General features: G+C 38.4%; 12 protein-coding genes across 17 annotated transcripts; 8 read left to right on the forward strand and 4 right to left on the reverse strand.

The window, feature by feature from the left end:
* Positions 1-17,113: 17,113 nt before the first annotated feature.
* On the reverse strand, positions 17,114-18,621 carry LOC122021391 (curcumin synthase 2). The gene is made up of 2 exons (XM_042579513.1): positions 18,383-18,621; positions 17,114-18,260 (listed from the first exon to the last, which is right to left on the reverse strand). The coding sequence occupies exons 1-2, from the start codon at positions 18,564-18,566 to the stop codon at positions 17,269-17,271; spliced, it is 1,176 nt and encodes a 391-aa protein (XP_042435447.1). The 5' UTR covers positions 18,567-18,621; the 3' UTR covers positions 17,114-17,268.
* Positions 18,622-31,219: 12,598 nt separating this feature from the next.
* LOC122018747 (ornithine transcarbamylase, chloroplastic-like) lies at positions 31,220-35,708 on the forward strand. The gene is made up of 5 exons (XM_042576159.1): positions 31,220-31,479; positions 32,329-32,663; positions 34,169-34,300; positions 34,390-34,665; positions 35,348-35,708. The coding sequence occupies exons 1-5, from the start codon at positions 31,254-31,256 to the stop codon at positions 35,528-35,530; spliced, it is 1,152 nt and encodes a 383-aa protein (XP_042432093.1). The 5' UTR covers positions 31,220-31,253; the 3' UTR covers positions 35,531-35,708.
* A 343-nt stretch (positions 35,709-36,051) lies between these two features.
* Positions 36,052-46,165, forward strand: LOC122018748 (proteasome subunit alpha type-1-like). The gene is made up of 2 exons (XM_042576160.1): positions 36,052-36,453; positions 45,522-46,165. Exons 1-2 carry the CDS (start codon positions 36,103-36,105, stop codon positions 45,957-45,959), a joined length of 789 nt encoding a protein of 262 aa, XP_042432094.1. The 5' UTR covers positions 36,052-36,102; the 3' UTR covers positions 45,960-46,165.
* Positions 46,166-47,663: 1,498 nt separating this feature from the next.
* Positions 47,664-49,401, forward strand: LOC122018614 (transcription factor bHLH63-like). 4 transcript variants are annotated; one of them, XM_042575983.1, is made up of 6 exons: positions 47,664-48,124; positions 48,198-48,362; positions 48,437-48,571; positions 48,641-48,877; positions 48,955-48,991; positions 49,184-49,401. In XM_042575983.1, the coding sequence occupies exons 1-6, from the start codon at positions 47,876-47,878 to the stop codon at positions 49,219-49,221; spliced, it is 861 nt and encodes a 286-aa protein (XP_042431917.1). In that variant the 5' UTR covers positions 47,664-47,875; the 3' UTR covers positions 49,222-49,401. The 4 variants fall into 4 exon arrangements, with proteins under 4 accessions (XP_042431917.1, XP_042431916.1, XP_042431914.1 ...); XM_042575982.1 differs by having other exon boundaries at positions 48,641-48,991; XM_042575980.1 differs by having other exon boundaries at positions 48,955-49,401.
* Positions 49,402-56,131: 6,730 nt separating this feature from the next.
* Positions 56,132-60,104, forward strand: LOC122021861 (chromatin modification-related protein MEAF6-like). Its single transcript, XM_042580035.1, has 7 exons — positions 56,132-56,279; positions 56,413-56,507; positions 57,908-58,008; positions 58,840-58,909; positions 59,468-59,495; positions 59,582-59,642; positions 59,717-60,104. The coding sequence occupies exons 1-7, from the start codon at positions 56,267-56,269 to the stop codon at positions 59,826-59,828; spliced, it is 480 nt and encodes a 159-aa protein (XP_042435969.1). The 5' UTR covers positions 56,132-56,266; the 3' UTR covers positions 59,829-60,104.
* A 2,528-nt stretch (positions 60,105-62,632) lies between these two features.
* Positions 62,633-64,317, reverse strand: LOC122018583 (zinc-finger homeodomain protein 6-like). Its single transcript, XM_042575939.1, has one exon. The coding sequence runs from the start codon at positions 63,677-63,679 to the stop codon at positions 62,816-62,818; it is 864 nt and encodes a 287-aa protein (XP_042431873.1). The 5' UTR covers positions 63,680-64,317; the 3' UTR covers positions 62,633-62,815.
* A 15,258-nt stretch (positions 64,318-79,575) lies between these two features.
* On the forward strand, positions 79,576-83,089 carry LOC122021023 (iron-sulfur cluster assembly scaffold protein IscU-like). Its single transcript, XM_042579089.1, has 3 exons — positions 79,576-79,956; positions 80,799-80,853; positions 82,711-83,089. The coding sequence occupies exons 1-3, from the start codon at positions 79,656-79,658 to the stop codon at positions 82,868-82,870; spliced, it is 516 nt and encodes a 171-aa protein (XP_042435023.1). The 5' UTR covers positions 79,576-79,655; the 3' UTR covers positions 82,871-83,089.
* Positions 83,090-85,432: 2,343 nt separating this feature from the next.
* LOC122021506 lies at positions 85,433-86,239 on the forward strand. The gene has a single exon (XM_042579629.1). It carries the CDS (start codon positions 85,433-85,435, stop codon positions 86,237-86,239), a length of 807 nt encoding a protein of 268 aa, XP_042435563.1.
* Positions 86,240-88,811: 2,572 nt separating this feature from the next.
* On the reverse strand, positions 88,812-93,418 carry LOC122019793 (protein KINESIN LIGHT CHAIN-RELATED 2-like). Of its 3 annotated transcripts, none has more exons than XM_042577318.1 (3): positions 93,264-93,418; positions 90,463-92,489; positions 88,812-89,218 (listed from the first exon to the last, which is right to left on the reverse strand). In XM_042577318.1, the coding sequence occupies exons 2-3, from the start codon at positions 92,427-92,429 to the stop codon at positions 89,008-89,010; spliced, it is 2,178 nt and encodes a 725-aa protein (XP_042433252.1). In that variant the 5' UTR covers positions 92,430-92,489; positions 93,264-93,418; the 3' UTR covers positions 88,812-89,007. The 3 variants fall into 3 exon arrangements, with proteins under 3 accessions (XP_042433252.1, XP_042433254.1, XP_042433253.1); XM_042577320.1 differs by having other exon boundaries at positions 90,463-92,422; positions 93,264-93,400; XM_042577319.1 differs by having other exon boundaries at positions 90,463-92,472; positions 93,264-93,400.
* A 9,114-nt stretch (positions 93,419-102,532) lies between these two features.
* LOC122021507 lies at positions 102,533-114,666 on the forward strand. Its single transcript, XM_042579630.1, has 3 exons — positions 102,533-104,231; positions 114,078-114,196; positions 114,301-114,666. The coding sequence occupies exons 1-3, from the start codon at positions 102,533-102,535 to the stop codon at positions 114,664-114,666; spliced, it is 2,184 nt and encodes a 727-aa protein (XP_042435564.1).
* A 1,023-nt stretch (positions 114,667-115,689) lies between these two features.
* Positions 115,690-122,373, reverse strand: LOC122021034 (putative phospholipid-transporting ATPase 9). The gene is made up of 11 exons (XM_042579100.1): positions 121,212-122,373; positions 119,464-120,803; positions 119,255-119,365; positions 118,860-119,136; positions 118,683-118,771; positions 118,489-118,597; positions 117,931-118,134; positions 117,705-117,830; positions 117,447-117,545; positions 117,179-117,370; positions 115,690-116,702 (listed from the first exon to the last, which is right to left on the reverse strand). Exons 1-11 carry the CDS (start codon positions 121,602-121,604, stop codon positions 116,013-116,015), a joined length of 3,630 nt encoding a protein of 1,209 aa, XP_042435034.1. The 5' UTR covers positions 121,605-122,373; the 3' UTR covers positions 115,690-116,012.
* Positions 122,374-128,673: 6,300 nt separating this feature from the next.
* LOC122021801 (tRNA(adenine(34)) deaminase, chloroplastic-like) lies at positions 128,674-134,400 on the forward strand. The gene is made up of 4 exons (XM_042579957.1): positions 128,674-132,488; positions 132,556-132,643; positions 133,691-133,818; positions 133,923-134,400. Exons 1-4 carry the CDS (start codon positions 128,932-128,934, stop codon positions 134,188-134,190), a joined length of 4,041 nt encoding a protein of 1,346 aa, XP_042435891.1. The 5' UTR covers positions 128,674-128,931; the 3' UTR covers positions 134,191-134,400.
* The last annotated feature ends 5,302 nt before the right edge of the window (positions 134,401-139,702 follow it).

The raw sequence follows: 139,702 nt of genomic DNA on the forward strand, positions 1-139,702 counted from the left end.
AATTAAAAAAATAAAAATAAATGAAAAATAAATAAAATTAAAAAATAAAGAAGAGGGTAAAGGAGTCATTTGAAACAAGGAAAGATAGAGAGAGAGAGAGAGAGAGAGAGAGAGGAGAGGAGAGGAGAGGAGAGGGGGATGTTGTGGCTTTTTATTGTGAGGATTGTAAAATTGTAAATATAGTCATATGTTGGAAATATATGGAAAAGTCATCCCATTACTGTTCCCTAATTTCATCCTCATCCCCATCCCCACTTTTTTCGGGGTCGGGAATTGATCCTCACTTTTTTCGGATTCGGAGAATCCCCGAACCATCGAGGATCAATCCCTATCCTCGCCACCATCTCCACTTTAATCTCCAAATTAATTTTATATTATTATTATTTTACTATTAATATTAATATTAATTTTATTATTAATATTTTTTAAAAAATTAATATCAATATTATTATTAATATTTTTTAAATATAATAATAATTATTATTATTATTATTATTATTATTATTATTATTTTCAGACGCGGGTTCGGGGATGGAGACAATATTTTCATACCCACCCCATCCTCGAAATAAATCTCCGAACTCGTCCCCATCCCCGAATAAATCGGAGATTCTCGTCCCCATTTCGAGTTTTCCCCACGGAGACTGAATCCGCGGGGAAAATTGTCATCCCTACTTAAAGTGGATAATATTATATAATCTAGAGATATCTTAATTTTTTTTCCTAACAATTGTGCACGAGGATCTAGTGGGTCCCTGTCTAGATCAAGAGAATCAGACACTAGGTAAAAAAAATCCTAGTAAGTCGATTGGACCGAGGAGGCAGGAAGTCCTAGTTGCGGCTATGCAAGGAAGTCTTAGTAGGTCGGTTGAATCGAGGGACAGGAAATCCTAGTGGGCTCATGTCTGAATCAAGAGATCATCAGACACCAAACAAAAAAGCCTTAGTAGGTTTGTTGAACCGAGAGACAGGAAATTCTAGTAGGTCGGTTGGACCGAGAGGTAAGAAATCTTAGTTGCGATTAAGCAAAGAAGTCCTAGAAGGTTGATTGGATCGAGGGGCAGGAAGACCTGATGGGCCCATGCCTGGATTAAGAGGACCAAACATCAGGCAAAGAAGTCCTAGTAAGTTAGTTGGATGAGGGGTAAGAAGTCCAAGTTGTAGCTAGGCAAGGAAGTTCTAGTAGGTCGGTTGGACCGAGGGACAGGAAGACTTGGTGGGTCAAGAATCAATTGTCAAATGGACAGACTTTCCGCTTGAGAGGACCTCGTGATCCTTTATTTGAGAGAGAATTGTTAGTGTTGCAAGATTATAAACATAGTTTCACATTAAAAATACATGAAAAAGACCATGGATTTATAAAGAGAAAGATATCTCCATTAGTGTGAGACCTTTTGGATAGAGCATAAAAATATCATTGTGGATATATCTTAATTCTTCATCTACATCTTCTAATTATATCCAACTAAACGAGCTCGGATTGACATTGATATGGCGTATAAGTAAGGGCCCCGAAGGGACGTGGCAGTCAGAAGTCAAGGGTACGTGATAGTCAGAAGTCGAGGTAACGTGACAGTCAATAGTCAAGAGGACGTGGCAGTCAAAAGTCAACGACCAGGAGGAAGAGGTAGTTAGACCACCCTACGCCATTAGTCGCAGAATTCCCGATCGGTCACAGCCAGGGTAGGTTCCCAGACCAAGCACGTATAGCGAAGCTTAAACTAGTTCCCAACTTGCTCTAGACTAATCAACCCCCCCCCCCAGCTCGGGCTTTACAAAGGGTCTCGATACTTTCACTTATACAATTCTCGATCGGCCCTTCAAGGGTCAAACTACGAAAGATGAGTTTCTCGTCATAGTCTCAGATAGAGCTCGACCAACCCACTACAACTCATTCTCATCATCAAGGCCCAGTCCTAAAATACAGCTAAGCGGTCACCCCGAGCTGTATCTAGCTAAACCTGGGCAGGACTAAAAGTTCTAAGCGACAACAATGTCAAGGAATCATAACTTTCTATCAGATAATAGTTGTCATACATCAGGGAATATTCCAGTGGTCTACTATCACCTGCGAATAAATCTTCCTTCCACTAATAGGAGGTCACTGTACATCCTCTCTCACCCGACAGACCTTGACACCCGATGATCCTGCCCGAAAGCTGAATCAACGGACGCTGGGCACGTGGCGCTCTCTGAGTCGCTGACGTGGATCTCCGACCGATCGTACGGTCCTCCGGCGAACCTGAAAGGAAGTCGGGCCGGGAAGGGGTTCCCGGCGACGACCCTCCGACGCTCAAGTCAGGCAAAGCTCAACAAGAAAGTGGCTCCAAGAATCGTAGAATGCATACCTCCGGCGAAGGATGAGGGCCTTTATATAGGGCTCTAGAGAAGCGGGTGCACACATACCGAGGTGTACACATGTCCTCAGCCCATACCCCAGTAAGGGTCTGTCAGTGAGCTTACCTGACCACATACTGCCACAGTCCAAGCATGTCTTCGATGGGACAGCGGAACCCCCTGTCGTAAGATTTGGAGTATGGCCTAAACGTAGAACATGTCGTGTCAGAAAAAGATGTCCCTTATCCTTTTCCCCTTGCTCCCGGCCGGGCGTCCGGCCGGCCAGCCTCTACCTTACGTCCGGCCGGACACCTATAGTGGTCTACTTGGGAGATTCTCGATAATGTGCTTTGTGGAGACTGTTAGCAGTATGCTACCTCATGTACCATGAGCGCCGGGGCCCAGCTTCCTGCTGGGGCACCTTTTGCCATCAGTTAGACACCGGTCAGCCGGCCGGGCGTTCGACCCACCCATCTCCGGTCGGCCACCTGGCCCTTTGACTTCCACGTGGCTGACTCCCCAGAACAGGGGTCCCCTGTTCTTACCGCTGGATCACTTGCCGGACACCTATAGTGGTCTACTTGGGAGATTCTCGGTAATGTGCTTTGTGGAGACTGTTAGCAGTATGCTACCTCATGTCTTCGGCCGAGCGTGCCCTCCGCTCGGTCCTACGATCATGTACCATGAGCGCCGGGGCCCACCCCTTTCTCCAGTCGGCCTAGTTGGTCCGACCTTCTTCGATCAACCGCTCGGCTCTTTGAGTTCCACGTGGCGTTGACCGGGTCCCCTGTTCTTACCGCCGGATCACTTGCCTCCCCTTCAAGTCTAGTCGAAGGAGGCGATTAGTCCGACTGACTGGACTGCGAGTCTAGCCGGGCGGCGCCTTCATGCCATTATCCTCCGCTCGGCCAACCGCAGGGATGGGCTTAAGGTTAGTCAACAGCCACATTCCTTGGACCTCCTCGTAATCTGTGCCAATCTTCGACATTAAGGCTGAGCATGCGCTCATTAAATGCTTCGAATGGCTGAATGCCATGTGGCGCACTGTCGTCATCGTACGGCGGCGGCGGCGTGGTGCTTTGATGGGATCGAAGCGGTTCGAAATGAACGGTGCGATGCAAGCTTTAATTCCCGTGACCTGGAACCAACGGTGGAGGCCGCCCGGCCTCCACCCTATAAAATCTTCGTTTTCTCCTCCGTCGCCTCACTCCTTCTTTCGCGTGCCCACGGTTATCCTTCGCGTTCTAGAGCTCCGGCGATTGTGTTTTCCTGCTTTCGTCGATCCCCAGTGTTCTTCCTTCGATCCTCCTTTTTCTCGTAAGATTCTCCTCCTTTCTTCCTTGTTTCCGGTGCTTTCTTTACATTTATTTCCCCAGTTTTCGCTTCCAGAGTACTATTTTCGCTTGCTGTCGTCTTTTTTCTGCCTTTTTGCCTTTTCGATTTCTTTCGATCGGACCATGGCTAGTTCTTCTCATCCTGAAGACCAGTCCCTCGGCCCCTGGTACACTACCATGCAGTCACGATTCGATCAGCATGACTTTGATATTCTGACCGATAATTTTGAAATCCCCGATGATTTTGAACTTCATTTAGCCGGTCCCTCCGCTTGGCCACACAAGCCGTCGCGCGGAGCTTTCTGTGTCTTTCGCGACCAGTTTACTGCCGGTCTGCGTTTCCCTGTACATCCTTTCATTATAGATGTTTGTAACTTTTTCGGTGTTCCGCTCGGCAGTCTAGTACCCAACACCTTTCGCCTTCTCTCTGGGGTTGTTGTTTTATTCAAAATCCACAACATCCCCCTCTGACCGGACGTCTTTTTTTATTTCTATTACCCCAAGCAGTCCGAGCCGGGCACCTTCATGTTCCAAGCTCGGCCCGGCCTAGTCTTCTTCAACAAACTGCCTTCTTCTAATAAACATTGGAAGGAGTATTTTTTCTATATTCGTATGCCCGATCAGGCCAATTTCCGGACCAAGTGGCAGGTCGACTTACCCCCCACTCCTGAGCTGAAGAAGTTCAAGACCCGACCGGACTACCTCCATGCTGCAAATATGCTAGCCGGTCTGCGGCTCGACATCAATAAGCTTCTTCACGAAGGAGTGATGTACATCTTCGGTCTGAGTCCCATACGGACTCTGTTGGTGCAATTTCTAGTAGGTCAAGGTTGACCTAGTTGACCAAGAGTAAACCTTGGTCATGGTTTCGATGTTTGACAATACAGAAAGACATGTAGACATGGACAATGCAGGTGCAGTTGTCCATGCGGAGAGATATTGATCAGGGTCTGATTAGGTTGAATGAAGAAGAGTCAAGTAGGTCAAGGTTGACCGGATACTTGACTGGGAAGTCCTAACTGGGATGTTAGGCAGTTCGGAAAGTCCTGGTGAGTAAAGCCAGGCAGTCAGGAAGTCCTGGTGAGTGAAGCCAGACAAAGTGAAGCTGCGGTGAAAATCCTAGTGAGTGAAGCTAGGTGAAAGTGAAAGTCAGTGAGTGAAGCTGGCAATTGGAGAAAGTCCGTGAGTGAAGCAGCGGTGGGAAAGTCTGAGTGAACCGGTTGGAAAAGTCACTGGCTGGTTGAAAGTCCCGTGAGTGAAGCCGACAGTGGAAAAGTCGAGCCAGGCACTTGGGAAGTCCTGGTGAGTGAAGCCGGGCAAGGAAAAATCCAGATGGATCAAGGGTGATCGGACATCTGGTGTTGAGAAGGTCAAGTAGGTCAAGGGAGTGACCGGATACTTGACACGAAGAGAAAAGTTCAAGTGGGTCAAAGGGATTGACCAGACACTTGGTGGGGAGTCTTAGCAGGTCAAGGGAGTGACCAGATGCTAAGCATGATGTACCAATAGGTCAAGGTTGACCGGATATTGGTTTGGACTTGGTTTGGGCAAAAACCAAGACCTGGATCGGTTTAGTGACCGATCCAGTGATACTGTGGCTTCTTGATCGGTCTGGAGACCGATCAGAAAGCGATCAGTGCCTCTGTGAGCTTACTGATCGGTCTGGGGACCGATCAGCATGAAGCCTGATCGGTCCCCGGGACCGATCAGGGCACTCACAGAGAGTTGCGCAAACTCTCTGTAAAGTGTGCTGATCGGTCTGGGGACCGATCAGGAGTGTGACTGATCGGTCCAGGTCCTAGCCGTTGTGACACAACGGCTAGTCTTCTGTCTTCTGTTCTTCGCAGGTGCAGTGTAGGTTGAGTGCAGGATATAAAAGGAGTTCAAGGGCTTCTACAGTGGCCTCTCTCTTCTTCTTTCTTGCTTCTGCAAGTTCTTCCTGGTTCCTTCTGCGAGCGCTTTGCTGAGCTCTCACTGCCGAAGATTCGGGTGAGCTTCCTGCTGGTTTTCTAGCTGAGCTTAGATTCGAGAAGTTGCTGCTTCATCAGGATTCCAGTCGACAACGAGAAGGCAAGCAAAGGGGTTTTACATTTCGATTGTTCTTGTTTGCTTTCTCTACTGTTGTACTCCTTCTTGCTGTTGTAAGCTTTTGTGGCGAGGTTTCTCCACCCATAAGGAGTACTTATTAGCCGGTTTTTCGGGGACTCATCCACCGACGGATTGATAGGCTTCGTCCACCTTACGGACACGCCGAGGAGTAGGAGTATCATCTCCGAACCTCGTTACATCTTCGTGTTGAGGTTTGCTTCTCCTTTTTCGTTTCTATTTGTTATTTCCGCTGCGCTAACTTGATTTGTAGAAAGAAACGTGAATTTGGGGTCGGCTATTCACACCCCCCCTCTCTAGCCCAAATCATCGGTCCTAACAAGTGGTATCGGAGCGAGGTCGCTCTTCGTTGGATCAACACCCGGGAGAGCACAAGCTAGAGATGGATCAACTCGGAGAAGAAATCACCATTCCACCTTTCTATGACCGCGACGACTTCGCGTATTGGAAGGTAAGAATGAGGTATTTTCTTATGACTAACCTTGAAAATTGGAGTTGTGTTCAATTAGGTTTCAAGCCTCCAATGGATAAGGAAGGAAAACCACTCGAGAAGAAGAAGTGGACAAGGGAACAAATCCACCATTCCACAATCAACGATGAGGTAATGAAAGTATTTGAATTCTCATTACCTAATGACATTCTATGTAAGATAGGTGGATACAACAATGCCAAGGAGTTGTGGAACAACTTGGCTAAGTTCCATGAGGGGAACTCCACTTCAAGCCATGAAGAGGAGTCAAGTGAGCCAAGGAGCTCATTTCATGGAGGAATGGATTTAGAAGTTGAGAGCCACTCAACATCTAAAGAAGAAGAGGAGGAGAGTTCTTCTTCAAGATCGGAGCAAGAAGAAGAAGCTTCTATCTCCGGAAGGGATGAAGAAGAGAGCTCACATCCATCCTCAACCCTAGGTAACTCAAGCCATTTAATTTCAAATAAATTACACATAATGTGCTTTGAGTGTAGGGAGTATGGACATTACAAGAGTAAGTGTCCAAGGAGGATTAGGAAGACTCCACCGGTACCAAAAGTCAAGGAAGCCGGAGTCCCGATATGCAAGAGCAAGGAGCACGTGGTGTGCTTCCAATGCAAGCGAAGGGGACATTATCGGAGCCAATGTCTGAGGGGGAGGCAACCTCACAAGGACAAGAGGACGAGCACATCGATAGGGGGAGCTAAGGCAAACCCTAAGGTAATCTCTAAGGCACATTATTGCAATAATAATAAGACACATGCTAGTAGCCTTATTGCTATTGTTAATAATGGTAAGCATGATAACATTAGAAATCGATACACATGCTTAGGTGCCAAACATGTGAGCCTAGATAAGGATAACACTTGGAAAGCCAACCCTAGAATTAACCCATCTAAGGCTAAGGAAAACCTAGGTAGGAATCCCAAATCAACTAGACACATGCCTAGGAATACCTCAAAGAAAAATGAAAAATTAAAAATTGAGGTATTAGAGAAGGAGAATCAAGTCTTGAGGTCAAGACTTGATACTTTGGAAAAGGCTCTTAAGAACTTGGAGAAGTCATCTCTAGGGTTTAAGGGTCAAAAATCAATGTCCAAGGACAAGAAAGGTTTGGGTCACAAACCTAAGTGCCAAATGGTCAAGCCCACTTATCACAATGTTCCATTCGATTATGGAACAAAATCTAGGGCTAGAAAGACCATCACCAAGGTCACAAGGGGAGTCACCCCTAGAGTTGATCTTGATGAGTCCCAAATGACCAAGGCTTTAAAGCCTAGGAGGGTCATTAGAAGGGTTGCTAGGGAAGTCATCCCTAGTGAATACTTAGTAAACCCAGTGAGCTCCAATAGGTATTGGGTACCTAGGAGCGTGATTCCATCACGCTAGGTGGTTTAGGGTGTGCCAACCTTACTTGAATAGGTAGTTAACCTAATCATGGCAAAAGGTGGCACTTTAGGAATTTTCAAGGTGCAATCAAGCCTTGAAAATAAAATTGAAAATTATTCCTAAGGTGATTAGGATGTGCCAATCACATTTGAGGAGTTCTCTTAGGTCAATTTAATTGGCACATAGTGATCTAAACATCCTTGGTATGTGATTTTAGGTCTATTACACTTAGGAATATAGAACTTATGGCAAAATGATCAAAACTATCAAAAATGGCAACTAAGGCTAGAATTAGGTATTTTCTATACCTTTATGTGCTATTTGCCATATATTGTTCGTCATATGCCATGTCATGACATCATATTTATTTTATGATCATTTAAAATGTCATGATAATGCTTAGGTTAGTTAAATGTCATGTTTTATTTAAGTTTCATACTTTATGCCATGACATCATGACATTGGCACATGTTTCACTTATGATATCATTATATGCCATGTCATCATCTTTTGCATTTATAATCAATTAATTTGATTTAAGGATAAAAACACAATTTGATATGGAGATCAAATTGTTGTTTAGAAAATGCATGAGAACTTAGCCTAAGATGACCTAAACTCATATCTCACATCAAAATTGACTTGGATGTGTTTGATACACCTTAGATGTGCGTGAGATATTAGGATTGTGAGTTAGGATCAAGGTACATAGTTCTTGTACCTAGATGAGCCTAATTCTAATTGGGGATCATAGGGAAAGCTTATGTACAAGTCATGTACATTTAGCCCTAGGATTATGATCCTAAATTGAAGGGTTTAAAATCATTTCAAAATTGATTTGAAAAACCTTGATGAAGTTTTTCTAGTGATAGCATTCATCATTGAACAAGTTGATACAAAGATAAGTAACTTTGAGCTATTTCAAAGACTTTTGAACTTTGTATCAAGATTTAAAAATGGAACTTATTTTCATAGAAAACTATTTTTCCATGATAGTATATGTTATGAGGAGTGTATCCTCAAAATTTTACAATTTTTAGAATTTTCTGTGATTTTCTAGAGGTTTCTGAATTTCGGGAGAAGAAATCAGAAGAGGGGATTCTGATCGGTCCAGGGGTGCTTGGATCGGTCACCGTGACCGATCCAGGGAATCCCTGATCGGTCTGGTGACCGATCAGGGCGTGCCAACCTGCTGAATTTCGACTGTTTGTCTGAAATTGAAGCTCGGGAAGTGGTGTTTTAGGTTTCTAAAGGTTTGAAACTCACCAAGACATTGTTAGTGCAATGGTCAAGGGGGAGTTGACCTTTAGGGGGAGCTTTACCCATTAGTCAAGGAGGAGTTGACTTTTAGGGGGAGTTTTTACTCGTTGAAATTTTTGAGGATGAGTGATATGGGATTATCACTAAGTTAATTGTTGACCTTAGTATCAAGGGGGAAATTAAGGGTTTCAATGAAAGGTATGGGACTTTCATTAGGAAGAAACTCTTGACCTTGATTCACTCCTTTTGATGTGTGTCAAAAAGGGGAAGAATGTCTAGAGAATGTTCAAGGAAGAACATTGGAGTTAGTGGGAGAGTTTGTTGATCACGACGAGTGAAGTTGTGAACAACGATAACTTACTCTTCAGGGGGAGAGTTTGTTGATGTGTGCTAATAGGGGGAGAATGAAGGGTTTAAGTTAGGCCTTCATTATCTAAGAAGGAGGTAGCCTTCTTAGAAGGAGAATGTAAGGTTGTAACTTATGTTTCATTACCTAGTGGTATGAAGAAAGTTGAGGCTATTGGATTAGCCTAACTTAAAGGTATTGTCAAACATCAAAAAGGGGGAGATTGTTGGTGCAATTTCCAGTAGGTCAAGGTTGACCTAGTTGACCAAGCGTAAACCTTGGTCATGGTTTCGATGTTTGACAATACAGAAAGACATGTAGACATGGACAATGCATGTGCAGTTGTCCATGCGGAGAGATATTGATCAGGGTCTGATTAGGTTGAATGAAGAAGAGTCAAGTAGGTCAAGGTTGACCGGATACTTGACTGGGAAGTCCTAACTGGGATGTTAGGCAGTTCGGAAAGTCCTGGTGAGTAAAGCCAGGCAGTCAGGAAGTCCTGGTGAGTGAAGCCAGGCAGTCAGGAAATCCTGGTGAGTGAAGCCAGGTGAAAATCCTAGTGAGTGAAGCTAGGTGAAAGTGAAAGTCCTGGTGAGTGAAGCCAGGCAGTTGGAGAAAGTCCTGGTGAGTGAAGCCAGGCAGTGGGAAAGTCCTGGTGAGTGAACCCAGGCAGTTGGAAAAGTCCTGGTAAGTGAAGCCAGGCAGTTCGGAAAGTCCTGGTGAGTGAAGCCAGGCAGTTGGAAAAGTCCTGGTGAGTGAAGCCAGGCAGTTGGGAAGTCCTGGTGAGTGAAGCCGGGCAAGGAAAAATCCAGATGGATCAAGGGTGATCGGACATCTGGTGTTGAGAAGGTCAAGTAGGTCAAGGGAGTGACCGGATACTTGACACGAAGAGAAAAGTCCAAGTGGGTCAAAGGGATTGACCGGACACTTGGTGGGGAGTCTTAGCAGGTCAAGGGAGTGACCGGATGCTAAGCATGATGTACCAATAGGTCAAGGTTGACCGGATATTGGTTTGGACTTGGTTTGGGCAAAAACCAAGACCTGGATCGGTCTGGTGACCGATCCAGTGATACTGTGGTTTCTTGATCGGTCTGGAGACCGATCAGAAAGCGATCAGTGCCTCTGTGAGCTTACTGATCGGTCTGGGGACCGATCAGCATGAAGCCTGATCGGTCCCCGGGACCGATCAGGGCACGCACAGAGAGTTGCGCAAACTCTCTGTGAAGTGTGCTGATCGGTCTGGGGACCGATCAGCATAGGTCCTGATCGGTCCCCAAGACCGATCAGAGAAGGTCTGGACCGATCAGGAGTGTGCCTGATCGGTCCAGGTCCTAGCCGTTGTGACACAACGGCTAGTCTTCTGTCTTCTGTTCTTCGCAGGTGCAGTGCAGGTTGAGTGCAGGATATAAAAGGAGTTCAAGGGCTTCTACAGTGGACACTCTCTTCTTCCTTCTTGCTTCTGCAAGTTCTTCCTGGTTCCTTCTGCGAGCGCTTTGCTGAGCTCTCACTGCCGAAGCTTCGGGTGAGCTTCCTGCTGGTTTTCTAGCTGAGCTTGGATCCGAGAAGTTGCTGCTTCATCAGGATTCCAGTCGACAACGAGAAGGCAAGCAAAGGGGTTTTACATTTCGATTGTTCTTGTTTGCTTTCTCTACTGTTGTACTCCTTCTTGCTGTTGTAAGCTTTTGTGGCAAGGTTTCTCCACCCATAAGGAGTACTTATTAGCCGGTTTTCCGGGGACTCATCCACCGACGGATTGATAGGCTTCGTCCACCTTACGGACACGCCGAGGAGTAGGAGTATCATCTCCGAACCTCGTTACATCTTCGTGTTGAGGTTTGCTTCTCCTTTTTTGTTTATATTTGTTATTTCCACTGCGCTAACTTGATTTGTAGAAAGAAACGCGAATTTGGGGTCGGCTATTCACACCCCCCCTCTCTAGCTGAGATCATCGGTCCTAACAGACTCCTCTTCCGAGCGGCTTCGGTAAGAATTTTACTTGGGCGTTTGCTTTGATTGCTAACTGATTTTTCTCCTTTCCTTTGCAGCGGACATCGTCATGGAGTCGGTAATGACCGGCATTCTGAAGAGAAAGACGGCGGCGCTCGAAGCCGCGGCAGCCAAAGAAATGGAAGCGCTCGGCATCCAGCCGATCGGCTCGCATGAAGAAGAGAGCGGGACACATGCCGAGGAGTCGGCCGCTCAGGCTTCTCTCCCAGAGCCAACGGCTGGGGCAACCATCAGCCAAGAGCCCTCCGCTCGGGGTGACGGCTCAGCTCCGGAAGAAGAGCAGCCTCACCCGAAAAGGCGCTGAGTGGAGACTCCTGTCCGCTCAGCCACGTCTGCTGTTCAACCCTCCGCCCGAGCCACTGCAAGTGCTCGCGGAAAGACTCAGGAGGTCGAAGCCATTTCGTCCGATCGGACTCCTTCGGAATGGGACGAGCCGGCGGCCCCTATTGAAGCCGTTCCAGTCAGCTCCCTTCTGCCCGCTCCTCAACCAGCCCAGCGTTCGACCATTCGATCTCAGTTTTCAGCGCCGGCTTTTGATCCTCTTTCGACCGCCGGTCGGACGACCCCAGGTCATGGCCACACGATACGAGTCACTCTTCATCTTCCGACTGAAGAGCTGCTACCAGAGGCCGACCAACCGACAGCGCCCGAGCATACCATCACTCTGAAGGGTCCATTAGCTGAGATGTGGGCCGACGCTCGGGCACGCATCGCTCTGATCCCCCTCCGAAATTTGGCCAATAGCCATATGCAGCAGGCCACGGGGGTAAGTTTATTTTCTCCCAAGCTTTGTATGCATTCCTTCCGATCGGCCAATAACAACCTCTTATTTCTTTTGTCAGAGATGGGTGGAGGAGATTGCTGTTTTCAACCGCCTGGCCTTGGTAGATGATGAACTGAGGCAACTGAAGGCGGTAGTCGGTCCATCCGGCACTCAAGGCCCTTCATATGCCGAGCTGCAAAAGGAGCTGAAGAAAGCTCAAGATCTTTTGGCGGCCGAGCAGAAGAAGACGGCCGATCAGGCCCACGCCTTGGCCGAGTCCGAGCGACAGGTCAAGTCGCTCGACACAAAAATAACCCTGGCCACCACTCGAAAAAACACGGCCATCTCCGATCTGGAGAAAAAGAATGTGGAGGCTCGGGGCCTAGAGCAGAAGGTAAAGGGGCTGATGGATCAGCTCGATGGCGAGAAAGCAGGCCGCTCGGCTGACGCACTGAAGCATATAGACGAGCTGAAAACTCTTCAGGAGTCCCTCGAAGCGTCTCAATTGGCCTAAGACAAAGCTACATCCGCTCGCCCGAATTCTCGGAGAAAGTCTGCGAGCGGATGTACACGGCCTTCGACCTGGCTATGACCGCCACCACTACGTATCTGAAGTCTAAGGGTCTTCTTCCGGACTCTACTACTATTCCGGCCGACGATCAAGTGGCACTCCTGAACAACATTCCCAAGGACCTTTACGATTATATTGAGTAGGCGTTTTTATATGTAATTAGGCCGCTCGGCCAAAAATGATCCTTTTTTGTACTTAAGCTGCTCGGCTTAAAGTTTTATTTTTAATGCAATGCTTTCCTTTCGCGTACTTCACCCCTTTGGCTAGCTAATATATGTGTTGTCCGCCCATCTATTATCACACCTCTAGCATCCGAAAGGGATTTTTACGAAGTATTTGGCGTGACCCTTCCGCTCGGCTAAATATGTAATATTCCGCTTTGATAGCAGAGATTGCTCGCTATATGCCGATGAAGTACTTTTGGGTTCTGAGCCGAGCGGAACGTAGAGACGGTCGAATGATATTGACGGCGAGTTTCTTAGACACTTGCAGTCCTTTTTATTGGCCTTATCCGCTCGGAGGGTTTATAGACGACGGCTCGTCTCTCGATTTTTAACGTCGGAGCTCGACGGTCTTCCGCTCGGAGGGTTTATAGATGCCAGCTCGTCTCTCGATTTTTAACATCGGAGCTCGACGGTCTTCCGCTCGGAGGGTTTATAGACGCCGGCTCGTCTCTCGATTTTTAACGTCGGAGCTCGACGGTCTTCCACTCGGAGAGTTTATAGACGCCGGCTCGTCTCTCGATTTTTAACGTCGCAGCTCGACGGTCTTCCGCTCGGAGGGTTTATAGACGCCGACTCGTCTCTCGATATTTAACGTCGGAGCTCGACGGTCTTCCGCTCGGAGGGTTTATAGACGCCGACTCGTCTCTCGATATTTAACGTCGGAGCTCGACGGTCTTCCGCTCGGAGGGTTTATAGACGCCGACTCGTCTCTCGATATTTAACGTCGGAGCTCGACGGTTTATAGACGCCGGCTCGTCTCTCGATATTTAACGTCGGAGCTCGACGGTCTTCCGCTCGGAGGGTTTATAGACGCCGGCTCGTCTCTCGATATTTAACGTCGAAGCTCGACGGTCTTCCGCTCGAAGGGTTTATAGACGCCGGCTCATCTCTCGATATTTAACGTCGGAGCTCGACGGTCTTCCGCTCGGAGGGTTTATAGACGCCGGCTCGTCTCTTGATTTTTAACGTTGGAGCTCGACGGTCTTCCGCTCGGAGGGTTTATAGACGCCGGCTCGTCCCTCGATATTTAAAGTCGGAGTTCGACGGTCTTCCGCACGGAGGGTTTATAGACGTCAGCTCGTCTCTCGATATTTAACGTCGGAGCTCGACGGTCTTCCGCTCGGAGGGTTTATAGACGGCGGCTCGTCTCGATTTTTCGCAGCTCGACGGTCTTCCCTCGGAGGGTTTATAGGCGCCGGTTGTCTCTCGATTTTTAACGCCGGAGCTCGACGGTCTTCCTTCGGAGGGTTTATAGACGCCTATCTCTCTTTTTAACGTCGGAGCTCGGCGGTCTTCCGCTCGGAGGGTTTATAGATGCCGGCTCGTCTCGATATTTAACGCCGGAGCTCGGCGGTCTTCCGCTCGGAGGGTTTATAGACGCCGCTCTCTCGATTTTTAACGCCGGAGCTCGACGGTCTTCCGCTCGGAGGGTTTATAGACGCCGGCTCGTCTCTCGATTTTTAACGTCGGAGCTCGACGGTCTTCCGCTCGGAGGGTTTATAGACGTCGGCTCGTCTCTCGATATTTAACGTCGGAGCTCGACGGTCTTCCGCACGGAGGGTTTATAGACGCCGGCTCGTCTCTCGATATTTAACGTCGGAGCTCGACGGTCTTCCGCTCGGAGGGTTTATAGACTCCGGCTCGTCTCTCGATATTTAACGTCGGAGCTCGACGGTCTTCCGCTCGGAGGGTTTATAGACGTCGGCTCGCCTCTCAATTTTTAACGTCGGAGCTCGACGGTCTTCCGCTCGGAGGGTTTATAGACGTCGGCTCGTCTCTCGATATTTAACGTCGAAGTTCGATGGTCTTCCACTCGGGCGATGCGTCCGCTCGGGGGGCTTTACCTTTTTTGTTGTCTCGTCTTGGCATTTCATCCGAAGAAGATCCCCGATCTCGATTAGTTGTTGCGGCTTCAGGAGTGCGGAATAGGGCCCGATGGAATGCAACGGTGGCCTGAGGTGCTTCCGTTCGGCCTCCTGATGCTGATGTTGCTTGCTGCTCTGCCCGCTCAGCTTGTGACTTTTGTCTCTGTTCCATAAGCTTGGCGGCTCTTGTCTCGATCAGAGCGTCGAGTTCCTCCGTGGAGAGCATCATCGAGTGCTGTCGTCCAGCTTCGTCCATTGCTTCCGATCAGATGCAGGAGCGTTCCCACAGACGGCGCCAAATTGATCATGTCCGAAAGCTGAATCAACGGACGCTAGGCACGTGGCGCTCTCCGAGTCACTGACGTGGATCTCCGACCGATCGTACGGTCCTCCGGCGAACCTGCAAGGAAGTCGGGCCAGGAAGGGATTCCCGGCGACTACCCTCCGACGCTCAAGTCAGGCAAAGCTCAACAAGAAAGTGGCTCCAAGAATCGTAGAATGCGTACCTCCGGCGAAGGATGAGGGCCTTTATATAGGGCTCTGGAGAAGCGGGTGCACACATACCGAGGTGTACATGTGTCCTCAGCCCATACCCCAGTAAGGGTCTGTCAGTGAGCTTACCTGACCTCATACTGCCACAGTCCCAGCACGTCTTCGATGGGGCAGCGGAACCCCCTGTCGTAAGATTTGGAGTATGGCCTAAACGTAGAACATGCCGCTATGAGAAAAAGATGTCCCTTGTCCTTTTCCCCTTGCTCCCGGCAGGGCGTCCGGCCGGCCAGCCTCTGCCTTACGTCCGGCCGGACACCTATAGTGGTCTACTTGGGAGATTCTCGGTAATGTGCTTTGTGGAAACTGTTAGCAGTATGCTACCTCATGTCTTCGGCCGAGCATGCCCTCCGCTCGGTCCTACGATCATGTACCATGAGCGTCGGGGCCCAGATTCCTGCTGGGGCGCCTTTTGCCATCAGTTAGACACCGGTCAGCCGGCCGGGCGTTCGACCCACCCATTTCTGGTCGGCCACCTGGCCCTTTGACTTCCACGTGACGTTGACTCCCCAGAACGGGGGTCCCCTGTTCTTACCGCTGGATCACTTGCCGGACACCTATAGTGGTCTACTTGGGAGATTCTCGGTAATGTGCTTTGTGGAGATTGTTAGCAGTATGCTACCTCATGTCTTCGGCCGAGCGTGCCCTCCGCTTGGTCCTACGATCATGTACCATGAGCGCCGGGGCCCAGCTTCCTGCTGGGGCGCCTTTTGCCATCAGTTAGACACCGGTCAACCGGCCGGGCGTTCGACCCACCCATCTCCGGTCGGCCACCTGGCCCTTTGACTTCCACGTGGCGTTGACTCCCCAGAATGGGGGTCCCCTGTTCTTACCGCCGGATCACCCGACATTCTCTGACAACATGCAGGCTCCGCAAGTATGTAGCGTCATATAAAAAGGGAGGTCTTCCTCCTTAGCAAGATATACGCACATTTACATTCGTCTTCTACATTTCTTTTTCCCTTCATACACTGTTATTCTGAGGAAAAAATGTCCGACTTAAGTATCGGGGGCTTATGCCGGAGACTTTTTTCCCTGGTTTATGGTCTCTAACGTTCTGGATGCTTGTCTAAGTGTCCATAGAGCCTAAGTACTACTGATTTTGTCACCACTGTCCTTGAGCTCCCCGTGGGTTCTATCTTTCCGGTGCACATACGCCATGTGTGCCAAAGTCATCTCTCCGTCAACACCAGCACCTTCTCAGCTGACCTTCGTCTGACTCAAATTTCAGACAAGATCATACATGAAACTAGATTTTATGTATTTAATTAATTCATCTTATTATATCAATATTTTCAAATATCAATTTCATGTTCTCCTGTATCAATTTTACTTAATGTATCTTAACAACAATTGAATTTAATTTATAAAAAAATATTTTAAAATAAAAAAAATAATTTAAAATTCTTATAGCAATAGCTATTTAATATCTACTATAATATTTTAAAGTGATTTTTATCATATTTTAGTCATTTTAAGTAATTTTTATCAAAGTATTGTATGTGTAATAATTTTGTATCCTATTAAACTAATTAATATATGAGTGCAGATCCTGGTCCGTAATAATCTTTTTATCTCCTTCTAATCTTTTCCATAATTTTTCATAATTTACACGTCAACTGAAATCTAATTAAAAATTAGTTATGATATTTCCTTGTAACACGGTGTATATATATAAAAGGATATTTTACGTACTATCATTTTAATTTATTTATTTTTAAATATGAAAATAATAATTAGGTCTTCTTTGTGATTTCAGCAATAATATTAACAAACAGAAGGCGTTAATCAATTGTCGGCCGATTCGTCTCTAATTGTATGGTTTGTTGTACCTGCTGCCGATGGATTTGGTTGTTTAAGCTCAGCTGCTCAGCTACTTCACAAACACCGTCATTAGAGCAACTATCACTGTAACTCTTTGTTTAATACAACCATTTATGACATAATTAATCACACATTCTTCAATACACAGCAATCGTCTATCGATCGATCGATCGTGTTCATAATTCACTGGGAAAATCTTGCAATTAATGTCGAATTAATCGTATCTAAAGCGGCACGCTTTGGAGCACGACGGTTTCGATGCTGATGCCGGGGCCGAAGCCGAAGAGCACGCCCCACCGGAGCCCGTCGCCGGTGGTCGCCCGGTTCTCCGCCGCCGACCGTTTCCTGAGCTCGTCCATCACGAAGTAGACGGTGGCGCTCTGCATGTTGCCGAACTCGGAGAAGACGTGGCGTGCGGTGGCCAGCTTGCTCTGTTCCAGCCCCAGCTTGGTCTCGATGGCGTTCATGATGGCCCAGTTGCCAGGGTGCGCCACCCAGAAGATGTCGTTCCAGTCCTTGATCCCGATCGGTTCGAACGCCTCCGCCAGGCTGCTCCCCACGTTGTCAGCGATGATCGCCGGGAGTTGGTTGAAAGAGTGGAAGGTCAGCCCCACCTCGCGGAGGTGCCCCCCCACCGCCTTCTCGCTCTCCGGCACCGTCGTCTGAGTCGCCGACATGATGTGGTAGAGCGGCCGCTCGACGCCGGGGACGGGGTCGGCGCCGACGACCACCGCGGCGGCGCCGTCTCCGAAGCCGGCCTGGCCGGCGAGCGCCTGGAAGTCGCGCTCGTCCGGGCCGCGGAAGCTGAGCACGGTGATCTCGCAGGCGACGACGAGGACGCGCGCGGAGCGGTTGTTCTCGGCGATGTCCTTGGCGATGCGCAGCATGGCGGCGCCCATGTGGCAGGCCTGGCTGTAGAGCATCAGGCGATTGACGGTGAGCGGGAGCCCGAGAAGCTTAGCGAGGCGGTAGTCTGCGCCGGGCATGTCGATGCCGCTGATGGAGCAGAAGACGAGGTGGGTGATGGCCGACTTCTCGCCGCCCCACTCCTTGATAGCCTTCTCCGCTGCCTCCGCGGCCAGTTTCGGAATCTCCTCCACCACGATGTCCTGCCGGTCGTCGAACGACGGCTCCATGTACGAGCACAGCTTCGGCCGCTCCTTGAGGATCTCCGGCGTCAAGTAAAGATAGCGCCTCTTCACCATCGTCTTCTCGCCTGCAATCAAATTAACCAAATCAATCATCCCAATTCCGGCCACCTCGATCGATCCTCCTCTGCTTTCGCCATTAAAAATTCACTTTTTTGAAAACCAAAAAAGGATCAATCGAAGAACTTACACATGCGACGGAACTTGCTCTTGAGCTCCTGCTTGTCCTCCGAGTTGGTGACGCGAAAGTAGTAGTCGGGATACGTGGTCTGCTCGTAGAGATTGGGCGGGTTGGCGGTGCCGACGGACAAGATGGTGGCCGGACCTTGAGCTCTCTGTGCCTTGCGCATCGCCTGCAAGCTGATCATCGCCATCTGGATTGACTGATTGGCGAGAAGGTGAGGAAAGCAATCAGAGCATGAGAGAAGAGACTCCTGTTATGCCAATTTATATATGCCAAGACTGCAGCTTCACCACAACACTTTCACCAACCCACCTCCAATTTTTTTGTTTAAAAAATACAAACGGGGGTTGGTGGATTAGCTTTATCATGTTTATATGACCAAAACCAAAATTATGCAGCTATAAATGAAATAAATCACCTTATTTGTTTGATTGAAATGGTTGACTTTTTGGCGTGATCATATCCATGACTGGCAAGCTCTGCATTTCACTGATGGACGGCCAATCCATTTCAACCGTCCTTCCTTTACAAGGAACCAAACAATGTGTCTGTAGTCAGCACTGCAGTGTTTGTGTCTGTATAGTTTTTTTCTTTCTTCAAATGTGGTTTAGATCGATGGGGATTTGTGCCCCGCTCTCCCTCCGACCGCAGCACGGTCTTCACCAACCAACGCGGCGTTCCCACTCCGCTGCTCGCTCGTTGACTGCCTCCCATCTTTGACTTGAGCAGAAGAATCCGTTTCCCCTTGGAGTTCGTCTGATTTACCGATTTGCCCTTGGTCCGTACTGGGAAGTGGTTCGATCTGCCTGCTCCAAGGAACAAGTGGGGGCATCATCATTAATTTCCAATCATCATGCGACGTAGTGGCGTTTGTGAAAGTTGACCGAGCCAATCTGGGTGACTGACTAACTGGGTTTGGCCTTAGTAATTGTAATTAAGTTAAGATAAAAATATCTTTATAATAATTATAATAAATTAGAATAAGAATATTTTCGTATAATATAATAATTGTCTTAAGCATGAGTAATTTTGTTTGTATTGTATAAATTTTAATTTTTTTTATACGGTAAGAAGAAAATAAGGGTGTCTTTTTCATTTTGTCCAATTGATTGATTACGTGGCCAGATCTGGGTGGACGCTCACCTATCCCAACTACAAATGTCAAACTGACAGATGCAAGAATTCAATCTCGCAGATTTAATTTCGTAATGCTTTTTATAAATATATTTTATTTTACGAAATTAAAATCGCTATCGAAGCGACTGGGTCGAAGGCGTCGAATAAGAGTAAATTGTCTTAAAAATTTTAATTACAAAATATAAATATATTTCAATTTTTTCATATAAATATCATTATTTAATTATCCATTATATTTTAAAATAAGTATAATTCTTTTTAAATTTATTAATTTAAATTAAAAGTATCCCTCATATTTTTTAGATAAACAAATTTAAAAATAAGTATAATTTCAATTAAATTCAACACTTTAAAATAAAACTGAGTATATTTTTTATTTTTTTCTGTTTAATATAATTCCTCCTAAATATAACATAATTTTAAAAAAAAAATCTAGTATAATGCATATTCAATTGAGCATCATTTAAAGAGAATCCAATATATTTTTTTTTATCAAATTGAGCTTCATTTAAAGATAATCTATTATATTTTATCTCTAATTGAGATGTAAAAAAAGTCAATAAAAAATATATATTAGATTTAAGTTTAAGAGAAATTATATTCATTTTTAGTTTTTTTAAATAAAAATAATTAAGTAAATTGATGTCAATTATATTTAATTAGAAAGTAAAAAATAAAATATTTTACATATGAAACTGTATGCAAAATTTACCAACTGCCATCGCATGTAGTTTCTATTGATAAACAAAACTTTGCATGAGACCTCATTGATAAAAATCTTTGTTTCGATTCTCTAGTGAAATATATTTACCTAATTGCCCTTGATATTTTTAGGTATAAAAAGTCTAAAAATTAATATAATTTTTCTTAAATTTAGTACATTAAATTAGAATTTAGTATATTTTCTATCAAATTCAGTATGATTCTTTTCCCACATGAAAAATATACTAGATTTTATTTAAATGGTACTCAATTGGATAAAAAATATACTAGATTTTATTTAAATGATGTGGAATTTAGGATGAATTATATTAAACATGAAAAAATATTGCTCAATTTAATAAAAAATATACACGATTCTAGTTTAAAGTGCTGAATTTAACAGAAAGTATACTCGTTTTTAAACTATTTGTACCTAAAAAATATGAGTAGTTAATAGAAAATATACTCGATTCTAGTATAAAGTGTCTACGTTATGAGAAATTATATTCATTTTAGTATATTTTTTATCCAATTGAGTACGATTTTTTTTCCACTTCAATTGGATGAAAAATATACTAAATTTTCATGCTCAATTGAATAAAATATATTAGATTTTCTTTAAATGATACTAAATTTAAGAGAAATTATATTAAAGAAAAATGTCCTGCTTAATTTAATATAAAATATATTAGATTATAGTGTAAAGTGCTAAATTTAATAGGAATTATACTCGTTTTTAGACTTTTTGTATCTAAAAAATACAAGGGATAATTTTGATAGAAAATATACTCGACTCTACTATAAAATGTCGACTTTAAGAGAAATTATACTCATTTTTGAACCTTTGTATTTAAAAGATCTTAGGAGTAATTATATAACAATATTTACATGAAACAATTTAAGAAAATAAAATTTTACAATTAGAGAGTGGAAATATTATTATTTTTTTTTATCGAGGACTCCATATAATATAAAGTTAAAATTATAATTGAGATTTTTTTTTCTAATTTATCATTAATTTATACTATCGAATTAATCGTAATGCTAGCTAAAAAAACATCAACCCATTCGAATTACGTTCAAAACAGGAACGATTGGTTTTTATTTTATTTTATTTTATCTCTCTTTATTTACGCTAATAATGTCGCAGCTAGCCAGCTACGTCCCGTTGAGAAAATGAAAGGTTGACTACATCATGGATTCAACCTGGACGTGTTTGGTGGGGATAGCGACGCTAGAAATTATATATTTTACAGATAAATTAATATACAATTCGAATTAATATATAAATATTTAGATTAATGCACTGTATGCACAAATTATATATATATATATATCTATATATATATATATATATATTAAAAATTAAAGATGAAAAATCAATTCAACTCTCTGACTAATTTATATAAGTAATTAATATTTAAAAATAATTTGTCTTTTTAAATGGAATAATAAATGGTGCATAAAATATATATAATATCTTTTAAATAATAATTGCATACATACATATAGTGAAAAAAAGGCTATTGTTATTTAACATAATATATATTGTGTTTAACATGTCTCTTAAATATAGATTAATTCGCGCATTAAAAATAATATATTTGGAATAAATCTCACACTTATATATTAAGAATTTTTTTATTAAGACGTCTTTTAGATGTAAAATATCACGGGCAAACTTCATTGTTAATTACAATCCAATTTAAAATAAGGTATCCTTAGAAGTAAACTAGCTTACTAAATATTAACTCGGTTTAAAGATTAAAAAAAATCTAACTTTACGTAAAAAGAATATCATGAGGGGAGTTTCTTTAAATTTTTTCCTTTCATATTTTTTTTTGATGGAAAGAGATAATAATTGTTTTTTAAAATCATTAGTGCTTAATGAATCATCTACTAAGACTTTACCGAAGATCTAATGACTCTATTTAGATATCCTTCAGAAAAAACTCTTTTTCATCCTCTATAAGTGGTTATCAACTAATTCAGTGATTTACATGTTTTCACATAACTAAGAACGAACTATGAAGAACCTGAGCTAAACATAATCATTTTTTTTATTACAATGACTCTATTTAGGCTCTTAATTAGGACAAATAAATATCCTATATCAACCTAACTTATTTTTGAACTGTTTAAACACTTAAATAATAAGTATGCCTAATATTTAGTTGACGTAGTTTAGTTAGGTCAACTGCTACAAAGTTAAGTCGATTCCATATATATAAAATCTAATATGTATATCTCTATAATATCATTTTTAATCAATTAACATAGGGTTTAGACTACCCAAATCTTGACTTTCTAGGTTAACTAAATAAGATCTTTAGGTAGCATTATCGAGAAGTTAAATCAGATAATTACAATTAATTCTATTGAAACAAGGGTTTTTTTTATAGGTACCTGAGATAATTTTGATGTGATCAATCGAGTTAAGTTAGGTTTTGTGTATATTTGATGTCTTGTATCTAAGTGTCTAGGAACTTAGGAGTACAGGTGCTCCGGCAGTAAGGACGGGGGACCCCCTTTAAAGGAAGTTAACGTCACGTGGAGGTCAAAAGTCAAACGACCGACTGGAAAAGGGGGGGCCGACCGGCCGAACGAGGACTAAGCGGAAGCAAAGAACCCGACGGGGAGTCGGGTCTCCGACGCTCATGGTGAACAGGGTCGTCGGGTCGAGCGGGTAGCCCGCTCGGCCGAGACATAAAGCAGTAATGCTGTGAACAGTTTCATCTGAGCACACGACTTGGAATCTCTCGAGCGGATCAGTACCTACGTCCGGTTGGACGTGATGGGACTGCCGAGTGGCCAGACGCTCGGCGCGGGAACAGAAGAGACAAAAGGACAAGGGAAACATCGGGGGACATCTTCTGACAACAAGCGTGTTCGACGACTAACCCATACGCAGAAGCCTATGACGGAAGGTTCTGTTGTCACATCAGAGAGGTGCTCGGACTGTAGCAGTATGGTGTCAGGCAAGCTCCTCTGACAAGCTCATACTGAGGTATGGTTAGAGGACACGTATTCGCCTCGGTATGTGTCCATGAGCCTCTTCACAGCTCTATATAAGGGTCCTCACACTTTGTCGGAGGTACGCAATCACGCATTCTCGCATCTTCGGAGCCACTTCATAATTTCCTCTTGCCTGACTTGAGCGTCGGAGGGTCGTCGCCGAGAACCCCTTCCCGGCCCGACTTCCTTGCAGGTTCACCGGAGATCCCTACGACCGGCCGGAGATCCACGTTATTAGTTCGGAGAGCGCCATGTGCCCAGCGTCCGTTGATTCAGCATTCGGACAGGATCAACAGGAATTCGAGAAAGATACGGCTAGCGAGAAGGATGACACGGGAGAGAGTCGACGGGTTCGATGCGTCCAAAGGACTAGGTGTTGTGAAAAAATACGTGTTAAAGTAAGTGCCCTGCAAAGTCAACTATTGGGCTTTATTAACTTTTATAAATAAACAATCTTTATTTTAATATAATTCAATTAATTTTAGCATTTACTTTATCTTTATACCTATGTTATGCATAGATAAAGTCTTTGAACATACTATATTAAGATGTGATGAGTATATATAATGTTAATTGTGAAATACATCAATATTCACTATATATTATAAATTTGCTCCTAGATAATTGGGTCACTTAATAAATAAGGATAAAAGGTTGCTCGAGCTAGAAACTAGCATTTGTGATGTAGTATACCATATTTCATCGGTGAGGACATAGAGATGTTCAAACATACAGATGAGTGATCATACGATGAATTCATCGAATATCACTCACACAAACTTTCTAAGTAGTTATCATTTATCGAGTGAATAAGTCTTTGGTTGTGGTTGTACACTAGTAGTCCTTATGACATAGGACAATACTGAGACTCTATATATTGAGGTTGCACTTTAACTTATTTATCGACTCTATTAGAGTCATCAGGTAGTGAGATTAGGTGTAGTAACGAAACATCTAGGAGTTAGTATATTGTAGTCGGGGATTCACCGCATATCCATATGTGTGGATATCCTATGTAATATATTGTTTCATAGTGTATGAAGTCTCTGATCAGAGCTGTAAGATGTACTGTAGGAAAAGAGTTTCCTAGTTACACATGCAATATTACTATAAGATATATCACATGGTTGTTGAATCAATATACAATTCTCAATGTACCAGTGATTGTAGATTTGACCGGGATATATAACAGGAAGGGATCGGTCTATACATTAACCATAATCGACTGATTCTTGCAGGCATTATTCAGTGATACGTAGGGAATCATGGGGAGGTGCTGCTAGACGCTCTTATCATAATTCGTTGGGTATTAATCAGAATTAGTTCTAACATTTTATAATTAAGGAGTTGATCATAGGATGAGGTTATTAAGGATATGCCTGAATAAAAGACAAATATAGTCCTGAATCATAAAGAGTTTTGAGCTCACGGCTAACTGTATCCCTGAACCATTAAGGGTCACATAAGTATTGGTTTCTTTATTTCCCGTTGAGAAAATTAAATTCAAGTAGTTAAATTTGATGAATAAAGTTTGATGTGATTAAACAATGTATTGATAAAGTTTGATATGATCAAATATTAGATTGATATCTAATCAATGGAAACAAAGAGCGTGGAAGAGTTCCACACAAAGTCTATAATTTAAATTAATATAGCGAGCAAGTGTGTTTGCCGTATCAATGATATTAAATCGTTGATATGATTACAATGAATATATATTATTAGATTTTAGAAAAGTTATAAAAATCTAATAGATAAAGATGGAAGAGATAATGAGCTTTGAAAGTTTGCCCCATGAGGAAATGTAATATGAATATATTATGAAAAATAAAAATGTGGGATTTTGGTTGAACATGTAATGGAAAGAAAAGGGATTTTTTTTTTTTTTTTGCTTTTTTCCTTTTTTCCATCATCTCCACGTTCTCCATTTTCCCACTCTCTTCACTCGTCCACATAGGCCACTCAATCCACCTCTTTTTTGGTTGGCTTGCTCTTAAGATATTAAGGTAAAGGCTCTCTTCTTCTATGATGAAGAATACTTACGACAGCCACCTCTTTTGAGTTTTGCTGAATTCTGACACGAGATGTTCTGTAGCCATGTTTTTTTCTTTTCCTTGCAAAATCTTCGGTGGCCACCTCCATGCATCTTTTGAGATAATTCGAATAGTGATTTTTCTCGTTGAAGGATTCGTACAACAAGTTCTTCATATTCTCACTGAAGAAATTCGGCAGTCCCTTTTAAAACAAGAAGATTGAGATTTTTTTTTTCTCTTCCATTGAAAAGTCATATTTCTTTACTGTTTCTCCTCTTCAAGAAGTATTGTTGTTGTCCATCTTCTTGCATAATTTTGAAAAGCTTAGTCCTTTGTTGAGGGCTATTAGACATTCTCTTGTGAAGAGGTAATTGGATAACCCTTTCCTCATCTTCAAGGAAAACGTTTTGACCGTCTCGACGAAAAATGACACTTGATCTCTAGTACAGTCAGGTGTTGGAAAGAGGACTCTGATCATGAATCAAATTAGAGGAAGGAAATACGAGCTCATGATAATCAACGAAGAATTGTTTCACTATAATCAGAATAGTTAGAGTCAAACCCAATTACAGGTTGTTTAAAAAATATGTTTATGCTTGTACTATATTCATATGTGTATTGATGTATGTGTTAATAGTTTTATTTAGGTTATGCTTAAATGATCTAATATATTTATTTTAGATAGTTTAACATGTCTAAATAAAATGATTAAATTAACATTATATGAATCAATATAATTTTTCTGTGGACGTCTCGAAAATCTCTTTCATGTAGTTTGGCAAGGAAATTTTGAGTCATGGATACAAGACCCTTTACATGTAAGACCCATTGCTCATGCAATTTGGGATTCTCATTTTGGTCAACCGACTGTGGAAGCTTTTACTCGAGGAGGTGCTACTGGTCTCGTGAATATCACTTATTCCGGTGTTTATCAGTGGTGGTATACAATCAGATTACGTACTAATGAAGATCTTTATACTAGAGATCTTTTTCTATTATTTCTTTCTGCTATATCTTTAATAGCAGGTTGGTTACACCTACAACCGAAATGGAAACCAAGTGTTTCGTGGTTCAAAATACAGAATCTCGATAGTTTATCTTTGTTATGTTTATAGGATCTTACTTAAATGGTTAGATTATAATGCATGCTTAGATAAAGATCATACTTATGTTTGTTTATTGGCCTTGGGACGGGCTGGCAGGGCGCTGGGGGCGAGCGTATTCGCCTTTTGCCACAATGCTTATGTTTGTTTAAAAATTTATACGAACACTCCTTTGATTTAATTGTTAAATCATAAATAAAATTTTAAATTTCTGTTATACATAAGAGTATAGAAACACGATATCTGAATTTCGAATTCGGTTTCAACAATATGCTAGCGAACGAGAAGGAAGCGCACGATGTTTCTGAGGGACAAGAAGCCGAAACGGAAGCTTGCTCGAGGAGAAGGCCGGAAAATGAGTTCGGGTAAATCGTACTCTAGATAACCGAAATCACTTAAGCGAATGGAGCCAAAACGAAGGAGAATTCGGACAGTCAACCTGCTGTTGACTGTTTGGGCGCTTGGACCAAGTCCAGGCACCCGGACCCCCCGGGGGGCAGCCTAAGGCTGGTCAACACAGTTTGAGGGCCTAAAACTATTCCAAGTGTCCGGACTAGATAAATTTTATCCTATTGAACTGTTACGAATAAGTAGATAACTACTAATTTACTGTTGGTGAAGCGGAGACCGGCAAGAGGGGGGTGAATTGCTGTAAACAAAAATGAAACTACCCTCCTCGGATTTCAACTCAGAATAAATGCAGTAGTAAAATAATAAAGACAGAAAATAAAAGCAGAAACAGAAGTTTAACCTGGTTACAACCAAGAGGGTTGTTAATCCAGGGCAGTGAAAAGCGCACTAAGAAAATTCTCCTTCTCTGAAGGCCGAGAAGCCTTTTACACTCTAATTGCTTAGAACTACTGCTAGGAATTGCTTATGGATTGATTGCTTGAGTTGTTGTTGAATTTCTAACTTCAGGGGCCTTTTTATAGCTCCTGGAAAGTCTATTCCGAGGGTCCAAGGCGCCTCCAACAAGGTTCAAGGCGCCTCCAGCTCGGTCAGCGGATAAAACTTGCCTTCAACAGGGTTGAAGGCGCCTTCAAGGGCGCCTCCAAGCTGGTAGCCTAATTTCCAGCTTGGTTTCTTCAGCTTCCGACGCTCCGTTCTTTTGGGTGATTGCGGCCAACCGGAATAGGGCTCACATGAACCCAATTCCCGGCCTTCTCCTCGAGCAGCCTTTCGTCCTGGCTTAACATCCCTCGAACGCCGCGCACGCTCTTCACGCCCACCGGAGTACTCTTCCACAGCTCTCTCGTCCTTCGGACGCACCGAGCCCGCTGGCTCCCTTCCCGTGTCGTCCTTCTCGCTAGCTGCGTCTTCCGCTCGACTTCCTGTGTTCCTAAGCTTCTACACACTCAGATATAGGGATCAAACACAGCAGGACCTAACCAACTTGGTTGATCACATTAAAACTACCACGGGGTCCAACAATCTCTCCCTTTTTGATGTGCATCAACCCAAGTTCAAGTTAGGGTAAAAAATAGACATAAACAGTAATTTTAAAGAAATTACTAAACTAACAAGTTAAGCATAATTTTTGAAATTAAAAAAACTTAAGTTTTTTCTAACTCTTTCTAACTCCCCCTAAACTTGTACTTTTATCTCTCCCCCTTTGATCACAGCAAAAATGGGGTAAAAAAAAAAATTCAAGTAAGATTGAAGTTTTTGAAAAATTTCTAAGTTAAAAATGAATTTTTGAAAAAAAATTTGCTAAGTTAAATTTTCCAAAAAAAATTTCTAAAAAAAAATCCTAAGTAAATGTTCAAGTGTTCCCAAAAAAAATTTCTAAGTCAAGTGAATGAACTTTTAGAATTTTCCAAAAAAAAAATTCTAACCCAAAAAAAATTAAGTTAGAATTTTTTTTTAAAAAAAAATCTAAGGAATTTTTGTTTATTTTAACAAATATTTGATAAACTTTCAAAACATTATTTAATTCTTGTTTAATGTTTTTTCAGAAAGTTAATTAAATATTTTCTTTCAATATTTTAGCTTCCAGGTCGTAGCGAGGCACTAGGCCTTCTTGGTTATTGGAGCAACAACCACTTCCTTAGACAAAGCTTCCATAAAGAATTTCAATGTTTAATTTTCTCACTGTAAACTTTAAATTTTTGAACAATTAATTAAGTACATATTTTAGAACCCAATAGAGGTTCCTTTCTACTGGATTATTCAAAAATCTATGGGGTACATAGTTTCTTGGTATTTTCCTAAGTTGACCTTGATGCTTCCTTATATACCAATTTAATTTACCATAAATTCTTAATTTTGAATTTGGAAATTGATTTAAGCATGCAGCAGATTTCAATTTTTCAATTTCTAATTTTAATTTATCATTTTCTGATTTTACACTATCATACATTTCAAGTGGACATGCTTTTGCTAATTTCATTTTTAATTCTTTATTTTCTTTTTCTACTTCGAATAAGTCTTTAGAAAGAGATTTAATAAATCGAAATGACTGAGACGGGCAATACCTTACTTACCTGATCTGGTGACGCTCCCCCTTCACTGCTGCTTTCTTCTTCTGATGTTCCTCCCCATTTCATCTCTGAGCTTGAGTCTTCTTCCGGTTGATGGTTCGCCAATAGCGCTAACCCTGATAATTCTTCAATGTCTGACTCAAAGGTTGATGAATCTGACCAAGTAGCCTTCAGATTCTTGTGCTTGGAGGTTTCTGGTTTCTTGTATTTTGGCTTTTCATTTTCTTTCTCCTTTCTCTTCAATTTTGGGCAATCCTCCTTGATGTGCCCTTCTTCATTGCAGTTGTAGCAACGAACCGTCCTCTTCTTTCGATGATGCCTCTGCGATTTAAATTTATTAGAACTGAAAAACTTATTGAAGCGTCTTACCAGTAGTGCCGCTTCGAATTCGTCGACTGAGGCTTCGGAGTCAGAACCGTTTACTTTTGCCTTTAGAGCTATGTTCTGACTGGTCTTCTCTACTCCATTTGGCTCTGAAACTCGAGATTCGTGAAGTTCAAACGTCGAAAATAATTGTTCTAACGTACTTACCTCGAGGTCCTTAGAGATGTAGTACGCATCTACTAAGGAGGTCCACTCTGGAGTTCTCGGGAAGGCATTGAGCACGTATCGGATAGAATCCCAGTTGGTTACCTCTTCTCCAAGGTTCGTTAGTTGCGTTATCGGTTCCTTGATTCTCGCTTGGAGTTGCGCTACCTTCTCGCCTTGGTTCATCCGGAGGTTCGTTAACTGGTTCCGGAGGAAGTCGCGCTTCGCTAGCTTCGCTTCGGAAGTACCTTCGTGAAGCTCCAGGAATTTTTCCCAGAGATCTTTCGCTGAGTCGTAGCTTCTGATTCGATTTACCTCCTGCGGCGGTAGAACGCTGAGTCGGTGGAACTCAGCCTTTCCGTTGGCGACGAAATCTGCTTGCTCCTTGTTCGTCCAGGTATTTTCCTCCTTATCTTTTGGAACTGCATAACCATATTTCATTATTAACAGAATGTCAAATTCAGTTTTAAAAAATACCTCCATTTTGCGTTTCCATGTGGCGAAGTCTCCGTCGAACTTCGGGGGATAGATGTTCGCTCTGGCCATCGTCTTGATCGTAATGCTTCAGTTGGCGGTTAGTCCTTCTGAGGCGATCAGGCTCTGATACCACTTGTTGGTGCAGTGGAGATTGGCAAGAGGAGGGTGAATTGCTGTAAACAAAAATGAAACTACCCTCCTCGGATTTCAACTCAGAATAAATGCAGTAGTAAAATAATAAAGACAGAAAATAAAAGCAGAAACAGAATTTTAACCTGGTTATAACCAAGAGGGTTGTTAATCCAGGGTAGTGAAAAACGCACTAAGAAAATTCTCCTTCTCTGAAGGTGGAGAAGCCTTTTACACTCTAATTGCTCAGAACTACTGCTAGGAATTGCTTATGGATTGATTGCTTGAGTTGTTGTTGAATTCCTAGCTTCAGTGGCCTTTTTATAGCTCCTGGAAAGTCTATCCCGAGGGTCCAAGGCGCCTCCAACAAGGTTCAAGGCGCCTCCAGCTCGGTCAGCGGATAAAACTTTATCCGCACGCAAACGGTCAAAACTGACCTGTTGAGGGCGCCTCTAAGCTGGTAGCCTAATTTTCAGCTTAGTTTCTTCAGCTTCCGACGCTCCGTTCTTTTGGGTGATTGCGGCCAACCGGAATAGGGCTCACTCGAACCCAATTCCCGGCCTTCTCCTCGAGCAGCCTTCCGTCCCGGCTTAACGTCCCTCGAACGCCGCGCACGCTCTTCACGTCCACCGGCGTACTCTTCCGCAGCTCTCTCGTCCTTCGGACGCACCGAGCCCATCGGCTCCCTTCCCGTGCCGTCCTTCTCGCTAGCTGCGTCTTCCGCTCGACTTCCTGTGTTCTTAAGCTCCTGCACACTCAGACATATGGATCAAACACAGCAGGACCTAACCAACTTGGTTGATCACATCAAAACTACCACGGGGTTCAACATTTACACCAATATATTTTTGAATATTGAACTATCATTATTATTATATAATTTATATTTTAAAAATATTATGATTGCATAAACACTTTTTAAAAAAAAAAGTATCTAAAAGTTTAATCCATTGTATTCTCTGTTATAATCAATATTTTTTACTAATTAATAAATAAACATAAAAATAAAAAATAGTTATTTTCATATCTTGCAAGCGAAAAATGTTTGATTCTATGCGATCTTTTTTTTTTAATATATATATATAAAATCAACACTTAATAAAAATTCCTATAACAAAACTTAAGCGAAGCCCGGTCTATCGGACCATTTTCTAATTCATATCGGACCATTTTCTAATTCCGGTCCGGCCCAAATAAACAATGAATTTACTCGACGCTGATTTATTTACTTCCGTTCGGACACAGAGACACTCCACTGACGGTACCAATCCAAATGGCGACGACAGCAACAGCAGCAGCGGCCATCACCGGCAGCGCATCTCTCAGGTCCGACGGCACCGCCCTCTCCTTGTGTTCCTATGATTCCTCCGGGGGACTTTCCAGGCAGGCGTTTGATCTTCGGCTCCATCCCTCGATCTGGGCTGCTTCCCGGCTCCGCGGCCGCATCTCATGCTCCGCGCTCTCACAATCCACCGTTTCTGCCTCCAAATCAAGCGAGCGTAATATTTCTATCTCGTTTATAGATTTATCATTTTTGTTGACCAGTGATTCAGCTACCGCACTGCCGTGTGCGATGGGATCGATTGCTGAATTTGGGATTTTAGGTTTATTTGAGATGGACGACCCTAGGGATTTCTTTTCCCGGGAAATATGATGCATACTGATTTGTATGTGCGCTGCGTATTATATGTTTCTTGAAAGCCATTGTGTTGATTATGCTTTTCGCTAGGATATTTTCCCCGCTCATTTATTTGATTAGATAAACGCTAAGCTTTCAGTTACAAAACATTTTTATCTTTTTTTTTAGCGCTTCATGTTTGTTAATGAATCTTGACTAAATTCACCATCTCTCAATCCTGTGAGTATCATTGGAGTCTTTGATTGAACCGATATTTCTCCAACTGTTTTACTATGATAATGTCCCACCATATAGGAAAGAATGTTAAAATTTTATATGATAATCTTCTCTTTCACTTGCTGCCTTTATGTTGACTGTAAATTTCTTAGTGATGGATATAGAAATATCAGGTTGAATGTGAGATACACATTGAGCACTTGCCTCCATTGTTTCCTATCTTCAATGTGAAATTACGTATTCCCTTCCCTCCTATTCTCTCCCTCACTCCCTATCCACTACGGTTATCTGATAAAGAAAAAGTTAGAATAGTATTAACTGAGAACCGTTGGGCATTTAGCAACTCAGTTCATGTAAATTAGTCAACAGAACTCACTGATGTTGAAATGGTAATCAGATAAAAGAATCTCTAATGCCATTCTTTGCTATTTAAGAAAAAACATACAAGAAGCCTTCAAGTTCAATGACTTCTGAAGTTGTGTTTTGCATGCAGTGAAATCTGGCCCCAAGGATTTTCTCCACATCAGTGACTTTGACAAAGAAACTATCCTCAAGATCATCAATCGAGCAGCTGAGGTCAAAGCAGTGTTAAAATCAGGAGACAGATCTTTCCTCCCTTTCAAAGGAAGGACTATGGCCATGATTTTTGCCAAGCCATCTATGAGGACCCGTGTTTCATTTGAGACAGGATTCTTCTTGCTTGGCGGACATGCCATTTACCTGGGCCCTGATGATATCCAAATGGGCAAGCGTGAGGAAACTCGAGATGTTGCTAGAGTACTTTCACGCTACAATGACATTCTCATGGCACGTGTGTTTTCTCATCAGGTAACGTAGTTGGTTGCTTGTCATGCTACAATGGCATCGTCATGGCACTTCTGTTTTGTCATGCACAACCATCGAATTGTATTATTGGGAAACCACATGCATGTTAGGGAATGCTCAAACCCGCTCGTTTACTTCTACACTTTCGAGCCGTTCATAATTATTATGCCAGTACTATTCTATTTTAGCTTTAGCATATAACTTTTGTGACTTTGTGTTATTAACTTTATTTCTGTTAGGAGGTATGTGTCTGTGATATTATTATCTTTATCAATTTAAGCTAGGAACTAAATATTAGGATTTTTAATTCTTATCAGATTGATACAATAATGTGCAACTATTTCTATGTTTGCTTCTGAGTCCCTCTCTTGTACAAAGTTAAGTATACATTCTTCACAATTACACTTCTAGTACACTATGCTACACATTATCATAGGCATCATGGAGCTTTTATATACACGTTTTAAGCGTCTTAAGCTGTAGAAATGATGATTAATTTGTGTATGTGTATTTATGCATTATTTTTTTGCCCCTCTGATCAAGCATGACATTACATGTTAGTTTTACTGATCATGATGTTATATAATTTTACTTACATTTATCCGATAAGGCCTTGTGGAACATATGTACAGGTTATAGATGATTTATACCTTCGTCTTCCTGCTGGATACCCAAAATGTCATATCAATCAGACACTTTCACAAGTGTAAGCTAAAATGCAATAGTTTGATATTCGAGATTTAAAGGCTAAGTTATAAAGTAACTTTTTTCTTATTATTATTGCTCCAACATATTGTGATGGGTATCTTATTGTCTATATACATTTTCTCAAAAATCTGCTGTTACTAATATTAAAACTCAAACAGTTTTTTCATTTTTGAAAGCATAGGGAGCAGAGTGCACATAAATGTACTGAATATTATGTACCTTTGCAGTCTAAAATTAATGCTCTGCAACAATGTGTTTAGATTTAGCCAACTCAAACTGGAAATGCTTCACTTGACCATGCTTATTTTTCTGAGTTATAGCAGCTTCCAACCTTGTCCTATGTAGATGTCTAATTTTTGTGTTAGATTTTAAACACACAAGGGAGGATGTTCTTGTTCAAATCTATCTGTGAAGTTCCCCTGATACTTCACATAGCCAAAGTGGGTTATTTATAGGAGTTCAAAAGAAAAAAAGTGAGTCCTAAGTGGGCATAGGCTTTTTGCCAAACTAGGTTTGAGCTAAAGTTGAAAACACTAACCTTTAATACAACCTGGCCTCATCATATGCATGGGACAATTCCATGTTGCATCAGCTAGTTAATTCAACATCATCCCTAGCCATCTGTTTTGTGTTACTATAATGCTATCTAGTAATTTTTTGCTGTTGGCATTGTTAGTTTCAACAAGTGTGGCTGCTAAAGAAGATGCTTGATATAACAGAGAGGTTCCAAAGAGCAACATCTTTGCGACTAACTTCTTGTGCAAATTTACACATATCATGATCCTTTATTATTTTCACAGGATATTTTGGACCTTGCTGCATTTTCTTCTGTGCCTGTTATAAATGGTCTAACTGACTACAACCATCCATGCCAAATCATGGCTGATGCACTTACAATTATAGAACACATCGGTCAATTGGAGGGAATCAAGGTATCCAATACTTAGGTGGACTTTAGTTGGAGATATACAGAATTGAAATTGAACTGTTCAAACATATTTTAAATTGTGATTCTTAATAGGTTGTGTATGTGGGAGACGGGAACAATATTGTACACTCATGGCTTCTGTTGGCATCTATAGTTCCTTTCCATTTTGTATGTGCTTGCCCAAAAGGATTTGAACCAGATGAGAAGACCGTTGAAAAGGCTAAGAGTGCTGGAATTAGTAAGATTGAAATTACTAATGACCCAAAGGAAGCAGTCAAGGGGGCAGATGTTGTGTATTCAGATGTTTGGGCTAGCATGGGGCAAAAAGAGGAGGCTTCATATAGAAAGCAGAAATTCCAAGGGTTTCAGGTACATCATTCTTCCATTTTATTTTTCAGAAACTAAACTTAATACAGGTTTTTGGACATCAATTTTAATTCTTAAATAAAAACATCATCCATGTTTAGTTGCTATAGTGTGCTTGAAAAATTGACTCTATAGTCAAACTGAGCTGAGATCGACCATGCTCAAGATTGTTTTTAAATAAGCATCTTGAGCTTTAGCTGTTATGTGATTCGAAACCAAGCTAAAAGTTCTTGTTTGTGGAACTCAAGCTAAGCTGAACTCCTTACCTACTCGAACTAGTACTCACAGAAATCTCAAGCCAACAAATGAGACTAAGATACGGGAACATTACAAACAATTCTTAACATGGATAATATCTTTTTCCTCAGTTTTTTTTGGTAATTTTTTCATTTTTCATCATTATTATTTTTTAATGAGTTCTGTTGATATGTACTAATGCTACAATGGTTCACCAACATGACAAAGATTTATTTTCCACAATACTTATAAAGAAATGTATTAATCATATATGTATTCATATACTGTCCAATTCTGTCTCATTTCTGGAGTATAAGCTAATATTTTTTTGATGCACCTTCAAATTTCAGTTGAATATTTAAACGTAATTTGATATAATAACAGACTGAAAGGATTGCCTAATCTTTACGTAACTTCATAGGCCTCTACTAAATGAATGTGCTTGCAGATAGACGAAGCTCTGATGGAGATTGCCGGTCCAAAAGCTTACTTCATGCATTGCTTACCCGCAGAGAGAGGCGTAGAGGTTACTAACGGTGTCATCGAAGCTCCTAGCTCGATCGTTTTTCCACAGGCCGAGAACCGAATGCATGCTCAGAATGCCATCATGCTTCACCTCTTGGGTCTCTAGGATCAATATGGAATAACCAAGTTGGACCATCAAATTGGATCTTGTGAAACAGTTCATGAGGTTCCAGTAGAAGTATCTTTACATTTGTGAAACAGTTCATGAGGTTCAAAACATGCCGGTGAATGGACTCGTATGCTTTATCGCCGTGGAATAAATTATTCGTAAGCAATTTTCTGGCGATTTGAGTTCTGAATTCTCTGATTGCCAGAGGCGACTTTGTTCCTTCGTATCTTTCGGTTTGTTCTAAATGATTCAAATCATCAACAATCCCTATTAAAGTTAAACGCACAGTAGTGTGAAGAAGTGATGAGAGTTTTTGTTATCGATTTGATTTATTTATATTCTCGTTGTTTCTCTTTATTAAAATAGCAGAAGCGCACATCTTAAGAAGAAATTAAAGAAAAGGATTCAAGTGATTTTAGAAATTTCGTATAGGCTTAATGGGCCGGCCCACATAAGATACGGGCCTTCTCTGCCTTGGAGAAGAAGCAAGTAGAAGCCGATCTAATTAATATACCTACTTAGTACTTACGACGGTCAGCAGAAGGGAGGAGGAAGAAGAGAGTAGCGAGATGTTCAGGAACCAGTACGACACTGATGTCACTACCTGGAGCCCGGCGGGACGGCTGTTCCAGGTTGAGTACGCCATGGAGGCCGTCAAGCAGGGCGCTGCCGCGGTCGGCCTCCGCTCCACCTCGCACGTCGTCCTAGCCACCGTCAACAAGGCCACCTCCGACCTCTCCTCCTACCAGAAAAAGGTATTCAAGGTTGACGATCACATCGGCGTTGCTATCTCGGGGCTCACTGCCGATGGTCGCGTTCTTTCCCGCTACCTTCGCAACGAATGCATCAACCACGCATTTGTCTACGAGTCTCCTCTGCCTGTCTCCCGCCTCGTCGTACGCCTCGCTGACAAGGCGCAGGTTCCCCGATCCCCTTTTTTCTTTTCTCTTCATTAGCTGTTTGAAATTCTGAAGATAGAATCATATAGTTACCCATCTATATATCTGTCATATATCTACAGTGAGCATCTTGAGAAGTTTTTTTTTTTGAAATAATTAGTGGGCATTATCGAATTTTACTTTTTTTTTCTTAAATCCTGAATTTTGCTCTATTTTTCTCCGTGCTTGTGTTTATTTGTGTTTAGATAGTCTCGTTCAGTTGTAACTACCCAACATTTGAAAGATTGTTCAACTGTTTGAAGCCTTAGTTTTTGCTAGAGCTATGGATCTTCTAGCATTGCCCCATACCTATTGTTGTTACATATACGTTGGAAAAAGGGTGAGGAAGTAAGGAAATTTGGTGGAGTGACATCTTGCATGGGAATCCTAGTTATAGTAGAAAAGAAGAGGGATTTAGGCGTTTGAGAACATCCTTTTGTGTTATGGTAGGTGCTTCTAAGCTATGATGAGCTGCAAAACATGCTAAGGCTAGATGTTTATCTTAACTTTCTTATTTGCATGATTTTCAAGTAAATTTTTAGTTTCTTTAGCAAAAATTAATACCAACTGGCCATGACATCTTTGATCAAGTTAAATATTTATCTTCTCCCTTTTCTCCATTTTGCTTCCCCCCTCTTTTTCTCGATTCTTAATTATCTGTTCCTTGTGAAATAAAAAGCAAGTCAATCATAGAAATAATCTAAACAAGCAAGAGTTATCTTGAATATAACTAAAATGGGACAAAGATAAATTCCATTTGTTTGCTAATCCATATTACACCTTTGGTTGAATCGCTTTGCAACAACTTGTTTTACTTACTCTCATGTTTGACTTGTTTGTTCTAGGATTAGATGATTTAAATATAATAATGACTTATGTGTGAATATTCTAGGTATATAGTTTTGCAAATAAGCTGATTCTATCTAGGTTTGTTAAACGGGATCTGGTTTAGACTTGACTAACTCAACTTTGCTGTAAAAAAATGAAACTAGTCAAATTAGGTCAATACCATTTCTTAAAATTGGGTAATAGTAATTTGCAATTTACCATTCCTTTTATTGATTCTAAGCCATTCCGTTTCAATCCTTCCAATACAGGAATGGTAAATTGCAAAACAGTGTTGAATGAGGATTCAAATAATTTATAGTCATCTCTCAATGTTTTCCCCTCCATATCTCCATTGTAGATGTTATGCTTCTTCTATGCATCATCTTAATCATGAGAAGTCTAGTGCTTTCTCATACTCTCCCTAGTTCCCTTTAGTTTAGATAATATCTCTGGTACTAGTGGGATATAGATTTTGGATACAAAGTACTATTACTCGTCCACTGTCATAGACAAAAATCAAAACACCCCCCCCCCCCCCCCCCCAGCTCTGACAATCAACAACATATATGGTAGTTCTTGCCAATGTTATCAAACTCGCGAGTTGACTCATAAACTCGTACAAAATCGCGAGTTTACTTATGAAAATCGAGTCAAATCATGTATTAAAGTAAAATCGGATCAAAATCTTAAAATCACATTTAAACTCGTAAAAACATGATTTTTGAGATAATTTTATCGATTTTGTGTCGTTAATAAAAGGGGACCATTTTGGACAAAATGATATCATTTTGGGACGATTTTAGATTTGCACTTGTCTATTAATGATTTATATTAATTTGTTATCTTGTATTTTATTTATCTTTGGACTTAAGTTTTAGACTTGGATTTATGTTTATCTTGTGTTTTCATGGCAAGTATTTGGTTGTTTAAAAGTTTAAAATTATGAGTAGTTTATGATTATATGAATTAAAATGTTCTATATGTAGATTTATGTTATAATTTGGATTAAAATATTTAATGATCAATTAAAAAGAATATATTAGGTTTCTTTTAAAATTGATTTAAAGTATGATGTAAAATCTTACGATTTTACGATTCGATTTTACGATCCGATTTTATGACTGCTCTAATGATTTTACCTAAACTCTCGATTTTGACAACATTGGTTCTTGTTGTGTTACCTAGACCCTTTGGTTACCCCAATATTTGTTTTTGTACAACAAACCCCATGATCCTTTTTAAAATCAGTGGAGATGACGCACTAGGTAGGTGGCTCTGGTGTTGACTATGCGAAGACTCCAAGCTAGAAAAGATGACTTTATACGATCTTGCATGTTCAAAGGAGCGTTAGTAACCGGGCTAGGGAGGGGGTCTTCAGCGCAGACATTTCGACGCTCAAGTCAGTGATCCAGTTGAAAGCAATGAACAGTAAATATGTAGGTCCCCAGACGGCCGACAAGAGGAGGATAAATTGCCTGAAATTAAAAGAATACCCTTTCTCGATCTTTGGACTAAGTTAGACAAACACTTGTCAAAAAAAACAGATAGTTAAATGCATAAAAGTAAAGAAAGATACAAAAATATTTATTTGATTTGCAATCAAAAGATTGCTAATCCAAGACAAATGTAACTCACTAAAAACTCCTTCTCCCAAAGGCGGAGTAGCCTCTTACAGCGTTGAAAGCTTAGAAAAGTAAATAACAGAATTAGAAGTTGAAGTACATAATTGGTTTACAAGTGTTGTTCTTAACTACTGAGGGCTCTATTTATAGTCTACTGGTCTAATCTGACCGTTTGCTGACGTGGCAGTTCCGGGCGCCTGGGCGTGGCTAAAACTTTATCCACATTGTAATGGTTCGCACAGGATAAATCTTATTTGGTCCAGGTGCTTGGACTGCTCCGGGACCATGCTGACGCGGCTTCGAACAGTGCGCGTCGAGGAGGTGCCCCTGGGTTGCCCTGGGGTCTGGGCGCTTGGACTTGGTCCAGGTGCTCGGACAGTCAACAACAGGCTAACTGTCCAGATTCTCCTCCGTTCCGGCTTCATTCGCTTGGGTGATTTCGGCCATTCAGAATATGGCTCACTCGAATCCATTTTTTGACCTTCTCCTTGAGCAAGCTTCCCTCCGGCTGCTCGTCCTCCGAAAACGCCGCGCGCTCCTTCTCGTCTGTCAGCGTACTCTTCTGCAACATCTCTTTCCTCGGACGCATCGAGCCCGTCGACTCTTTCTCGTGTCGTCCTTCTCACTATCTGCGTCTTTCGCTCTACTTCCTATGCTCCTATGTTTCTACACACTTAGACACAAGACATTAAACATATACAGGACCTAACTTGACTTGGTTGATCAAATCAAAATCACTACGGGGTACTTACAATTTTCCCTTTTTTGATGTGGATCAATCCGGTTAAGTTGGGGTAAAACAAAACAGTAAAGTAAATGAATATGCAACTTAAAATGTATCTCCCCTAGACTTAATCTATAATTCTTCCTCTTTGATCACATTAAAAATAAGAGTTAAAAAAATTAAGGGTAACACAATTAGTGACTAACACTTAGAAAAAATTTGGAAAGTATGTTTTGAAAACTGTTTTTTTTTGTGATTTAAAAATTAGGTTTTAAACGACATAATTTTAAAATTAGTTTTAATCGTTAAAAAATTCTAAAATTTTTTGTATCAATTAAACATATTTCTCCACACTAGAGATAAAATTTTCAGATAAAACAACAATAATTAGAGCAGTAATTAATTATTCTATATAGAAAGGTATATTTGCAAAGACAAATTCTTAAAAATAGTTTCTTAGCTCGAAAAATCTTTAAAAAGTTTATGAAAATGTAAAATAGCAAGTATTTTTGCAGAATAAATTTTTGAGAATAGAATGCTCCAAGAATTTTTAATATTAAAAAAATAGCATTTAGATAAATAATCCATAGAAACTCAAATAACGGTTGAAATTTTTTGACAAAATTTCCTTTGACAGAGAACATGATGTCTTATCAAAATAAAATTTTTCATAAATAACTCTGTGAAATAATTTAAAGATATGAATTTTGTTTAAAAATTCATAAAAAATAATATATCGGTCAAAAAATTTCAAAATTTTTCTTACAGATAGATAATAACATCCTTTTCCACGAGAAAAAAAAATTAAAATTAATTTCAAATAGAACTCATACAAACCAATTTATTTTAAAAATTCGACAAATTCAAACATACAAAAAATATTAAAGCAAATTAAAATTAGAAACATGCATAAAGAATTTAATCTAAAAATGATTTTGGAACCAATATAGTTCTTTCCTACTAGATTGATCAAGTACTTTCTAGGAATATACCTTTTTGTTATTTTTCTGATTTGACCCTTGTGGAATCTATAATACCAGTTTAGTTCTTGATAATTTCTAAAATTTGAAGTAGCAAAATTTGAACATACAAAAAATTTTAAAATTTCTATTTGTTCTTTCGAATTAGTATTTTTTATTTTTAATTTATCAAAATCCTCTATTAAATATGATTTTACTAAGACTATTATTATTTCTAAATTCTCTTTTTTCAAATTTTCATTTTTGGTTTTCAATTTACACATTAATTTAGACATGAATTTTATACTAAAATACAATTGATCAGGAGGTAAGAGATATACCTCACTTATCATGTCGGATCTGAAGCTAGATTCTCCCCTTACATCGCTGCATTCATCTGATGTCGTTCCCCCTTCATCGATGCTAGCTTTTGAGTTGCTTTGTTTTTCGTGACAAGCCATCAGTGCTAGTTCAGCATATACTTCTATTTCGGACTCGGATGATGAACTTTCATCCCAAGTGGTCTTGAGATTTTGATGTTTGTTTCGCTATGACCTTTTTTCTTTCTCCTTTTTGAGATCCGGACAGTCTTCCTTTATATGTTCTTTTGGCAATGGTAGCATCGAATTTTTTTCTTATTTCATGGATTTTTTTTGGTCTTCATTTCTTTAAATTTGTTAGATTTAAAAAACTTTTTAAATTTCCTTACCATATAAGCTTTTTAGTTTGGATCAATACTGAATCTGACTTGGGTTCGTCCTTCTTGGTGGTTGTTACTGCAAGGTTCTGGCTTGACTCTTTACTTGTCCCTGCACATCTGGATTTATGCAATTCTAAAGTCGAAAAAAGTTCTTCTAAGGTACTTACCTCCAAGCCGATAAAGATATAGTGGCATCTATGATCGAAGTCCATTCTGGGATTCTAGGAAAGACGTTGAGCGCGTAGCGTACCAAGTCTCGGTTGGTTACCGTTTCGCCGAGGTTGACCAGTCCGGTGATCAACTCTTTGATCTTCGCATGTAGTTCGGCTACCTTCTCACCTTTTTCTAGACGGATGTTTGTTAGTTGGTTTCGAAGAATGTCTCGTCATGCGAGCTTCGCTTCGGATGTGCCTTTATGGAGCTCCAGGAAATTTTCCCCGAGTTCTTTGGATGAGAAGTAACTTCCGATGCGGTTGACTTCTTGAAGCGGTAATACATTTAACAAGTGGTATTCCGCTCTTTGTTATGAAATCACTTTATTCCTTGTTTGTCCATTGATTTTCTTTTTTCTCTTCTCCTCGTTGATCCTTAAGAAATACAAAACCATATTTTATTACTAAAAGAATTTCGAAATCAGTTCGTAGGAATGCCTCAATTCGGCGTTTCCAAACTCCCCCTCGAACTTTGGCGGGTTGAGCCTTGGTTCGACTATTGATTTCTTTGCTTCGGTCGACGGTTAGTCCTTCTGAAGTATCCTCGCTTTGATATCAATTGTAGGTTCCCGGACGACCGACAAGAGGAGGGTGAATTGCCTGAAATCAAAAGAATACCCTTTCTCGATCTTTGGACTAAGTTAGGCAAACACTTGTTAAAAAAAAATAGAAAGTTAAATGCATAAAAGTAAAGAAAGAGGCAAGAATATTTACTTGGTTTGCAATTAGAAAATTGCTAATCCAAGGCAAATGTAACTCACTAAAATCTTCTTCTCTTAAAGGCGGAGTAGCCTCTTATAATGCTGAAAGCTTAAAAAAGTAAAGAACAGAACTAGAAGTTGAAGTACTGAATTCGTTTACAAGTGTTGTTCTTAACTACTGAGATCAGAGCTCTATTTATAGCCTGCTGGTCTAATATGACCGTTTGCTGACGTGGCAGCTCCGGGCGCCTGGAATGGCTTCGGGCACCTGGGCGTGGATAAAACTTTATTCACGTCGCAACGGTTCGCACATGATAAATCTTATCGGGTCCGGGCGCTTGGACCGCTCCAGGCGCCCGTACCGTGTTGATGCGGCTTCGAATATTACACGTCGAGGAGGGCTCACCGGGGTTGTCCCGAGGTCCGGGCGCTCGAACAATCAACAATAGGTTGACTATTTGGATTCTCCTTCGTTCCAGTTTCGTTCGCTTCGGTGATTTCGGCCATCCAGAATAGGGCTCACCCGAAACCATTTTTGAGCGTTCTCCTCGAGCAACCTGCCGCTTCGACTTCTCGTCCCCTCAGAAACGCCGCGTGCTTCCTTCTCGTGTGCCAGTGTACTCTTCTGCAACACCTCATCCCTAAGACACACCGAATCCGTCGACTTTCTCCCGTATCGTCCTTCTCGCTAGCTGTGCCTTTTGCTCAACTTTCTGTGCTCCTAAGTTCCTGTACACTTGTACACAAGACATCAAACATACACAAGAATTAACTTGATTTGTTTGATCACATTAAAACCACCACGAGGTACTTACAAAATGAACAGTGGCTATGAGTATGTAAAGTTGTATAGCGTCACATACCTGCGTCTGTAAATGGAGACCCTCTTTTATAGTGTTACTGTTTGTTTGTGCACGAATCTCAAAGCGTTTTTAAAAAAGGACAGACCATATGCTCTAACACCTTTCCCAAAATGGATCCACAATCCTTACGTTTGGCGGGGTGAAAGATTCTAATGTACAACTTGCATATAGAATATTTTCTTACGTAGCACAAAATGCTAAAATGGAATATGAGGCCGTTGGGTTGAGGGGTCCTCAATATGTATAACTGGCCAACCGACCGAGCCTCTCATGTAGTCTGATCGGCTGTTGCTCACAAGAGCGATCCGGTCGGATTTGAGGAATGTTGCCAGGGACTCGTTCTTCGCTCAGCCTCTCCGTTTGTCACCTGAGTTTGATCGGACTAAGTGTCTAGTTTGTCTGATCGAATCATAGGTCCGATCGGCTAGATCACTCGGTTAAAATAGTTAACCGTGCTAGTTTCGAGTGATGAAGTGGACCTTGCTCTGGATGATGTTGACTCAGCTTAGAGTTTTTTTTATCAATACTGAAGGGCTCAGCATCCGGCCAACCCAAGGGTTTGGTTGGATGAATGGCTCGGCATCCGGCCAACCCCAGGGTCCTGTCGAATATCCTCTCGGTCGGGACAATCGTCTGCCCTGAGTGTTGATCTTTCCTTGACTTTGAACACTACGTCAGCCAGCCTCCTGGACTTTGACTCGACTCGGGGGCCCCACCTTATTCACCTCATCACCCCAGTAAGAGTATAACATATTCATATAGATAACTAGATCCTTTCCTTAATAATGAGATGTACTAACAAGTATATCTATTCTCATATATGATACCGTTATAATTACTTGGTGCATTCTCTTCTTTGATAATGAGATGAGATCCTGTCTGAAATCGATGAAGGTGGTGAGCTGGGGACGTAGCTCTGCTGCTGACTCGATGAAGACTCCACATTGTCTTACAACACAGGGAGCATTAGTGCCAGGTCAGGGAAGGTGTCCCTGTGTTGCCTTTCGATGCGCAAGTTAGTGATCGGTTTAAGAGAAGAAAGTAGTAGCAACGAACTGTAGTAAAGAGCATGTACAAATAAGAAGCATCACATACCTTCGCCTGTAGATGGAGATCCCTTTTATAGTGTCATCTCAAAGCATTAATACATTTTCCAAAGCGTTCTTAAGAAAGGACAGGACATAAAGTGCTCTAACACCTTTCCTTAAACGGGCGTGCAAATCTTTGTGATTTGACAGGTTGGAAATTTTCAAAGGACAATTTGTCGGCGGGATATTCTCTGTCTTTTTCGGCATAAACTTCAAAAAGAGTATGATATGACAGGTGTCTATGCCTCGCTGTAGGTCGCTCGGCCGGGAGATCGCCAGCTCGGCCTTACAAAATGCAGTCAATAACTCATTCTTCACTTGATCCTTCATTTTGTAGGTGCAATATATTCGATCGGATAGGATGGCGGGCCGGGTACATAGCTTCAAACCTTGTCTGCAAGTTGTGAAGGACGACCATTCTGGAGGTCCGGTCAGCACTTCATGTCCGACCGGCGATGCGTGGTCCGCTCCGCCAACATAGCCTGGTTAGCGATTCTAGGTCCGTCTGACCATGCGACTTTGACCGCTTGACTTTGACCTCTACGTCAGCTGATTCTCCTTACCCACTTTTTGGGGGTCCCATCTTTATCATCGTATCAAAATGTATTGACTACTAAATCCATTTTCATATGTGATACTTGTTCTCAGCTCTCAATATATGGTGACTTTGCCCGGTTATCTTGTCTTCTCATGAAATAAGCAATCGACGACTTTAACAATAAACTCAATATTTAATTACCGCATAAGATTTTCAGCCATTTTCAAATGGTGTGGTGCTTGACCATTGTTAATCATGAATCACTCTCTAAAAAGAGGGATGGATCTGACATTCAAAATTCTGTTTCTAAGTGTTATGAAAAGTACATATATCATACACTTTGCTAATATATAGGACAAACTTCGCGTATATGTTAATTTTCTTCAATTACAGTTTCCTCATATTGAAACTCTTTCTTGTCCTTATTTCCTCTGTTTGGTATACATATTACAAGATTCTACTGTAAAATTTTCAATCCAGAATTGAGTCATTTGACTGAGGCGCATGACTTTAATAAAGTTGGATTATTATCACACTGGACAAATATACTTTACAACTTTTATGTTTTACGGTTGGATTATTATCATTTGAACTTGGGGCATGCCTGTTAGTTCAATGATTTTACCAATGTTTGTAGTTTGGATTAGGAGATGGCATATCATTAGTACTTGTGTTTTCCTATGCCAACTCGAGCTTATAGATCAGTTTAGATGGAAAACTTGTTTGTATTGTCAACTCATACTAGTTGTTTTATGAAAATTAACCTGAGAGTTCATATCTGGCCTCACTGTATTGGCTATTGACGTCAACTACAGGTGTGCACACAGCGATCCTGGAAAAGGCCATATGGAGTTGGTCTGCTTGTTGCTGGATTAGATGAAACCGGAGCTCACCTCTACTACAACTGCCCCAGTGGAAACTACTTCGAGTACCAGGCATTCGCAATTGGTTCCCGCTCACAAGCTGCCAAAACTTTCTTGGAACGCAGGTTCGAATCTTTCAACAACTATTCTCGTGATGAACTGATCAAAGATGCAGTTTTTGCCATCAAGGAGACATTACAAGGAGAGAAGCTGACCAGCGCCATCTGCACAGTAGCCATTTTGGGAAAAGATGAGGCCTTTCATTTGATTGATCAGAAGATAATCCAAGAAATAATTGATTCAATTGAGATCAAAGAAGATGCTCCTGCTGAACAGGCTCCTGAGCAAGACGAGGCAGGAAGCTCCGGTGCCGCTCCAATGGATATCTAATGAGAGAGATTTGGATGGAACGCTCACAGAGGTGTCTGCAACTAGCATTCAATTTTCTTCTTTTGATCAACATGATGTTATGGCCTAATTTTAAACCGAATCATGGGTTGATGTTAAAATTGGTTGTACGACGATGTTGCTATGTATTAACCGCAAATTGGCATTTCAAACTTGTTGAATGAATTCTGAGAGAAAAGTGGGATACACACTTCAGTTGCATATAGATTAGACTGCTGGATAAAAACAATGGAACTGCTGCATCTTGTCACTTCGCTATAGCATCTTGATTCCACCCACCAAAAGGCACAAAAGAAGCTGTTCCTACTAAATCCATTAAGCTCATTGCACGGTGCACTGATACCTTTACAGTTGTACATGGCACGGATTTTGATTGGAACCAACCACTAAATCATATGATTCCTATTTGATTTATAACGTTCCATATAAAGTTTGGATTCCAATCCAAAGCATCACTGTTCCAAAAAGGAATCGATGTAGACAGGGAAGGCGTACTGTGAAGCCAACAAAAACATTAACAACTTCAATCATGCAAAACTAATTCTTGTCCCCATTCATTGCATCCAAGCTCCACTTTGAGCTATAATATAGAATTATAACTAGACGTGTGTAACTCTGAGTTGTGAACATATTTTGTTTTGTTTACAAGTTGCCTACAAGTATTATTTATTAACGAGGGGGAAAAGGAATTAAAAAGACCCACAAGAATGAGAATAAAGATGGAAAAAACAATAGATTAAATTAAGATGTAATGGGGGAGGAGAGTGGATGGAAGCTAGTAGCAAGGGTGGTGGGTTACAGGATGGCCTCAATGTCCGCAGCGATAGGAGACAAAATCACATGAAGGAGAGAGGAGTAAAGATCTCCCAACAATCGCCATACTGCCTTTCGTCTCCTTTACTTTTTTTTTTTTTTATCAAGTCTAATCCCCGGATTCTCTATCCATTTCAGATTAAATAATACTTTGATCACGATTCACCATTGATGGAACTCTATAACATTCTCTTTATCCGCATTAATAGATAAGGCTTTGAGGCAACTAGCTTTTGCTAGACATTCTTGGCTTCTTTCTCCACATGCTCAGCCTTGTTTAAGCTGTTACTAATGAACCAAATTATGTGCATATATATATATATATATATATATATATATATATATATATATATATATATATATATATATATATATATATATATATAACAAGGAGGTCGAGACCTCTAATAATTATGATCACGAGCTGTGTCCTCTGAAGAAACTTCAAACTCATTATCATCATCTTGTCGCAAAGAAGATAAGTAGATTAGTTTAAACTCTTTACTCACTGTAAATCTGAAAACAGAAGATGAGTAGATTAATTTATACACGCATTTTAGCTTGTACACTAAATTATATTGTACGTATTATTGAATTAAACTGTATTATACTGTGGAAAGGATTTTAAAGCTTCTTGACAATTTTTTTTTAAATAAAAAAGGTGGAATTTTTTTGCAAGAAACTTTTTTTAACTGCAAAATTGAAACGAGCAGCAGCAGTAGCCGTAGCCGTACGGGGAAAAGCTAGCGGAACGGTTGGTCGTGGGGTTGCCTGCCATGTGGGCGGTAGGACCCTGCTGAACACGCCCACGTGTCGATCATGTCAGACCGGGCCCCTACCTTATCGAGGGTGGAGCAGAGGGCTCGCTCGCATTCTTATCCTCGATCGCATTCTTATCGAGGGTGGAGCAGAGGGTGGAATCACCGGATCGATCTTTGATCTTTCACCTTTGTTCACTCCTCCCCATTTGATCCACAGCTGCCCTTCTCCATCAGCTATATACGCACGCACAAGGCTGGGACAGACAGAGTCGTTTCGGAGAATTGCGATTCCTTCCTGCTGGCTCATACTTGCTTATCGTCGCCATGCAGTGCCTACAGACTCCAGTTCCTCATCGATTCTCCTCCAAATGGCAGCAACAGGAGCAGCCCAGCCACCATTCTTATAGTGCTGATGATCTCTGCGTGCAAGGCTTCAATTCCTTCGATTGCTTCAGCAATGGCTTGTCCGATCTTCCTGATCATCAGTATCCCGGCTTTGAGGAAATTACAAGCGAGGCAGTGAGCGATAGCACCTTAAGAAAGAGGAAGGCAGAGACTTCTCCCAAGTCAAAGGTAGTTGAACTCTGCTCCAAGGTGAATTTTCACAATCAAACTACTTAAAACATTTCTCCTTGCGATCTATCAGCAAGACTGCAAGATCAGAGTGAAACAAGAAACGGGAGGAGCGAAAACAGAGTGCAAGCAGCAGAACAGTAGCAAGGAGGCATCAGGAGACGGCTCAAAGACTGATTACATTCACGTTCGAGCTCGCCGCGGCCAAGCCACTGACAGCCATAGCTTAGCTGAAAGAGTATGTGAAGCCCGATTCGATTCAACTCAATTCAATAAAAACTCTCTTCAATCTTTCTCCATCTGGATTCACAGGTGAGGAGGGAAAGGATCAGTCAAAGGATGAAGTGCCTCCAGGAGCTGGTGCCGGGATGCAGTAAGATCACCGGAAAAGCAGGCATGCTAGATGAGATCATCAACTATGTTCAGTCTCTCCAGAGACAAGTCGAGGTACTTAATTAAACTTCATCGTTAATCTACATATATTTTGCTGGACATCAACAAAACCTCAATTAGCAGCTTGTCGAGCAGTTCCTGTCGATGAAACTTGCTGCCGTGAATCCAGTGGCGGACATCGACTTCTTGAGCAGAGAGGCGATGAGTACTCAACTGGTGCAGATAAATCCACCTGAGCTAATGGACCAGCCATTCCTTCACTTCAACTCCTTACAGCTCGATCCCTGCTTAGGGCTGGACATGTACATGGATTCTTCGGATCTTGTGGCTGATGGATCCCCCTTTGGCTCATCTCTGAATGTAAATATCTCTCGTCCAATAATTAAGTTACCGCTGTGGACATTTCAGATTAATGAGTCGACTATCTTTAATTTCAGAGCTTGCATAGGGTAGAATTCCTTCAATCATTGCAAGGTAAAGATTCTTATCCTATTTGCTCGAGTGGCATGGATTGTGATGCATGGTTTTACGTACCCAACAAACAAAAAAACAAGATAGAACCATTCCTGTTGCATGGTGATATCATCTGGTCCCCAAGAGGAAGAGTAACTGGTTGGTGGCGTATTTTAACTCGAGTTTGCTAACTTACGTCTACCATTCTCGCAGGGAATCTTTTGCCTAACAATCTCAAGATGGAGATATAATTTGTCGATCTGAACTAGTGGAGAAGAGATGGAGATGTATTTCATTTGCTCATGTGTAACATATCGATATATAATGCCATGCATCTTGTTGCCTTCAAATAGAATTAGTTCTTTCATTTGATTGTTGTTTTGCTTTTTTCATATTCTCCTTTAATAAAACCTCTCTCTTTATTTTCTCAATCTTTTCTGCAAAATATCTGTAAACAATGGATCTACGAGTTAATAACGATATTAAAATTACCATCAAAATTTAAAATTTAAGGATAAAATAGCGGAGGACCAACAGGAATTTGGAGTGAATATTTCCCTATATTTAATTAATCAGTATGAATGAACATATATGTCCTATAAATTGCTTTCTCGGCCCCCTCTGACACCACACCCTCCCCCTTCTCTCTCTCTCTCTCTCTCTTCTCTCTCTCTCTCATATCGTTTCTATTGCTCCCACAGGCTGGATCAGTTGGTTAGATGTCTATAGCTTATCATTGAAGTTATGGGGTCGAAAGTTGTCAGTTACACTCGGGGATAAAATCTTGGTCTGTTGTGCCAAAAATTCCTTCGACCCCTAATCATCTATCCTGCCCAGTATTAACCGTGATTTACTCTCTCTGAAATCTTATGGGGATGGGGCTAGGGGGCCGCTAAGGTGACGGTTCCACCTTTTTTGCCACTCAAATATCATTCCTATCCCCCTTTTTTTTTTACTTTGTTTTTTTTGTTTTTTCAATTTTATTTATTTTATTTTTAATTTAATTTTATTTATTATTTTTTCATCCATACTTATATATTTTTAATTTTATTTAGTTTTATTTTTTAATTAATTTTATATATTATTTTTAAATTTTCTTTAGTTTTATTTTTTAAATTAATTTTCTTTATTATTTTTTTCATCAATACTTATATATTTTTTAATTTTTTTTAAAATTTTATAAATTTCTTTTTCCACCTCCTCTAACACAGTCCTCCTCTCTTTTTAAATTTTGTCTCTCATATAAATAATTTTTATACTGCTAACTTCTTTACTTATAATTTTTTAAAAAAAATATTTAATTTTTATTTAGTTTTATTTTTTTAATCAATTTTATTTATTATTTTCCATCAATTTTTTTATTTTATACTCCTATTTTTTTCTAATTTTATTTAGTTTTATTTTTTAATCAATTTTGTTTATTATTTTTTATCAATTTTTTTTATTTTTTATTTTATAAAATTTTAACATAGTCGGAATCTCTCCGTTCCTTTAAATTATTTTCCTAATTCGATAATTAAATTATCTCTATCCAACTTTTAATACATATCAGAACTTCCCTTCTATTAAAATTACTTCCCTTGACACATGACATATGTCAGAACTTCTCACTATCTTTAAATTATCAACCCTTCACATATATTAGAACCTCCTCTTCTTTTAAATTACTGTGCATTTTTATTCATTTTTTATATTTTTGTGTATTTTTTATGTATTATTATATGTACTCTTCATTTGAAAAAAAAATTATTCATAAACTATAAATGTGTTTACTATTAATTATTAATTTTTTTATCTTTTTCATGTATATAATTTTTATTTTGATCCATATTATTACACGTCGTTAGTTTCTAAGAATCGAAACCTGACAATTATGTCAGAGATATTATAAGTCCAACGTCTATGCTACGTCATTTTTAAATTATTTATAATTTTAATTTTTTTATAAATAATAATTCTTAAAATCTACAACTAAATAATAAATAAAAGATTATAAACATATAATAAAAAATAAATTATTCAAAAAAATAAAATTGATAAAAAAAAATAGATAAAAAAACTGATTAAAAAATAAAATTAATAAAAATAAAAGAAATAAAATTGAAAAAAAAACGTGAATGTGAGAATAAGGAAAGAATATAAAGATAAAAAATTAAAGGGGACCGGAAGACAAGATATTAGGAGAGATCTAAAAAGCAGCACTTATTGTCCTACTTGGACGGCGTGCACGGAGTGATCAGTAGCTTTCCATGCAGTGCGGAGATGTCCACACTCCACAGCCTTTGCATCAGGTTTCTGCAATTGGGTCAACTTCTATATCTCATGAGTGGAGAGAGACAGTGAGAGGGGCATCCAAACTATGGACAGAAATAAAATTATGCTTAGTCCTTGCTTTTATAGTTTTCGTATTTTGGGGAATTGAAATGAAGATGAAATTCATAAATATTTAAGATTGTACTGGCTTCGTCTGATCCTACCATCTTTTGAGGGGACAATGAGGAGCATGGATTCTTTATCCATAAATGATAGGTCAGAGGATAATTTATTTATAAATTGATTTATTTTAATAAATCTCATTATATTACGAATCCATTAATTACAAATAGTGGATCATTCTCTCATTCATAAATTAGGATCTCACCTAGACAACGAGAGCTAGGTCAGTCCACCTATATCTATAATTGAGATAATGATTAATTAATAGGTATATAGCTAGGGCATATTAGTTCAATTATGGAGAGACAAGGCAGGTAGTAGTTTGGATGGGGGTCGATTGGAGCTCCGGGTCGCATACTCAAAAGGATCCGGATTCGTCATCTTTTAAATTATTTGGTTTACGGAATTGAATATCTAGATTATTAAAAATAAAAAAGAAAAAAGAAAATGGCCCGACAAGAGAACAGAAAAATAATGTCCTTAAAAATCCATCAAAACTAGAGAGAATTAGTATATCTATTTTCTGTCAGATCGGACTCTCCTCTTCCACTTAATATCTAAGTTTCATAATTTTAAATACTCTAGGTTATCTATAAATTTCAGATAAAACCAATTGATGGCCTTAGATATGCAGTTTTGATGGGATCTAATTCAACTCCTGTAGATGTTATAGTGCTCCTCAGTCACACCATACCATGCACAGCCTGTATATATTCCAATATTCAATCATTGAGTCAATTGGCGCGCACGCGCGCACACAAAACCTTATATAGGAGATTCAGAATTAAGGTTGCACACTGTATGTATTTTTTTTTTACATGTCCAAGTTTTAAAATTCTAAATCTAGGTCCAATAAATTTCGTGTAAAATCCATTGATTGATGACTTTAAACATCTATGATAGAATTCAATTCAAGTCCTGTAGGTCAATTCGAGTCCTGTAGGTTTATGTGGAGCTCTTCAGTCTCATTGTTTCATAAATTTTCAGATTCAATGTTTTTATAGTCGTGCGTGTTTTTAAAACTTTATGTAGATGTTGATACTTTTAACGAAATTAATACTAATGTGATGATGTTTTGATGAAATAACATTAAGGTGGTGATATTTTTGTTGTTGCAATTTGTACTAATGATCTAATTCGGGTTTTGATGAATGATAAATGGATTAAAGTTAGAGTATTTTATGATATGATTACTTCACCCAATGTGCAGGAGTTGACGGATTTGAATGACTCGAGACCAGGCTAAAATCCAACTAGGTCCGCAGGATTAGATAGTTGGTGGAAACTCCAGATAGGTCCACGAGACTTGATATCTAGCGGAAAGTCCGGTTAGGTCCGCGGGACTTGACAACCGGTCGAAATCCAGTTGGGTCTGTGGATCTGACAACTTACGGGAAGACTTGGTGGGTCAAAGGTAAGTTAAGCGACTGCAGTTGATAAGTGGAGGTAAATAACTAGAGGAAAAATCCAGTAAGGACGCGTTCCCCATTGAGAGAACTGTAGACGCGGGTCCAACTTAAGTCCATTGGGGAAACTTATGCTGAGATCTTGACTAGATCCTGATCTCGGAGAGACGTGATCTAATTACTACTCCTATTTTTGTTATGCTAATTCTATTTTGTAGGATAAATAATATATTTTTCTATTGCCTTGACTAACTTTTTATTGCATGGAAGAAAAGAGACAAAAAGTAGTCTGGACACACGGAAGGGATTCGGGTGCTTGGACTCTGGGCTCCTGGAGCTAGTTTGGGTGCTGGGACCAGTGTCGCCCGGGCGGTTGCCACAGACACTCGGGCGGTCCAGGCGCTCAAAATTGGTCCTGGCGTCCAAATTAGAAAAGTTATCCTAAAGCTGAGTTGGAGAGTGATGACTGACTGAACCCACGTCAGCGATGCAAGCACCTGGAGGGGGTCCAGGCGCCTGGAAATGGATAAACTTTGTGGATGAAGTTTCAACGAGAGATCGTCACGTCAGCAACGATCCAAGCGCCCTAAATGGGCCTATATAATGACATTCGACTAGCAGCTTCAGAAAAACATTGACTACAACTTTCATATTCAAGTGTTACTCCGAAAAGGCTTCGACGACACCGAAAGATTGCTCTAAAGTTCGAAGAACAAGAGCCTTAATTTTCCTTTTTGTTTGTTGATAACAAATTTTATTTTTAGTTCTTGTACTCAATCATTGTAATCCTTTTACAAACTGATAGTGATTGTTTAATGAAAGCGATCAACGATCACGGGCCTTAGAGTAGGAGTCGTCACAGAATCTGAACCAAGTAAAATCATCTGTGTTAGCATTATTTTCTATTTTCTTTATTCCACTGTGTAACTGATTTTAATTCGTAATTTTTGACGATCACTATTTACCCCTTAACGACTTTACGATCCTACCATTTTAACCAAACACAACAACAACCTATTTTTTAATTTAATTTAATTTTTTCTCTTTTAATTAGTTAAAAAAATATTAACGTTCCTTTATTTTTAATTTTTTTATTAATCTTATTTTGTATTTTATTTTATTGTTTTATTACAAATTTAAAATTTTAAAAAAATTAATAAATTTTAGAGAAGAGTTTATGAGTTCAATGAAGTGATTTTTTTTTTCAAAAATTTATGCTTTCTAGATGACTTTGGTACCATGAAGAAAATCAATAATTTAGGTATAAAATACACGAGGGTATTATGAAAACAAATGCACTCTATATTTATAACAAATTTTGATATGAAGAATTCCACAGTTTTGAATGTCTTTTTATATAACTTTTTTAGTTTATATATATATATATATATATATATATATATATATATATATATATATATATATATATATATATATATATACTGCCCGATATTTCTTGTGTCAACATGGACGATTTGACACGATCAAAACTCAATTTTTTTTAATCTCTATCATCTGTATGTAATAACTTTTCTCTCTCCCCTTTTAAATCAAAATGAAATTTTATCTTCTCTCTTCTATTATTGTATACAATAATTATTGTGGTAGTAATAATACAACGTTGTAGCAGCTACTATAGTAGCTGCTACAACGATGCAATAATTACTGCAATAGTGTAGTAACTGCTACAACTGTACAGTAACTCCTATAATTATACAGTAGTTGCTACAACAGTAAAGTTGCTGCTATAAAGGTGCAGTAGCTGCTATAACTGTGCAGTAACTGATACAACAGTATAGTAGCTGTTACAATCCAACATTAGCTGTTACAATAATAGCTACACAATAATTGTTACACATTGTAGCAGCTACTATACAAAAAATATTATAACAGTGCAATAGCTACTATAACTGTATAGTAGCTGCTACAACAATATAATAGCTGCTACAATTTAACATTAGCTGCTACAACAATAGCTATACAATAACTGTTACACATTGTAACAGCTACTATAAAAAAATATTATAACAGTGCAGTAGCTACTATAACTGTACACTAACTGCTACAATGGTACAGTAACTACTACAACTATATAATAGTTGGTACAATTGTACAGTAGCTGTTACAATAGTGTAGTAGCTGCTACAACGATACAATAACTGCACAATAACTGTCATACGTTGTAGCAGCTAATATACAGAAACTGCTACAATATGTAGCAACTATTGTAGCAATTAATATGCAGTAGCTGCTACAACTTTGTAGCAGCTACACCATCTTTAAAAATTAGCAACATAATGATGGTTGCCTGCTACAACTTTGTAGCAGCTACACCATCTTTAAAAATTAGCGACATAATGATTGTTGCATACAATCATATGAGAGAGAAACGAAAATTTTATTTTAATTTAAGACAAGTTGTTGCATACAGATAAGAGATAAAAGTTATTGCATGTAAATTAGTGAGAGATAGAGCCGCCAATTTGGGTTGGGCCTGTCGTGTTGACCCGCCCCGTCAAACAATTTAAGTGGGTTGGGTTGTAATTTTATCAATCCAAGCACACCATCTTTAAAAATTAGCGACATAATGATTGTTGCATACAATCATATGAGAAAGAAACGAGAATTTTATTTTAATTTAAGACAAGTTGTTGCATACAGATAAGAGATAAAAGTTATTGCATGTAAATTAGTGAGAGATAGAGCCGCCAATTTGGGTTGGGCCTGTCGTGTTGACCCGCCCCGTCAAACAATTTAAGTGGGATGGGTTGTAATTTTATCAATCCAAGCCCGCCTAAGGCCGACCCGCTTAGGCTCGCGACCCGCGCAGGTCAACCTGCGACGGGCTTGGGTTGACCCGCGGGTTGAGAAACACATGTAAGCTAAGTTTTATACTAATTTATTATCACTTGTTTTTTTATAATTTTGAAATGAAAATAATATTTTTCATCCAATATAAGTAGTTGTTTGTCTATTTATATTTAAAATACATGTTTATCAATAAATTTGATTGATAAAATTTTTCCGAAGTAAAATAATGAAGATATACAATATTTTTTAAATTTTATTTAAAAAATTTGACGGGCCCGCAGGTTGGTGGTTGGTCCGTCAAACCTGCAATCTGCCTTGTATTGGGTTGGGTTGGAAATTTCTCAATCCATCAAGTTGACGGATCGACTCACCTTACCCTGTCGAATGGTTGGCCTGCTCCGTTCCGTCATAGGTTGGCTCGTCTCACCCCATCATGGATCGACCCGTCTGATCGTTCTAGTGAAAGATTAAAAAAATTAAATTTCGACATAGTCCACAGATTTCGCACACCACGATTTCACCATTCTTTTGGCTGAATAAATCATCTTCTCTAATTCATTACGTCACCTTGGTCGAACCCTAATCGGGAGATCAAGCATTCCAAGCTTAGCAGTTGGGGGAAATTCGAAAACTCGCGGGTGGGATGGAATCGGACGGTAAAATACTACTTTCTGTTCATAGAAAACGCTAACTGATTGTCCCTGTTTCTTTTCGCTTCATTTGGGCTCTGAATTCATCATTTTATTCGATCTTTGATGTCCATCTTACAATGAAAATGGATTTTGTTAGGGCAAAGGACATCCTCGAACCCGTCGGCCATGCTTACAGCGCTCATGAGCAGGAGGGAAAGTCTCCGGGACGAGCTCCGGGCAATTGAGAGACAAGTATGTCCTTCTCTCTCTCTATCACTCTCTCCCCCCTTCTCTCTGGCTTATCCCGTGTTTAGGGTTCTATGTATAAAAAGTTCTGATCTTTTACTCATTTGTCAAGTTATACTTAGGTTAGTGTAGAATTTGTCCCGAATGTAAACTTCAGGTGTTTTATCGATTAACATGTATGCTTAGTAGAAATTGTATGTATTTATTAACTTGCCACCGTTTATTATTTGTCTGCAATATTTATCCGATCTGGAGTCTTACTACTTTTGAATGGAAAGCCAAAAATGTCATTCACGTACCATATGGAAATGCTGCAATGCTGTCCTAAGCTGAAAGGGAGCTGCACCTTATATTCCACAAAATTGAAGCTCTTGTTATATTTTCCATTTGCGACAGTTGTATTTTCTTTTTTAGTCTAAAAATGAATTACATTTTTTTAGAAATTGTTTTGTTTAAATGAAAGAAGTTTCTCAGCTAATATCATGGTTTATGTGGATGTTCAAGTTACTATTTGGCCGGTGACTAAGTTTCAGGAGAAATAACTTACAGAGAGTGAGTGAGCATATTCTCTCATTCTTTTAATTAGGCATCTCATGATAATGATACCTCAAACCTCATATCTACAATGGTTTAAGCTTTTTTATTCAGCTTTTTTGATTTTAAAAACCTCCCACAAACCTTGCATTGGAGATGCTCTTAGTCTTGTTCTTTATCTTCTTTTGTGTATTTGGAAAACTGTTCTTGCTTTGTCTGCACAGTTTGCTCAATCTTATTCTATTTGAATATGTTTTGCAATATATCCCCTTAATTTAACCAGCAGTGATCTGAGCATAGACTTCAATTGTGTTGTTTGCACTAGCAGAATTATGGAACACAAGTCTATGTTTACCAATAACCTGGTCACTGTCATCATCTATTGAACATAATGGTGGCAATATCGGCAAATATTTGTCATTTATAAGTTTTAGCTGAAGTGTAATTTAAGCCATTGGCATATTCAGGTTGCTTGACTTGGTGTTCCTACCAGTATGCCATCACCATATGATGTGTAAGCCGTTGGCAAATGAATTTGCTTTTTTTTTTTTGCAAATTTTTGTTTACTGTTTATTTTCTAACGTGTATAATTTGAACTGGTGCTGATTAGATTATGTTTTCTATTTGGAATATGGCAACATGTAGTTGAATTTTTTGCATGCATGTGAGCTATCACATCATCCAATTATTTGCTCTTGGTATTTGTTTATATACTAGTTTATTGGATGAATATATACTCTCAGGTTCCAACTGGAAGTTATATTTTTTCCATGCTGCCATGTTGTGTATTTGCAATTGACATTTTTTTTTTCCTTTTTAATGAATATAAACTATTTATTGATTCTTCACATTCTTCTTCTGCAAATTTTAAGGTCTATGACTTGGAAACTACCTACTTACAAGATTCAAACCAGAATGGAAGTGTGTTGAAAGGATTTGAAGGATTCCTGTCATCATCAAAGAGTACTGCAAAGTAAGCTTCGCTAGTATGCTTATTAATTCTTTTCTTATGGGCTTTTTATTTGATGATTTCTTTTTATGTCATGCCGCACTGAATTTTCTATTAATCTGGATAAATGAACATTCTCTATGATGCGCTCCAGATCTATTTTTTATCTAGTTCAGATTTTTGCTTCTAATTAGATGAGGATCTGTGAATGGCCTTAGATATGTCTAAAGAATTAGGTTTATAGTGGCACTTTGCGCAGATCCAAAGCTTTAAATAAATAACAATAATCATATCAAAATTGTATCTTTCTATTGTTCTTGATTTTTTTTTTTTTACAGAAAAATAGTATACACTCTTCTGTCTGGTGGCGTTACAAAAATATTTTTGTTATTTGCCTTATCCAACTTTCTCTCTCTATAGATTTCAGATGTCATGAATAGATTAGCATATTATAGTCTTTTTTTTGGAATTTCAGAGATGGAATTTGTAACTTTGTCTTTTTTGGATGGATAGGAGCAACAGAATGAGAAATTGTCCATGGAGATCTCTCAGTTTGACTTTTTTTTCTAAAACCTTTTTAGTTACGTTTTTATTTAATGGATAAACATCTATTAGCATATTATTTGGACAACATGCCTTGGATTAACTCAAACAATTGATCATATTAAACATTTAGCATTTTAACTGTCGTAGCATGATAAATAACACAAGTTATTAGTTGCAAGATAATATGAATATATTCTATAATGGCTTTTAATGCTTCTTGTATCTATCTGCAAGTTACGGCATGCAAATATAGTCTAATATTATGCTAGCTGATTGTGATAAAAACACCACATGTAATTGTGTTTTCAGCCTAAAGCGCTCCAGAAAGTTTCAGCCCGAAGATAGGCTATTCTCCTTATCATCAATTACTTCGCCAGCGGTATGTACCAGCTGAAACTTTCTAGTAGCACATTTCTGGTGCTGTAGTTACAACAGGTTAAAGACACTTTAATCCAAGAAACTAATAAAAGGAGAAATTCTTTGAACTCTCTTTGTGATAAACCCAGTTAGCATCATTGGGGTGACTAGTTCGGTCCCACGAATTTTTCCACTGGCCACCAGGGTTAATCGGGAAGCGCGCACGGCGGGCAACCCAGAAACCTAACATCCTTTGGTTACGCGTCCCATTTGAAGGAAAAATTTATACAAATACGGTTTGAAATTCTATTAATCTAGTTGTATATTACCTAGTCTATTTTTATTCCCAGTGGTAATAGGTCTCTTTGATCTTTGAATACATAAATCATAACACCTTTTGATATATATACAAAAAAATTACAGCTTTCCTCTCAACTCACCATAATTCACAATTGCATGCATCCATATTCAAGCTTATTGCTTTAATTTGAGATTTTCCTAAAGGTATTGTCTAACTAGCGTGTGAACTATCATGTATGATAAAAGTAAAACTGACCTTTCCCTCTGTTTTGTGTTTCAGGCTGAAGAAAATGTAGCTGGTCGGGATGGTGAGTTTCTGTGGGTAGATCATAGATATCTGAATGACTTGGTAGAAAGCTCTGTTTATGTAACTGATTTACTTGGCAATATATAGAAGGAAGATCCGAATATGGACCAGGTCGATTCAAGGGTGGAGGTACCCCTGCCAACGGACAGTAAGTACATTGACCACACTCCCAGTGAACCATAGATGGATGTGATTGGATGTCTCGCGCCTCATGTTTTGCAGAGGAAAACCAAAGAAGGGAGGAAGAGTTGCTATAAGAGAAACTAAACGGCTTCGGCCATCAAGTGAGCAAGACATGGATGACGATGAAGATCCTGACATGAGTTTGAGATGATTGTTTACAGCAGCACTAAGCACTTAATTATTGATTTTGCTAGGGCTGCTCACTTCACTCACAGCTAATCTCTACTTGGATGACTTTCATCATGTCCCTTTGATGCATCGAGATACTTGGCTACACATTTTGTTAGAACTGACTAGTTTCTGTATGTAACATAAAATAAGTTGGACTGGGATTCCTATTTATCGAGAGACATTTGAAAGGCATGCACTGCCTAAATGTTAAAAAGAAAAGAAGAAAAAGAGGAATAGTACGTTGAGTTTGATTTTATTAATGGTGCATTTGGTATGGAGCAGAAGGTGTTAAATGAATTGCCCCTGGGACTTGGTGTGGTGGCAAGTGGTAGGATGTATTCTCAAGCAAATAGGGTTCAATTTCCACGCAGGGTACATCTCGATCTTTATGGTATTTGATGTAATGAGGAAGCAGGAAGGGACCGTTTGGAGGATGTAGCTGCTGAGAAAGCCTGGTGTCTCGCCATACAACCGCCGCCGGGTGAAATTGTGAGCTTCTTGTCGATAGTTTCTCTGTTCCTTTCTTACTCGGCAGCATACTTCCAAGAGTTAGATCCTTTTCTTACAAATAGTCTGATGCACACCGTGTAAGTTTTTCTTACCGATGTACATTATCAGCCGTGTTGCGGGCTTGCAAAATCCGACAAGATTTCATAGAAATCAAGTTTATGTGATTTAGGGCATGAAGAAAAATAAATGTGTCCTCGGGGTTATGGTGCCGTGGTAGGATATTCAAGTTATCTTCCAGGCACCCGCGGTTCGAACCCCAGCTATGACGTATTTGCAGGAATTTTTCCTCTAAATGGGGGACGTAATCAAAGGATGCTGGACTTCTGGGTTGGCCGCCGCGTGCGCTTCCCGATTTACCCTGGTGACCGGTGGAAAACTTTCGTGGGACTGGGCCGGTCACCCCCAAAGATAGTCAATGAGGCTAACTGGGATTATCATATAAAGAAAAATAAATGTGATTTTACTTCGATATGAAAGTGCAGGTGACTAACTAGTTTATGCATATTTTGATTGTTCACTAACGTTGGAGATGAAAATTAATCATTCACGTTACTGCATGATCGCTGCCTAGACATATATCATGCCCTCCACTTGATTTATCCTGGTGGTCGGTGGGAAACTTTCGTGGGACCGGATCGGTCACCCCAGAGATAGTCAATGAGGTTAACAGGGATTATAATATGAAGAAAAATAAATGTGATTTTACTTCGAGATGAAAGTGCAGGTGACTAACCTAGTTTATGCAAATTTTGATTATTTACTAACGTTGGAGATGAAAATTAATCATTCACGTTACTGCATGATCGCTGCCTAGACCTATATCATGCCCTCCACTCGTTGGTTCATATCAAGTGACGGATTAGCGGGGACACTAGAGATGGACGTATTCATCTTTTACCACTATATCAAGTGATACTCTCGCTTGCTAGATCTTTGGTGAAGCCCAGGAAGAAGACAGATGGAGGACTAGATCAATCGGATTCTTTCCATCCAGTTTTACCTATATCAATATTAATTTGTAGTCCCGGATAATTGTCTAGCGATAGAGCACCTTAATAATTGAACATGGAAGAGATAAAATACGAGTGACTATTAACTATTAATTTTTTAGATATTTAAAAATTGAGTATATAAATTAATAATTGAACTTGGAAAAGATAAATTACAAATGACTATTAATTATTAACTATTAATGTTTTAGATATTTAAGAATTGAGTATATAAATTAATAATTAAACATGGAAAAGATAAATTACAAATGACTATTAATTATTAATGTAAATGTTCAAGGTATAAAAAAATTATGCTCGAATGTATTTCGATCGTGACAATATTTTATAACTCAACTACCACTATGACTCCGAAGGGATGATGATTTGTGGGTTATGAACTTACAACAAAGTTTCATCAGATGATTGATGGGGCCAACAAGTCAAAGAAAGGGTAGTTGGTCTTTATTGATGAGGCGGATGCTTTTTATGCGAGTAAATTATACTCTTACATTTTCCCTTATTCCGTTGACAAATGTAACTGGTTTCAGCACTTGTACAAAAGAGCTTCAACAAATTAAAGGAAAACATCACTGTTATTGATATTCACCCTTTAGGTCAACACCTCAATGAGCAGACGGAACACTATATCTATGAGTGTGATCTAAATCTATCATCCAATATCAACTCAACTACACCGCTGCACCCGTGGGGACAACAACATACCCATGAGTGATCTTTACAATCGGTGATCAATCAAAGGACATAGTACTAAGGTGCGCACTTGCTTTTGTAGATTTTCTAAAATTTTTTTGTCCAACCTTTTTCATCCAGTCGGTGAAAATGATTCTAAATGCTTAATTAGAAGTGATTCAACCCGATAATATGTGATTCTAATCGATTGATCATCATTTGGCATGAATCTAAGACCTTTAATACTATCAAATACTTTTCACACTCTAAATTTGAAAAAATAAATACGAATAAACTTAAGGGAATCCAAGAGCATAATAATGCTAATTTGGCATAATTCGAGGCCAAACACTTTTTGGCTAAAAGCATACGATCTCCATTCAATTGGAATCATTAGTAATCCATCAAACATCATTATTTAGCAAAAACTGTAAATATTATTGAGAGCTCAAAATACTAACTTAGGAGAACTCTAGAAGTGCAATGGTGTTTGCTCTAGGACCATCAAATATTTTTGTCCAAAGTGTTTATTGATCATTTAGCAGTCAATTTAATGATCATGTAAGTTTCCCTTTGCATCTGTCGTAGAACATTTTTGCAATTGCTCGATCCTTTTGATTCCAGCTTCATTAAAGAACGGCATGCCTCAGCAGTATGTCACACAGCGACTCGTTCGATCGTTCCTAGTACATAAAAGTCAAGAACTACGAAATTAATGCTACAACATGATCGTAAATCGAAGTAATTGAAAGTAGACTTCTCAGTCCACTGGCATTTATTGGTGGCGGTGGTGGTGGATCGGCTGGTTCTGGTGTTCTTCTTCCTCTTCGTCATCTTCCAGAAGCTGCTGCTGCTGCTGCGGTTGCTGTTGCTGGTGGTTTTGCTTCTTCAGTGAGCTTTTGTTATTGTGCATCCACACCTTGAACACATGTCTTCTCACGCCGACTTCGCCGCAGAAGTGGTCCACCGCCCCCTCGTCCCCGCCCTGCATCCGCCACCCCACCTTCTCCGCGAACGCCAGCATCTTCTCCTTCTGCTCCGTCGTGAACTTGGTCCGGAACCTCTTCCTCGACACCACGAACGGCCGCTGCGCCGCCAGATCCTCGCTCGACGACTCCGTTCCCGCCGCCGCCGCCGCCGCTCCGGCGCAGCTATTCCCAGCCAGCACCATCAGGCCGGACGCGGCGCCGAAAGCCTTCGGGTGCCCGTGGGCCGCCGGCGGCGGAAGCAAGAGCGGCGTCGCGGCGCCGTTCCGGAGCTCGCACATCTCGCCGTCGCTCTTCCGGTGGAAGCTCCGGTGGCAGCCGCAGGCGGCGCACCGGAGCGCCTCGCCGGCGCTCGGCATGAACTCGCAGCAGCCGTCGAGCACGTGGCCGCCGACGCTGGCCGCGTGGTTCCGCAGGCACTCCCGGTATCTCGGCTCCGTTTCCGGCCTCATCCCGTCGGCGGCAGGGGGGGCTACGGAAATGTAACTGGGCTTCTGGGCCAGGGACGACGAGCCCATAGCCTCGCCTCCTCTGGCAAAGAATAGCGCAGACGAGGACGAAGGAGGAGAAGGGAGAGCCCTGGCGAAGGCAGACTGCTGCAGAGGAGCCGGGCTGTAGACCTCCTCCGTCAGCTCCACCTTCCTAAATTCCATTTACTAAACTCGTTAATTAATTTAAGACGGAGTAAGAAACAGTGGCGAGGAAGAAGAGTAGGAGAGGGGAGAATCCATAACCACCGACAAGGTCATGTTTCACCCCTCCCACGCCCTGCGACTCGCCCCACCGCCATTACAACTCTCTCTCGGTGTCTTCTCTTCTCCTCTGCAGCTGATAGCTAGCTCGGTAGGTGAGGTTGGGGATCATTTATTGCTCAGGAGCTCCTGGGATGCAACTTCAGGAAGAAAAAACAAGCTCTCTCCTAATTGTGTCAGCTGAGGCTCAGCCCTTCCCCTTCTCCTCCCCTCCGTGCATGCGTTGCTTTCTGTCATGCTCAGACGCGCTCGGTCGGGTCGAGCCATGCGGCAGGGATGGCGCAGAGCAAAAGAGGGAGTCGGGGGAGGGCAATCATGGGCCCCTCCACGAAGCCTGCAGAGCTTGTGGGAGTGTCAGGTCTCATTACTAAAAGGAAGACAGCACACTTCTCCGTCTTCGCCCTCTCTCTCTCTCGCTAATCGCCTAGCTCTAGCTATTCGATCCCTAGGTCGTACGCTACGTTTACAACGGAGAGAGAGTCGAGAAAGGGAGGAGAAGATAAACAACAGGCACAATGTTTGACTTACTCCAAGGCCATGATCGTTACTTGGAAGAAGAATTCACATCAACCACAATGTATCCTAGTTCTCTTTGTTTCAAATTCATATCGAGAGGTCTCATTAACGTCAACTTAGCTTGCTCTCTCATAGATGCATGCTGAGATTTACTCGATTTTATTCCATTCCTCGTGGCCCACATGGAATTGCCCTCCGGGTGGAAGCACATGAAGCTTTCACATCCCGTGACCAGTAAGACTGCCACTTAATGGCTGTCCACAGGTTGGGGATCAATCGAAAGAGAAGGGGACTAATATCTTTGTGGTTATCTTCTTTATGTTTCTTAAGCAATCGGTGCATGCACGTTTAATTTCCCTTCGTTGAAAATGATGATTAGTGATTAGTTAAGATAACGACACGGAGTGGTTGTTTATTTAATTAAGCTGGTCTCGGACGGTGCACGTGGCGGATGCCTGGACGGCGGGGTTTGTTACAGCGACGACGTGCGATTGAGTGCGGCGGATGCACGCGGGAGGACGGCGCTGAGTCTGAGGTAGGTTGTGTGGTTTAATTAATCGATGGATTACGGAGCATTGGCGTCGGATTGGTAGGGGCGTAACTAACTCATCACGTGTAACAACAAATCAATGCCGCTAGGAGGTTGAAATAAATATATCATTATAACACTCACGGTTTCATAAACATATGAAGTTATAATTATAACAACATATTTTTTTTATTATATTTTTTCTAATATTAACACTCATTATTTATAGATTTTATCATTCACTTAATCTTGAGTTAATTGTTCATCCAGTGTTAAGGCTTTTAGGTCTTGCCCAATCAAATTGCAAACCGTCGAGAGAAGGTCGGCCGATTTTTACGCCGGTTGAACATAAGGAGTTTAGTATTTTACTCTTAAACTGAAAGGATAACATGATCGATCGGATCTAAAGACGGTCGTGCTTATAGACTAGTTGGAATGTCTAACCCATCTTGTAATCGATTAGCCTTGGGTCTAGTCAGAATATGATTGGTCTCTCCAATTCTTATAAATTTCTCTATACATATCTGGCTAGATAAAGACTGGCCGGTCCTAAGGCACGTAGACTTATAAATCTCTCTATGTATGCTAGGCTAATAAAGGTCAGTTGGGCTTAAGGCACTTGGCTTCATATTGATTCTCGAACAGAGTTCCAACACGACCAATGTATTATATTATTTGTCGGACGGATAGCTAATACTGTGCATAACGTAATTGAGCAGCTTAATGCAAGGACAAACATAAAGACGATCGGCTTTATGAGTTGGCCAGGATATACTCAGCCGATAACATGAGCAGAGATTATGCGGAACATAACTGAACAGCTTAACGTAAGGACAGACATAAAGGCAGCCGACCTTATGGGTCAATCGGGACATCCTTAGCCGACAACATGAGTAGAGAATCCTAACAACTTATCAGAATAACAACCATATGTCAAAGAATATTCTGTTAGAACCTTCTTCAAGGATTATTGGGTGTCTCATCAGCCGACTACTTATAACAGCATATTTCTTCAATGACCTCAATAACGACATAAGCTATAAATAATAAAAGAGGTATACATATGGGTAAACAAAAGATTCCTCAGACAATTATTACACATTACTTAGGTTATACACTTCCATTACCCAACAACCTCTGACATTCGTAACCTCTTCATGATTGCGAAGGTTATAAGATGTGGTATATAAAGGGGGTACTCTTCATTTATAGGTACGTTCTCTGAACATCTAAAGTTTACTTTCGCGTGCATATTCTCTACTATTCTTCTTTCACCCGTCTGGAACTATACTAACTTTAGCGTTAGAGGACTTCACCAGGGACTCCCTTGGTTTCTAGCCGCTGATATTTTGTTGTCTTTTCTCCGTGTGAGCAGGATTGAAAGGAAGTTTCTCTGTGGAGTAAAAAATCTCCTCTCAATCAACCACCGATCCATCGTGCCCAGCGTGTCATTTCTGTAGTTTTCAGATAGGATCATCTGTGATATCAAATATGATGTCCATCTATCTCTTATCTTGTCCCAAAATGAGCGGGTAATAATGCAATCAAAGAAAATATAAGCGTTGAACTCCTTAGTTTGGTGACATAAGGCATAAAGCTTGTAAGGCCGTCTATCCACTGCCATTATCTTCCCGTGCGCAAGCCGCCAAGAAGTAAATTGATGTTTGGGCAGTGTGTAGGCTTCCGTACCACCAAATCCCAAAGGACTTTGGGTCTTTTAGGACAGAAATGTAGGATCAAGATGCGCTAGAGGCGGGATGAATACCGCTCGTGACTTGCATCTTCATTTTAAAACAATCGGAGAGAGAGTAAAGGCAACAAAATAAAGAAAGACAAAAGAACAATACTAATTCGACCAAGATTTACTTGGTTCGGAGCCTGTAGCGGCTTTTACTCCAAGGCCCGCACATGAGAGTACTTTCGTTGGTCAAATACTAATCAATCGGAAAGTTACAATAGATTATTACAATTTGAACACAAGTAACTTGAATAAAAACAATACCGACGATTTGGAGGATTAGATCTTCAACGCATTCGTCGTCAAAACAGCTTTCTGGTGTCGAGGAGGCTTTTTCTGAGCAGCACAAAGAAGCAAAAGTTGTTCGGAATGTTGTTGTTGAGCCACTAGTCAAAGACTCAAAGTCTTCTTTTATAGCCCATTCCGGGTGCCTGGATTCCCACCCGAGTGCTTGGACCGTGTTGACATGGCGTGTTCTTATCAAAAGTTGATCGACAAAGGTTATCCACCTCCGGGCGCTCGAATCGTAACATAGGTCCGACCAACCCTTACACTCCAGCTCAGTGAACATATCACATTTGATCGTCCAGGCGCCTGGAACAGCTTCGGGCACTCGGACCACCAGGGCGCCTGGCTAGGCGCCTCGCCCGGGCTGTTAGCCATTCAAGGCAGTCCGAGTGCTGGGACTAGCTCCGGGCACCCGGACCACCATTTTGTCAAGTTTATTTTCTACAAAATAAGATTAGTTTAAACAAATAATATGTAAAGAATGACAAGATTTGATAGCGTTTAGACTGTTCAATCCTGACTTTTAGTTTTACAGAAATTCTAGGTCAAACCGACGTCTACTGTTCCCTTTTCGGAAAACGCGTCCTCATCTACTTCTCTTAGGAGAAATTATATCTTTTGTTAAACTGGTCCTCTAGATTGTCTAGACTTTTTCTCAACGTCCAAGACTTTAGTACTTCATGCTAGACGTCTGCTCCACGACCCATCCAGTCTTTTACCTGGTGTCGGCGACCCCCAGAATTTCAGCTAGAGTCTTCGACTCTAGGATTTTTCCCAAAGTCCTTGACCCGCCAAGACTTTGCCCAGTTTCTTAGGCTAAGACTTCGTTGTCTAACCGCATCTAGGACTTTCCATCTACCTAAAATCTACTAGGACTTTTACCTAAGACAACTTAGGACTTTTATGCAAGCTCAATCACACTTATTAGATAACAAGACAACTTAACTTTAAACCCTTTGTCATTATCAAAATGCAGGTTTGATCGTCTGGTGCTCCCTGCACAAACAAGAAAAACTCATAAGCCAACACAACACCATTGCTTTCACTCACAAAACATTCAATAAATCATGTTCGTTGCACCTATCAAACTTGTACGTTCCAAGAGTTCATCGTGAATCTGTAATAAATGTTTAATAAGAGGGGAATCTTAGTGCTTACTCTTCCAATGCCAAAAATTCACATATTGAAGGTAAATGGTGATAAACTCACCACATCCAAAGAGAATTCATTCGATTTTGAATATTCTATAAAGTTCGACATAGGAGAGTGGTATTCCATGCTTGCAATTCTCTAAACCCATATCATCCCTCTTCCTTTGGTAAAGATATGGTTGCCCAAGAGATTGACAAATGCTTTGTAGACCAAACGAAAGAGCGACAAATACCATAAATCTTGTCAATCATGCCACTAGGCATATGAAGTATAGATAGCCAATAACATTCAACACCTTGAAGGATTGATCTCACCAATTCCAACCGGGCAGCATGTGAAAGAGTATGCTTCAACCAAGATGTCACCTTCTTTGTTACTGCTTTAAGAAGTTCCCCATAATTCACAATGTGTAACTTCTACATAGCTAATAGAATGCCAAGATATCGAAAAGGAAAATACCCTTGTTGAAATCGATAATGTGAAGAAGCTACTCACGGATATGGTCATCAACTTCGGCCATATATACGTTAGATTTTAGCAGGTTAGCTCTAAGGTCAGCTATGTCTCCAAAATCCTTCAAACAACACATAATGAGGTTCAATGCATGTGTCGAAATATCTGCTCTTGCAAACAATAGAAGGTCATCGTTATATGCCAGATGAGTGAGCTGGACACCTGTACACATCGGATGATAATGAAAAGCAAGTTGTTCTGAGATTTCTTTTAATGAATAGGAGAAAACCTCCAGACATAGTCAAACAACAAAGGAGAGAGGGGATCATCTTATCTTAATCCTTTTCTTCCATAAAATAAATCATGTAATCCACTATTGAGACTCATCGAATAGGAGAAGGTAGTGAAGTATTCATGTATCCATCCACAAAATTATTGGGGAAAACCATAATCAACAAGTGAGGACATAAGAAATCCCTAATCTGCCATATCAAAAGTCTTTCGTAAATCTACTTTAATTATGTATCTTGGTGGAATTCTCTTACGAGCATATTTCCTCAATATTTCTGAGCAAGATGGATGATATCACCAATGGACCAATCTCAAATAAAAGCCACTTGCGTTGGATCTAACAAACTTCCTATAACATTGGGCAAGATGGATGATTTTGGAGATAACTTTGAAGAAAATTGTACAACATGAGATTGACCAATAATCAAAAATATGTGGAGAATAATTATATTTGGGAATTAGCGCAATCAAAATATGGTTCCATTATTTAAGGAGTCACCTGTACTTAAAAAACTCCTTCACTGCTGCAATAAAATTTGGTCCTATCTTATCCCAAGCCGAGGTATAAAATGTCATAATATATCTATCCAGGTCGGGGGCTTTATCAACTCCGATATCAAAAAGAGCATTCCATATTTCATCCATATCAATTGAAGCAATAGTAAAATCCCCCACTTGAGTTTGAGATAGTCGGTGTCGAGAAAAGTTGTTGTTGTCCAAAAGAATGCTATGTTTAGTTTTGTCCAATACGTCTTGAAAAAATCCCACAAACTCTTCTGCGATCTCATCCAAACTAGTTGTTTGTTCCCCAGATTACTTGGTGAATGTGATGATTACATTCTTTTTATTGTTTCACTTTACTAGATCATGGAAGAATTTTATACATCTATAACTATTCTTTAGGTATGTACCTTTTACTCTTTGTTGGTAAAACAACTACTTCACCTCCACCAACATGGTGGCTCTTTTCCTCATTGCCCCATAATTACTTGGTGGGTACCCCTGGATAGAAGGCTCCTTTGGGAATCCTCTAGCACTGATTTGCTCTGGTAGCTTGCTCCAAGATGGGTTGGAAATGTAACTGATCAAGACTTCGCAGCTTGACATTTAACTGAGTGAGTTTCACCTTGAGTATGAATTGAGCATTCCCGAAGATGGGTTCATCCCCAAAAGTTACTACCAAGTCTTTAAAACCATCATGTAATGCCCACATATTAAAAACTTTGAAAGGCCTATTACTTCTCTTATCCCTTGCAAGTGTATACACTATAGCACAAGAATGATTTGAAAAGCATCTAGGCAGAGTGAATTCCACATAACTATTAATATCCGCTATAAGCTAATGTGAATTTACCAATGCTCAATCAAGTTTTGAATATACCTATCCATTAGTCCAGGTTAAACGACATCCAATAGAGGGAAGGTCCACCAATCCACTTGTATGCACAAAACACTCTAAATCACTTAGCTCATAGTTAGTAACAGGTTGTCCACCTTCCTTATCTGTGAACAATAATAGGGAGTTGAAATCACTCATGATGAGCCAAGGTTCAATTATGGTTTCCCCAAAATGGGAGAGAGCAGTCCATAAAGGCCTCTATGTCACAATATAATAAAGTCTATAGACAAAAGTTACCAAGAAAACCCTGTCTGTTAGAGAACATCTTAACTAACAATGTAAATATTGGTCCGATGCCAGAGTACATCTAAAGAAACCTATTGCATATTCCATAAGAGCAAAATGTGTCATCGATTAGAAAATGTGAAATTATTAGCTATTCCCATACCCAAAAATTTCCATTGCATGATGATATCTAAAGCATCCTCATTGAGCTTAGTTTTAAGAAACGCCATCATTTGAATATCTTTTTGTTTGAGGAGATGTTGTACCCCCTACGTTTGAGGACTTTATGAAAGACCTAATATTGTATTAGGCTATCTTCATTGATCATGAGATGTACAGACTGTTTGGACCCTTAATTGGTGACCACTTTGTTGTACACTTTGACAACCATCTCCATGTGGTTGAGTAGGAGCGGAAATACCCTCAGAGCTACTTTTTTGACTTCCAGAATTTGTCAATACCAAAATCAAGCTATCCTTACTTGTATCAGCTATATCTTGCGTACCTATAGAGACTGTAAGGGACAAACTTTGATCAGATTGCTCTTGGATCATGACAACTATCTTAGGTCTTGTTTGTTGTGAGCTGGAAAAGTTTTAATTGACTTCTTCTATATTCTGTCCAATTTCTAGTGTGCCAGCTACAAGGGTTTGTTTGTTTGGCCTTGGATCCATTGGTGTTGCATCCATGATCAACGAAACTACCCTCTCAATAATCACCAAAATTGGTGCCTCATCTGGTACTGTTGGCATGTTCAAAACCTCTTCCATTACATGTTGTGATTCTTGTTCCTTCCTTTGATAAACCGAAGGTTGTCTCCCCCTTTTGATGATCGCCTCCCTCTTGTGGATAAAGACTAATGGGAAGGCCCTCCCTCTTGATTAATGGTCTCTCTATGATTTATACATGTATCCTTATGGTGTCCAAGTCTTCAACAATCAACACAAAAATCGAGTATGATTTCATATATTATCTTCAAATCAAGTTGAGCACCGGTGGGTAATGTTACTAGAACCTCTGTGATGTTCTCCTCAAGAACTGAAATCTCCACTAAGAGACAAGCATAAGTCAACCTTTCTCAAGTACGCGCCAACTTGTCGGTGTACAGTAGTTTACCAACTTCAGAACTTATCATGCTAAGTGTTGGATCCGAAAAGTAGCTAGAGGAGGGGGGGTGTTGGCGTTGCTTGTTTCTTCAAAGATGTGCAGCGGAAATATACAAGAAACAAACGCTCACAATGCTAACAAGTAGATTTACTTGGTATCCACCTCCAAAGGAGGTGACTAGTCCAAGGATCCACGCACACACACACACACACCTCCACTAATAAACACTCCTTTTCAATAACTACCGAAGGCGGAGAAGCCTACAAGACTCTTAATACAGAAAGAAAAGAAAAGGGAATAAAAATATAAGCAAAGCTTACAATGAATACAAGAACCCTAACCATAGCTTTCTTCTTCTTGCGTTTGATCCGCCTCTTGACTTGGAAGAGCATCCAAGAACCTTCAAGAACTGGTGATCTGGAGCTTAGAGAGAGCTGTGGAGTTGGTGTCGAGGATCTGAAATGAATCGGTGAAGGTCTGCTGAAGGAAACGCTCGCCTGCAGCTAAATACGACGCCAACGGTCGGATCCCGATCGATTGGATTGCTCCCAATCGATCGGGGAGGCTTTGGATCGATCAACCGATCGATCCAGAGCACCTCTGTGCTCTCTGGAATAGCCTGGATCGATCGGCTGATCGATCCAAGGCTTATCACGCACAAACAACAGCTCCCAATCGATCTACTGATCGATTGGGACCTCTGGATTGATCCAAAGGGGTACTGTTCACGGGGACTCACCCGATCGATCAGCTGGATTGATCGGTTGATCAATCCAGATCTGTTGGATTGATCGGCTGATCAATCCAGATCTTGGTTTTTGCCCAAAACAAAGTCCAAAGCCCCCTAAACCAACATCCAGTCAACCATGACTTGTTGGCACATAAAACCTAGCATCCGGTCACCCTTGACCAGCTAGGACTCTCTCACCAAGTGTCTGGTAAAACCCTTTGACTCACTTGGACTTTTCTCCTCTTGCCAAGTATCCGGTCAATCCCTTTGACTTACTTGGACTTTTCTCCCTCATGCCAAGTATCCGGTCAATCTCTTTGACCTACTTGAACTTTTCTTCCTCGTGCCAAGTATCCGGTCAATCCCTTTGACCTACTTAGACTTTCACCAGATGTCTGGTTAACCTTGACCCATCTGGATTTCCCCGTGCCTGACTTCACTCACCAGGACTTTCACCTGGCTTCACTCACCAGGATTTTCTTCTGCCTGACTTCACTCACCAGGACTTTCACACTGCCTATCTTCACTCACTAGGTCTTTCAAACTGCCTAACTTCACTCACTAGGTCTTTCACCTGCCTTCACTCACCAGGATTTTCCTCCTGCCTAACATCCCAGTTAGGACTTCCCAATCAAGTATCTGGTCGACCTTGACCTACTTGACTCTTCTTCAACCAACCTGATCAGAGGAGAATTGCACCAAACAATCTCCCCAAATGAACAACTGCCTTGTCAAACATCGAAACCCAAACCAAGACTCAAGCTTGGTCAACCAGGTCAGCCTTGACCTGAGGGATATTGCACCAACACTAAGTACCTTCGTCGTCCAACAATCCAGAGGGAGCCCATGTAGCTATATCCATGTCGGAATAAACCTCCCATCCTCCTCAAAGATAAAACAACTATGCATGTGTTTCAAAAATAATGAGATTTCGAAGGAGAAATAAGGTTCTCCATGGAGCACATTTTTCCTATCCATGGTCGTATCAAATTTGTAAATTACCTATCCGCTTTTGTGCATGGAAAATATATTAGGAATTCTCCATTTACAAGCCACTACTTATACTTCGTGTAGGATCAATGCACATGAGAGTGAGGTCTAAATCATGTGTATTTTATTTTTTTTTCATTTTAAAAAGACTTGTCAAAAATCAGTGCATAGTAGAAGAAAACAGAATAAGAAAAAGACAAAAGAACCAGTACACAGTCAGTTACTTGGTTTATAGCTCAATGACTACTACTCCAAAACCACACCCCCTTGGGACGTATCCAACGGGCAATATACTAAAAATCAAACCTCGAATACAAATGAAGATCAAAGTGTAACAAGCTATACTTTTTTTATGCAAGAACAATAGTAAATAACTTTTAAAATATTGTCGACACTTGTAGTAGTTGAAGCTCATAGCTTGAGGTTAGTGTCGTTCTAACTGCATCAATTGAGCGTAGTAAAGTTTCAGGAGCACCTCCAAACGGCTGAGGGCACCTCCAATGCCTCAACCTGAGACACCTCTATTAACCCAAGGTGCCTTCAACGCTGAAGTTTTATTTTTGACTCTTATCTACTTGGGGGCTCCTCCACACACTCAAGGTGCCTCCAAGCTTTCAATCAAGACACCCTCCATCACTTGAGACACCTTAGGTACTATTCATTCTAGCTTTATTTTTTTTATTCTAAGCTCCTGCAAAATATAATAGTCTAAATAACAAAATTACCTATAAAATAGAGTTAGTACAACTGCATAAATTAATTTATGAATTAGATTCTATCTAACACAATTAGGATCTAGTCTTAATCTCAACTTAGATTTTCAAAATGGATTTAAGTTAGACTATCATTTATAGTCCCTCTGGGACTTGTTCTCACTGGATCTTTCTACTATATTTGCTTACCTAACTTACCATTTTTCAAAATCACTTGACTCGACGTCTGACCCACCAAGTTTTCCTACCAAATGCCTCATCTAGACTTAGTTAGTTGTCATGTCCTGCTGACCTAACTGGACTTCCAGTTTTGGAGGTGTTAACTAATTTGGAGTCTCTCCCTGAATTATTGAATATTTATTTTATTAGGTTTATTTAAATATTTAGGTTAAGTATTTTAATTAAGTTAAATCTAGATTTTATGAATTTTAATTTATGTTTCTGATTTAGATTCAGTTTGTTATTATATTTATTGATTAATTTCATAATCAAGAAATACTTGATTATATCTTGGGTTTTTATTTAAATTTGGCTTAGACTTGTAATCAAGTCTAGATTTAATAATTTGGTAATTATCTTTTCTTGTTTATGAATTTTGTTTTTCAAAAAATTGATTTGTTTTTCTAATTTCTTGAACCTCGAATATGAAAATTTAAAGATTAAAGAATTATTTTTAAATTATTATTTAGATTTTTATTAGTTAACTTATTTGGTTGAGCATGCATATCTAATTGTTGAGGTAAATCCAAACTAGAGCAATGATGATTATCTAATTTACTAACATGCATAGAAAAAATTGGATTGTCATGTATTGTAAACTTACTAACTTTTGCTTCCCCTGGATTCTTGGGTCTTCTTTCTAGGTATTGAGGTTTGAAGTGACCCATCTTTTTGCAATTGAAGCATTGGATATGCTCCTTCCCTTTTTGAACTTTAGGTGTCGACTTCTCCTTTACTTCTGGTTGTGTGGTTCGAGTCTTATAGGTGGGACACTTACTTCTGTAGTGCCCTCTTTCACTGCATTCAAAACATATTATATGATATTTGAATTTTGAATTGACGATTTTACCTTTGGAATCTTCGTTTGGATTCTCCTCCTAATCCATCGTTGTCTCAAATTCGAATTTTGTCTTTTGTTCTGATTCAGATCCTCTTACCTCCTCTTGTGCCATTAAAGCCATAAAGGTGGTTTGGTCTGATTCTAAGGATGACTCTGGAGATTCAGACTCTGATCTAAGCTCGAGTTCAACTTGTTCCTCTAGCTCCATCGGTTCCTTGTGAAGCTTGGTCAGACGAGTCCAGAACTCATAGGCATCTTGATGTTCTCCAATTTTGCATGTGATTTCATTAGGTAATAAATATGAAACTAACTTTATTACCTTGTGGTTTGCTTCCGAGTTCTAGGTTGATCGTCTCAGTGTCATGCCGCCATCGAAGTCAGAATTATTTTTAATCACAAACGATATATAATTTATCTTTTAAAAAGGACCCCCTTTACCTAATTGGTGGTTGCACTAATTCAGAACGGTACCTGCTCTGATACCACTTGTTGGATCGTAAAGTTCGCTAGAAGGGGGATGAATAACGATTGTTGAAACTTAATCGAGTAAGTAACGGAAACAGAAAACTAAGAAAAATGCTAACACACCAAGTTTTTACTTAGTTCGGAGCCTTCGTCGACTCCTACTCCAAGGTCCGCACTCGTCGAGTGCTTTCGTTGGACAATCCACTAATAGTTCGTGAAAAAGAGTTACAAGATTAGGATAAGAATTATAAAACTAAATTACCGATAACAAGGAAATTAAAACTGAGTCGCAGTTTGTCGGAGGTGCTTTGCAGCATCACGGAAGCGTCTTTGGAGCAGTGCGCAATAGAGCAATCGTGGTAGAAAGTTGTGTTTGACTCTTGGTGGAAGACTGCTTATATAAGCAGTTCTGCGCCTGGATCCTTTCCGGGCGCCTGGACCATGACGTCGGCCAACCAATCAGTGTGTTCCACGCTGGCGACGAGATAAGCTTCGGGCATTCTTAGCGCCCGGACCCCCTTTTCCAACATTCCTTTTTCCTACAAGAAAAGGTTAGTCCGAGGTAAATAAAAATTATACTACCTTGCAAACTAAAGTTAGCACAATATGATAAATAGAGTAGTAATTAGATTTTGTCTTCTCGAGCCCAAAATCTATTTAAGATCTTAACTTAGATTTCCAAAATGGATGTAAGTTGGATTGACACTTACTGTTCCCTCAAACGGGGAATGCGTCCTCACAAAGTCACTCTCCTCCAGTACTTACCTTAACTTATCGTCTTGCCAGACAGCCGGTCAGCCCGTCGACCTGTCTACACTTCATGCCAACCATCCGATCGGCCCGTTGACCTAGCTAGACTTCCCTGCAACACTGAGTTAGCACAATAGATAACACAGTAAAGTAAGATAGTGTTTAACAGATTTCAAGATTCGCTAGTCCGGTCGATCGCGCGCGGTCGACCGAAAACCAGTCGGTCACATATAACCTAGGGTTACCTCCTCTAGAGCTGTCCAGCTTCACTCACTAGGACTTCTATTGCATGACTTCATTCACCAGGACTTCCACCACCTAGCTTCACTCACTAGGACTTCCACTACCTATCTTCACTCACCAGGACTTCCACCACCTAGCTTCACTCATTAGAGTTTGGCTTCACTCTCCAGGACCTTCACCACCTAGCTTTACTCACTAGGGCCTGACTTCACTCACCAGGACTTCCACTTTGCCTAACCTCCAGTTAGGACTACTCACTTAGTAGACTTCTCACTTGTCTATCCTTTGGATATGACTTACCTTTGCTAGTCATCTAGTCCTGACTAGACTTCTCTCCTCTAAACATCAAGTTCTATTTGGATAAACCCTTGGTCAAATTGACCAAACTTAGGTATATTGTCAAGCATCGAAACCCTAGAGGTCGATTGCACCAACAATTTTTACTTGGTTCGGAGCTTTCGACGACTCCTAGTCCAAAGCTCACATTCATTGAGTGCTCTCATTGGGCAATCACTATAAGTTCGAAAATGAATTACAGAATTTGAGTACATGAACTGTAAATGAAAGATTATTGACAAAAAGAAAGTATGAAGAGAATTCCTTCAACGTAGGTTGTCAGGCCAGCTATTTAGGATCGTCGAAGCTTTCTCATAGCGCGTAAGAGCGAAAGTTGTAGCAAATGTTGTGTTGAAGTTACTGGTTGAAGTCTCCTTTTATAGCCTTGTTTGGGCGCCTAGACCCCTTCTCTGGCGCTTGGACTATGCTGACATGGCAAGCTCTCGTTGAAACTTCATCCTCGAAATTTATTCACCTCCGGACGTCCAGACACCCTTTGGGCGACTAGACCGCTGGTGTGGGCCGACCAATCGTTATGCTCTACCACACCGCGAAGATCAACTTTCACTGGTCTGGGTGCTCAGACTGCCCAGGTGCCTGGCCAGACATCTGACCGGGGTTGCTGCCTTTGCGAACATTGCCTGGGGGCCTGGAGTAACTCTGGGCACCCGGACCACTTTTTGCCTTTCTCTTTTCTGTAACAAAAAGTTAGTCCAGATATAAAACAGAGTTCGCACATTTAAAAATATGATCAAATTATGACTTAGATCTCGTCTTCTCAAAATTAGGATCTAGTCATGATCTCAACTTAAACTTCCTAAATGGCTCTAAGCTGGACCGCACCTAAAGTCCCTACCGGGACTCGTCCGCACTAGATCTCTCTCCTGCAGTGACTTACCTCAGTTACCATTTGCAGACTTCTTTGATGTCATGTCCTTTGACCCACCAGGACTTCTTGTCAAATTTCAACCAATCTGGACTTCCTCCTACCAAATCTCAACTGATTCAGACTTCGTGCCAGCTATCAATCTAGCTGGATTTCTTTCTGCCATATCTCAACTAATCTAGACTTCGTGTCAACCATCAACCTAACTAGATTTCATTCTAGTGCTCCAGTCTTCTAGATCCATTAAGTCTTGCACATTTAGTACAAATATTAGATAAACATAATATCTAACTTTAATTCATTTGTCATTTATCAAAATTCAGATTTAATCATTATTGACAACTATACCAGTATATTCAAATTGGATCCTCGCTCCTGTGGCCTTATGTTGCTATAGGCGTGTTGTCATCTTTGTCTTACAATTATTATTGAAAAAATTAGCCCATGGCTTCCCTTGATGATGGCCACGAGTTGCATCATCATTCTCAAATGAAAGCCCCAAGTCCTCTTGAATGTTTCGGCTGGCAGAGTTTTAGCAGCCTCAATATTCATGTGCCGTCAGATTTCTTGCCTCTTATGTATCCACCTTAGCAGCATGTGGAGCCTTATCAGCCTCTTACGTGGCATTTACATCTGTCATAGGATGCTTGCTGCGTGCATTCCTGAGTCACATCAGCAACCACCTCTTCATTCAAGTCTTCCATCTTCCCGATCTCGTGGGTCATCCGAGATGACATGGGATGGAAGTTACTACAAGGAGGCCCTCGGATTGAAACTCAGTGGTAACGGAGGAATAAATCCTCTATCCCTGTATCCTACCCGGTCCGTCTCATATTAGCTCGGATGCTACGATTTACCTCCTTCACAATGACCGTGAATCCGATCGGTGGAGACTCGGGAGTGAGAATTTCGTCTTTTGCTGCAAGTCTTCCATATTCCCACACAAGTAATCCAATTGGCCGCTCGATTTACAATCTCCCTGTTGTCCAATGGCAACGGAAAAACAAGGCTTTTCCCTGTTGGTTGGGCCTTTTGATTGAATCATGGGGGAGTGATTAGATCATTTCCTCTTTTTTTACCTTGGGAATAAAGTAACAAGCAGATCCCAAGGGGGGAAATTGCTGCCCATCTCACCAAATCAAAATCTGTTTTGCTGGAATTTGAATTTGGAAACTAACCATTGGCTGATGTTAGATCTTCCTAATCTGTCAATAACCAGAGAGACTGCCGAAGTTGAGGAAGAAGACCGAAAAATAACCCTTGGTGAAAAACTCAACACTTCTAGCCGGGATACCAAAATACAAGAAGTCCTCTTTCACATAATGCAACATCAGTTTACTCGTCCATTTGTTTTTAGCTTTGGAATATAAACATGATGGTGGAGCGGCGAAAAGGACTTCACTCCTGTTGAGAGTCCTTTGATGGATCCCTTTCAAAAGTAAAGCGAGAATTGAAGCATCCATTTGTTTCTAGTTATGATTATAACTGTTATAATATAATGTTGATGTGTTGATTAAAGATAAAAGTGTTTGTCTAAATTGATTAGCGTCCATTAGAAATGAAAATATCTATATGCAACAACTATGAATTATAACTATGATAATATATTGTTACTAAAAATAAAGACTATACTTTACCTCTAGATGTCTGGTTGCTACACGCCTACACCTCAACTCATGACTCGGTATATTCTATTTCAGTCTCTAACAAAAAAGGACGTGGTTTTGACTTTTGTGGCGTGTTTACTTAGGCAAAGGAAATATGAGGGGAGAGAAAAAGTGGAAGTCCTTAGGTGCTAAATGGATGATTTATTGGACCACCTAAGTAAGCAAGGCAAGGCCCATGCTCGATTTGTCACCTTCGTGATTTCCTTTTTCGATTTTAAAATTTTTATTTGTAATAAAAAAAAATCATACTTATCCCATCTTTTTCGATATTGTTCTTCACTCTTTCCTGCGTCGTCGGTTCGCCGATCAAGAATTCGACGGATTGTGGCGAGGGCGAAGATGTTGGGCGCGGCGGCAAGGCGAATTCTTGGATTAGGGCTGGGGAAACGGGCGCCGGGGGCGATGACGGCGACGGCCTCGCGGGGATACCACGAGAGGGTGGTGGACCACTACGAGAACCCTCGGAACGTCGGATCCTTCGACAAGAGTGATCCTTCGGTGGGGACGGGTCTTGTCGGCGCGCCGGCGTGTGGCGACGTGATGAAGCTGCAGATCAAGGTCGACGATGATACTGGAAAGATCGTCGATGCCTGCTTCAAGACCTTCGGTTGCGGCTCGGCCATCGCGTCATCTTCTGTTGGTATGACCTTTAAAACCCTAATTCCCAATCTGTGCTGCACGATATTCCTTTTTTTTTTTTAATTGACTTTAATCGTGTCATATATTTTTTTTTTCCGGATTTTGTGCTTTGCGTCATTGAGATAATTTGACAACTATGACTGGGTAGTTTTGAAAGATGAGAATCCTTTCTGCTATTCTAATTATGTACTTATGTTGCAAATTAAGGAGGAAAACTTACCCGCGATGAATGCTGGAATCGTGAAAACAGTCGGACACATTGTTCGAAAGTTGTTCTTTACACATTTTAGCTAGGATTCAGACACAATAAAACACTAGAGAAAAGAAATTTATAGAAAACCACTGATGCTATCTGACAAACATTCTTTGATTCATGATCAACTCTGGAATTCAGTAGCTAATTTGGCTTTCGTGCTTGAACTTGAAGAATCAACAGAGAATGTGAAACGAGTTTCTCGCTTTATTAGCTATTAGAGAAAACAATGGCTGAAATATTATTGTGACTGGTGATGAAAACCTTTGAACTTCTATATAATTCACTGTTATTCTCTTTGAGTTTAAGGAATAACTATGAATTTATTACCATCAGTAATTCAGTGATATATTTCAAGATTTATATATTGATTTCTGATTTTGTAATTGTAGTTATCTTTCTCTCATTAATAGAATACTTTCTATTGGGGAAGAAGAAGTGTTGGCTCAAAAGAAGTTATTTTGTATTAAAATATTGCTTAACAATAAGGTTGCCCTTTTAATGGTTAAATATTCTTGTTTTATTCGATATTAGGAAACTATTGCTTTTGCATAATGCATCATATGGTATTCATCTATTATCAATTGCAGCAACGGAATGGGTGAAAGGAAAACATATGGAAGACGTGTTATCCATCAAAAATACGTAAGTTTGAATTTCCCATGACTTGCTATTACAATTAAATTGCTGAACCCTCAAGAAAACTCCACTAATATTTTTTAGCAGCATGACCGTATGGTACTATAGAAAAATTGAGACTTGCAATTGGACAGAGCTATCATTAGACAGGCTAAGTTAATTAAATTCAATTACTTTTTTAGCTGAATATTTTCTCTCGGTCTTCAACTAGGAAGTACCCTATGCAATAAACATTTATTTGCCTATCATATCTGAAGCAGTCGTGTGGTGAACAATTTATTTACTCTGTTTATTAGAACTGTATTATAAGAAGCAATCATGATTTTTGGTTTCTAAATTTATTTTGCTATGTGTATTTAGATTAACCCAAACACATCTGGATTACTTGGTCATGATTCAAGGCACCAGTTTTTCTTTCCAAGTCCAACATATAGACAGGATTATGAGTATTGTGTGGTAATTCTGTCAAAATAATTTATGAGCACCAGATAAGACTGAAATGATTCAGCTTAAAAAAAATGTGAATCCTGTCAGTCTGAACCATTACATGGAATTCTGGAATATAATGGAAACAACTGAATCATGCTTTTATTTTTATATACCATCATTATTATTTTTTCCCCATCTGTGCAACACCACTGATTATGCTTGAGTTGAACAATTCAATGACTTTATTTATTCAATTTGCTTGTATTAATAGTTAAGTTTCTACTAATATAAAGTAGGAGATACCTCTTAAGGTATAACATGTAGGTAGTTCTGAACTGGATGAGAGCTGAGACACTGAAAATAGAAAATAGTACAAAAGTTATTGAAGTATTGAGTTCCAAAAGCCTTTTGTTATTCTATTCTAATGATTCTAGTTAAATAGATGGTAATTGTGCCTTGAGAAAGACCTGTTCCAGACTAACATTTGTCTCTTAAGAAAGTTTAATGACTTTCATCAACAGGAAAGTCATCAGTTTCTTATTCTTGAACAACCTATGAGGATTCATTTGCTATAAGATTACCTGTCTTGTTGGGCAAATGAACATTGCCATTAATTAGTAGGCTTATTCAATATTAGGATGGGCCTTCATGTGCACTTTCCCATTTTACCCTAGCGACCGATGGGAAACTTCCATGGATTGGATCGGTTGGCCCAAGTTCGACGTTACCTACGTGGTTAATCATTTTTTTTAGTGAAGAAGTACACATTTCCTTCATACTCTTTCCTAGGAAATGGGAAGGGATTGATTGGCATTGACTATTTATGGATTTGTCCAAAAAATTTTCTCGCTTGTCAATCTTTGGCTTCTCCTTTTGTATAAACAGTACAATGGTTTCTTTTAACAAAGCATTCATGACAAAGCTGCCCTTCCTTCCCAGTGGTCTCTAGATTAAGGATCACAGCATTCCTTGCTGAATTATTTGGGCATCTACTGTAGTTTTATGAAGAACCATTTTTACCTCTACCTGATTAACAGTTCTAAATATGAATTCCTATTCTTATATCAGGAAAACTGATTCTGAATTTGACTTGCGTTGATATACTTATAGCCATCAGAATCAAATTTGTAGGTATTATTCTCAGGTCCTGATGTAAAAGTTATACTATATCGTGCACTGTCCTTCCGAATTTTTTATTATTAGGGCCTAAGCCTTTGTTACCCTGGTGATGATCTATTGTGTTGCTTGCGTTGGTGATTCCTTGTTTTGTCATCCTTTCTGGCTTTGGCATTTGCCCTACCTTTGGCCGAAAAGTCATTAGAAAATCGTACTCTTATCTGGTTTTAATTTTTTTCCTTCACTCTTAAGTGGTCGTGTTATTAATCACAACTATTTGCTTCTGATATGATGATATTATTTACTTGTGTTCTATAGAGAAATTGCCAAACACCTTTCACTTCCACCGGTGAAGCTTCACTGCAGCATGCTCGCTGAAGATGCAATCAAAGCTGCTGTGAAAGACTACAAAGCAAAAAATTCCAAGGCAACTGGAAAGGCTGAGACAGTGCAAACTGACAAAGTTGAGAATACCTAAAAATATGACCTACTTGGAAGAACATGCATACAATTATTTTACCGAGTTGTATAACTTGTGCCCAGTTTGCTATCACATGCCTATCGGTACAAACCCATTCTAGAAAGATTGATTTGATGCATACCTGTCCTGATACCTTCTTGGTTAGGATGCCATTTTCCACTGTGATCATGTTCTTCAAAAATAAGCTATGGTGATATGGACATGTTGAAGATGTTATATCTAGGATTTGTGATTGTTTGTGTGCTTATTTTAAGTTGCTACTGATGCAGCTACGTGCAGCATACTGTCGATCGGAAGTGGTGATTCCAGAAGTTCAAGGTGGAGGACTTGAGTTTAATCCTGCATGTGTCCATGTTATCGTTGGTTTATTTAGAGGTTGCTAGATCCGCACTTAGAACATCCAAGTCATTTTTCCTATCATTATATCATTTTTCTTATTATTATATTTAAAATTTAAGATAAATAATTTATTTTATTAAATTTAGGTAATTATTTTTTACTATCTAATACATTAATTATTTTAAAATTTCTATTATTTTTAATTTTTTTATTAATTTTTTCTCTTTCTTTTATGTTTTTATTATTATATCTTTTTGGAATGATTGGAAAAAGAGATTGAAAAGGATGAGTGAAATGAGATAGATTGAAAAAAATATTATTTTAATTTTAAGGTAGAGAGTTATTTTTTAAATTTAGAGAATTATTATTTATCTAATTTAATTTTAGGAAATAGATAGGATAGAGGATAGTTGATGTAATTTTCTATTTTAGAGTAAAATTTTTAAATAAGGTAGTTAATAAGGATGCTTAGGTTTTTTAAGGTCAATAAAATGCATCTTATCAATAAATTATGGGTGCAGTATATATATATATATATAGAGTAATGATATCCTATGATAGAGTAATGATATCCTATGAACGGTTTTATAGTGAACGGTCCACAATAATTTGTTCAAGGTGTCTAGAATTAATTTAGGCATTTTTTTTAGTTGAGGTGTTTGTCGCCTTGATTTTTTTTAAAATTTTAATTTTTAAAAAATAAAAAAAAATCATAAATCGTAAGCTTAAACCATCTTAAATACATAAATTATAATATGTGAGTATCTAAAATTTTTTATCTTGAACATTATAACCTAATAAGGAACTATAGAAAAATCTTATTAGTTTAAATTTATTATAACTCAACCCTTAAATTATAAAATCTTAAACCTTAACTACATATAATATATCATGTGAATATTTAAAATTTTTAATCTTAAACACTATAATCTAAAAACCTAAATGTTAGAAAAAAAAATTTAAATTTTAAAATTTTGAACTCTAAATTCATATAATATATCTTAAAATAAAATACTGAATGAGTTCAGACCCTTAGATTTATTCCAGACGCCTAGATGATGTCACCCACGGACGTTTAGATCAATTTTAGACACTTTGATGTCCGAGTGAATTGGCACACGAAGATCCGCATATATATATACTCATATGTTCGGATGCTAGTTCAAGCGTGTTCCTATTCATTTTTAAGAATTGAAGTATCTGGACATCAAGATATGCAAGGATCATCTAGGAATATGTAAGATAAATAAATTATATATATATATATTAGGGCACACTATATGCACATCTCGGAATTTTGTCGATTTAAAATTTTTAAAATAATGCTATAATCAATCATTAAATTTTAAAAGTCAGATGTTATTGACATAATCAGGAGTTTAAAACAAATAAAAAATTGAAACAACACTCTAAGCATGTCATAGACGCTGTCAACCTGTAGTGGGGCGCTATTTGTTACCGAAGATATACGGCTTACAAAATATATATATATAAAATTTTGTAAGCAGACGACCATAACTCTTTTTATATTCTTATAATTAATTGAGACCAATAGATCAGTGTCTCTCTATTAGACAAGTGGAACTTAAAAAAAAAAAAATATATATATATATATATATAACTATCATGTTAACGACCCCAGTGAAAACTCCACGGCAGGAGATCCATTTAGGAATAAGTGCGTTCGCTTAGATATATATATATATAACTATCATATTAACGACCCCAGTGAAAACTCCACGGCAGGAGATCCATTAGGAATAAGTGTGTTCGCTTAGCGGGACTAACATAGACGATTTATTTTCTATGAGTCGAACCTGCACGGACAACCTACCCTGAATTTTCATGTGTCAATCCTTGGCCAGGTGGCACTCCCCAAGTTAGTACCGCCCGTGTGTAGGTCCACGACTCCGTCTAGGCACGCGCGAGGGAACACGTCAAAAAGTAAATTGTTACAACAACGTAACCGCGTGCGTGATCATCTTTCTTTCCTTCCACGAAAGAGCCGGTCAAGGGCCCGCAATTCCCACACGAGCCGATACTGACCGACTTCGTTGAATCAAAAACACTGGCCAATCATCAGACGTCCATAACCGAATTCTCAATAGATCCAACGGCTACCGCGCACTGATGGAGACGTAGCCATCGCATTCCCTTCTCTCTTTATAACCGCCCGCCACCCTCCCTCTTCTTCCCCCAAATCACAAACCGATTCCATCGATGACGACGGATCACACATCCTTCTCGTTCTCCCTCCCGTCCGCCGTCGCAGATGAGGCCCCGGCGGCGGGAGATTACCTGACCGCGTCTTTCCGTATGGATTTACCGGAGGGGGCGGCGAAGGAAGGCGACGCCGTAGACGACGATTCCAGTGACGATTCCGACTTCGCTTTTGCTGTGGGGGACTCCGACGAGCTCTCCTCCGCCGACGCCGACGAGATCTTCTTCGGCGGCCGGATGCTCCCCGTCTACCCCATCTTCAATCGCGATCTCCTCCCCGATCCGACAACCGAGGAGGATGCGGAAGCGGCGGAGCAGATTCCGATCCGGCAGCTTCTTCTCCGGGATCCGGCGCCGCCGCTCACGTCCTCGACCAAGGCGCCGGAGGCCGCCGGCGAGTTCTGCGCTTGGACGCCGAACGACTGCAGGAAGAGCGCCTCCACCGGGTCGTCTCGCCGGTGGCGGCTCCGCGACTTGATGATGGGTCGGAGCCACAGCGACGGGAAGGAGAAGTTCGTTTTCCTCGAGGCGGAACCTCCGGCCCCAACGAGACCTGCAGCGAAGGAGAAGAAGGCGAGCGCCGGAGCCAGCCCGGCGAGGACGGAGCCGAGGAAGGCGGCGAAGAAGGTGATGAGGGTGGCGGAGATGGATATGGCCACCGCTCACCGACTCTTCTACGCGAAGGGAAGCGGAAGCGATCAGGCGGTGAAGGGACCGCAGCGGTCATTCTTACCGTACCGGCAGGAGCTTTTCGGGTTGTTCGCACCCATGAACACCCTCCAACGCACGCCGCGTCCCCCATTTTAATTTATTAAAATATTCTCCATATTATATGGAAGTCTTTTTTTTTTTAAAAAAAAGTATTTATTTAATTTTCTTTTCTTTACTTTCAAATCAAATCTGTATATTTTGTTTGATAAATAATTTTCACTGAATTTTGCCTACGGAAGTGCAGTGGTCGTTAGAATTTGTAATGACTATTTGTTTGATATTGTATAAAATACAATTATATATCCAGTCAATATATCTAAAGGCGGCAGCAGAATTGACGTTTATTCATCTCAAGGAGGAGAAGACTTGGCCTGGTGGTTGCTTTTGAATTTGCAGCAGCCTCTCCTTCCGAGAAGGTGCAGTGGGCCTTTCTGGTAAACATCTGTTCTGCGGATACACAATGCCGTTTCAACGCTCTTTGTTATATCGTTGGAGCAGATCACGTTCATCATTTATTTTATTAATTAGCATGGATATTTTATTTACATCAATTAATTTTAATAATTTTGACTAATTTGGTAGGAGTATTTTTGAGACACTAATATTCAGAGTTTATGATTGAAGAGTTTAAAATTTAGAAGGTTAAGATTTAAAATTTAACTATAATTATTTTTAAGTGGTTTGATTAATTTAAAATGAGGTTGATAAAGCTTAAATAATTTTGATTAAAATGGTAAAAGTATTTTAATTAATAGAGATTTGCATGTCGTAATTTTAATTAAAATGAAATAGTTACTTTTTCACAATAGCTATCAACTGTAAATATATTATAATAACTATTAATAGTTTCAACAGGTTTAAATCCTAAATTTTAAACTTTAAATATTATTATATTAAAATATATTTTTTTAATTTAGTTAAAATTATTTAAATTATATTAAATAATTTTAAAATAATTATAACATATTAATAAGGGTTAATAACTTTAAGCCCCCTGAACTTTATAGCAAGTTGTATTTTACCCCCTCTATTTTAAAAACTACACTCAACCCCCCTTTGACATGAAATAAAAAGGAAAAAAAATATAAATGATCAAAATAACCCTAACCTAAATCAGACTTCTAAAAGAAAAATAAAAAAAAAATGCCACAAAATCATAAAATTTAACCTTAACTCAACCTGATTTATATATAAGTCCTAAATCTTACTTGTTTCTAGAAAAAATATTCTCATAAAATTTATATATGTACTAGTATAAATAACAGGAAAACAGTAACTCTTAATTCTAAATTAATGAATTAAAATTAAATGAAGATAAAATAAAGTTTATCATTAAAAATCAAAATGAAGACCATTTAGGATTTTTAAAAAATCATCCTTTTAATTTTTGCCCAAAAATAAATTTTTATTTCAAAACAGCACCCTTTTGAAATGAAAAGTATTTTTAACTGCTTTGAGATGAAAATTTATTTTTGGACAAAAATTAAAAGGATGATTTTTTTTCTAAATCGTCAAAGGATCTTCATTTTAATTTTTAATGATAAATTTTGTTCCATCTTCATCTAATTTTGATTCATTAATTTAGAATTTTGATTTTTTTTTATTTGGTAAAATAAGTTTTTGACTTATTATCCCTTTCAGAGTTAGCTGTTTTCTGTTGTTTATACTGTGCATGTATGAATTTTGTGAGGATATTTTTTCTAGGAACAAGTGAAATTATGAGTGTATATATAAATCAAATTTAGTTAAAGTTAGGATTATTTTGATCATTTATTTTTTTTTCTTTTTATTTCATAATAAAAGAGGGTTAAGTATAATTTTTTAAATAGAGGAGAATAAAATATAATTTGTTATGAAATTCAGAGGCTTAAAGTTATTAACCCTACTAATAATTACCTAGTAACTTTTATCAATAGCTGCTACTGGTGGTAACTGTTATTGAAAGATTTCTCACGTGGGTGATACTTCTTAAAAGAAATAATAGTCATTTTCAAATGATGATGTGCCTGTGGTCACAATCGAGGCCTTGCTCGATCACTTTCCAGATAAATATCAACTAAATTAAATTTTATCCATTGCCTAGTAGCTTATGCCATCATCAAGGAAATCACCGTGGGAATTTTTGGGATAAAAAATATTAATTTCGAAGAGATAACGACAATCCATTGTCACAGTCAAAATAGAAGACTACACTTGAGTGGATAATTATTGCCAACAAGAAGAGAACAAAAAAAGAGTCGTTCAAATCCTCTAGAAACGCCCTGCTATGTACGTAGTCTATCTATATAATATACTTTGAACTTTGAAACAGTCATACGATCGAAGAAGTCCTCCAACTCTGCAACTTGCAGGAATATAATGTTTGGTCGTTCAAGCACGTTATTTAATGTCAACATTAGAAAACATGAAAGTCTAGCAAGCCAAAAAAAAATTGCCTCGTGGATTGTTCGAGAAGGTGCTGCGCAGTGCAATTCTTGCACCGGAAGTTGATTACTGAGCAAGGAAAGCTCATCATTTCATAAAATTGCGTATGATGAGAAGTCAAGATCAAAATGGTTTCACAGTAAAGCAAATAAGACTAAGGAGTAATGCTCTAAACTTCATGTACGATGACATAAAAAGCGAAGCTGGAAAATCAGCATCAGAGAATACTTTTAAAGGACAATCATTTTAGCTCAATTCTCACGAACAGCAGCTCATAATCAAATGGTTTTGGTAAACAATTGAAAGAAAAATGGTAGAATAATCATTTACAACGGATCCAATATCGCAATCACACAGCCCTTATGTCCCCATAAGTGTAAGAATTTGGTATGAAAAAATCAGTGCACAAAGCAATTAAGTTTCTAAATGTACATCATGCTTCATGATCGAGTTGCATCGTTCACAACAGTTTGTGGATTGGTGTCGAGGAGAGTTTTGAGCGACCTAATTTTTCTATTTCGGACTCTCCCAGCTTCCTTCAGCAACTCAGCCAACCTCCTTTTCTCATCGTCTACGTCAGGGTTGGCTGTTCCGAGCTTTTCCTCTCGAAGTCTGACTACATATTCCAAGATTTCAATGGCTTCGTCCAACCTGTGTTAAAATGGTATGCCAAGACAAAGACTGCATATCAGCATTTTGTCTTCAAGATATAAGCGATAATCTAAAACTTCTTAGTAGAGTTCATGGTAAATAGTTGAAGACAGACAAGATTGAAAAGTTAGCCTAATAAATAAAAATGCCAAGAGCAACTTAATGAACAACCAAACTAGCTCCCAAAAGGCCAAAACCATCATCTTTTATTATGCTTGGAAAATCAGTTCATTTTTACACACCATTTGTAATGCAAAAACACATTCCTCAACATTTTCAGAAAAAAATGCAAGAGCCATGTGGACTTATGGACAACTATGAGGATCAGAGAACTAGCATTTCAACGACTCACAGAGCATTAACTTCTTTTTTTCAGACTAATAACATTAGCGATCACAGAATATTTTTATTGGAAAATAAACCAAATTTAAGGAAAAAAGGAAAGAGATATCATTCTAGTAATTCGTGATTGTAATTTAAGAAGAAGACTTACTGAAACATGGGGAAACAACCAACAACTAGTCATTTTTTAGTTACGAATTCTCAGCTTCAAGAAGCATGAAGAAGCCATCATTGAAATTATTACATGATCTTATAGTTCTCAGATTTGGTTCCAGTATTTGGCTTGTCTCATTCATCAAATATATAATCCACCTAATTGATTGGCAATAAATCAATCCATAAATGTCTCCTTTTTCTTCACCTAATTTCATTCACTAAAAAAATGATTATACCATACTGATATTATCCTTTGTTTTCAAATAACCATATCAACATCATCTAGTAAAAACCATGTCATGGATCTCGAATATTTGGGGATGTTCACATTATAATTATTTATTCTAATAACTAAAGTCACTAACTTTAGTCAGGCAAGCTTCAATCAATTACATTTCCATCAGGAAATTGATGTTGAACAAGTGAGAACAAAGTATAACTTTCTATAAGTCTCACGTCTCTGATTCTTGGTTGCAACTTACATGGTCAGTTAATCTCTACTTAAACAGAATCAACTGGAAACTTGAAAAGAATCAGGTTCAATGTTCATCGACGCTAAGTGCAATAGCTATTAACCAAAAGATATAGGTGAAATGGCATAGACATCACAAAATTTCTCTCCTATAACTCATTATCTGAGCATCAAGGAGACCAACATAGAAACCATGATTCTCTAGATATAAAATTAACATGAAAAAACAGACAAACAAACAAACAAATGAAAGCATAACCATTGAAGGCAATACCTTCCCATTGCATCATAAGTTCCTGCAAGATTGCTGTACACTCCAAGTGTGTCTGGATGATACGGTCCACATTCTTGCTCCAGAATGCTTTTGGCTTCCTCAAATAATTCAGCTGCCTCATTTATAGCATACCTTTGTACACAAGCTAATCCCATCTGGTTCAAAGCAATTCCAAAGAAAGCTGATTTCTTTTCCCTGCAAGCTCGAAGCTTATCTATTGCATTCTTGAATGAAGAATAAGACTCGCCAAAATTTCCTCTTATGTAGTAGAGCACACCAATCTGTGCCTCAATACCTGCAATGGTGCTTTGCTGTCCAGCAGAATTATTATACATCTTCAAGGCCTTCTGGAGTAACTTGAGTGCCTGTTCATGCTCATTCATGGACACATATATTGCAGATACATCAGTCAGGCCCATGGCTATTTCCTCTGTAGAAGTCCCTGGAATAGGCTTGGTATAAATGCGGAGAGCATTTTCACAATATGACTTGGAATTCTTAAACTTCCCTGTTTTATTGTACAAGTCAGCGAGTCGTACAAAGACTGATGCAACAGTTGGGTGGTTGGCTCCTTTAGTAGTTTTGTAAAGATTGAGTGCTTTCTGATATGCGAACACAGCCTCATCATATCGCCCCAACGAGAGATAGATATCGCCAATGCTGCAGTCAACTGAAGCTACCTCGGTTTCCTGGCCATTGGCTACCATTGCCGAGCTTACTGAAACTAGATGTTGAAGAGCTGCTTCATGGTGACCCTTGGTGTCGCAAATGAGACCCATCAGTCTCCTATCAGCTGTTTCTTCTAAAGAGGATATCTCACCTTTCTCCCCATGGATGTCGAGAGCAATCTGGCACAGTCTTTCTGCCTCATCAAACTGCAATGCTTGAACATTAGCTTCAGCTAAATAGCGGCAAGTTTCACCAACCCGCGGATCCATATCACCTAGTGTCTGTTTCTGAATTTCAAGTCCCGTGGAGTAGCATTGGAGTGAACTATCTAACTGGCCCAACATGGCAAAAATATCACCCAACTGCATATAACCAGAAAATTTAGCAAGCGCATGGTCTTTGCCTTCTTCAAGCACTGGAATTTCAATAGATTTTTGAAGAACAGGTACAGCCTCCACAAACTTTCCTAATTTGCAATAGGTTGATGCTATGACATGCAGACTCATTACCAAATCCAAGCTTGGCTTCTGACCGGCACATTTCTCAAATGACTTGGCTGCTCGGAGTGCATATTTTAAAGCTCTAAGCGGATTCTCAGAAGCAATTAGATCTCTTGCATGCTTAAGATAGAAAGGCCCTAAATCAGGGTTTTCTAAACCAGATTCAGATGAATCCAATGTTCCATTGAGTAACTTCACCTCACTCCTTGCTGAACTCTTTTTTTTTGTACGACTGACTCTCACATTAGATGCTGCTCCATTTTGGTCATCTTTCTCAGGAGTGTTTTTGTTGCTCATGCTGCTCTTTATGGGTACGTTGGATTCTGACTGAGCCTGCAAGTGCAAAGGCATTCTTGGCTTTTTGGATGATCCAGAAGACACATTTGGAGATTGAACCTTAGTGATATTGTCTTGTCTCTTATCTTCAGAACCATTTTCTACTTCTGTCACATTATTGTCTTCCTCCTCTTCTATTACTCTAATGGCATCCATCTCTGCACCTACTAGATGGCGCAGCTCTGAGTCAATCCTAGATTCTTCACCATCAGAACCAAAGCTATGATGAGACTGTGACCCATCGCTCGAGCTTCCTAACTCCCGTACATTATCAAACAACTGCTCGATTGTGGGTTCTTTGTAACTCTCAACTGGAAGATTCTCCGCATTGCTTGGAGCTTCCCTCTCGTTCGGAGGAGCACACAATTTACTAGGTGAGGATGAGTTTTCTTTGATGTTAGAAGAATTCACCTCAGTTGAAGCCTCGTTTGTAGTGACTCCATCCATCAGAATGCCTGGCATCACCACCACGGGAAGGGATTGACCAGACCACAGGAAGAAGTGACTAAAAACCACCACAATCTAAATTTTCAAGCACAGAAAAGTGAAGATTTAATCTTCTTTAGGTAACTACCGGAAGAGAACAAATGACAAAAGGGGGGAAAAATCTTTCAACCACAAAGAGAGAAAAAAAACACGATTTTTTTTTCTAATAAGAAAAAGAAAAAATTTCAGCCTCTACAAAAATCACTATCTTTATGGAAGAACGATCAAGTAGGAATTGCAACAGACACAAATTCAACAGGGAGAAAAACACAGGAATCCAAAACGACAACCATCGTTGACATATACAAATACAGAAATCACAAAAAAAAAAAAAAAATAGATCTCTTATCTCAACAACATAATTGATGAGCTCAAGTAGGATAAATTATATATGATTCACAAACAAATGGAACAGAGCAAACCTCTTTGCCATAAATCAACAGACGAAAGGAGCATCGAAATGGAGACAAAATCTCCAGATCAATCCAATAGAAAAAAATCCAGCGCAAAAACCAATCACCGGAGGCCAAATTAGCTTCAGATCCCGCAGTATCAATCTCTACGAAGCCCCTCAAATCCAACAAAAGAAAAAAAAAAAAAAAGAGAAGAAAAAATCCACAAATCCCAAATGAAAAATACGCTAGCTCGCAGCCAAACTAAAACAAAACATATTCCACAAATTCATTTCCGGACCGATACATCAACAAATTCAAGCATAAAAGATCCAAAATGAAATAGAAGAGTTAAAAAAAAACAATACAAAACCAAACAAGCTCAGCAAAGGAATACACCCAGTTGATGCGCACTTACCCTAGTCGTCGCCCATGACCATGAGAGGCACGCTGGAAAGCAACCTCCTCAACGGAGATCGTTGGCCAAAGCAGAAGAATCAGAGCTCCGTGACTGGAGCCGGAGCCATTACACAAAAATAAACAAAAAATAAATTATATATAACAAAGTGAGTGGACTTCGGAGCCGCGAGTGGACAAGACAGGGATTTATGATATCCTGGAGGGTAGAACCGGGACTTTAAATATAATATAGTATTCTGAACGCAAAAACCTTGCTATTAATAAAAGAATAAAAAGAGAAAATTTTATGAAATGACGATATTGCCCCTACCCCTACTTAATATAAAGTGATACATTTTATTAAACACAGAAAATGGTAATAGGTCATCTTCAAATTTGTTGAGCAATCATTGTAATTAAACTACAAAATTAACCACATACTTGAATTTTTAAATACTTAAATCCTACTTTTTAAAAAAAAATATATATCCTTCAGCCCTAATTCGCCTAACTGAACTAAAGAGATATTTGGAAAAATATTGTGTGATTTACATATTTAGTAGAGTGGCCTAAAATTATTTTTTTTAAAAAAATATATATTATATAAATTCAAATTTGTAAAATATTATTTATGTGATTAATTAATCGAGACTTAATTCCGAGCGCGGTTGTAGAACAGGCTGGCGTTTCGAGGTCAGCACGTGGCGTGCGATTCTATTTTAAGTAATTTGAACTATTTAATTGTTTATATTTATTTTCCTTTTTATCTATTAAAAACATGTCTTTTATTTTCATCAATTTTGTGTTATTGTAAACCTTCTCACAATTATTATTCTTAATCAATTTAGTTAAAATTATTTAACATAATTAAATTCATTCATCAAAATCACTGCAAATATTATTGTACCAAAAAATATATAGTATAGTAGTTACCTTAACAACTACATGGATAAAAACTTAATTAATAATAACAAAAATATAATAAATTTAGTAAAGGATTGAAGCTAATAATGATGTAGAAAAATATATTTAATGGGATAAATAATTTATTATTGTTGTTTAATATATATATTAGTAGCCTTGGATTCTCATTTCTCCCGTATATATATAAAAATAAATAAATAAATCAATAAAGTTTGTGAAGATTGAAGTAAGGTGGACCTTGTGAAAGGACGGCAGTGTTCCATGAATTATTAGGTGTGCGTGGAGTTGGTGTCGTTAGCTGGGTAGGATTTAGAAGGCGTAGTCGAGTTGGTAGTAGAAAGAAGAAGAGTAGTTTAACAAAGTTAAAAAGGGAAAAGGAGAGAATGATGTCGTTGACAAGGAGAAGAGTTTGTCGATTAAGTTTAGGGGTGGGTGGCGGTGCGCTTGCAATGGCCCCTCCACGGGAATCACATCTAATGAAGATGATATATATGTACACACACTGTATATTTATGGATGATCCTCTGTAATCCGGGAATATTTTCGGACATCCGGATTTGTGAGAGTCACAAGAGTGTGTATGATAAGGGTTATCGGATATTTTGAATAAATGAAAAAGGCTCAAAAGAAAAGTCACAACTTTAAAAAAAAGTCAATCATTCTTACGTGCTTGGTTGTCTATAAAAAGGGGCTAAGTTAGATGGAAAATAAACACACATTCTTACTCTCATTTCCCTTATTTTTTGAATTATCTCACTCAGTGCAAAGTTTGGTCTTTGTGCTGCATAATTTATAGACCAAATACAACCCTTAAGGATGGTTTTTGAAACATGATTTGGAATTCAATACATTTGTTTTTTCCTTTGGAAAGCTTTCAAGATTGATCTTGTTCTTGAGCACTAGTCTCGTACTATACCAACAAGGGTGTGCAAAGTATCATTTCTCTCTCTCACACACACACACACACTCTTTCTCTCTCTCTCTCTCTCTCTCTCTCTCTCTATATATATATATATATATATATATATATATAAGTTTTTTACCCTAGGCGTCACGTTGGCCGACCAACATGGGCAACCCTCACGCACGGAGGCGCCTCCGATGATCGAAGGTGCCTCCCATGTGAGAGACGTCCATATTGGTGTTAGTGCAGGTTGCACTAACAATCTGATTTTGATGTATGACAAATAGGTTAAAATTATATGTGTTGTTTGTCTAACAGTTCTACCAAGTGTACAGGGGTTGACTGGTCTGAAGGACCTGACACTAGGCTGAAATCCAACTAGGTCCGCAGGACCCAATAGCTGGTGGGAAATCTAACTAGGTCCGCAGGGTCCGATAGCTGGTGAGAAGTCCAGATAGGTCCGTGGGGCCCGATATCTGACGGGAAGTCCGATTGGGTCTGCGTACCTGACAACCTATCAAAGTCCAGTTGGGTCTGCGGACCTGACAACTAGCAGGAAAACCTAGTGGGCCAAAGGCCAATCACGTAACTGCAAGTGGTAAGTGAAGGTAAGCAACTAGAAGAGAGATCCAGTAAGGACGTGTTCCCCGTTGAGGGAACTATAAATGCCGATTCAACTTAGGTCCATTTGGGAACCCTAAGTTAAGATTATGACTAGGTCATGGTCTCGTGGAGAAAAGATCTAATTAATACTCACATTTTATCATGTTGTGCTAACTCTGTTTTGCAGAGTAAAATATATTTTTGATTGTCTAGACTAACCTTTTCTTCCAGGTGGAAGATGCTCAAGAAAAGGGTTTGGGCGCCTGAAAGGAGTCCGGGTGCCCGGAGTAGGCTCGCCCAGCGGGTGCTGAGGGCGACCAGGCGATCCAGGTGCACAGACTTGGTCCAGGCGCCCGAAATCGGAGAATTATCCACAAGATGACGTGTAGCGCGTTGATTGACCGAGCCACGTGGTCTAGGCATCCGGAGAGGTTCCAGGTGCCTGGAATGGACCTATTTAAAGGCCTTCGACCCAGAGCTTCAAAAGAACAATTACAACAAGTTTCCTTCTTGCTCGGTGCTCCTAAAAAGCTCTTGTGACATTGTGAAGCTCCTCCGACAACCGATGACTCAGATTTTCATATCTTCCTTGTTGTCGGTAACCTTTTTTTTTGTTCCTGTACTTATCTTTTAATACATTTTGCGAACTATTAGTGGATTGCCCAACGAAAGCACTCGATGAGTGCGAGCCTTGGAGTAGGAGTCGTCAAAGGCTCCGAACAAAGTAAAACTAACTTGTGTTAGCGTTGTTTGTTTCTTCCGTTTTCCACTGCGTAACTTCGTTTTAATTCAAATTTTTTGACGATCGCTATTCACCTCCCCCCCCCCTCTTCTAGCGTTCTTTCTGATCTTACAGTTGGTTGCCCAACATGATGTGTTGGAGAATATCCGATGTGATGTGTTAAAATAGGTTTCAGAGGAATGCACAACGTAAATAAAATATAATAATTCCTAATTATTACATCACACACATCACACACATACAAGGATAAAACACAGCTAGATATGATCGCATAATTAAAATTTTACTAAAAGTAAATTTACGCTCAGCGTACCTTGAAAGTTTGTTAACGAACCTTATAGAGAATGTTTGCTAGCCTCATAAGATAAGCCTCCTTCGGAATCAACGAGCAAGCAGCCTATCGATGAGGAGTGGAATTAGAATCAACCAAGCGACACTTGAAAGTCTCACCTATATCCATATCAACACTGAGCTTTTGTCAAGACGACTTCAAATTCCATCTTTACGAAAGGTATTAGCCTTGTGTAGGAAGATGGAGCGATTTGAGAGAATGATCTACGACATGATTCGTGTCTGGTGGGCGTAGCAATATGTTTTAAACGGCACCGAAATTGTCGACACCAAATTCATCAACACCGAATTCATCGGCACTGAAGTCGTAGACACCGAATTCTGGTGGCTAAAGATGGCCGACAGTAACTCTTGGGCAGCGGCTAGAGAGAGGGAGAGGAAGAAGTGGATGAGAAGAAGTTCTAATTAAATTAGAATTTTCCCTTAAGTAATTTATACGAGTCATTAATTTTCCTTTCGTGTAGTTCATCTATTATTCATATCATTTACAAGATGGGGAATCATAAAAATAATTTTAAAACAATAATTAGTACTACTCTACCATCTCAGTGGTTAATGATATATGTAAGTTGACCATGAATTTGTTGTCATGTGTATGCTTTGCTCAAGTATTGCAGGAATCTGTGCATACTAATTATTCAACGTCCAGATAGTTGCATATTCCTGTGACCAAGATATTTTTATTTATTATTATTTCTTCTCAATCTGTCCCTCTGAAGCATGATGCCTAGCCTTATTCAATCCTTGTTCATTTTCAATCAAATCTCTCTGATATGAAATGTATCGAATGAGTGAATGCACATGTGTTCAAACTACTGTTTTATGTTTTCTGTTTTGATTACGTGGATTTCTCTTTAGGTTGATCAAAAGATATCAACACTGGGATTGATAATAGGACTGACTAGGGCAATTCGGAGAAAGAGAGCTTCATCACTGATTATATTATCTCCTAAAAGAGGGCCTAGAGATTACTACAAGGGAAAGAACTGCAAGCCCATATAGACATCGGTTTTCTACCGATGTCTATTACATTTTCGACCGATGTCTATGAAAGTGATGTAAAAGGTCTGTCATTTTAGACATCGGATTAAAATCTGTGTAGTATCACTTAACGACATCGGATGTAAAATTGATGTAATATTATATGTTAATAAAATCAGTTTTGGCAGCGGTATACAACCGATGTAACATTAGTTAATGACACCAGTTTTACAGCGGTGGAAAATCGATGTAATATCAGTATTGTTTAACGACACAAATTCGATTTTTGAAACAGTGAAAAATCGACAGTATCCAAGAAAATACACAAATATTCACAAATTACACAAATATTCTTCTTCCAACAGTATCCATAAAATACACAAATATTCACAAATTACATAAATATTCTTCTTACAACAGTATCCATAAAATACATAAATATTCTTTTTACATCAAAAGCTAATAGAAATTGTACACATCAAGGTATAACATCGATTAAGTTGCACAAACTACAAGCTCAAATACAAGCTCATTCGATTAACACTAATAGATATCGTTTCGAATAAGATGAGCCTGTATTGGCAGAGGTTGGACCATGACTAGAAACTGTATTTTACCAAACTACAAGCTCATTCCTAGATAGATGATTTGATGTCCGTTCCTCTTCTTGATGTTCATAAAACATAGGCTGCTTACCCTTTCCATCTGCAAAATTAAAAAAATATATATAAATACATGAAAACAATAAAATGATTTGGAAATCTGTGTTTTTTTCCTGCAACAGGTGTATAGCAAGAAAAGAATTAGAACTTACAGCACAAAATTTTTGGACATCAACCAGAGAACAAAAGAAGCATTACTTGAAGTTGAAACACGAACCACTTCATTTGCATCTTGTAGAGCGAATGATGATTCGTGAGAAGTGACAATTAAGGGTAGAATTTCTACAAAAATAGATTCCGCTGCAGCATCAATATCATTAGGATGCTCAAGAGCGACAACCTTGAATATTCGCAGATCAATCTATAAGGACATTAACAAAAGCGACGAAATCTTATGCTAGTGTAAGAACACTAACTAACATTTTAAACCAAATTTCAAAATATAAATTGCTCAAAGTTATTGAAGATTAGAGGCAATAAATAAATTTAAAATACAATCACGTTCAAAATAATTTAACTAATTACAAAAATAAACTCATTCCAGCTTCAAGTGCAAAACATATCTGTAAAATATTTTTCAACAAGTACAAGCATGACATTTGTTATACATTTATACACCAGGTGGAGGCATATGAAGGGTTGTGGGTTCAATTGACCTCACAGAAACTTCAATTTCAATATATTTTACCAAGTAAATTATTTTTTGAACTTACACAAATTACCTTGAAATCATTCATTAGTTATTTAGAAAATATTCTCCCTCAGCAACTTTCTTCATAGCATTATCAAATTAGCCGTTAACTTAATGATGAAATCCAAAAATTTAAAGCATGATAAGATCAATTGGGTTCAATATACACAACCACATCAGCTTAATGAAAATTAAATAAAAAAAGACTAATACAATCTAAAATTTCATCTTGATATTGTACACATCAAGAAGACTGGCATAAGATGTTGCACTTGCCTGAACTTAAGGATCGATTGAATAGGACTTAAGATCTCATCTTGTGCTATTTTCATTTCATCCTATAAATTTCAAATATCACAACTGTCATCACAAATGCAGATTGAGAGTTTACCAAACCTTTATAGATTTAAGGACTAAGTCATACTTGTACATCAGAGAAGATGGTCAGCTGAATGTAATAACCTTTGTTTCCAATTCGATCTCCACCTGTTACTAGCGTAGCACCACTGTTGATTCCCGATTTGATGTAACACAAGATCTTGCTAAACTGCTCCTCATCAAAACTGTTATTGTCTTATCAGAAAATGGGATAATATGAAAGAGTACCAAAGAATTAACAAAAGATTAATAAAAGTGAACTGATAAGAGTTAAGACTACTAATTTACGAAGGCAGACATACTCATACAGAGGATCCAAATGCAGAAAAATAGGAATAAACATTACAATAGAATTCTTACAAACACAAGCAAATAGGAACAATAATTAAAATTGAATTGTTAATCACGTCAAAAGGTCCAAACCAATTCAAGTTTATCCAGTACTGCATATAATACGAATAATCATTTAAGTAATCTTCATCATGAAATCTTTGTAAACATGAATTGCTAAAATTCAATAATCACCTAAATAAAACCAATAGGGGGGAGCTTTAAAAAAAAGGCAAATCTACCAAAACAAAGGAAAATATCTTTGTTTATGTAAAGTAGATACTTTTAATTCCACATTTCTTGCATGCTTGGTTGCTTTCATCTACTGGAAATTTTTCCAGTGACAAAGCGGAATCAATCAAATGAGAAGATAAGTAGAAAATATTTTGTAGCAAATAGTTGCTTACATGATCAAGAAGTGGAGATATTGCACAAGCATTCACTGGATGTTCTGTCACATACGTCTGCAGAGACAATGAAGACAAGAGGGTGATTTTCAGTCCAGGGAGGTGAGAGTATTTATGTAATTAGCATAGCACACTATAAACAGACAAGACACGCTACGGTGTAATTTCTTATTTCACTTTTTTTTATGAAGTTATAGCCGAAACACATGAACTTATGTTCAATATTCTTAAAAGCATAGCAAAAAATCTACTCCCGGACAAAGAACCCTAATTGTCCCTCCAAAAAAAATGAGGTAGATGCAAAACCAATCAAAGATTTGTACCTCTGACCTGAGAAGCGAAGTCAAAACCAAGAATAAAAGTAAATACTAAAAAATATTAATAGATCTACACCATCACCTTAATTTAACAAGATTTAAACCCCTCAAAAGAAAGTCTAGCCATCAAAACAACCAGTGCGAAGAAATTCCAACAAGGAACTCAAAAATCCCAACAGATCTAGCCCCGAGCTGACCGATTTCCTCTAAGAAAACACTAAGAAACAAGCTAAGCATACAAGGATCAACGAGAGATCACCTCCACATTTGACGAGAGCCGCCATGAGTGTAGACGACGAAGGAGCAGCCCCGAGGAGCCAAATCCGAGCACCAGCAGCGAAAACAGCAACGGAATCAAGACGATTTCCGGGGAAAAGGCCATCGACGAATCAACGAAGAAACCAGAAAGCATGAGGAGAAGAAACCCTAAGAGATGGAGCAACCCGTGAGAGGGCAAAGACGGAAGGGAGAGGAGAAGAGAAGGGGAAAGAGGATATGGATGTGGCTGTTTGGGAAAGCGGGGCATTCCGCAGACCGCAGACCTCACAAGGGAGTCGTGTGTTGATCCTGATCGGGAGAGGAAGGGGCGTCGATCTAGGAAGGGGAAGGACGGCGCGATATAGGTTTAGGTTTGGAGGAAAGAGTGAAGTGTTGCAAATTTTGGTTAAGTATTGGTGGGAAAATTAAATTATTTTATTTATCATAGACATCGGGTTTTAAAAATTACTGTAAAAATTGGTGTCTATTAACGAAAAAAACGCTCATAGACATTGGCTAAAAAAACCGATGTCTATGAGCGAAAATCTGCGCTCATAGACATCGATTTTTGGAAAAATCGGTGTAAAATATACAAAGACATCGATTTTTGCTTAAAACTGTTGTTCCACCGATGTCTATGAGGATTTTTTTTTGTAGTGCATGGTTTTCACACTCGCAAAGGTTAATGTCTTCATAACTTCAATAGCTCTTCTTAATCATAAAACCCTTACTAGGATCTGCATTTGCACTTACTTGAAGTTTTAATAATCTTTTGTTCCCAATTCAGATTGAGTCATCTGAGCTAAGGGTATTCTATCGGTCTATATCGTTGGTTAAATTATAATAATTCTTCAGTTTATACTTTGACTGATATTACCATTGCTCTAGTTATCCCATGGAAATTGAGCAGTGTATTCAATAGCGGCGAATAGCGCGCTATCGCGCGCTACAACCAGCGAACGCTGCAGAGCGTTCGCTGAATCGCAATTGTCCCGAATAGCCCACGCTATTCGGGACAAAAGCGTCGATAGCGCACATAGCGTGCGCTATCATGCCCTAGCGCCCCATAGCGGGCGCTAAAATTACAAATTGCTTACCAATAGCTAGGGCAAAGGTGAGTCGAATCGTGACTGTGGCAGAGGCGAAGGTAGGGTAGACTGCAGAGGCGACAGGCGGCGATCGGCGAGTAGCGAGCGGCGAGCGGTGACCTGTGAGTGGTGGCGAGGGACAGCGATTGGAGGTAAGCTTTTCTCCTTCCTTTCGTTTTCTTCGTTTAGGTTTTCCTTCTCGTTTTTTTTCTCAAAGGAGCAAAAACGATTTCACGATTTCCAGAAGTCGGGCATCTGGATCGATCCAGCGATCGATCCAGGGTCAAACAGAAAGGATCTGGATCGGTCGCTGGATCGATCCAGACCCTGGATCGGTCGCTGGATCGATCCAGACCCTGGATCGATCGCTGGATCCATCCAGATCCTTTCTGTTCGACCCTGGAAGGATCTGGATCGATCCAGCGACCGATCCAGGGTCTGGATCGATCCAGCGACCGATCCAAATCCTTTCTGTTCGACCCTGGATCGATCGCTGGATCGATCCAATTCCTTGGATCGATGCAATGATCGATCCAGATGCCCTGGATTGATTTTTTTTTTTACTGATTTGTTTCTAATTAATTAATTATTTATTCTGATTTTTTTTTTCTTTTGTTTTTCTAGGATTTTGATTGTCTAGTTAGAATTTGCAATGTCTACGAATTTATCAAAAAAAGATAAAAAAGATATTGGTTGGAAGTATTGTTATCAAAATGAAGGGGAAAAAGCTGTTCGGTGCAAATTTTGTCATCATATATCGAATGGAGGGATTACTCGCTTGAAGGAACATTTAGCTCAAACTCAAGGGGTTGGTTCACCTTGTGTTAGTGTTCCGGATGATATTAAGAAAGAAATTAGAGAATCACTTGACAAAATTAGAGCATCTAAAAGTAAACAAACTGAATTGTTACGAGAGATCGGTGAAGGTCCCCAAAGTATGAGTACGCAATCATCAAAAGTTGGAAGTGTAGGGGGAAATTCAATTGGATGTTCTGGTAGTGGTGAATCAAAAGGTAAAGGTACTCTTCATGAGTTTGTTAGTTCCGAACCTCGACAAACAACCCTAAATTCGACATACAAAAAAAATTTGTTGGTTGATGTGAAGCGTAGAATTGGCCGTTTTATTTACTCTGCCGCACTTCCGTTTAATGTTGTGAATGATCCTTATTGGCTGCCTATGGTTGAGGGCATTGCGGAATATGGAAGAGGGTTCAAGCCTCCTTCAATGCATGAGTTAAGAACTTGGATACTTAAAGCTGAGGTTGATGGCATCAACCTAATATATGAGGAGCATAAAAAGGCATGGAAAAAATATGGATGCACTATTATGTCCGGTGGTTGGACGGATGGAAAGAATAGAAGTTTGATCAATTTTTTAGTAAATAGTCCCGCCGGCACTTTCTTTTTGAAATCTATTGATGCATCAGATTCTATTAAAAATGGGGAATTGATCTTTAAATATCTTAATGATGTTGTTGATGAGGTGGGAGAGGAAAATGTAATTCAAATTATCACGGATAATGCTTTGAATTGCATTAAGGCGGGGAAAAAAATTATGGAGACTAGACATAAAATTTGGTGGACACCTTGTGCGGCGCATTGCATTGATCTAATGTTGGAGGATATTGCAAAGTTGAAGATTTTTTCTGACACAATTGAGCATGCTAAGATGGTTGTGAAGTTCCTTTATGGTCATGGGACTATACTTTCTTTGATGAGAAAGTATACAAACGGTAAAGAAATTCTCCGTCCCGCTGTTACTCGCTTTGCTACTTCATTTCTCACTCTTCAGAGTATGTATAAGGTTAAAAGGCCACTTGAACAAATGTTTGCTTCCGAAGATTGGGTTAGTTCACCACTATCTCAAACAACTCAGGGGAAGGTCGTGAAGAGAATTGTTATTAATGATCCCAACTTTTGGCCACATGTTGCATTTTGTGTTAAGAGTGTTGTTCCTCTTGTAAGTGTGTTAAGGGAAGTTGATTCGGAGGAGAGATCGGCCATGGGATATATTTATGAACTTATGGATAAGGCAAAAGAGACAATAAAATTTAATTGTGGGGGAGTTGACAGAAAATACAAACCCATTTGGAAAAAAATTGATTCACGATGGACTCCACAACTTCATCATCCTCTACACGCGGCCGGGTACTATTTGAATCCGCAATTGCGTTATGAAGAAAGATTTTCTTATTGTGATGAAGTTAGAGATGGATTGTATACTTGCATGGATAGGATGTTGTCTTCTGATGATCGTCTTAAAGCAGACATCCAATTGGACTTATATAATAAAGCTGAAGGAGAATTTGGAACTCCAATAGCAAAACGAACAAGAATGTTGCGAACTCCGGGTAAAATTTTCTTCTTATTGTTGGTTGCTACTCGGAAAACCTAGAGGTTCCACTGTACAAAAATTTTGTACAAAGGTCTGAACTTTTTCCTAGCTACCATGTGTTCTTTTAAATTAAATTTTGGATCGCCTGCGGAACTTAACACGTTTGATCCAAAACTTAATCTATTTGTTCTTTTAGGTTTTGACTTGGGTCTCCTGCGGAACTTAACACGTTCGACCCAAATCGCCTTAAGTTATTAATTCCATTAAATATTAATTTCCATAATTGGTTCCCAGTACTGACGTGGCGAGTCACATGACCTTCTTGGATATGGGAGCAACCACCACCGACTAGACAAAACCTTTTATAGAAAGCTAATATTTAATTTCCTAAAATAACTTTAGGTTAACCGAAAAGAACAATCAAATCACAAGGATAAATAAAACAAAAGAACACAACATCGAAAAACATATTCGAAATACTAGAACGTAAGCCTCTTGTATTTGGTATTATTTTCATAAATAACTAGTATGATGCGGAAAATGAAAAACTACTAGTTATACCTTCTAGAAAGACCTCTTGATCTTCTATCGTATTCCTCTTCTAACCTCGGACGTTGTGTGGGCAACGATCTTCCGAGATGAGAAACCACCAACCACCTTCTTCTCCTCCTAGCTAGGTTCGGCCACAAAGAAAGAAGCTTCACCAAGGAAGAAAATCAAAACACTAACCAAGCTCCAAGAGATGCTCGCTTCCTCTCCTTCTTCTTCTTCTTCTCCAAGTAGTATCCGGCCACCACAAGAGCTCCAAGGAAAGAGAGGGGTTCGGCCACCACAAGAAGAAGAGAGGGAAAGGATGGCCGGCCACACCAAGGAACAAAAGAGGGAGAGAAATAAAAGAGGTTGTCTCATGAAGGCACCCTTACCCCTTCTTTTATATTCCTTGGCCTAGGCAAATTAGGAAATTTAATTACAATAAAATTTCCTTAATTTCCTTGACATGATTTAATTGAGAAAAATAAAATAAAATTTCCCCAATTAAATTCAAGTGGCTGGCCACATCATGAAGAACAAATTGTACAAGTTTCAATCAACAATTAAAACTTCCTAATTTGTTTCCGGAAATTTTAAAATTAAAATTTCTCTTCAAAAATCTCTTCATGGTTGATAAAAAAAAAATTCATAATTTTAATTTTACAACATGTGAATAATTTTTAAAGAGAAAAAAAAATATCTCACCAATCTACAAATAAGGAAAGAGATCTAATCTCTTTCTTTAATCTATTGTAGATCTTTTACAAGAGAGATATTTTAATTTTAATTCTCTTTAATAAATTATATCTTCCACATAATAAAAATTAAAATTAAATTTCTTTTTTAATTTAATTTGGCCGGCCCCCACTAGCTTGGGTTCAAGCTAGGGCCGGCCACCCAATCTTAGCTTGATCCTCATGCTAGCTTGGCTGGCCCCTATCGTGGGTATAAAAGGTGGGTATAGGTGGGTATAGTACTCTATAAATAAGAGGCTACGATAGGGACCGAGAGGAGAAATTGGTTTTGGTCTCCCGATAAAATTAAGCATCCCGTGTTCGCCCCGAACACATAACTTGATTTTATCAATAATAATTCATTCCACTAGAGAACTATTATTGAACTACCGCACCAATCCCAAATTACATTTTTGGGCTCCTTCTTATTATGAGTGTGTTAGTCTCCCTGTGTTTAAGATATCGAATGTCCACTAATTAAGTGAGTTACTGACAACTCATTTAATTAATATCTAAGTCCAAGAGTAGTACCACTCAACCTTATTGTCATGTCGGACTAGGTCCACCTGCAGGGTTTAACATGACAATCCTTATGAGCTCCTCTTGAGGACATTATCAACCTAGTATCTCTAGGACACAGTTTCCTTCTATAATCAACAACACACACTATAAGTGATACCATTTCCCAACTTATCGGGCTTATTGATTCATCGAACTAAATCTCACCCATTGATAAATTAAAGAAATAAATATCAAATATATGTGCTTGTTATTATATTAGGATTAAGAGCACACACTTCCATAATAACCGAGGTCTTTGTTTCTTTATAAAGTCAGTATAAAAGAAACGACCTCAAATGGTCCTACTCAATACACTCTGAGTGTACTAGTGTAATTATACAGTCAAGATAAACTGATACCTAATTACACTACGACCTTCTAATGGTTTGTTCCTTTCCATTTTGGTCACGAGCTACTGTTTATAATTTATAAGGTACTGATAACATTATCTTCTGCATGTGACACCACATACTATGTTATCTACAATATAAATTAATTGAACAACTACAACTAAATGTAGACAATTTGACCAAATGTGATTCTTTATTCATAATGAATGTTTACAAAGCTTAGGCTTTCAGTATACACTCCAACAATCTCCCACTTATACTAATGACTAAGCTGTCATATCTTCTACCATACATCTGATTCCCATTCCCTCCACATGCCGATCAAAAGCTAAGGGCCTTAGTGAAAGGATCTGCCAGGTTATCTGCTGATGCAATCTTGGCGATGACAACTTCTCCTCGCTTCACGATATCTCGTATCAGGTGGTACTTGCGCTCTATATATTTACTTGCCTTCTGAGCTCGTGGTTCCTTCGAGTTTGCAACTGCACCGCTATCATCACAATAAATTGTGATAATTTTGGGCAAACCAGGAATCACATCTAAGTCCATTAGAAAGTTCCTGAGCCATACTGCTTCTTTAGCTGCCTCAGCGGCTGTTACATACTCAACTTCCATGGTTGAGTCCGATACGTATTTCTGCTTAACACTCCTCCATGAAATGGCTCCACCTCCTAAAGTAAACACATAGCCTGATGTAGACTTACTATTGTCCCTATCTGATTGAAAATCTGAATCCGTATAACCCACAGGGAGCAAATCGTCTGCTTGGTAAATTAGCATATAATCTCTAGTCCTTCTCAGGTACTTTAATATATGCTTTACCGCAGTCCAATGTCCTTGTCCAGGGTTACTCTAATATCTGTTGACCATGCCCACGGCAAAACAAATATCAGGTCTCGTACATAGCATTGCATACATAAGGCTTCCTACAGCCGAGGCATAAGAAACTGCTTTCATATCTTCTATCTCCTTTGATGTCTTAGGAGACATCTCTTTAGATATAGCTATTCCATGCCTAAAAGGTAAGAAACCTTTCTTGGAATCCTGCATACTAAAACGAGCAAGGATTGTATCTATATATGAAGCTTGGGACAGACACAACATTCTTTTCTTGCGATCCCTTATCACTTTGATCCCAAGAATGTGTGCACACTCTCCTAAGTCCTTCATATCAAATTATTTGGACAACCATACCCTTACGTCTGATAATACCTTGACATTATTGCCAATTAACAAAATATCATCTACGTATAGTACAAGAAATACCACCACGTTTCCGTTACACTTCTTGTATACACAAGACTCATTCGGACACTGAATAAATCCATACGACTAGATTACTTCATTAAACCGGATGTTCCAAGACCTTGAAGCTTGCTTCAGTCCATAAATGGACCGATTGAGCTTGCAAACTAGATGCTCTTTGCCTTTTTCAATGAACCCTTCTGGTTGCTTCATATGGATGTTCTCTTCAAGACTTCCATTAAGGAAAGCTGTCTTGACATCCATTTGCCAAATCTCATAATCCATATGAGCAGCAATGGATAAGAGTATCCGGATAAACTTAAGCATGACTACCGGTGAAAAGGTTTCCTCATAATCGATTCCCTCTTTCTGAGTGTACCCTTTCGCAACAAGCCTAGCTTTGAAGGTTTCTACCTTCCCGTCTGTCCCTCTTTTCCTTTTGTAGATCCACTTGCATCCAACGGCTTTTACACCATCAGGTGGTTCTACAAGCTCCCAGACCTTATTAGAGTACATAGACTCTATTTCAGAATTCATTGCCTTTTGCCAAGATGCTGCATCTATATCTTGGACCCGGGATCAAATCCGAAGACTCTCCCAAAAACATGAATCTTTCAGGCTGCCTTACAACCCTCCCACTACGACGAGGCACTGTCTGTGGTTGTGTATCATGTGTGACACGTGTTGCAGTCTCTTGTGGTACTTCATCTTGTACTGTTGGTACTGAAGTAGACGTGTCCTCTCTAAGTTCTTCTAAAACAACTTTGCTACTGGGCTTGTGATCCATTATATAGTCTTCTTCTAAAAACTGGGCATTGGTGCTAACAATGACCTTCTGGTCTTTAGGACTATAAAATAAACCACCTTTCGTTCCTTTTGGATATCCTACAAACACGCGATTTCATGCGGATTCTAACTTATCGACATCTGGTTTCAGCACATGTGCCGGACTACCCCAAATCTGAATATGTCTTAGGCTGGTTTTCGCCATTCCACAATTCTATGGGAGTAGAAGAAACGATTTAGAAGGTACTAAGTTCGGAACATAGCTGTTTCCCGAGCATATCCCCAAAACGAATTTGTAATTCAATAACTCATCATCGATCTAACCATCTCCATAAGAGTCCTGCTCCTTCGTTCGCTACACCATTCGGGTGTTCCAGTGTGGACAATTGGGATTAAATCCGGCCTCGATAAGTAATTCCTAAACTCTCCTAAGAGGTATTCGCCACCACGATCAGATCGTAGTGTCTTGATACTTTTACCTAGTCGTTTCTCCACATCAGCCTTGTATTCTTTGAACTTATCAAAGCACTCGGACTTGCGGCGCATTAGGTAAATGTATCCGTATCTTGAATAATCGTCTATAAAAGAGACAAAATATTTAAAACCACCTCTTGCCTGGACAGACATAGGACCACACAAATCAGAATGAACCAATTCTAACACTTCTTTGGCTCTATACCGCTTGGCCTTGAACGGTCTCTTGGTCATTTTACCTTCTAAGCAAGATTCACAAGTTGGAAAATTTTCCAACTCTAATGAACTCAAAAGTCCATCGGCTATAAGCCTCTGAATCCTACTTAAGTTAATATGACCAAGCCTTAGATGCCAAAGATATGCTTGGTTTATTTCCGAAGGTTCTTTTCTCTTATTAGAGTTAGAAGATGAGTTATAAATTTCCATGTTTTGCTTTGTGGAAGAAATTGGATTTAAAGTATACAAATTGTCAACTAATGCACCAGAACAGATAATCACTTTATTTCTTTTAATAACTACATCGTTACTGAAAGAAACTGAATATCCATCTAAAAACAGTTTAGAAACTGAAATTAAATTCTTTTTAAAACTGGGTACATAAAGATAATTTCTTAAAACCAAATTCCTACTTCTACTAAAAGATAAGTAGACGTCTCCCACTACAACAGCTGCCACCTTAGTAGCATTGCCCATGTAGACGGTAATTTCTCCTTCAGATAGTCGTCGGGTTTCCTGGAACCCCTGCAAGGAATTGCAGACATGATCAGTGGCTCCCGTATCTACACACCAGGTGCTGGTAGATAACACCGCTAAACATGTTTCAACAACTAGAGCATGAGATATACCTTTGTTTTGATTTCTACGAGGACAATCCGCCTTCCAATGTCCTGCCTGCTTGCAGATGAAGCACTTGCCCTTCGGCTTCTTCACTCCAGCTTTAAATCTTGTACTCTGAGACTTATTCACTTTCTTTGCTGAACTAGCTTGTTTCTTCTTCTTATTTCCTCTCGGTTTAGAAGTAGAACCATTTTCAGCATAGTGAATTTGAGCATTGTGACAAAATAATCCTTCTGCTGCCTGAAGTTCTGTCAGTAGTTCCGCCAATGAATATACCCTTTTGTTCATATTGTAATTCAGGCGGAATTGCTCAAAACTTCTAGGTAGTGTTTGGAGGATCATATCGATCTGGGTTTCCCCATCAATTTCTCCTCCAAGGATCTGTATCTCGTTCAGATAAGTCATCATCTTTAGGATATGATCCCTCACAGGAGTACCCTCTTGCATGGTGGTTGTCATTATCTTTCTCATGGCTTCTTGCCTAGAAGCCCTATCCTGATGACCAAAGAGTTCCTTGAGATTGTTCATAATATCATAGGCTGTTGATATGATGTCGATGTTGCAATACATTTGACATTGAAGCCAAAATGTAACACCGCGCCATCTCATCTGCTTTTACCCATTTCCTATGATATTCAATCTCCTCTTGGGTAGATTCACCAGTAGGTGCTTCAGGGCAAGGCTCAGTCAGTACAAATTTATAGCTTTCAGCAGTAAGAACAATGTCCAGGTTCCTTTTCCAATCTATGTAATTAGGTCCAGTAAGTCTATTTTGTTGAAGTATGATGGACAGTGGGTTGAAAGTCATCCTAAGAATCACAAATAACTTTTGGTCAGAACTCTAAACTTAGAATAATATTGATTCCTCAAACAATACTATTTTAAATTAACCAACACCTCAAAGCACCGTGAATTTTGTATGCCACGTTAGTGTGGACGTATACAAATTCAACATTTGTAAAAGGAGGGTTTTATCCCATTAATTTTATTATCTTGTCAACCTAACTTTTTGACAAATAAAATTAATAGTTGGTGTCTTTTGGTCACACAAATAATAGCAGTGACTCCGATGGGGAGGATACTATTAGATGTGTCTAAGTGTATACCATTACTTGACACTAAGTCCATTAATAAGATTATGCCCCTTCCGTTGGGGAAGATCACACGCTCTTAATTAACTTCCTATAGTCATCCAAAAATGGAAGTCTATTCTAGTGATCCACAAACAAGCTCATCCGTTATGGAGGAAGGCACTCAGAGCCAACGCGCAAGCTTGTTTGCATCACTTATAAACCAGTAATGGAGACCTTGAGATTTATTTAAAAATTCCTCTCCCACTTAGTTATTTATAAATGAGGAATTTTAACTATGCTAGCCTACTAAGCATGTAAACTAACACATACACACAGCACAATATAAAAGCGATAAATAGAAAATCTAATTTTCAACTATTATGGCTTTTATCTCTAGTTGTCCTCCGTGTGTTGTCATCCCAAGCTGCTGCCATATTTGGCCAACGCCACCGGGTCTAGCTGTCACATCCATCTTGCTCCTAGTTCCGCTGCGCCTCTGGTCCTTAGAAGGTTCCACGCTTTGCAAGATTCGATCCGCGACATAAATAGAATTTTACATTTTTGATCCTATATTCCATAAAAGGAATGTACATGTATCTAGATCAAATATAAAATCCTAATAAAACTAAATACAGCTCCTGCTGTATTTTAATACAATCATGCACACACAGATAAATGCCCTTGACATGTCCAAGGGTCCAATCACACACATAATAACTAAAAGTCATAATAGTTGGATCCACAAAGTTAGCACATCCTACTATTAACCTGCCTAAATTATGTATGACATGTGCATAATTAAACTAATACCAAATACACAGAGGCAAAATCCTAGCTCTGATACCAATTGTTGGTTGCTACTCGGAAAACCTAGAGGTTCCACTGTACAAAAATTTTGTACAAAGGTCTGAACCTTTTCCTAGCTACCATGTGTTCTTTTAAATTAAATTTTGGATCGCCTGCGGAACTTAACACGTTTGATCCAAAACTTAATCTATTTGTTCTTTTAGGTTTTGACTTGGGTCTCCTGCGGAACTTAACACGTTCGACCCAAATCGCCTTAAGTTATTAATTCCATTAAATATTAATTTCCATAATTGGTTCCCAGTACTGACGTGGCGAGGCACATGGCCTTCTTGGATATGGGAGCAACCACCACCGACTAAACAAAACCTTTTATAGAAAGCTAATATTTAATTTCCTAAAATAACTTTAGGTTAACCGAAAAGAACAATCAAATCACAAGGATAAATAAAACAAAAGAACACAACATCGAAAAACATATTCGAAATACTAGAACGTAAGCCTCTTGTATTTGGTATTATTTCCATAAATAACTAGTATGATGCGGAAAAGAAAAAACTACTAGTTATACCTTCTAGAAAGACCTCTTGATCTTCTATCGTATTCCTCTTCTAACCTCGGACGTTGTGTGGCAACGATCTTCCGAGATGAGAAACCACCAACCACCTTCTTCTCCTCCTAGCTAGGTTCGGCCACAAAGAAAGAAGCTTCACCAAGGAAGAAAATCAAAACACTAACCAAGCTCCAAGAGATGCTCGCTTCCTCTCCTTCTTCTTCTTCTTCTCCAAGTAGTATCCGGCCACCACAAGAGCTCCAAGGAAAGAGAAGGGTTCGGCCACCACAAGAAGAAGAGAGGGAAAGGATGGCCGGCCACACCAAGGAACAAAAGAGGGAGAGAAATAAAAGAGGTTGTCTCATGAAGGCACCCTTACCCCTTCTTTTATATTCCTTGGCCTAGGCAAATTAGGAAATTTAATTACAATAAAATTTCCTTAATTTCCTTGACATGATTTAATTGAGAAAAATAAAATAAAATTTCCCCAATTAAATTCAAGTGGTCGGCCACATCATGAAGAACAAATTGGACAAGTTTCAATCAACAATTAAAACTTCCTAATTTGTTTCCGGAAATTTTAAAATTAAAATTTCTCTTCAAAAATCTCTTCATGGTTGATAAAAAAAAATTCCATAATTTTAATTTTACAACATGTGAATAATTTTTAAAGAGAAAATAAAATATCTCACCAATCTACAAATAAGGAAAGAGATCTAATCATATCTTCCACATAATAAAAATTAAAATTAAATTTCTTTTTTAATTTAATTTGGCCGGCCCCACTAGCTTGGGTTCAAGCTAGGGCCGGCCACCCAATCTTATACCTAGGCCGGCCCTAGCTTGGTTCTCATGCTAGCTTGGCCGGCCCCCTATTGGTGGGTATAGAAGGTGGGTATAGGTGGGTATAGTACTCTATAAATAAGAGGCTACGATAGGGACCGAGAGGAGAAATTGGTTTTGGTCTTCTGATAAAATTAAGTATCCCGTGTTCGCCCCGAACACACAACTTAATTTTATCAATAATAATTCACTCCACTAGAGAACTATTATTGAACTACCGCACCAATCCCAAATTACATTTTTGGGCTCCTTATTATGAGTGTGTTAGTCTCCCTGTGTTTAAGATATCGAATGTCCACTAATTAAGTGAGTTACTGACAACTCATTTAATTAATATCTAAGTCCAAGAGTAGTACCACTCAACCTTATTGTCATGTCGGACTAGGTCCACCTGCAGGGTTTAACATGACAATCCTTATGAGCTCCTCTTGAGGACATTATCAACCTAGTATCTTTAGGACACAATTTCCTTCTATAATCAACAACACACACTATAAGTGATACCATTTCCCAACTTATCGGGCTTATTGATTCATCGAACTAAATCTCACCCATTGATAAATTAAAGAAATAAATATCAAATATATGTGCTTGTTATTATATTAGGATTAAGAGCACACACTTCCATAATAACCGAGGTCTTTGTTTCTTTATAAAGTCAGTATAAAAGAAACGACATCAAATGGTCCTACTCAATACACTCTGAGTGTACTAGTGTAATTATACAGTCAAGATAAACTGATACCTAATTACATTACGACCTTCTAATGGTTTGTTCCTTTCCATTTTGGTCGCGAGCTACTGTTTATAATTTATAAGGTACTGATAACATTATCTTCTGCATGTGACACCACATACTATGTTATCTACAATATAAATTAATTGAACAACTATAACTAAATGTAGACAATTTGACCAAATGTGATTCTTTATTCATAATGAATGTTTACAAAGCTTAGGCTTTCAGTATACACTCCAACACTTGTAACCGTTCTTGTAAAATTATACTAGCATTCATATTTTAAAATTATATACATTCTTGTAATTTTTTTTAATGTTATTACTTATTAGTCTCGTGGTGGGAACGTTTTGGAAGTAAGACACCCGAGCTTACTACATTTGCAATTCGAGTGCTTGGTCTCACGTATAGTGCTTCGGGATGTGAAAGAAATTGGAGCACTTTTGAATCGGTGAGTATTCTAAGTTTCTAACTCTACTTGAATTTTAATTGTTTTATAATTTTCATATCATTGTTTATTTTTATATATATATGTTTTCTTTTTTGTAATATTAGATTCATACAAAAAAGAGAAATAGGCTTGAACATGCAAAGTTGAATGCGTTGGTGTTTGTGAAATATAACTTCAAGCTTAGGGAGAGAAGTATTAGGAGGAGAGACAAGATTGATCCCATTGTAGTTGATGAAATTAATTCAGATGATGAATGGATAACTGAGAAAGAAGGTCCAGTTCTCCCCGTAACTACTAAATGGCTTGAAGATGATGAATTATTTGAAAGTGATCCTATTGTGAGTGTGCCATCTGCTACCTTTGAAAGTCTTTTCGACTCAGATAAGCGAGTCGAAGATGTTGAGGATATAGTTGAAGTTCCTCCTACGAATTCAAAAAAAAGAGTTGCTGAAAATTCAAATAAGCACTAAGATTTATATCTACTTCATCTATAATTGATTGTTAAATGTTGTATCTCTTATATAATAGGTGGAAGAAAAGACAAACAAGCAAGGTTGAGTCTTGTTGATGTGGAAGATAATCATCTTGATGCTGAAAATTATGGAGTAATTCCAACTTTTGATAGTGGAAATTTTCCAACCATAGACACTATTGATGATGATAGTGATATAGGGTTGGATGATACTGATTATTTTTAAGTTATGTTGTTTTAATTATAAGACTTTTTAAATTGTTGGCATGAGATATTTTGACATGTAATGAATTATTATGATTAATTTTAGGTTATGTTATTTTTATTTTACTTATATAAGTATATTTTATTTTTTTAAATTTAAACATTGACGTGCACGAAAAGCTTGCGCTATACGCTACACTATTTACGCTACGCAATGACAAGACAAAAACGCTATGAACCAACGCTACGCGATTTAAAACACTGAAATTGAGCATAAAAAATTGTGGACTTACATTATAATTTCACCTTGCTAGTCTCCATAGCACAAGTCATCTTAATGCTTCAGTGATTTAAAAGGGAAAAGACTAAGCTTAAATTAACGGAAAACAAGTTCAAAAATGTATTTACTATTGTTGACTATCTTACAGTAAGTTCAGAATCTGAAATTAAATTTAGTCAGATTTTACTAATTATAAAGCCAAATCCTTAATGCCTTTACAGGTGGTTAGGCATTTGTGACTGCTCATCGCATTTGTTTGCTTTTGTATCATCCAAGACCTATTTTTATTTGCCATCAACAAAGACTACTGGTGATGGAATTAGGTATGCTTCAATGTGTCAATTTTATACGGAACAATCAATTCAGTTAATAATTTTCAGTTATGCCAGTTTGGAATTATATACATGATTGGTATCCCACCATGCAGTTAAGTACATTGTTGATTATTCTTCCATCAGTAGAAGTTATAGGCATCCCAAGGCATGAACTTAGATTTTATTCTCTATATGATTAACATACAAAGGTAGCATTTGCCTATCCGATGAATGTATTGAATTGATTATAAGAAACTGATTACAATGTCTATACATTAAATCAAAATGGCCCATAAGGGCAAAGAATCAAGATTTGCACCTCTTAACTCACTCATAGAACTAAGTCACAAAATGTTATGCCTTCGACCTAAATCCTGTAAGAACATCAATTTATCTTTGCAGGAATCTCTTCAGTCCCTCAAGCTTATATACACATTTCCGGAGAGTGAATTCTGGAGCTCCAACTTGGAATCATTCACATATAAATGCAATGAATTGAGAATACGACTGTTCAATGAGCATCCAACTCAGACAAGAGACCACAAATCACGGTGAGTTAACAACATGGTGGATTCTCCTCGACGACGACGACTGATTGATCTTCGCATCGACCCTAGGTGACACTCCAACAGTCTGATTGATCTTCGCATCGACCCTAGCTGACACTCCAACAGTTGTGGGTCTCACTGACCTTTGGCGCACAATATGGCAGTACTCGAGGTCTTCTGCCTGACCGTCATGTCGAATCCACTGAATCATGTTATGGTACATTGGGAAAAATCGCATTTGAATAGCCGAGTAGGTGAAGTAAGGTATGAGAGTGGCAATGGTGACAAAGAGTGTTGTGATCCAATACGATGGAGCTGGAGCCAATACCTCAACAAAGACCCGGTAAGCATTCGTAGAGTATGCGGGTGGGATGGCACCATAGACGAGAAGGAATAGGTACCATACTGCAATGCTACCCCAGATAACAATGTGTTGTATCGCAGTGAAGTACCTGATGGACAGTGCCATATGACAATTCACAATCCATACCACACATGTGTACATTGTGCCCCCAAGAACATCGTAGCTTACGACCTGACCACCTTTGCGGAAGGCTTGGTGCTGTAGCGCCGTTATGCAGAAGAAGAATACTAAGATACCATTGCAAACTCCAGTGAGCATCCAACCAAGTATTCGACGCCAGCTGAAAAGCATATTCTGAACGCCTTCTTGGTAGAGCAATGGAAACTGTTTCAATAAACAGGCAAGAAAATTAGAAATGAGATGTAAAAGGTGCAAGAGTATATCAACAGTGAATATAACTTGGAGAACCTTGGATCACTTCTATTCTTTTTCTTTTCAATGGAACAGTTACTATGATATTTGTTTAAGAAAGCAGATGTACAGGTTGAACTTGCAGAAGCTTAATCAATATTTTGGCATTTGGTGTCTACTAGCAATCCATGAAGTGCCAAAAGTGTAAAATTGAATTTCTTGAAATAAGGATCCTACCAAGCTCAGAAATTTTATCGCGCTAAATTACTCTATCAAGTGAGATGGTTATACCATTACTAGATACACAATGAATGTTTAGTTATGTATGAAAAGCACATGGTGAATTCTTAGTTATGTATGATAATCACATGTTTATCAGACATTAAAGATGTAACTTTCGCTTCACAAGAGCGCAATTAAGCAAACAAGATCAATGATTATGAATATACCTTCAGGCATAGCCGGGCAGAAACATCCTGATCAAAGACTCCCAATGCAATCACAGGAAGAGAAGTGAAGAATACATTGTACAATGACATATACCAATCATTATACGCTGCTTGTCCAGAGAATGTTGTATATGCCTCATACAAGAAGATAGTGGTTCCAAATGTTAAGTTCTTGTAGAAGAAGTAACATATCTGCAGTTCAAAGTAATAATGCATTAAAAACTATGATGCAAAAGAAGTCGAATCAAGACCAAGGGAGAGACTTTACCATTGTTGATATCCTACGGTAGCACCAATGCCCATGCACAAGTAATAGACGTTCCAAAAAACGAAACTGGGATATTGCAACATCACTTGCCATGACAGCCTGCAAAATTTCAGAATCAAGATATTCAATGAATCAAAGACCAGAAAACTGTGGGTAGAAAGGAACATATGGTAAAATATCGACTATGATTTTGCTATTGGATTTTGTTTCTGTGTTATTTTCTACCAGATGCATAGGTTCTGTTACAATAGCACTAACCTGCATGCCCTCTGCGCCACTGATACCAATTCCTATATCTGCTTCTTGAAGCATTCCCACATCATTTGCCCCATCACCAATTGCTAAGGTCACTTTACCAGTGCCCTCTTTAACAAGCCTTGTGACCTATAATATTCAATGATTATCTTCTAGTTTCAGAGCAGACGAAACTTTCTAAAGTAACAGATAGACACTTCAGTTGTGTGTTCAGCAAATTTATACTCACAAGAGCTTTTTGTTTAGGGGAGGAACGACAGCATATGACTGATGCACACCCAACAGCCAATTGTAAGAACAAGTTCTTAACATCATCTTCCAATGCATATGCAAGAGATTTTCCATCGATGATCAAGGCAAATGATTCTGAAGTTGATGAACAAACAAGTTGCCTTCCTTGATTAATTTGATAAATAACATTTTCCTTGGATGCCTGAAATATTAGAAATTCATTAGAAAGGAATAAAAACAAAAAACTGAATTCATTAAATTTAAGTTGAGGATATCTAATATGAGTTGTTACAAATCTAAGTAGAAAGTCTGTTGTATCTTTGAAGGTTTTATGGCATAGAATGTTATTTAGGTAGGATTATTTTGTTGATTCTTGAAAAGACCAGACATGTGAAGTGTGCATGTTCTTCAATTTTGGGTCAAAAGATACTGTTGAACCACCCATCTTCAGTTTCTATTCACAGATCATCTAGCTAGAATTGAAGTGTTTATCTATGTCTAGTGCTGGTATAATGTAATGATGTAAACAGTTTTAAAGTTATACTAAACTAATTACCTTGGCAATGGCCCTTTTGTCCCCTTCTTTCTCCAGCTGAATTATATCTTGTCCTTCTAAAGTGATTACTATTTTCTTCATTCCCTGCCTCAGAAGACTACAAGCAAAGCTGCAAGAAAGGATAATATTTAGAACAACATATGAGAAGTTAGAACCAAACTTCTCTTCAAATATCAAAAATAGGATATATATACCCTATATTAACGGCTGTTTCCATCTTGTCACCAGTCAATACCCAGAGTTTTATCCCAGCTTGTGCAAGTTTATCAATGCATTCAGGCACCTGATCACCAATTTCACAATATTAAATTAATAAGAAAAAATTTTACATAATAGGAATTACATGGATTAATCGAGAACTTTCAACCTACCCCACTTTGCAGCTTGTCTTCAACAGCCGTAGCACCAAGAAGAATCAGATTCCTCTCTATAGAATCCGCAGCTGCCTCCATCTTTTCCTCTCTATCAACACTCACTGAATTCTTAGCTTCCGTGAATGCTTCATTGAAATTTTTGTATTCAGCTTCACCAATCTCACAGTATCCAAGAACTAAGGTTCTTAAACCAGCATCAGCATATTCATGCATCTGCTCTTTAGTTTTATCTTCAAATTTCCTTCCATTGTTAGCAAGCCTTTCAAACATTACACTGCATATATAAACAAAAAATTCTATCATAAACATCAGGTGCCTAATCAAAAATGTAACACGTTTGAAGTTTGCATGTAATTAGTACTTATGTGCCTAAAAGACTTAGACTTGCATACCTATCAGCCCCTTTGCTGAGGAGCAACAACTTTCCTTCATCATCTTGAACTATCACAGACATCCGTTTTCTAGTGCTATTAAACTCTATGACATTCAACAGCGTATATGACCTGAAAAAGAAAAGGTTATGAAACCCCAATTAAGACCATAAGACACCAAACAATATATTTACTTAATAAAAAAGTAGATATTTATATTTCTCCCTTACCTTTCCACATGTTTGCCTGAAGATGGATCTAGTTCGCGTATAGAGATGCTCGTCTGTGTCCTCTGATAAAACTCAAAGCCAAGTTCTCTTGCAGCAATAACAAAAGCAGCCTCATCAGGTGATTCAGCTTCATATGATATTTTTCCTGTTGCATCATCTACTTCAGGTATGGCAGTATGGCAGATAGCCAGCAGTCTCAAGAACATCCTGATGACATCAGCATGAGGTTCTTTAACCCATTGTCCATTCATAAGACGTGCATCGTCAAAATTAAATCCTTTAATTGCTGGTTTTGCATTATCATGATTTTCTTTTGATTCTTCGTCTTCTATCAAAGGGAATCCCTTCCTTCTAGCCATTGCTCTCTCAACCTCAGTAAATCCATGACCGTAAGCAATGCCAGCTATTGAGCATTTAATGAACTCCATTGAATTGCAAGTCAGAGTTCCAGTTTTATCAGAGAGGATAGTGTCAACTTGACCTAGCTCCTCATTTAAATTTGAAGTTCGTGCATAGGCAGGTTTATCTGATTCTTCATGATACATTTGGATGTCTTGGTTGATGAATATAGTCTGCAAAACCTTGACTATTTCTATAGACACATATAAAGAAATTGGGACAAAATAAGTATATAATATCATGGCAGTCAAAAAGTGCAATATTGCTGAAACAGCTGCTCTTCTTGGATCAAAATAGATTGTGGAGTCATCAGGTCTAAGATACCATCTCTTCATTTTCCCATCTTGTAGATCATCATGAGTTATTACTCCAAACACAACTGAACCAATAACCGAGATCAAGACTAAGGAAGCCATGAGAAAATAAATTAGCCTGCCCATTAATCTCTCAATTTTGCTCCTTTTTGATGGTGGATTTGTGGCATTCTGCATGACCTTTGTGTCATGGCCAGTGAAAACAACAACTCCATAAATGTAGTCAGTGTTTCGCAACTTTGAGTCCCTTAGAAGAAGTTGCTGAGGTGAAAGAGAGTACTGTTGATCTCCATATTCTATTGTCCCAACATAAGTGTAGAGGTTGGCATTAGGATCTTCACACTTGATGATTGCATTGAAATTCTGGTAACTGGAATCTGAATTTAAACCTGAGGTAACCTCAAGTGATTGCTTTAATTTCAAGTTTGTTTCCCCATCTAGATTCATGGTCTCAACGTAACAAAGGCCGTCGTCATAACTTGAAGAAAGCATAACAAGGTCAGCAGGAAAGAAGCTATCTTTCTCCACCTTGACAATATCACCAACTCTAAGATTCCTCCATTCTGTAGATCTGAATGCGCCGTCACCTTGATGTAATTTAACTTTTCTATTATTCACCTCAATATCCTGTGTGGGGAAATATTGCAATCGTAATTAAGCATTGTTGTCGAGAAAATAGAATGTTAGATTCATAATTTTACACGACTTCCAAAACAACATGATATAAAGAACACAACTTGTGGTTAAGAACATAACTTGTGGTTAGAAGGAAAAATACTTATAAGCATTATAACATATCCCATATTTATATGAATTTATTCCTAGAACAACCTTCACATCTACTTTAACTGAATCTATTCCTCCTATTTTGTTATTCTCTCAATGAGCAATATGAATTAAGGTCCATGGTACATGCATATGGCAAAAGATAAGATTGAGATACGAGCTAGATCTTCAATTATACAATTGAAGGGGAAAAAAAATATCTTTCTCTATGTTTCAAGACAGGGAAGAAGATGGATTGTAAGAAGCTACCTGCTGATACCTCCGCCAGTCTTCAATAGCCTCCTTTGCCATGGTTGCTCCAATCACCACAATTAAAGGGAGAATCGCACTCCCTGCAGAGTATGGAGCCAGGGGAGTAAAAGAAAGGCATCCAGTAAGTAGAAAGTATATGTTCGCAACTCTTCTGAACTGTTCAAACAGAGCCTTGGGGACGAATGAAGCCACTGTGTACTTGGTGGTGGAAACATAGTTGGCTCCGTAGTTAAGATTGGCAGCCTCCACGGAATTCGACTCATTTGCAAAGGCCACACGGGAGAAGCCCGGTCCTCCGACTTGTGAAACGTCGACTTGAAACGATGATGCACCACATGCAAAGGCGTGCAATCTACTCAAAAGAAGCTTTCTTCTCCTTCCTCGAGCCATTTCTTGCACACGATGGTTGCGCCACGGATTGTTGAACAAAATGTATAGAGAAATCACACAGATTGAACCTTTTTTAGCTCCGGAAACTCCCTCTGAAGTCTGAAAGAAAAATTCTTCTCCGAGACTGCCCCTTACCAGAAAACGAATATATCTTCGTCTCTTTTTTCTCGAACAAAACAAGCTCTAGGAAGCGAGAAGAATCTCAATTCGAAAGACACCAAAAAAGGGAGTAAAAGAAAAAAAAGAAGAATCACGGTTCCCTCCGAGAGCAAGAGAAAGACGGCTCCTTTATCCCCGAACCCACCCGAGAAATCCAAGCATGATCAGAGCTCGCCGGTCTCTATAACGGACAAGTCTGGGCGGATTTCAAACCATCTACTTTGAAACCTTCGCCGTCGGTCGCGGTTGGGGGGCGGCAACATCGCGTTGAACCTTCAAACTTCGCACCTAGTCCCAGCTTTGACTTGCCTCCCAAGTCAGGCAGAACCAGACCCCAGATTCCCAGAAAAAAATGGGGGACGCGCGTTGACTCGGCAAGTATATTGCGGATCAAATCCTTAAATAAATTCTCTCTCGAGAAAAAAAAAAGGAGAAAGAAATAAATACTGTCATCTGGAAGGCCGATTGAATTCTAGAGAGGAGTCACAGACGTTGAATTGATCGGAGAGTGCATGGTCCGTCATCTTACCGTAATCCAAACATCCAACAATCCATTTTTTAAATCTACTTTTCACATCGTCGCCGTCGCTCGTCGCGCTCTGTCTCCCCCTTCCACGAAGCTTAGCGCTTCTGATGGAGGGAGAGGAGAGAGAGAATTGAAAAAGATTGAGTATTAATTTGGCGACGACAAAGAGACCTGGGATTAGTTTAGGCTAGTTAAAGTAAGTGACGCCACGTGGGAATCACGGTAGACTCAATTTTATTTGAGATTTGCCGTAATTAGATTTACCTTCCGAGAGGAATGTTTTCATCTTCCATTTATAGAATATTTAGAATATATAAGACTTGACTTTATTTGAGATATGCCGAAATTAGAAGCATTGAATTTACCTTCCAAATTTCATCTTTTATATATATATATATATATATATATATAGATAACAATTCTCTGAATCCTCTAGAATGAATTCATTATCTAGAAGTTGTGACATTTAAGATATATCCAAAATTTTCTCAATCGTCTCATTGGATTTTTTTTCTTTTATTTTCTAAAACTTAACTTTATATATATATATATATATATATATATATATATATATAGATAACAATTCTCTGAATCCTCTAGAATGAATTCATTATCTAGAAGTTGTGACATTTAAGATATATCCAAAATTTTCTCAATCGTCTCATTGGATTTTTTTTTTTTTATTTTCTAAAACTTAACTTTTCCTCTCCTTCGCAGCTGATTTTTTTTTTCTTTTATTTTCTAAAACTTAACTTTTCCTCTCCTTCGCAGCTGATTGACTCATCATCATGACATCATCCCTACCGCCGTCCCTCCCCGTGAGATTCCTCCTTATTTTTTACTATTTGCATTTTAAATTTCCCTTCCTGAATTAACCGCTAGCCACTTTGTTGAAGTAATCCAAACGAAGAGCAAAGCGAAAGCTAGAGATTTCCATCACCTCTGTCACTTCTATTCTATCTTCGTCTATCACTCACCATATTCTCATCTAATATGAATAAACTATATGTGATTAACAAAGTATTCTCATCACTCACCGTTTTTCTTCCGATTTACCTTGAGAGTGATGTCCCTTCATTACTAGGTAATCTGACCAAACCCAAATAGTGGATAAGTAGAAATTATGGCCATGAAAATATGATTTTATTGTTCTAATTTATGATTAATTTGAATGATGCAAGAAATATGTTGAACAAAGACTTCTTTAGCATCAATAAATAAGACCTCCTAGACAACACATGATCATGGTTGCAAACTATATGTGATGAAATTATACTTGAGTGTCCTTTTATAATTTTGAGAATTGAAAAATTATTAAAGAATAAATAGCACACCATTATACTACTATGACATTTAGATCAAAGACCAACAGACTATCTTAATTCATTCTCTAATCTAGTAAGTATAAATACTAATGTCCCTACACCAATGTACATAAAATGAGATATCCTTTTATTGGATATATTATGCATGCAAGTCTATCATATTTAAAGGTGTTAAATTGGCCGAAAATATTTAGGATTTTGGCATAACAGTAAAAAATTTCATGGTTATCATCTCTATGCATGTGACCTTTTTTAATTGACTTATGTTAATCCATGGACTATTTAGACATCTATAAACAAATATAAAAATACTATAAATAATATTATTTAAAAAATATTTAATTGTAGAAAACAAGCTACTATATTATATCATAATATGATTTATAGGGCATCCTAGTATTTCCCATATGTAGCATAAAAGAACAAATTAAATGTTGCTAGTTGTGGATGAGTATTAGATTTATTTTTTAAACATTTTTTTCTTTATCTTTCAAAAGATATTGTGTTAAAAATGGATTACCAGTAACAAAAGATGGTCAGGATAAGGATGACACGGTTGGGGTGGTATATATTGTTTCGCTTACAAATAATTGAGATAGAAAAAATTAATTAGTTGTGGAAAATAATCATCACCAATAGTGAATCTTATTGGTGTTATGCTCAAGGAATTTAGATTTTCCATGTTTATCAGTATGTGAAATTTTATTTGTAATTTTACAACCTCAATTATTGTTAGGGCTCCTATTAACATTGCTTCACAAAGTGTCAACTATATATATATGGAGCTACTTTTCTTGGAAAAATAGTCTCTCTAATCATGTAACTATATTTGCATTTTGCCAGACTCATATAAAATAATAGAGAGCCTTTTTTTTTCCAATATGAATGGCTCTTATTGTGGTATAAATTAGACGGTTTGAATTGGGAAAAGGATTGCTTTCAATTGCAATTGCGTCAGACTATTATTCCTCCTGCTTTATTTGAGATTTGCCGAAATTAGAAGCATGGAATTTACCTTCCAAGAGAAAAGTTTTCATCTTATTTTATATATATAAAAGGATTGCTTTCAATAACAATTGCGTCAAACTATTATTCCTCCTGCTCTAACCAAAAATGTAGTATTATTTAATTTTTTACGATAATAAATTAATAGTGGTTAAGGGGTGCCTTTCCTAGTCCCTTCTAGATTGTATAAACGAATATAAATTATTAAATCACGTCATGGGAGAAGTTTTTTTTTTTTTTTTTTTAAGAAGGTAATAATTAAACTAAAGGTAAATTAGAAAAAAATTTTTATTATAATGTTAACTTTGCATGTAATTTTTATATTAAAAAATTTTATTTCCATTCCCTGCATTAAAGTTTTATTTATTTTAACTCACTAATACAAATATCATTACCTAATTACCCCTCAAATTTTCTAGGTACACAAAGTTTAAAAATAAGTATAATTCCTCTTAAATTCAGCACTTTAAAGTAGAATCGAGTATATTTTCTATTAAAATTACTCCTTATATTTTTTTAGGTACAAAAAATTTAAAAATATGTATAATTCCTGTTAAATTCAACACTTTAAATTAGAATCGAATATATTTTCTATCAAATTGAGCACGATTTTCTAATTATACCTAAGATTTTTTAGGCACAGAAAATCAAAAAATGAGTATAATTACTCTTAAATTCAATACTTTAAATTAGAATCGAGTATATTTTATATCAAAATTGCCCCTCATATTTTTTAAGTACAAAAGTCTAAAAATGAGTATAATTTCTTTTAAATTCAACACTTTAAACTAGAATCGAGTATATTTTCTATCAAATTTAGCACGATTTTTTTCCTACTTAATATAATTTTTCCTAAATTCAATATTATTTTTAAAAATCTAGTATATTTTTCATCCAATTGAGCACTATTTAAAGAAAATCTAATATAGTCGTGCTCAATTTGATAGAAAATATACTAGATTCTAATTTAATGCGTTGAATTTAAGAAAAATTATATTTATTGTTAGATTTTTTATATCTAAAAATATCAAGAGTAATTAAGTAAATTAATATCTATTATATTTAACTCTTAATCCATTATATTTAACTAGGTGTGAAAATAAACATTTTTATCAATAGGATTACATATAAAATTTTATTTATGATTAAGGACTTATTAGGGACTATATGTAAATTTTACCAACTAACTAATAACTAATAGCTGTTGCTGACAAGTGGTCGATTAACGTACAGCTGAAGATGAACGCTCATTTATTTAATAACTGTTCGTTGTTTTTAACAACCAAAAAAAAGGGCAATTAATTAAAAAAATGTCCAATGGAATTTTGTTTGATTTAAAACAAAATGGTGAAGGTTGTTTAACATTAAGCGTGTCGCTTGTCGCTGTCCACGATGCCGTTTCGATCCGTTCGCGTACCATTTGATTTGGCAACCGCACTGGGTCCTCCGCGCGCGACGCGCCGCGACGCGACCCGCAAACTTTTATGGGTAATTTTACATGCACTCTCTATTGGTAAACAAAATTTTGCATGCAGTCTCTAGTGGTGAAAAACTTTATTTCCACTCCCTAGTCAAATATATTTACCTAATTACCCATCATACTTTTGGGTATAACAAGTCTAAAAATCAGTATCATTTCTCTTAAATTCAGTACATTAAAATTAGAATCCAGTATATTTTCTATCAAATTGAGTACGATTCTTTTTTAATTTCAATTAAATGAAAATTATACTAGATTTTCTTTAAATAACTCAATTGGATGAAAAATTTACTAGATTTTCTTTAAATGGTAAATAATGCTGAATTTTTGAGTAATTATATTAAGCAAGAAAAATGTCGTACTCAATTTAATAGAAAATATACTCAATTCTAGTTTAATGTGCTGAATTTAATAGGAATTATACTCATTTTTAGAGTATTTGTACCGAAAAATATGAGAATTAATTTTGATAGAAAATATTCTCAATTTTAGTATAAAGTATTGAATTCTAGTTATAAAGTACTAAATTTAATCAGAATTATACTCATTTTAAAATTTTTTATACCTAAAACATCTGAGGGTAATTTGGTCATGATATTTACATGAGGGGAGTTGAAGCAAAGAAAATTTTGCATGTAGGGAGTGGAAATAAAATTTTTTAGATAGGGGGACTGCATGCAAAATTAAGAATGAGATTGGAGATTTTTCTCCACTTTACCGAACTTTTATGTGACGATGGAGCAGTTGAGATTTTTCTTTTTTGTTTTTATAACCAGAAGTGCTATTCTTATTATCCAATTCATCCTAAAGAAGCTCGATCCACCGAAGTTTTATATCCTTCCTCAAGATAAATGGATAATGGATCTTACCGTCTAACGTTAATCGGTACTTCACTAATCTAAATGTTTTCATTAAATTAAACAACACATAACATTGAACTTTGACACATTTTTTAAACTTTTTGAGGAAGGTGGAGAGGAGAGAACTAGCGCGAGAGAAGACTCTCTGTACAGGAATCAATCTCCTTTTGCGTTACGTTGTTGTTGCCTTTGTGAACAATTGATTGCCTTGTTTTTGTTGTTTATTTAGCAGTGTCAGTCGGTGTCGCCATGTGGTTTTCACTTTTCTTGATGGAACACAAAGCAAGCGTGTGATGAAACACATATCATTTGCGGTAGCTGGTGGAGCCCTTTAGAGTTTCTTCACGAAAAGTCCTATACGGAGATATGCACATGGACCGGGTCCAGCAGGAATGGAAGTGCCTATCACCTACTGAATAATTTTGGATACAAATTTTAAAAAAGTATTCCTTTTTTCATGTGAAATATTTTCACATGAATTTTGATATTTCTCTATAATACTATGGATAACCTCCTATAAATTATGTTATAGTATTGAAATATATTGATTTTTATCATGTATTTATTTTCTACTTAAAAATTCATGTCATCGTATTTTATCATCTTACTATTTTATTAAAAATCTTCCCTCTTTGCTAACTAACTTTGGTGAAGCCTAAAATGTATTTACGTTAATATCCTTTTTTTTTCTATTTACACTAAAAATAATTCCAAGGTTTATTAGTAATTCCACAAGTGAAACATATTATTATGAATTTTCCTCTTTATTAATTTTCTCTGATTATTTTATATAAAAAAATATAATTCTCTTTAATCCCACATCTTAGAATTGACAATACTATGATCAAAGAAGCTTTTATAAATATTGTAGATCGACGATGTTAAAAAATATATTTTTCTAAGTTTTTTTTACTAAGACAAGTATAATATTAAAATAAAATAATTTTTTGCATATGGAAGCTCGTTACAGTAATTTGTTGTTAGGATTCTCCAACGTCACTATTGTATGGGTCTGACGAATCTTACTCAAATAATTAATTCTTGGTTTATAAGGGTAACACTAGAAAATCCAAACAATTTGAATTTTCAAAAACTTAAATAATTTATATATTATTATATTACACACGCGTTACAATTTGAATTTTCAAAAACTCAAATAATTTATATATTATTATATTACACACGTAACGCGTGTGCACGATCACACTAGTTATAATAATATTTAGATTACCATGTTCAATTTATCATCTATTTATTTTTTATCATGTTCAATTTTATCATCTATTTAATAATTAAAATTCTATTAATATCATAATCTCTTCGATAAAATCATAAAACCAACATACTTTATTCATTAACAAATAAGTGATTTTATACTAATCTAAAAGAGTGAAATGGTTAACTTTTTAATAACACTGGATTTAGAATTGTATAACAAATTATTAAAAGAATCTTACTTGTTATTTCTATTTTAAATAAAAAATAGTCTCAATTATGAAAATATATATTTAAATTTTAGAGTAAGATCATTTTAGGAGGAGGAAAAAAATTAAAATAAAAAAATATATATGATTATTAGATAAACCAATTATAATACATGATAAATTGGATTGTGTGAAGGTGTCCCGGTTCAGCTCTGGACAACATTTGGGCCGGGCCAATTTCCTATTGGACCGAGTTTTGGTTCGGTTGTCTTCTCACCCGGTTACGCCACTGCGGACCGCACTAGCGACGACACTGTCACCAGGCATGGCGTTCGCGATCTCGTTCCGCCGGACTTCCAAAACCTTCGCCGTCCGTTCCCTCACCTTTCGGGCTCTCTCCCTTCGTCGCTCCTGTCTTCTCAGCTCACTGGCGTCATAGCATCCTCCTCGGGCAACGTAACTGCGCCGCCCTTCGCCAGATCTTAAGCACCGGCTGCTTCTTCCGGTACGTCCCCGTATTTCTCTCCCGTATATCCTCACGCGTTCCCATGTACTGTGGTTTCTCCGGTAGTTCCCTTGTGGTGAGGGGAAAACCCTCCTTTTATCATCCTCGCCGTGTCTCGCTGCTCGACGATGGAGGCGGTGTCGAATTTTCGCTCCAAGGGCTCTCCTTAAATCCTAGATTTCTGCTCTATGGCTACTACTTGAGGCGGTCCAGCCTGATCTATTGGTCGCCTCTGAGAACCTTCCTCACTGGGCATGGTGAGCATATTTATTCCAGTACGAGCCCTTGCAATGGAGAGCCGCGCTATGCAAGGCTTTTACTTAAGGAAGGAGGTTGTAAGGGTTGTCGTTGTTGCTGTCGGACTTCCCAGCAAAGCTTTCGGGAGTACTACAGAGAAGACTCCGATGATATGATTTGGGAGGACGAAGCGGATTATGCTGAATTCGATCGTGGGAGGCGGTATGCCAAGAGAGGAGCTCATATCAAATCAATTGGTGACAAAAAGGCGCGATCTTTAAGGGCGAGGACTACTGGATCGAGCTCAGTCTGCCCCTCGTGTGGGCACGATGGCGAGGAGAATAGGGAGCAAAAGTTTGGCTGTGAATCACAGCATAGCTCGCAAAGTAAGAAGGCATGTGGTGGCAAGAAAGTCAATGCTATGCGAAGAGAGGTTTATCAAGTACGGAAAATGGAGGATGATGTTAGTCATGACTCAAGCAATGAATCAGATTATGTAGAGAGAAATTACAATGTGGGGATCCGCAGTAGAAAGGCAAGGACTAAGTTAATAGCTTCAGCTCATCGAGAAGAAGATGATCATTGTGTCAGTGAAGAAGTCTATGCCACGGCAGCAAATTCACAGAGAAAACGTGGAGATTATGCAAGACTCTCCATGCCAAATGAGGATACTAATGTAGCTATAATTTCAAAGAATGCAGTTAATTTGAGAAGGGCGGACAATGAGAAGCATTCAACTTCGTTGATGAAGAAGCATGGTGAAGTGTATCAGAGACTAGTTGAACAAAATGACCAGGAACTTGACAAAGCAGTGCAAAAAGGTTCTTCACTGAGTGTTTCATCTCAAAGAAGACGCGAAGATCAGCATACAAGACAAAAAGTTGTGGGGCTGGAGTCCAGGAAAGGATCACGAGAACTTCAAACTGTATCTGGTACACATGAGTATGGCACAATGATGGCTAGATCCAAGAAATCTGTTGATGAAAGTAAGTTTGACATGGCAGAAAGTTCAGCATCTGCACTGAAGCAGCATCACCAAGTAGACAAAAGAGTAGTTGGACAAGCTGAACTGAGAACTGATGTCAGTAATGAATATTTTCATAATCAGGATCATGTTTCTAGGAGAAACAGGTCTAGCAAAGGATCTCAAAGTTTTTTGAGAATGTCCGAGATATGTGAGGACAATGTTAATACAATCTCACATAACATGCTTGATTCAAGGAAGGAGAGCAAGGACATTTCTATATCAACCTTGAAAAAACATATTGACTTAGAGCACAAAGCAGTTGGAAGCGATCAAAGAACAGAACATGCACAGAATCTTAGGCGCATAGAGGAAATCCAAAGTAGCAACATCTTGACAGCCTCAAATGAAGAGAGGCAACATGAGCAAGTGATGGTAAAGAAGACAGATGATAAATTAATTTCAGTTCACATAGCAAGAGATAAAAGAGATCAAGTTGACCAACAGATTATTGACTATAAGGAACTTGATGCACGGTACAAAAATGATTTTTCTGGGCAAAAGTTAAGTGGAAACAAGATTAACAGTTCAGAAGTTATTGCTCAATCAAGGATAGATGATCAGGCAGACTATTCTACTTCAACTGTGAATCTAGTTTATCAAGCTGGGAGGCACCAAAACCAATCAAGAGGAGGCTATGAGCAATCCGTTTCACAAAGTGAAACTGGAACAAAATCTAGTCATTCTGAGTTGTCAACAAAAGATAGTGGAAGGATGCCAACCGCTCAAATCCAACATAATTCAGTTAAAAAAAATGATCTCTACATTGGTCAAAGCTTTTCAAGAAGAGAATCTCTGAAGGATACTGGAATACCTCAGCACTCAGTGACGGCCCCTCAGCGACAAGCTAATTCACAATTGATTTGTAATACGAGAATTGTTGACCACAAAGAGAATTCCTCATTGTCACTGGTGCAGGATGAGAAAATGAAAGCGAACATTTTAACTGGAGAGAATTCACAATCTAAAAGTCAAGGAATCTCTTTCCATGAAACTCCAGAGGGTGGCTCCAGCTCTGATTGCACACATATCCAACAATTTGATAAACAAACTAGTAAAGATGAGATATACCTAGTCAAAGGTGATATACTGGGTTCTGCTAGTAGATTGGAGAGTTCTTCTGCAATGTATGTTGATGATTTTGTGGATAAGATAAGGCAGGAGACGTCAAGTTTTAAAATATCTTCTGAAACTTCGACAGCAGAAACACATAGTAAAAGCCATCAAGAAACTATGTCCATGCAGTTAGGTGGACTTGGTGTCATGTCACAAGACAAAGATGACAAATACATAAAGGAAAGTCCAAGGAGATCTACATCTGGATCTGGAATAAAAGGTCCATCAGATGAGGTGTGGGAAGTTAGAAACACAATTTCTCAAGAAGATAATAGGAAAGAGCTGGGGGGAGATGGTTTATCTGCTGGAATAGTAGATTCTACAATTACATCAATTGCAGAAAATATTAATGCTAATTCAACAATTACTTCAACTGCAGAAAATACTAATGCTAGAAGAACCTCTAGGTCCTTGTGGACACACATATCAGATATTATTCGGATGGGTTGGATCCGTCGTGCTGAATCTCACACTTCAACTCATAAATCAGGCAAGAAGAGCTCCTCTGAAGGCAGTGAGGCTTGGTTTTCTGGTCAAGATGCAAGCGATAATGATAATGAGATCAATGGACAAAGCAGTGATTTGACACAGTTATTGCCAGTTGGAGCCCCTATTGAACAAGGCCATGAAGCATATTCAAATATTACTGGGGGAAATTTGGAAGCACCAGGTGTTGTAGTCATGCAGTCGGGAATCACTGAATCCACCTCAATGGGAGTTTCAGGGGGTTATGTATCAGTAGGTGCCTCCATTGATTCAAGGCCGACAGAGATAGAATTGGCTGATAATGAAAAGGGATCAGAAGATATTACTTCTAGTACAATTCCATCTTACCAAGTACCACCACTAATTGGTTCTGCACCTTCAGTTTCCATGGATGAAGGAATATCTTATACAGGAAATCTTACCATACCCAATTCTGGCTCTGGCTACATCAAAGTGGAAGAAAATCTGATAACAGATAAAATATCTGAAGTTGATAAAAATGAGACGAAAAATGGGGATATAAATAGGAGAAAACTTCAAAGGAATAAGCAAGTACTGAAAGAAACATTTGAAGATTGGGAAGAAGCATACAGGCTCGAGAGTGAGCAGAGAAAAATTGATGAGTTTTTTATGAGGGAAGCTCTGGTAGAAGCACAGAAAGCTGCAGACATCTGGGAGGTACCCGTTGGGGCTGTGCTGGTGCATCAAGGGAAGATAATTGCTCGTGGATTCAATCTGTAAGCATAAATCCTTTATTTCTTTTATCTATTTTATTAAACAACTTATTTGTCACTTTCTATTTAGAGTGGAAGAAAGGAGAGACTCGACTGCCCATGCTGAAATGAATTGTATACGTGAAGCCTCTAATGTTCTTCAGACTTGGCGCCTTGCTGTAATATTCCTTTGCCTTGTGAATTTTGTTGTCTTTTTCTTTGTTAGTATAGCCTTTTCTGTTCTTACTACAAACTACAATTATCTTACTATATTATATGTGAAATCTAGAAAAAAATTTATTAAGGAAACTTGATAGTTTAGGTGCATTGTCTTATAGATACATCAAGAACCTGTGTTTTAGTAGTTTATTATTTGGCCAATCAGTATACATTTCCCATCATTTTGCTTTTACATAACATGACCAACTCCTTGTAATTTCAACTTGGGCAGACTTCCGTGTTCTACATTTATTTTAGAATGGATTTAGTACAGGATTGTAAGGTGTAAGGTGCAAGGTTTTGTTCGTGATTTGATGCTGAATCGTTAATCTGGACTCTGGAGCATGCTCTTCATATGCTAGCCGCAACAGGAGAAATACACGTGTTTTTTACACCCAGAATTTGTTTGTAAAAGGAAATTTCTGATACAGTCATCCAGGGATAAATGCAAATATCTATGCTTTTATAGCATGAAGGTTTACTAAATTCTTAATTAGCCAGTCATAGAAACTATATAATGCACAATCATGACATACTTGGTGCATCAATATTGCATCACAGAGCAGTTTCTCTACTTATATTTACTAAAAGTACTGGAAATGGAAAATATCTGAGTACTTCGGAGCTCATAGATTTGTGAGAAATTGGACAACTAGAATTTTCAAATTGTTTTTGAAAAAAGAAAAAAAAATAAAAAATGTTGGTTTGTTAGAAAAAATAAATATCTGTCCTCATTATTTGGTACTACCACATAGGTGTTGATAGTAAGAAGATGCATGCCATGAACAGCCATGATTTCTATCTTTGAAGTATGAAATGAGGGAGTTATGCACACCTACATTTTACACTCGCTAGCCTCTAATGACCAAGTTTATCAACAAGTGACCTGGCATATTCTTTTCTAATAATTTGATTTGATAATGTAATATACACATGCCTTCTCTTTGAGCAAGAAAATAGATCCATTCTTTGCTCGCAAATTATTGATTCTTGTCAACGTTCTGCAGGAAACAACACTTTATGTGACACTTGAACCCTGCCCAATGTGTGCTGGGGCGATCCTCCAGGCTAGAATTGAAACCGTGGTGTGGGGAGCTCCCAACAAACTATTAGGAGCTGATGGCAGCTGGATCAGGTACTCTTTTGAGGTCTTAACTTATTTCCAACATGAAAAAAATTATCAGATTTAATGTGGAAACTGTTTCATAATTATCATGATTGATTCTGCAACATATGCAGGTTGTTTCCTGGTGATGGAGGAAGCAATAGCTCAGATGGATCAAGCCAATTAGCGGGTCCTGTCCATCCGTTCCACCCAAACATAAAATTAAGACGTGGAGTCCTTGCAACTGAATGCTCAGACGTACTACAACAATTTTTCCAACTCAGAAGGAAGAAGATAAAGAAGAAGCAAAAGTCATCACCCGAGTCAGACTTGCCAGTACCAAATCACCCAATAAAATTGTTCTCAAGGATGCACAACCTGTTCTCTGTATTTTGCTTATAGACTCGAGTATATTAGCTCAGGTGTAACTTTATAGTCCATGCCTATCTACAAGTCGGTTATCCCTTACAATGTGCACTTGCCCTATGTTGTATTGATCCCCTCAGAGCTTTCCCTTGATCAATCTCGACATCTAGTGATGACTTTGTAGATTTTCAGTGTATCTCATGCCTACATTTGCAGAAGAAGTGCCATTATTCCACGATTGTAATTTGGGCAATTGCATTGGTTAATTGCACGCACTTGAGAATGAAAGTAATAATTGTGCTGAAATGCAAGGGTAGTTCTCATAAGGGAGGTTTTAATCCCAATACTTTTTTTCTTTGTAATTAGAGCGGTAAATAAATCAAACATTCGCGAACAAGTTTTGGTGTTCAATTTGGTAAGAGTTTATTTATGTTCGTTCAATATACATAAGATTAATTAAACATACAAACTTGAACAACTCGTTAAGTTAAACAAACAAGTTTGAACACATATGCGTTCAGTTCGTTAACATTCGTGAACAATGTTTGTGAACAACGTTTATGAACAATGTTCATGAATCATATTCATTAATAAAATTCTTTTTAATATGCTAAATAAACAATAAAATCAAATCAAATAAATAAATAAATTTAAATTATCAAGCTTAATAACCAATCAAACAATTAAAAATTTTAAATAATCAAACAAACTTGAATTGAGAGATTGATAACATCTAAACGAACCAAGCTCGAGTCAAGCTCAAGTTAAGCTTGAATTGAGAGATTGATAACATCTAAACGAACCAAGCTCGAGCCAAGCTCAAGTTAAGCTTGAATTGAGAGTTTGATAACATCTAAACGAACCAAACTTAAGTCAAGCTTCAAACAAGCACAAGCTCATAAAAAATAAACCAAGTCAAGCTTGAACGCTCATTTTAAAAGCTTGGTTCATTTTAAGCTCGGCTTGATTACCTTATCAAACAAACTTAAACATCCCGAAACTCTGCTCGACTCGATTTGTTTACAACCCTATTTGTAATAACACTCCTCTTGTTCTGAATTCTTATTAAGGTCCCAACAAATAGTATCATGTAAGGCCTGCCTTGAAATATTATACCGTCAATTTTATATAATATAGTAAATTGAAGAGTGCTCATGGATGTCTATTTAAGCGGCTAGCGTATTTAGAATTATCATCTTAGAGAGTGTGACATAGTTAGGATTCGATTTTTAAATATTTGATTAAGGTCTAAGAGTTGTGCCATTGTGCCGGGGCGTTAAAAAAAATTAAACTAGCCGTGTTATATATGGTAAAAGACCATTAGCTTGTCTCAGTATCCTGTTAATCTGTTCTTAGTCAATACACTAGCTGTATTATAAAAACTAATGTTAAGCGTATTTTTCTCGGTACAACAATTTATAATTTTATTTTCTCCAAAGCCGCATGCCATTATTTATAAGTAAATTATTTTTATTATTTTATGGCTTGCATTAATTGCACTTGCTTTGCTTCTGGTTCCTACACTCTTGGACATTTTTCTTCTCTTTTTATTTTTTGGATATTTTGAATGAAGGATCCATTGATATTTTAATTTGGTTGAACTTAGTAGTGCTCACGATCACATTAGAATTAAGCCAATTTAAGATGGAGTCCAATCCTATGCCGAGTTTAAGTCGACTTCATTTGACATGTTGCATGCTCCTAATTAATTAGTCCATTTTCACAACTTACATGTCACGTCCTTGCATGTCAAAGTCTCTACCTTGATAATATTCAACATCTACTTCAACCTCATACATGCCAATTATTCTGAATTAGTCACACATATATATCACATTAAGTTGTATTTAAGTTTATGGAATTTCATCACTTTATTTTTGGATTTACCAAATAGACCGCATTCAAATAGTTAGTCGATTAAAAGTCATTTTAGTTAATTAATTGTTTTAAAACATTTTTATTAAAAGTGTTTAATGATCATAAAGACATTAAATTTATGTCAAATTAATATTCTTGTACTCTTAGGATTCTCTTGACTTTGTTCATGATATATATATTTTTTTATTTTAAATTTTCTATGACTTTAAAGACAGTAAGTACCAAATGAGCATCCTTATACTTTTAAATTTCCTCAAAATCAATCCATATTTATTTTTCAAAATTTAAACCCTCTATGACTACCAATCACCTTTTACTAAAAGTTGTTTTTACTATCAAATCCATGCCAAATCTTGCATGAGAATTTATTGCTGTTCATTTTTTTAGATTTTATATTATCATCAACAACTTTGGTTAAAAGATCATCATAAAACCAAAAGAGTTTTGATACACTTAAGAAAAAATCTCAAGGAAAAATTTTAAGGATAGACACATAAATAATGTGACCCATCATTTTACTTTTTGTTGGTCCATCATTTATGTGTCTATCCTTAAAAGTTTTTCTTAAAATTTTTCCTTAATAATATCATTTCTCAAACCAAAAATCACACCAAATCCTAATCAATCAATATAACTATCCCTTTGACATAGCCTTTAATTGGTTAGTTAATTAATGGTTAAATAGTACTAGATCCAAAAATATATTAAAAATTCTAAAAAAATAAATTTGGCTTTTAATAAAAATAAAAAGTACGTCCTATTCTTTAATTTTATATGTAGTTTTTTTTTGCTAAAAATACTTAAATTTATATGTACTATATATGACTCCAAGTTTATCATCAAAACAAAGTGTACCTTAATTGCAATATAAAGTTTGAAGTACCAAAATTTTGTCCTTCAACAAATATACTAATAATTCTCGATAACAAACATATTTCACTTGTTTATTGCACGATCCATAGACATTAAATGCTGCTTTAATTACGCATTAATATCAATTATCCTCTCTGATCATAAACCTTCACGCCACTCAAGAGACAGCTTCAAAAACTGCCACAAGTTACAAGTACAATCTCACATGAACATTAGACTTCGTGAGCCAGGTAGAAGGAGTGCGGATCCTCTGTCGGTCGTTCTTCATCATTGGTAGAGAGTGATGATCCCTATTTATTTTACACGTGGGGTCATCACTCTCCATCCATGATGAAGAGTAACTCATCCTTTTATTTGTATTTTACGGATCAAAGAATCTGAGCTAATATACAAGGAGACTATTTTCACTGCAACAGTTGTGTTCCATCCTACTTAAATGATGAGCATGTTAATAAGATAGATAGATATTTTAAATAAGATATATATTTTTTTACAATCTCTCACTAAGAATAAATTAGGAGTATGTTAATAAAAAAGAGATATTAATATAATATGTACGTGACATATTATTTGAAAATATAACATATATTAATGTTTAAACTATAATGTGGATGTCAAGAAGGTTAATATATGTCATCTTTGCAAATAGTACTTCATTATATTAACACGTCATTTTTATTAACACGCTCATATTTATTTTAATTATTTGTGGACATCACTCTATCTATCTATTTATTTATTTTTATTTTTTATATCTAAAATTTAATTTCTTAATTTTTTACAGTTTTTATATAAAATCCATTGGTTAATTTAAAGAATATGTTGTTAATGTGTAAGATATTATAATACTCATTTACATTAGTTTATTATTTAGATGTTAACACATATTAATCTATCGTTAATATAAAATCTTGCATGCTTACACCATATGCTTGATCTCCGGGCTCGGGGACTCGCAGACAGCAGCCTGCACACTCATGACTAATCATTCCTTTAGGTGTTAACTATTGATTCTTTTAGTTAACTAGCTAAAGCATCTGCATCACAACAACTAAAGTGAAAATTGTTAACTGACTCCTCTATTTGTCAAATTAATCAAGGATATTAGTGTCCCTGGGCTTGACAGTTAATCATCACATAGTAAAATTGTGTAAAAATCGATTCCCGATAAAACCAATAGAAATATCCTCACGTATTATGACCTGTTTAGTTTTCTAATTTATCTCTCTATAAATGATTATGAGTCGGCCGTGTGGGGACGCCCGGATTAATGTACAATCTTTTTGCCAAATTAATTAAGAATATTAATGATTTATTTATCTATATTTTACTATAAATCCGATGATGCCGAACAATTTAAGGTGAGCGATATCACATTCCCCTTAATCAAGGATATTAAGCATGATCAAGCAACAAACTTAACAAGCAACATCTTTTAGTCAGTGAACTGAAGAAGTAAAAACGACAATGGACCAAAAGGGCGCAGTTAAAATTGTTGAATTTTTAAAAGACTTATCTAACTTTCAAATTTCAACGACATATCAAATTTCCCAATTTCTAAAGCATCCGAAGTATAGTATTCTAAAATCTAGAACCACCATGTAGGATCGAAAAATACTGTGATAAGGGAGGGGGAAACTCAAAGTAATAAAAATAGCGGAATGATAAAAAGATAATTTTGACATTGTTAGTTTTACTTAGTTCAGAACGTATGACAACTCCACTCCAATATTTGCAATCAACAATCATTTTCATTGAATAATTCACTAGCAATTTAATAAGTACAAAGGAACGATTATAATTTTGCGTAAAATAAATTATACCGACAATATAAAAATCTGGTGTAGAGCTCAGTTGTCGGAGTAGTGTCACAATGTAGTAGCGTCAAAAATTGGAGTAGCGCGGCAAGCTTTTGAGCGTTCATTGTAGAAGTGTGTATTAGGCTTTGCTAGAACCCTCCTTATAAAGGAGTATCCAGGCACTTCAATTGGATCTGATCTGATCCTAAGTTATCGCAGCTTATCCACGTCTAGGCGCCTTAATCCCTTTGAGGTGCCTGATTGTTGTTGTGGCAAGTGTTGAGTGGAGTTCCTCCTGGTCGTCTCTATCAAGCATTTTAATCCCTTTGAGGCGCATGGATTTGACGTATGTCGACTTATCAGAAGTTGTCACCTCATCTTGCTGCGCGTCGAGGTGATAGAGGCGCCTGAATAAATATTTCTTGGTTTACCTTTTTCTGCAAAATATGATTAGCACGGAAAACATATAATATGAAATTGAATATTATTTGACAGTTTTCGACTGTCTAATCCTAACTTTTAAGTTTCACATGAAACCCTAAGTCGGACCGACGATTACTATTCCCTCGAAGGAGAACACATCTTCACCTACTCTTCTTATGAGAATTTCCCTTTTGTCAAATACTTGTTTGGACTTTTACTCAACTTCCAATCTTGACCTCTGGGACTTCCGCTAAACGTCTGATCCTCGAATCGCCTAGACTTTTGCCTGGTGTACGCGACCCCATGACTTCTACCCGATGTCCTCAATTTACCAAGTTTTTTGCCCAATCCACTTGACCAGGATTTCGTTTCCTAGCCTCAACTAGGTCTTGCCTGCACACTCAAGTAAGCTTGTTAGATCACAACACAATTTAACTTTGAACCCTTTGTCATCATCAAAATCAAGTTCGATTAGCTGGTATTTTTCTAGAACTAATAATCTCCCCCTTTTTAATTTATATAAACATAGTTCAAAATAAAGTATACACATAATACTTAAAGACATTTAACATAAA

The sequence above is a fragment of the Zingiber officinale genome, chromosome 9A (assembly GCF_018446385.1).
Source record: "Zingiber officinale cultivar Zhangliang chromosome 9A, Zo_v1.1, whole genome shotgun sequence".
Classification (NCBI taxonomy): Eukaryota; Viridiplantae; Streptophyta; class Magnoliopsida; order Zingiberales; family Zingiberaceae; genus Zingiber; species Zingiber officinale.

Coding starts and splice junctions, on each gene's coding strand:
- LOC122021391 (XM_042579513.1), bottom strand. CDS start 18,566: ATGGCGATGATCAGCTTGCAGGCGATGCGCAAGGCACAGAGAGCTCAA. Junction 18,261..18,382: donor GAGCAAGTTCCGTCGCATGT/GTAAGTTCTTCG, acceptor ATTTGATTGCAG/GCGAGAAGACGATGGTGAAG.
- LOC122018747 (XM_042576159.1), top strand. CDS start 31,254: ATGGCGACGACAGCAACAGCAGCAGCGGCCATCACCGGCAGCGCATCT. Junction 32,664..34,168: donor CACGTGTGTTTTCTCATCAG/GTAACGTAGTTG, acceptor TTATTTTCACAG/GATATTTTGGACCTTGCTGC. Junction 34,666..35,347: donor AGAAATTCCAAGGGTTTCAG/GTACATCATTCT, acceptor ATGTGCTTGCAG/ATAGACGAAGCTCTGATGGA.
- LOC122018748 (XM_042576160.1), top strand. CDS start 36,103: ATGTTCAGGAACCAGTACGACACTGATGTCACTACCTGGAGCCCGGCG. Junction 36,454..45,521: donor GCCTCGCTGACAAGGCGCAG/GTTCCCCGATCC, acceptor CGTCAACTACAG/GTGTGCACACAGCGATCCTG.
- LOC122018614 (XM_042575980.1), top strand. CDS start 47,876: ATGCAGTGCCTACAGACTCCAGTTCCTCATCGATTCTCCTCCAAATGG. Junction 48,572..48,640: donor CTCTCCAGAGACAAGTCGAG/GTACTTAATTAA, acceptor CTCAATTAGCAG/CTTGTCGAGCAGTTCCTGTC. Junction 48,878..48,954: donor CCTTTGGCTCATCTCTGAAT/GTAAATATCTCT, acceptor CTTTAATTTCAG/AGCTTGCATAGGGTAGAATT.
- LOC122021861 (XM_042580035.1), top strand. Junction 58,009..58,839: donor TCATCAAAGAGTACTGCAAA/GTAAGCTTCGCT, acceptor TTGTGTTTTCAG/CCTAAAGCGCTCCAGAAAGT. Junction 58,910..59,467: donor CATCAATTACTTCGCCAGCG/GTATGTACCAGC, acceptor TTTGTGTTTCAG/GCTGAAGAAAATGTAGCTGG.
- LOC122018583 (XM_042575939.1), bottom strand. CDS start 63,679: ATGGAATTTAGGAAGGTGGAGCTGACGGAGGAGGTCTACAGCCCGGCT.
- LOC122021023 (XM_042579089.1), top strand. CDS start 79,656: ATGTTGGGCGCGGCGGCAAGGCGAATTCTTGGATTAGGGCTGGGGAAA. Junction 79,957..80,798: donor CATCGCGTCATCTTCTGTTG/GTATGACCTTTA, acceptor TATCAATTGCAG/CAACGGAATGGGTGAAAGGA. Junction 80,854..82,710: donor GTGTTATCCATCAAAAATAC/GTAAGTTTGAAT, acceptor TGTGTTCTATAG/AGAAATTGCCAAACACCTTT.
- LOC122021506 (XM_042579629.1), top strand. CDS start 85,433: ATGACGACGGATCACACATCCTTCTCGTTCTCCCTCCCGTCCGCCGTC.
- LOC122019793 (XM_042577318.1), bottom strand. CDS start 92,429: ATGCCAGGCATTCTGATGGATGGAGTCACTACAAACGAGGCTTCAACT. Junction 89,219..90,462: donor ACTTATGATGCAATGGGAAG/GTATTGCCTTCA, acceptor ATTTTAACACAG/GTTGGACGAAGCCATTGAAA.
- LOC122021507 (XM_042579630.1), top strand. CDS start 102,533: ATGTCTACGAATTTATCAAAAAAAGATAAAAAAGATATTGGTTGGAAG. Junction 104,232..114,077: donor AAGAATGTTGCGAACTCCGG/GTAAAATTTTCT, acceptor ATTACTTATTAG/TCTCGTGGTGGGAACGTTTT. Junction 114,197..114,300: donor ATTGGAGCACTTTTGAATCG/GTGAGTATTCTA, acceptor TTGTAATATTAG/ATTCATACAAAAAAGAGAAA.
- LOC122021034 (XM_042579100.1), bottom strand. CDS start 121,604: ATGGCTCGAGGAAGGAGAAGAAAGCTTCTTTTGAGTAGATTGCACGCC. Junction 119,137..119,254: donor CTCAGCAAAGGGGCTGATAG/GTATGCAAGTCT, acceptor TTATATATGCAG/TGTAATGTTTGAAAGGCTTG. Junction 118,772..118,859: donor AAGACAAGCTGCAAAGTGGG/GTAGGTTGAAAG, acceptor ATTGGTGATCAG/GTGCCTGAATGCATTGATAA.
- LOC122021801 (XM_042579957.1), top strand. CDS start 128,932: ATGTACTGTGGTTTCTCCGGTAGTTCCCTTGTGGTGAGGGGAAAACCC. Junction 132,644..133,690: donor TTCAGACTTGGCGCCTTGCT/GTAATATTCCTT, acceptor AACGTTCTGCAG/GAAACAACACTTTATGTGAC. Junction 133,819..133,922: donor GCTGATGGCAGCTGGATCAG/GTACTCTTTTGA, acceptor CAACATATGCAG/GTTGTTTCCTGGTGATGGAG.